Here is a 144,179-nt window from a genome sequence, read left to right as displayed (position 1 = left end):
ATGAAATTTCTGGATAAAAAAGCTGCTGTCCATGCTATTGCCTCTTTACATCATTTCTGGCTGGACGCCTGCTTGATCTTCTTTCTACTTTCTGAAGGTTTATGTGGCAGTTTGAACAATTCCAATATGTAGATAGAATGAAGCATGCCACCCATTATCTTGCATGGGGTGTCTAAATGTCAGGGAACAGTGAGGGCAGGTAGCTCCACAAGGGAGGCGAGTTGGCAGCCAAGGATGACAGCATGGCTGGTAAGGCAAGGACCTCATGGAGGTGGGATACAGTGCCACAGCTCCCAGGAAAGGGAGAAAGAACAGGACTGATGCCAGAAACCAGGGGAAGATGCAGCCCTGGGATGGCTGAGCAGGTCTGTGGGGACCATGGCAATGGGTGGGGCCCAGGTCAGCACAGGCCCCTCTATAGTGCAGTCTGGGCAAGAGCCAGGGCTGAGGGTCTGAGCTCCAGCACAGTCCCCACTGAAGGAGGAAAGGTCCTATGGAGGCCAATCCCAGACTTTCCTCACTGAAGCCATGTCCCAGGTCACTGTGGCACTGCAGCACAGATGGCCCTCATCTTTTTCATAGACAGGTTTTTTTTTATTCACACAGTTCCATGGATAATTTTCTTAGTTATTATTGTTTTCCCAAAGTCTGTCTTTCAACAACTCTTTCTAGAGAAAACATAACAGTGGTCCAGCTGAGGATGACTGGTAGTCAGGCGGGGGTTTGTTCACAATAGAATGCTGTCTTCCTAGTCCCTGAGACAGACTTCCCAAAACTCCTTCTTCAGAAAAACTTCATGTCATTCTCCCATCTCTCCTTATTGTACTAGAAAGGAGAAAAAAGGTGCAAAAAATGCAAGTTTTGAACATTTCCTTTGTGCTGTAATCATCTGACTGACAGCTAATCTTTTTCTACAACTGAATTCAGCGTAATATTTCTATTTTCTCATAAGCTAATGAAATGAGTACTTGAAAGATCATAGCTAGTGTATAACCTTGCTCCAACTATAACAGGAAGTAAAAAGAGATTTGGGAAAGGGTAGGTAGCTTCTCACCACCAAAAGTATTCCACATACTCATGGAGGCATTAAATGCTTCTCCTGCTTTCCTACTCACTCTTGAAGGCATTACAAGTAACTCTTAAGATTTTCAGGAGTTTTTCACTAGAGAAAAAGCATACTGTCCAGGAGAGAAAAATGAAAATAGTTGTCAATAATATTTTAGGAAGTGATTAAAATATTGGGAATTGATCAGACCAATACATGAAGAAAGCAGAGCCACAACCACAAAATCACAAATCTGAATTCCTTTTCTTATGATATTCCAAAATTTGGGGAGAAAAAATGCCTGTTTTCTAAGAGCCAATTTCATAAATACTTCTGAAAAAGACTTTGGAAATTAATGTCTGAAAAAAAGAAGTTTCATTTAAAAATGTTGGTACAAAATTATTTATATAGCTAAATCTCTGAGACTCTTGACTCTACTTTTTTTTTTTTTTTTCCTCATCGATGCACTGGGAGACACAAGGTGTCTGGCCAATACTCTATAGCAAGGGGCTTAGATAATGACATCTCTCCAGTTTTAAGACACCCTGCTGCAGAATCAGAGACCTAAATTCTGAAAACCTCACTGCAAGCTAGAATCTATCAGGATCTCAGGGAATCCAGCTGTGTTACAAGTGCCCTACCTTTAGACAGCTTAAACATCAGTTCCATTTCCCTGTAACAGACAATGAAAACCACAGCTACCCAAATCAAAGGCATTGCTGAAGTGACAGGTTAGCAGAAACTGGTGGATGTTACTGAAGTAAGTGACAGGTTAGCAGAAACTGGTGGATGTTACTGAAGCCTGTTTCTGGCTAGTTAAAAAGTCAACAAATCAGGCCAACCTGTGGAAATTTTCATTTATGATTACCTTATATTTTCTTGCAGAAAATTAGTCATTTGAAAAATTACAAAGGTACTCCTATTTTGCCATCAATTTTATCCCTAAGATTCATGTTCTATCATACATTAGAAAGTATTTGGCGGGGGCGGGGAGGGGGTGGTGGTGGTGGTGTAGAAAATAGCACCTAAAGAGTTTGGTGCAGAGAATCTTCAGCAAGCATAAATAGTACATGAAGATCCTGTACAAAATTCCCAGAAATTAGTGACTGGATAATTCCCATGTTCTGTTTGCAAAACTCAGGCCAACACTCCCAGACAGAAAACGTAATCTCTTCATTGTAAGTACTAGTACAGTAACAGTTAATGTCACACTGAACGGAACAGTTTGCTCCTCATGTTACCCTGGAAATTTCACAAGTATCTGTTCAAACACAATGACTATAATGCATTTCCTATGTACTGAGGAAAGATGCAATAAACTTTAAGAAACTACATCTCTGAGGTTCCTTATTTGAAGGACCTGACCTACTTATCCTTTCCTGTGGAGCCACCCTATGTGATATGATCTGTACAGCATATTTAAGAGAGTTTCTCAGAAGGTAACTGTAACATTTGACAGAAGTTAAAATATATACAGCAGATGATGTACTTTCAGATGCAATGGAACCTGAAGTCTGTTTGTGAGGTATAATGACAACTGGCTTACATAAAAGATGGAAACAGAGTGGACACAAGCTGAAATCTAAATTAAAAGAAAACAGGTTTCCAACAGGTGTGTTGAAGGAACATTTGTGTGCAGATTGGCTAGTCTTTTGTATTAGGCTTGAATGGCTGCTATACAATAATCACTCTCAGCAGATATATAAGTCAATGGTTAAGTAGGAAACATTTTTAAATAGGCATTTCTTTTAGTATAGATGAGAGCAAAACATATCCAATAGGAGAAATGTTTCTTCTTTAAGGGGGAAACAAACAGCCTTTCTCTGTCCATAATTGTTTTAGTGAAATTTCTTACATAAGCTAAACTTTTCATAAGTTTTGATGAACACAATAGAGCCAACACTAAAGAAAGTTCTTACAATCTCAATTAGTCAGAAAAATCTCTGGAAAACCAGTCTTGGTCCAGCAGACTAACCCAGGTACTTTGAAAGATTTATTCTTTACCTGAGATTTTCCGAAAGTGGAAAAATGGTTTTGTTATATTTATGAAGTTAAGCAATATTATATGAGTATTCAGTATGATACTACTTTCTCAAGAAATCCTCCATTTTTTTTTTTCATATTCTTCAAACAGCAAAAAAATAAAGAAATATATGTGGATGAATACTGTTTCTCTGTAATTGACAAAGCAGGATAAAACCAGATATTTCTTAAGAGCGACAATAACTGTTAAAATGATATTTTTGAAGAACAATACAAATCAACTTCTAATGAGCAAGATTCATATTTGTTGAATAAGAGCTACTTACAGTATTAAATGAAATGAATCCTTTTTATATCTTAAAAGATATGGCTTATGCATTCATAAGAATATTTCAGATGTTGCTTAAATCTAAAGTGGTGTTCATTATGAGTGCATAAGGGAAGAGGAAAGGTTGCTGGAGTCTGCTAATTCTATGGCAGCCAATTTTTCTGTTTATTAAAATGTTTTTATTTATCTTTTGAAAAACACTTTTCACAGAGAGAACATGAGAGCAATGGATTGTACCTCTGCAGAGATGAAATGTATAAATGCATTTTATAAATGTAAAGGGATAAATAGGAATTTATTATAAAGTTACATTCTTCTTTCCTATGCGTTTGTTCCTTTCTTAACTTGAGCTTAACATATACCAGAATCAGAACATGAAGATTCACTCTCTCTCTTTCCCCCTTCCCCCACCCCTGTCTCTCTATCCCTCCCACTCCCCACTCTATTTCTCATCATTTGAATGACAATGTTTGGCAATTTAATGCTAACTAGTAGGCAATAAGCCACTATGAGATGTCTCCATGACATGATCTGTTGTTCACATTTCATAGCTAAACTTCATACCAATAATCCCTGCAGTACACACATGTGATTCTATTTAGCATACAATAAAATATTAATTACTAAAAAAAAAAAAAATGTCTTCTTTAGCCTGCTGGTATCCCTCAGTGGAAAATACATTTCCTTTGATTGATTGCTACTGCAAGGCTGAAATTCAGGTTTCAGTCTCTCTGTGCTGATCTCCCTCCTTTTATATTCAGGTGAAGTTAAAATTATTAGCTGACAAAGATGCTGACATGAGGTGTTTGAAACAAAATTTTTTGAATTATTAACAAGACTACAAGGACAAAATCAGATGATTCAATGGAAGTTGGGATCTTAGAAAGACCAATAATGGGTACTAAATTTTCATGAAGTTCCAAAGTAACACTGAAATGCACCATTTCATTTGCTGTTAACCTTTTTGATAGGCTGCTCTTTGGACTTTAACTTCTTTAATAAAGGGTGCCTCTTAATGACAAGGACAGGTGACTGTTCCATTTAAATGAACAACTGGAACATGGCAGAGGGGTTAAAATCAATGGGAGTTAAATATGAAGGGATATAGCAGGTTTAGAAGATAGCACCAAAGACAGAAAGGGGAAAGAGGAGCTGTGCAGAAATAGATAACGCTGGGTCTCCTGAAAAAAAAAAAAAAAAAACAAAAACACTCTGAAACAGAACGAATGTAACTTGAGAGATAATAAAAAGGTCTAAATGTCTTCTCTGAAGAGGTGCTGAGAAGACTCAGTTCTTAAAGCTCTTCATGTGCAAATATGCCTAGCACTGATGAGGAAGAGACAGCACACTCTAACGTCACTTGAAAGCTTAAGACTGGGCACTAGTCTCATGCTGTGTTGCAGGACCTGGGATCTTAATTGAAATTCTTGCCTTTCTGTGTATCTTTAAGCAATCAATAAGAACTACTTGTATGTTTAGAGAGAGCTGTATGCCTAGGAAGCAATACAGCTAAGACTTAAACTTCAAAAAAAGGGGGGGGGGGGGGGGGGAAAGGTGGTTATAATATTGGTGGAATGCTCTTCTACTAAATGAGTCCAACATGGTTAAGTTTTTAAAGCAAAACTCTAGGGAACTTTATGAAAGTTTATAAGTGAAATTACAAAGGATATTTCAGCAGTTGGCATAAAAATGAAGAGTCTTTACTGCCTTAAGTTTTTCTGAACAAAAAACATCTAAGGTTTCAACTGCTCCCAAAGAGCTGTTTCATAGTCCTCTGATTTCTACTGGGAAGTTTGTTGACCCTGTGATTTGAGGAACTTTTGGGGATGATACTTTTCTTTATGGAAAAGGCATGAGAAATTGATGACAGGCTAGTAAGAAAAGTCTTACCCGAGACTAAACTCTATCCTTCAGAAATTTACCCACTACAGGATAGCTGCTGCTGTTCCTTCAAACTGTAGGCATATATGCATATCTGGAATCAGCATCCCCAGAGGCAGCTTATTTTCACTTCTTAATCACTGGCTTAAAAAGCTACCTTATTGTCATGTTGGGTTATCTCCAGTTCTTCACAGATGAAGATTTTATATTCATTCATTTTATATTTGGGTCACCAGCTCCAAAACCTTTTTATCTGGGGTCTTTAGGGAAAAGTTCTAATGCTTACGTCATTTCTTTTTAATTCTCTCTAACAAATCCTAACAAATGTTATCATCATTCTTTCTTTATTCTCTGCTTTTCCTCTTGGTTCTTTTGTGTATATTCCTTTTTTCCCTTTTTTTACAAAAGGCTTTAATGATACACAAGAAAATTATATTGGAAAACTCTCTCACTAAATTGCTAAGGAATTACATTTGATTTTTATTTTCTCTATTTTATTCAATAATTCCAGCTCTTCTGCCTTTGGAGAATCATAAACTCTTGACCTATACTGTTTAAACACTTCATAGTCTTATTGATGTGTTTGAAAAACCTAGTTACTCAAAAGGGATAAACAAAATTAAATTTTTCTACAGCAGATGTGATTAAGAAGAATCTCAGTTTTTACATGGAAATAATTTCTTACTTAATATGAATGAGCAAAAATCAGAATAACTAGAAAGCGTCTCTGCTGGAGCTGTGTGTGTGGTGATTGAAAGACAGATGACTATGAGATGTATTTGGAAATAGAAAGGAGTGATCAAAGTGTCTATTTGCTAAGGTATCCTCTCCTCTGTGATTTCTTTTTTAATAGTTATAGATCCCATTGTGCACCTGGAGATGAGAAGTTGCCTGCTTTGTATTAGTGTATGTATGAATTAGTTTGAAACGTCCGTATAAAAACAATTAAATAGTTAACAATGAAAGGTTTTTAAAAGTTTTTTTTATCTTTCTAGGAACACTGAATCAGAGCATTTACAATTTCTGACCAGAAACCAGTGTAAGCGATACAGGAGGGGAATATGCTAAATGCAGAGAGGTTATGAGTCCAGAAGTCAAATAGAGAAGGGATTCAATCAATATGGATTTGTCTTGGCTTATAATTATTACCCACCCTGTTCAAAATATCTTCTGAAAATTATTTTGAAAAATGAATCCAAACAGTTGCTAAGTAGGGGAGATTTGATAGAAAATCTGTAAAATTCTCCGCTCCAAACCTACCACTGTTAATACTTACTGTTGGTGTTTTTAATCAATAGACACTTATAGAATCATAGAATGTCCTGAGTTGGAAGGGACCCACAAGGATCATTGAGTCCAACTCCTGTCCCTGCATAGGACAACCCCCAAAATTCACACCACATGTCTGAGGGCATTGTCCAATTGCTTCTTCAATATTGTCAGGCTTGGCACCATGACTACCTCTCTGGGGAGCCTGTTCCAGTGCTCCACCACCCTTTGGGTGAAGAATCTTTTCCTAACATCCAATCTAAACCTCCCTGTCATATCTTCCTGCCATTCCCTTGAGTTCTATCATTGGTCGTCAGGGAGAAGAGATCAGCACCTGCCCCTCGTCCTTCCCTTGTGAGGAAGCTGTAGACCATGATGAGGTCTCTCCTCAGTCTCCTCTTCTCCAGGCTGAACAGACCAAGTAACTTCAGCCACTCTTCATACAGCTTCCCCTCCAAACCCTTTACCATCTTTCTGGCTCTCCTCTGTACACTCTCTAGTAGCTTCGTATCCTTTTTGTACTGTGGTGCCCAAAACTGCACACAGTACTCAAGATAAGGCTGCACCAGCACAGAGTAGAACAGGACAGTCACCTCCCTTGACTGGCTAGCAATGCAGTGCTTGATGCACCCCAGGACACGCTTGGCCCTCTTGGCTGCCAGGACACACTCTTGGCTCATGTTCAACTTGCCGCCAACCAGAACCCCCCAGATCCCTCTCTGCAGGGCTGCTCTCTAGCCTCTCATTCCCCAGTCTGTATGTACATCCAGGGTTGCCATGTCCCAGGTGCAAAACCCAGCACTTGCCCTTGTTAAACTTCATACAGTTTGTGATTGCCCTGCTCTCTCATTTGTCTAGATCTCTCTGCAGGGCCTTTCTGCCCTCAAGAGTGTCAACAGCTCCTCCCAATTTTGTGTCATCAGCAAACTTAATAGTCCTTCAAGTCCTGCATCCAAGTCATTTATGAAGATATTGAAGAGCACTGGCCCCAAGATGGATCCCTGCAGAACCCTGCTAGTGACCGGTCACCAGCCCAATGTAACCCCATTTACTATAACCCTTTGAGCCCAACCAATCAGCCAATTGCTCACCAGTGCATTATGTGTTTATCCAGCTGTATGCTGGACATTTTGTCCAGGAGAATACTGTGAGAGACAGTATCAAAAGTTTTACTGAAATCCAAAAAGATTACATTGACTTACATAAATATAACTTGCCAGAATTTACTACAGCACCTAGACACAGGAAACTTTATTACTGTATTAAAAGCTGATGCTGCCTAATAAGAACATTTATCTACCTCACATCACACTTACAGGACATTAATATTTAACTATTTTCATAGTGTTCCTTCTATTACATATGAACCTTATCCAGAAACCCTTCAGTACTGGTCCAGTGACTATGAGCACAAGAACTGCAAGGTGCAGCATTCACAGCTTCTACACTTTTGGAAGGCAACTGTTTTGTAAGATTAGAAATCTAAGCAAATATAACAAGACACTCTCTAAAACATGTGTGTAGTCAAATACAGGTGCTTTTTTTAAATAAAAATGTATTTAATGCCTTGTAGACATATAAAATGAATAGTGATTTTCTAATGCTGTTAACTAACAAGAGGTCAGAAGTAACTGTAAATAAGGTGGGATTATACCTGTTAAAAAGTTCAAGAGGTAGTACTCTGCTCTCCACATGTACATACTGCATCTTGCAACTGGAAAGTGAAAACTATTAAAAAACATGGCTTGTTACACTTACATGCAGCTTTCTTACATTATCATCTTTTTATTGCTTGCACCTAGAACATACAACAGCCTTCCTTGCCAGCTTTAAGTTATTAAAAATATTTCCTTATTTTTTGCACCTAAAAAACTTTCATTGTCAACACAACTATTGCATATGTTCACGTAGGAGGATGGTTACTTGTTAAAAGGATGGACATCTGCAAAACTGATGAAGGAATAAGACAGTGCACATATAAGAGGATTTGCAGTCTTGAGCTCCTGCCTGTATTTACTGCCTCAAACAAGTAGCCTGCCTTCCAAAATCTTTGGATCCTAATGATTTTACTGGGAAGCGCAAGAAACATCATCTTTATATTCACTGAAGATTAACATTCATCCTATACCTTTTGCTGAAAACTGAACATAACACTGATTTCTCCTAATTCTATATTCAATGAGGGTTTCTTCATACCCAGACCATCTGTAAGAACCTCTTCAATATTTATCTCTAACAAAGGAAATGTCTTTTTTTTCTTACATATCTTTACAAGTGCAATGAAACGTTTGATAGTTATCTGCTTTGTATGATAGGATATGAAAATACACAAAATGAGGTTACTTAATCTTGTTTTGGGAAACAAATTAATGAGCTCTTTATGGCTTTATTTCCTCCTAACCTAATTCTGCAGCCTATTTGTTCCAATTTTCAAAAGCTTTAGATAGTAACCCTAAACTGTTATTTATAGCTGTGTCCAAAAGGAGACATCAGTAATGTTCTTTCAGTATCTCTATGGCTTTTAAAGGTTTATGCATTCAAGGTAGACTTGATTGCTAGACAAAGATAGTGTTAAAAAGAGTTGAAAGAGTCACAGAAACATAAAAATGAAATGATGAAAGGGTAAATCTGGTGCAAAAAATACCTGCTGCATTGCCTTCCTGGTTACAATATCTTCAAAAGTATGAAGCTTCTATGTCTGATGTGAAGAGAAAAGCACAAGAAAATCAATAGCTTGTTAAGAAAATCGTTGGGATGTCAGTTTCCAAAAGGATAATTCTTCACAAAAGATTTTGTGAATGACAGCTGCTCCTGTCACCACTAATTGATGAAATGGAGGTGACTGCTCAAAGAACAGTAATGGCAGTATTAGGGTCAAAAAAAGAAACATCGCAAAATGTATAAGTAATATAATTATGGGAAATCAGAAGAAAAAAGTAGCAAATATACTAATTATTACTGTCTCAATTCTTTCTATTCTTCAATTGCTTTTTAAGCAAAAGAAAACAATGTATTGGATGAAATACCAGATATAAAATACAGTAGAATTTCAGTAAGTCATTTAAAACTTAAGATAAAAATAAATTAAAAATAGCAAAGGTCACAGGGTTTTGAGAATGAGCATTAAATTCACTACTGAACAGAGGCCTGTCCTCATCAAGTTCATTATAATTCATAGCAGCATAGATAAGTTTAGGTTCAAAGGACACTCTGAAGCTCACCTAGCCCAACATTCTGCTGAAAACAGGGTTAAATTCAAACTGAGATCCAGTTGCTCAGAATCTTGTCCAGCTGAGTTCTGAAAAACTGAGCAATAATGATAGCAGACAAACTGGGAAATTCCAAAACTATAAACATGAATTTCAACAGCTTGAGCTAAAAAGCCAATCTTTTAACAAGTCTTATGTACTTATATATTCTCCCTTTTTTGTGAATTGAGGAAGGTTGGGTGCTTAGCCCACACTCACCAATCTGCTATACTTGTAATTAATCTTTAAAAGGGATTAGGTTAGCTCCAGCCTTGCTGTGTAATAAGAAGTCTTGTGCCATACAACTACATCTTGTAATGCTGAGAGTTATGCTTACGAGGGCAACTTCAAATGTGTCTGTACCTGACACTATATACAAAAGAAATAGAAGCCCAGCAGCATACCAGCTGATTAAAAGAAATGCTCTGATTCAGAATGAAATTTGGGGAATAAATTAAAGGAATCAAAGGACAGGAGAAAGTAGTTTACATTTTAAAAGTAAGGAAGACCTGATGAGACAGCAAGTATCCCATAGAGAAAACTCGTTGCTTAGACATCTCAAAAAGCAAGACGTAGAGGATAAGTTATTGCTAAGGAATGCTCCACATTCTGTTGTCAGCACAAGCATAACATTAACAATAGCAGCTGGGGAAAGATATTGGGTACAGAAGAAAATTGAGAAACCTAAAAAAAAAAATTAATATATTGTGAAGTGCTAATCCAGACCCAGGTTTTAAGCTTTTTTCACTTTTTTTTTTCAACATTTTTTTTGTCTTTTCCCGTGTCGTGATTTAACGCCAGCTAGCAACTAAGCACCACACAGCTGCTTGCTCTCTCCTCCCCTCCAGTGGGATGGGGGAGAGAATCAGAGGGGTAAAAGGGAGAAAACTCGTGGGCTGAGATAAGAACAGTTTAATAATTGAAGTAAAATAAAATAGAACAGTTTAATAGGTAAAGCAAAAGCTGTGCACGCAAACAAAACAAAGCAAGGAATTCATTCACTACTTCCCATCAGCAAGCAGGTGTTCAGCCAACCCCAGAAAAACAGGGCTCCATCATGCGTAAGGGTTACTTAGGAAGACAAACACCATCCCCCTGAACATCCTCCCCTTCTTCTTCCCCAGTTTATATACTAGCATGACGTCATATAGTATGGAATAGCCCTTTGGCCAGTCTGGGTCAGCTGTCCTGGCTGTGCCCCCTCCCAGCTTCTTGTGCACCTGGCGGAGCATGGGAAGCTGAAAAGTCCTTGACTAGTGTAAGCACTACTTAAGCGCCTACTCAGCAACAACTTAGCACTAAGCACTATTTAGCAAGAACCAAAACATCAGTGTATCATCGACATTGTTCTCATTTTAAACCCAAAACACAACACCATACCAGCTACTAAAAAGAAAATTAACTCTATCCCAGCTGAAACCAGGACACCCTGAAAATTAATATTATAAATCAAAGGCTCAAGAGGGTTATTCTTTTTATGCTGTATGCATTTTCCCCCATCCTTTCCCCAGTGCAGCTGTTAATGTTTCTCAGGTGATAATTACCCCTCCCTGTTCTGCGGACTAAAACACTTTTCTTAATTCTCCCATGTCTAACTTTTTTTTTTTTACTTGACACAAATCAAGTCTGAAAGCATATTAAAACCAGTAAACATAAGTAAGATAAACTCAGGGTGTGATCTGATGTAGTTCTTTCCACATTTGTTAGTTCCCAAGGCTTGTAATTATTCTGGATCATTTGTCTCATCTGGTTTATACTCGTGGCCTACAAGCATTCACTGTCACAGCTGTGGCACCCACAAGTTGTACAAGGTACCCCAGGAAGATAAAGCCAGGGGCATGAGAAACCAAGGGAAGGCATATGAACCTTAACTGTCACTACCAGCCTGGCCTTTGTCTGTGGTTTGCTCCTTCTCTTTGAAAGAAGAGGTGATAGGTTCAAAAGTTATTTTTTCTGATTAAGAATATTAGTTGTTACTACAGCCTTGTATTACTTTCTTCCACTAGGTGTTTTTGTTTAGAAAGCATTATCTTCTCCCCCATTTTAATTTCAGGATAAATATTTTGATTTTCAGTTGCAAAAATCTTAGCTGGAAAACATAAGAATTGAATGGCATTCAGTTGTTAAAAGCAAAGAGGACAGGTTTCTCTTATGGTTTTGACTGTGTCTTGGTTTTGCTTGAATTCATGTAATTAATAAGATAAAAGTATGTTTGCCATCAAAGCTCCCTGAAATGTAACTTCCCAGAAAGCTTCGGCTTTTCAGGATGTGGGTTTTTACATTGGTGGGGGTCTCTGGGCTGAGATGATGACTGCAAACTGCACTGTTCTTGTTCTACTGAGCCCTCTGGGGCACCAAGGACCTTCATGCAGAGCAGTTACCACATACTGACAGAGACTGGCTTTGCCTTGGAAGTCCAGACTCTCCATAGGTGGAGGACAGGAAACAGGAAAAAGGGCTCCACATCACAGCTGCCTGAAGCAGGGATGGAGGGCAGCGTACCTGGACCATGAGTAAAAGACCTTTGTACAAATGTACCTTTCCTTGAAATGGTCACAGCAGCACCATTCAGCAGGGCCTGGAGGGCAGGGCCCTGCCAAAGACTGAGGCCAACTCAGAACTGGCATGGCCGAGGGAGTCCTGTTCCTCTGGGGCCCTGGGGAGAGGCCCCAATGCCCTGTAGGGATACCCCGGGCTGGCCTCAGCCCATCCCTGTTCCCACAGTCCTGCCTTGGGTTCCACCAAGCTGGACCCATCTGCAGGCCCATGTCCCAGCCCAGCCTTGGCCTGTCCCTGTCCCCAGGGAGGTGCCCAATGCCCAGGACCGGGGCAGCCCCAGTGCCCCCCCCGCCCCCAGCTGCCCTGCTCCTGGCTGTGGTAGTGGGATGGGCCCTGGCTGCCAGGCCCTGCTGTGACATGGCCCCCGGCCCCCACAGTGCCCTGATACACTCCAGCAAAGAATCAGGAATGAAACTGCAGATCGCTTTCAGCTTGTTTTCAGCCTGTGCATGAACTTACTATAGTAGTAATATCAAAATTAAATAAACACTGAAGAGGAACAAGAAGATGGGAGTTACTTAATTATTTTCAATTAATTTTAATTGCTGACATTTTGAACAGCAATTTAGTTTCCTGAGATCTCCTCTTCCCCCTCTCTGGATGACATTGGGACTTCTGCCAGTTCTTTATTGCTTTGAGTTCCCTCAGTGCTGTTTGAAAAAGAAGAGCTTTAACAGGTGAAAAGTTTAAAATCCATTTTAGTCAAGTGATTACATGGAGGAAGGATAGCATTTGAAAGCTTGGCAGTTTATTTCGGGGAGGGAAGAGGGATAAAAGGAGCCAGCTCATCAGCAGTAGACTGAAATCCACCTTGCCAGTTTTGTGTACTTATGCTATATATAGCCACTGCAGCCACACACACATCATGCACTATACAAAACAAGCCTTTGGAACCATTTGGACTAATAAAAAGAAAGAGGTTTGTCTGGCATAGAAAAAGGGTTGGTTGTTTTTCTTCTCTTCGGCTGCTGCTGCAGTTGTTAAAATAGGACAAACATTTTAAGGTAAATCTTATTAGACAAGATGGAAGAAGACCAGCATCCAGAACTGAACAATAAAAGGCATGTGGAGTTTTAGATACCATAATCCATTTACAGGTATAGTCATTTTCAGATGAATATTTCTTAAGAAGCCACTTGCAAACATTTGCAAAACTCCCTGCAGTTGTCAGCTAGATTGGTCCCACGTACTCTTCTGCCCTTCACTGCGTAAACACTGACACCCTGCTTTTTTCTTAAATCCACAAGCCATTAATTACTGACAACTTGCCTTCTGCCTCTGAAGTACCTTGGTGACTAAGACCTATCCCAAGTTCAAAGTTAACCATCTGATGTTATGTCAGGGTTTTGCTGCCACTATGGTTGTTTGCAGATAAATAATTGAAATGTTCCACCTATCTCACCTGAATCAATGTCCCTGTTTTATTCTACCTGTACAGCTCCACTCCGCTGATAGATTTGTTGGTGCCAGTGTTTCCAGCAGTATAGCCAGCACAGTCATTGACTACGCACATTAGTCATCATGATCAAAAACTTTGTTAATCTGCTTGTTTCCTGTCAAAACATACTGCTGAAAAAAATCCCTGTATAGCCCTCATGGTCAAACATCGCTAAATGATCAGTGATGGGTTCACTGAAAATGACAATGAGTCATTTTGGTGTTCCTGAAAGGCAGAGTTTTTCTGTACTTAAAAAAAAAAAAAAATACTGAACATTCCTATAATCTAATCCTGCATTTTAAGGGTTATAAAATGCTTCTACCAAATGTCCATATTTATAGAAAATGGTCACATATTGTACTTAGATAAAAGCGCAGCTGGATATTTATGAGGCACCAGTTTTCTATAAATATAGAAATTCGGTAATTATCACTGTTGTGCAGTAGTAATAAGTAATAAGCACAGCTGAGGAATGCTGCTGCTGTTGTTTCATTGGCTACAAAGCTAAATTTCAGACTTGCAGGTCCTCTCTTGTTCTCATTTGCTTTTTCATTCTACATGGAAAAAAACAACTTCAGAATATCAGAGTTAAATCTGTGCCTGGTCCATACATATGTCAATGGCATGTTCCAAGGCAAGAGGAGTCAGTATGACTGCTTCTGTGTCTTTGGATCAAGCCACGGACATTATTCAGAACTGAGTCACTGAAATGTCTAAGCAAAAAGCTGAAACTGAAAACAACAGTACTTCTACCCCCCCCCCCCAATATGTAAGTTTCCTAGCTGTTATAATAAAAATCTAAGTCTTGCATGCTTGATTCCTACCTTTCTTTCTCTTTCCTTCTTTCCTTTCCTCCTTCCCCCCTTTTTATTGAGCAATCAAATACCAGTAGTGTTGAAACTAATGGACAGTATAGTATGGAAGAACACTAACTATACAGTGATACACAGCTAACCTAAATTAATATTCAGGAGGCTCTAATTATTTTGAAATTATCTGGACACATAGGCAGCTGGTGGCTAACATTCCACATTGGCACCTACTAATTAAATGTGAGACATTCATGTACAGACCTCATTTATAGTTTGTAGAGCTTGGACCTCCCTGACTTGATAGAAATTGCAGTATAGTTTAAAAAAAAAAAAAAAAAAAAGACATTTAATTCACATATTTCTTTTTATTTCCTCTCACTTTGGACTTCCAGAACTAACATGGGGCTGGTGTGTTTTTTTCTGCTCCTGCCAGCATGTTGTGATACTTAACAGGGTCAGATAGCCCTTTTTTGGAGTACATCCTTCATGATCTGATACAATTACCCTTAATATCAGAATTTACTTTATCTATGCCCTCCCCTTTAGAAATAAGAAGTCCCCAAAAGCTGATTGGAAGAGTGACCTTTGTTGCCCATTTGCACTGGCCTTCCAAGCTGGCTGGCTGTGCAGAGGACAGCTTCACTTCACACTGTGAAAGTCATTGTAGATGTATTTCATTCTACTTCCTATTCCACTTTTATAACCAAGAAATACATTTTCCTTTTTGAATCTGTGCCTTTGATACATTTCTAATTTTCTGTGAACTATGTAGATGGAGAAGTCATGCAACCACCAAGACAGATTAACCACTGAACCTCTGCTGGATTCCACAGAATGGTTTTCAAAAGAGTCCTACAAGATCTACGAAGTACCAAAAGCCAGACTGACTTGGATCCTCTTGAAGGAAGGCATCTTGTTTAATGGCTGTTAAGGGAGAAATTTTTGTAGCTTGTTCATAGTCTGGCTGTACTTCAGTTTTCATCATTCTTTCTTGTAAACATCTACGGCTAGAAAGAGCTATCTGTGAAACAAATGTTTAGGGACCACATCTTGATTCGTTATTTGGGGTGTTTGGGGTTTTTTTGCTTGCTTTGTTTTGTTTTGTTTTGTTTTGTTTTTTTAGCTCATGCAGAAGGAGGATATATAATAAAATAGAAAATAAGAACAAAAGAGAAATAGAGAAGGTAGGAAGTAATGTCATAACATAGTAGCAAAAATGTAGCAAAACTTAGTGTGGGCCTTCTAGGGGAGAAAGATGATTTTATTAAAAAACAAATGAAACCAAACCAAAAAAAAACCCAACTAATTTAACTTGTTAACACCCACACTGATACTCACGTACTCACAGGCACCAACAACTTTGTGTCTTAGCAGCCTCTCCAGCATGCAGTGACCAAGGATGTGTCTGTTGGACTCTTTAGAGATTAATCTCTTCATCCTGTCCAACCTCTAAGAGTCTTCAGTATTTACTCAGTTATTTGTCTATTGATATGGATGTTTTGAGAATCAACATGTAGGTGTGCATGGGTCTTGGCGACCACCTGATAATCTACATGCTATCAGCACATGCTGTTCTTATAGGCCTTATTTTCTTCTGCTTTTCCTTCCATTGCTTCTATAGCCGAAAAATCCTGTTCATTCTCTGTTCACACCAATCTTAATGATTTTACTGCAGTTCCCTACAAATGAAAGTTGCAGAACCAATTTCCTTTGTTTCTGTTTGTTTCTCTTGTGCCAACTAATAGATTAAAGCCATTTCTCAAAAAGCAATGGTATGTTTTTTACATAGTTTGTAAGCAAACCATGCAAATCAGTAAGCGTTACTGTCTGGTCAGGTGTGACAGCTGAGGAATATGAGTGAACTCGTAATGGTCCATGGTTCTCTGACTAGTAAACTGATCATTACCAAAGAATATGAAGTCTCTGAAGTGCAGTATGTTTATACAATGATGGGCAGATTATTTTGAGGAAAACAAAGTCTGGCTGGGATAAAAGGCAAGAAGAACATATCTGCCTAGAGATGTAAAAGCACTTTCCATTCCCAACTTTCATCTGGGTAGTACAGACAAGGACATATCAGCTGCCTTGAGTCCTGGAACTCCAATTCCCATCTCAAGGCCAGGAAAGTCTTTTGAGAACATTTCACCACATCCTCTCCTTTCTAGGTTTTTTCTATATTAATTTTTCACTTTTGTTTACAGGGTCTTTAGTTTGAACTATGGCCATGCTTATGTTCTTGTGGATGTTAACTTCTTAATCCGGCCTGTGTCCTGACATACCTCGCCAAATTTTCAAGGCGTCTTTGAATGACATCATCTTCTCCTTACCTAAAATGCTGGTGTAATATTAAAAATTATTCACATAAATATATTTTCATTTCTCAAAAATACAACAGAACACGGATATTTTATATTCTCTACAGTTTCATCTAAATTATTGCCACATAAGAGCAAGAGTGTGTGAGGGGGGAGGAGAATATAAATGATGGATGATTACTCTCCATTATAGTGCTGAAAGGCAGCCAGTCACATCTCCCTTGACTGTAGACCTCTACTTTCAATCTGTAAATGAAAAATACACGTATGAATAAGAAACAAATAGTTAATCACATCTTGTAAAAGCTTTTGTGGGACCTCATGCAATAACAAGCCCACAAAAACTGTTAAAATTGCAAATCTGTAGCCCTTCACTGTAAACCACCCTTAGAGTATGTGACAAATCAACTAAGGTGCAGCAAGATATACTCAGAGACTATAAAAGATTAACAAGTAGATGTTCCATATTCATTCTGTACATTGTTAGATATTTTAGTCCACTAGCACTCTGAGCGAATTACTAATAGTTACATTATAGCACCCAAAAGTAATACAGCAGGAATCTAGTTTTCTAAATCTGCACATAGGTTTTAAACAGATCTTCTGCAGAGATGATTAAGTAACACTTTTTGTAGGTACGCTACAAAAATGTAACTTTAAGTGGGTTTGAATGCATTGGTAATCCATTGGAAAATTTTGTATAGTTTGAATATTTTAGCACCTGCCTGAATTCATAATTAAAAATTGATTAATGCTATTGAAAACACTGGAAAAAAGGTGAAAGCTCATGAAAATGCATGTGGTTTTTATTATTCTGTATTTTCTCACTTAAATATCGATCATAAAGAAAGAGTCCTCTTCCCTGTCTTTCTTGATCTGATTCCACACTGCCTTAGGTAATCACTATCTTGTGTGCAAAGGAGTGTATGATCAGAATAGTGGTATTTTAGATGCATTCTGAAAAGCTGTAAGAAATTACACAAGCTTTAGGCAGTAGAGAATTGGATTCCCTGCCTACAGAGCATTGTACGCTACTGGCTAGTGTCCAGATTTGCAAAGGTAAAAGATGCACAAAAGATTTATAGACAGCTGTTCTGTCACGCAGCGAAGCCTTAATCTAATACTTTTTCTTTCTCCTCCTGACTTTCTTATCAACTTATTTTTGTTCTTGTTTTTACCAACATACAGAAGCACAGATCACTCTACAGGAAGCAGAAATAGAGTTTGCCAGAAGACTGCACTTATTTTCCTGCCAAACCTTTGCTTAGTGATTATATAAAAGCCTGTGACAAGGAAAAATTCACCTAAAATAACTAACTGCTGGTGTTAGAAATGTTATAGGTCTGAATGTCTTTCTGAACTGACTCATCCCTTTCAAAGTTACACCTGCTTCTGGGAATTACTGTTCAGAAAGGCACATTGTGTTACCTCGGAAACAGCTGCGACTGCATGTGTATATTTAGATAGAAGGTATTTCACTTCCTTCACATTTCTGTCTGATATGCCATTTACTTTTTATTTAAGCTGTTAATGCAGTCAGTCCTTTGCTATTACATCTGCTCTCTTTTACTCTTAAGTCTACCCAGCTGCAAAAGATGGTGCTGTAAGGATGCAGCTCTGGTGACACATCCAAAATTTCTACAGGAGAAAGAGTAAAAGAATATTATTAACATATTTAGGACCAGAAAGATAAATACTATGCACCATCTTTAGAGGATTTAATATTTCATTAAGACAAGTCAGCTAATAAAATCACACAAGGTGACTTCATTTCCTTTCATTTCACTTCACCATTGAGAACAAGGGTATTTGTCTATAAGACAGGTGCTTGGAAGGAATGAGTTCTTGCTAGGAAAAAAGGAGGCTTAAATTATGGAATCTTATTTTTGTTACCGGAATTGAATTGTTGCGTGGCCTTGGAAAGTCACTTAATTTGTCTATGCCCTGATTCTTAGCTTCTTCTGTGTAAATAGACCTCTAATACATGGCTAAACACTATTAAGCTTGAAAAATACTTTGAATTCTTCACACACAACATATCATGCAAATGTAAAGTTTTATTAATATGATTATTATTCTCATTCTACACTGACCTTTCCCTAATTAGGGGAAACAATTACATTACTGATTTAAAGGTAGCATGATTCAGCTGTCAGAGAATCTAATATTGTAAGGCATTCTGCTTTCTGTAAATGACAGAAATAAATAATTTCAAAAATATGTACTTTGTAAAGCTATTATGTACAAATTACTAAACACCGCTTTAAAACAGACAACAAAATAATTGAGAAAATATAACCTACAATTTCGTGCTACGTTCTTGTCATGATAGAGCAGAGAAAGCAGTGGAGAAGACAAAGATTAAGAAACAAAAAAATGTTGCCAAACAACCCTGTTTCCATACTGGTCTACATTTTTTTTTTTTTTTGCATATAAAAATAGTGAAACTGCTGATTGAAATTATGAAAATCTTATGTTTCCTTCTCAGTATTAAAAATATGAATTTCCCTTTGCCCAATCTCAATTTATAATTTTTCCCCCATTTCTCTTCTGGAGCACTGTACAAAAAAATACTGGAGATGCCTTCTGAATTTTCTGTACAATGATATATAGAGCAGCATCAGTCATGACAACTGAGTGATAAAGACTCTTGTGTGGAAATATCATGAGGCTAGAGCCTGCCAGGGTGAGCTGTCTTTTCCCAATTAACTACTGGGAAAGTGGTCTTGAGTGACATACAGTAGGGGAAGGAGAACAGGTCGTTTCAGATATTCAGCCAGAAATGACAGAAATTGGGAAAGGTGAAATAAGTATCAGTAAAGGGAAAAAAAGGTAGGTCAAAGTTGCTTAACTAAAACCAGAGATTTTGTAGGTATATACATATGCAGTGTTTAAGACACTTTAACAGCTAGAATTTTGTTCTTTACAATATTGATCCTAAATTTTAAAATATTATATGAATTTCATCTAATCCTAAATCAGATTTATACCCATTCAGTAACACGGATCCAGAATGTTGCCTAAAGGCCCCAAAGAACAAGAATTACACAAAATGTGGTATTACTTCTGTTATCAGGTTGGAAAAACAATCAATAATACACCTTAAACTCATAAATAAATACAAATAAATACGGAAATAGAGCTTGCGGGGGAAAAAAAAAAAAAAAGGAGCTATAGCAATAGAGCCCAGTGCTAACCAGTTATAGATTAAAGAACATCTATTTGGATAGGCAAAAAACCTTAGGTGAACATCTCACGTCACAACACTATCTTTTCTCAACACACCAAAGACTTGAGGATTTCAACATCAGATCAAAAGCTACAAAAATGTACGGAAATATAGCTGAGAACATCAAGGCCATTGACACTGTCCTAGATTCCTGGAAGAATGTGAGCATTTGTTAGATGAAACCATCTAGATAAGGACACTGCATAGCAAATTAAGACAACCTTCCAATGTTTTCTGCCAGTCAGTCTTTGGGATGACTTCCTGACTACTAATTTAATGATATATAATGATCATTTGAGTATCTAAGCAAGAAATACCACGTAAAATTTTCAGTGTTGCTAGAGCCACTTCTGAACCTGTACAGTAGCCTGTGACCAGTCTTCAAGCGCTTTTCGGGATGGAGAGTAAAGAGCAGAACAACAAAAAAGAGCCAATTTATTCATCTAGGAGGCAATCTCAGCGACATGTAACTTCTGTGTACTACCAAATAAATATGGTCTGTATTTTTGATCAACAAAGCATTTAAGTTTATTTCAACAACCTTGGAAAATTTGGGTTGAATACACATAGTCTTTCATCATGAGAATTAGGATTGATGTATTTTTGTCTTGTGTGATCCCTTCTTCTACAATCTTTTCAACTTTTGTGTTAAAGCCAAAAACATTAGAAAGGCTATCCCAGAGCCTTACTTAGAGACATTTTTCTAAATGTGATGACAGAATTATTCATGGCCATTTTATATCCATATGATCATGCATAGCAAGGTCTTCTGAAGCAGATCATTCTTTCCCTTCTTATATTTGCACGCTTACAAAGTCATCTTCTCTCAACATTTGTTTTACTATCTCTTCTCACATGATTTTATAGGGATTTTTTTCATTCTCATAGTCATCCTTATAGTCTTTTTCTGCACTTAATTCAGGTTAATTTCATCATTATCAGATGAGTAATATTGGATAGAATATTTTGAGTCAGATCGTGCCAAGATGTTACAAAATTGGAGCAATGTTTTCCTAGCCATACTGAGAATACCTTGCTTAATGCATCCCAGGATATCATTAGCATTTTCCCAGCCATGTCACACTGTCATCCTATTAGTCACAAATGTATTCAGATTTTTCCTTTCCTTTGTCACATACAATTGGTGTAGTTTACATTTATAGGCTCAAATCCTCACTAATCCTGAAATATATATCTCTGTACTTTGTATTATAAAATTTAATTTAATTTCCATTGCTTTAGTCCACAAGTTTATCCGATTCTTCCACTTATTGATCTGGTCTTCCGGAGTATGGATAATACTTTCCACTTTGTATCACCTGCACATCTCGGAGCACCCATTTACTTCCTGCATGAAGGTCTCTAATGAAAACATTAAATAAACCTACCCCAAGAACAAAAACTGAGGAAAACCACTGTCTAATCTCTTTCCAGTCTGATTTGTTTGATGTAACTTGTGTCACTTTCCTGTGACCTAGCTATTCATAATTTCTGATGAATATAAGTCCATTTGAAATATCACTTTCTATAGGGAGCTGTATGAAGTGTTTTTTTAAGTCTAGATATATTGGACTGAGTTGACTATGATGATCTAATAGATCAGCTGTCACAAAATATGCATATGTATATGCTTTCAAACATACATATATGGAGTGAATCTAATGTGCCATCTCTTTAATACAATTTTGTAACTTACTCAAGGGTCTGCAGAGTTCCATGGATTTGGTAATTTTTTCTCTAAAATATGTTCCAAGCTGTTATGCAGCACTGAGGCTTATTATGTACATACATCTGATGTACATGCAGTGTTGTCTTTGCTGCTCTCCATTCAGAGAGCATTGCCATCATTCATTCATAGTACTGGACTTTCAATTTCAAGTGATGATTCTTTTAAGGAACAGATTCTTCAGGGATAGAGACTAATGGACTATCCTGATTTTGTTAGAATATGCAGTCTAACCTTTGTTTCCATTTCAGATATCCTTATTTCTGACACTTTTTTTCTTTTTTTTTGGTGGTACGTTAACATTATTTTTCCTGTATAACAGTCATGTTTAAAAAAAAAAAGAAAACCTGGGGAAAAAATATTCCTTTGGCAACTGGAATAGATTAACCTTGATCTTTACTCCCTTCTGACCATGTATTAGTATCACTTTTCTTCTGTTTCCTACCCCTGCTCACCTTTTTCTATTTTTATCTTTGTCATTGACAGTTGTAATTTTCTTTAAAAAGTTCAGCTTAACTATATTTTGACTATTTTCACTTTGTTTCTGTACTTCCTTGCAATGGTGTCATAGGCATCCTTCTTGCAGGTTCTTTTTCCATACATTGTGCTTGCCTTCTTAATATTCTTTTGGACGTTTGAGGTTGTTTTGTTTTGTTTTTCTTTCATTCAGTCTTATACTTCTTTCATATCAGTTATTTTGCCCCCCTGCTTTGAATAAAAGATCCTGTTCACATTTGCCCTTTTTACAGAAAACAATTCTTTGCTTGTTCCAAATTCAAATCCTTGTGTTCCTCATTCAAGCCAATCATCAACATCACCAATTAGGAGTAAGAAACTAAAAAGTCAGAGGCTTATTTTTGTCTTGCATTTCAACACATCAGTCACAGATTACTTTCTGTGACTAATTCTGTTATAAAAATACTATCTGATCTAAAAGAATTTATTTCACTGCCTTATTTCAGTATTTGGTAGAGATATCTGCCAGCTCCATGAATAAGAATATCTTGTCCCTATAGTTATTATGATATCTATTTCACAATAAATGCCTATAAAACTGTAGTATTTCATAATTATGTTACTTATTACTTCCAGAATTTTGCTGAGATTATTACATACGGAACATCTTCAATTTCATATATTTTAAAGGAAAAAAAGATGTAAGAAAGAAGGAAGACATTGGAACTTTGTCAAAAATTGAATCTAAATTCTATCTAAATACATACCTAGTTTAATGATTACTTTTGACCTGATTTGAACATAACTGCTAGAAGTTTTGAAAATTGAGCATGACAGCTGATTAAATATCAGAAAGGTTTTATGACTGACCTTACTTGAATTATCTTTGCTTAGTCAACTATTTTCTTTTGTTTCTAATGTTATTATAAAAATGCTGAATTAGCAGTCCATTAACATCTGAAATTTTCTTGATCTTGTTCTGGGATGGCTAGTAAAGGTTTTCTTCACCAGTGTGACTAAAAAAAAATTACCTATAGGGAATGTTTTGAAATCAGATGGAAAGGGAGAGAGTATTTTAGTGTGTATGTGTTAATTCAGTACTTTCTGTCTTTACTGAGACTGCTGACAAAGATGTTAAGTTAATTCTCAGCAGTTAAGTGAAGACTTATTTTCTATCACCTAGTTTCAAAACACAATTCATTTGACATATGCTCCCTGATAGCCAGCTGAAAGTAAAGTAATGCCTTTCAAATATTATTGACTAACTTCTCCTTCCCACTCAAAACTCATTATCAACTTCCTTAGACATGAAGTCCCTTTTCTTACTCTGTCCTTTCCTCTACGCAGTACCACAGTTTCTTGAAAAGTTTTTCTTTTAGAATTCATAGAATACACAGGCAGAAGCAGAAGACATCAGGCAGTGTATTGGTTTTATGTCTTTTGCCTGTCTTTCACAAGAAATAGGCAAAATCCTGAACACATGTAAACACTGGTAGAGAATTTCTTCTAAGTGGATATAGAAGGGATCACTACGAGAAGCAATGATTAAGAAATCCATTGCTGCAATCTAATTTTTCAACCCGAATAGTGAGAGTACCTGGTACATCTTAACCTTTTAGAGACTGAGAGGTTGTATAATAAAATAGATTTATTAAAGGAGGAAAGAAGTGAAGGGGAAGGAGGAGATGAAAAATAACAGAGAAAGGTGAAGGAGTGTGGGAGTAACAGAAGTCTATAAAGTCATGTGACCAGTCCTTTATTTCTCAAGCTGCCAGCATGGCTAACCTACAAAATACTGATGGACTACCACTACTAATTGACCTTTAAATTGTATGCTAATATTATACTTTATATCTATTTTAGAGCTAGGAGAACGTTACATTTATTTGCTTGCAGACTGTAATTTATATTTTTAGTCTCCTGTGTTCAGTTACATTTTCTGAAGTGCACTAAGTTTAATAATTCATACTTAACATCTCGCTGATGAATACACTCCATTGTAAACAAGATGTCCTGTTTCTAAGCTAGTTAAAGTTGCATCTTTTTAGTCTAACATGTCATCTTGCACATACTCACTCTTCCTCCTGTTGGCTGTAAATAACACATGTATCTAGCTCTTTGGACAATATGTGTAAAAACTATTAAATTTGCTCTCTGTCTTGTAATGTAAAGGTCAGTATGATCTTATTTATAGAAAAATCATAAAAAATAAAAAGAAAAGGATGCTTCAAGAGTTATTACAGTTTTGTCCTAAGCCCAGCTAGCTTGCTGTTCTTCTAAACACAAGATATTTTGATTCTACACTTCAGCTCACATTGTCAAAAGATTAGATTCTATTAAAAAAACAAATACTAAAAAGAAGCTTTATAATTGAACTTCTGTATGGTTCTTCATGCAGCAGGTGGAGAAAGAAGGCATAGCAACTGAAAAATAATTAGAAATGAGAAAAGACTTCATTGTGAATTACCAAAGATTCCCAAGAAAAATCAAGGAGGATTTCTAAAGGATTTAGCTTATGCAGTTTTAATGGGAATTGTGCAGATAAAGTTTCATGCAATGCTTTGGTCATTTGTAGATAAAAGACAAGTATGATCTCTTTCACTATAATAACAAAATATAAAGAGGTGAAAGTTATATATGACCTTTTTTTCTCTTATAGCTGGATTTACTAAGGTAGAGAGTCTTGTCACATTTCACTGTCTAAAGAGTGTTGTGCTCAGATGTCTGGTCTCCAGGAAATTTAGAAGATGAGGGAACAGTTCTGATCCTGGCCCTTAGAGGTGTTTAGCTGTCACACTGTCATTGATCATGTGTCTAAATACCTTTGAAGATCTGAATCTGGCCTCATTCACTGAAAGACATCTTGTTCTCTGGGTCAATTCACTGCTGCTCTAGTACAAAATTATTGCCACCATATTGCACAAATTCTGATCTACTGTATGACAAATAAAACAGCTGCTGTAGTTACAAAAAGTCCTCTTTAATCTCTTTGAACTCTTATGTCTTCTGTTTCCTTGGCTTTTTTTCATTTAAACATGTTGAAAGCAGACAGTCAAACATGTTCTGTGAGGTCCCATTTAGTTTAGAAAATAATTTTGGTATCAAAGTATTGCCATCCTTTTTAATTCACTCAGCAAAAATTTGAGCAGTCCAAATTTATTGGCCTGAATCTTGATAAATTATTTCACATATAGAATATTTTTGGACAGTATGATCAACTTTAAAATTAATAATGCATCAATTTTGTCTGTATCAATTGGTTTATATCATTTCCATCCACTATCAACTTACAGAGATAAAGTGATAGAGCAAAACCTGTTTTGTTACTGAAGTTGATGATAGCTTACCTGAGCTGCCTCCACTTTGGTTTTCTAACAGAGCAGGGATTGCTGAGCCACATGGCAGATAAACTTGAGAGATATTATTCAATGAGGTAGTCTGTTCAAGCCCATTATATTTTCCCACACATTACTTTGCCGATACAACTTGCTAGTGAGGGAGCCTTTAATTTCTTATTTCCAAAGGGAGGACAGATTTTTAAATTTACAAAACCATTAGGTTTTTTTATAATTAAATGGCAAGACGGATGAATTAACTTTCCCTCCTCAGATGGAGCATCCATGTTAATAAAGTTTATATTTATTAATCTCAGATTAGTTAAACCATAAGGTTTACAAAGATACATGTTTTGTTTTAAGAATGGATTTTAACAAGCTTCAGCTGTCAAAGTAAATTAGCTGAGGAAAATACACCTTCTCAAAACCTTGCCTGGTTATTTGCAAATATGGCTTCTTCCATAATAAAACATCAATTAAGTATTTGTCTTTATCTACTTGTATAGTCAACAGAACGATGTAAATCTTTCTTTTACCTCAGAAAAATATATACTAGCCCTCCAATATATTTATACACCACTGTTTCATTGTGGATTTGAGAGAACACTTACTTCAAAGACAGAATGAATAAGCAAATTAATTCAATCTTTCTTTGTCTGAAACTCTATGGAACACAAGATGTATGAAATGAAAGTACTGGCAGCCTTTGTGTTTTTTTTCTACAACATTCCATCCCACTGGTATGACTATCATACTGCATTCGTATGCCTTCCTAATGCCAAATCATTTTCAGGAATGCTCATTGTCTCTTGATGCTCCCTTGTCATCCCATATACAGCACTGAAATTACATTGTTGGTGACATTGGCTCAGGAATGGTTTACTCCAGACTTATGCCAGGACTGAATTCTGTCCACGAGTATACTTCATATTTTTAATTTGAAAGAGAAAACAAACAAACAAACAAACAACACATTATGTAGATGTTACCATACTATTTTCATTCTCCAAAATATCAAAAACATTCTGTTCCTCTTCAGGCCTTTATATCAACAGATGTTTTCTGAGAGGAAACGGCCTCAAGCTGCACCAGGGGAGGTTTAGGTTAGACATTAGGAAAAACTTCTTCACCAAAAGGGTGGTGAAGCATTGGAACAGGCTGCCCAAGGAAGTGGTTGAGTCTCCATCCCTGGAGGTATTTAAAGAACGGATAGATGTGGTGCTCGAGGACATGGTATAGATGGACTTGGCAGTGTTAGTTTAACGGTTGTACTCGATGATCTTAAGGGTCTTTTCCAACCTTGACGATTCTATGATTCTATGACAAAGACAGATGAATCAACCAATGTCACAGAACAGATCAGTGACAAAGCTGGGCAGATAACTTGATATTCTTATTCCAAGACCAAAAATGTCTCTTTTTGGCAACATCGTTAATATTAGTAGTTAGAGTAACAGTAGTATTGCTGTTCTGTTTAGAAGGCCTAATCATTGTCTGTGACCAATTGTATGAAGCACCATACAGAGAGAACTGAAAAAGATAAAACTTTCCTGTAGGAAATAACAACTAGAGAAAGAGATGAGCAGTGGATGTATATAGGAAAGGATGAAGAATGAGACAGCAAGACTGTCATTCAGCATGGTCTCTGCATACCATCAGTCTTAACTATATTGTAGGTGAGAACAGGCTGCCAGTCAGCCACAGCTTTGGTATGTATTTGCTTTACCTCTTCATGAATGCAAATTCACCAGAAGACCACAGAAATCTTTTCAGTTTCCGAAATTGTGTTTTTTGTAGTACACAAATGCCAAACTAAAGTAAGACAACTCTTAATACAGATGACAATAATTGGCTAAACGAGACATTAGAATGCACGCCATTGAAAGATGCCTCCTCTGCTTCTGTCTTGCTTTCAGTTGTAGTCAACTGAATTTACATACAGATTCACTGCAGGTGTTGAATTGTAAAAGCTTCCCCTTCCTGTCTTCTCTGTTTATATCTATCTATTCCCAGGAGGACAAGGAGTCTAGACTGTAGGTTACCTCTGTTTATTTCCAAGGAACTGTGACTTTTGAATGTTAAAATAACCTCACATTTCACAGTAGCTATTTGAATTAAAATCCCTTCATGAAAGTGCTTTGTGCCTGAGCCAAGATGGTCTACCTTAATCTTTGAGTCCCAATAAAGTATTTTGACCTGTGCTAAGCCACTGTAAAAAAATATGTCATACATAATATATGAATATATTTCTCAAAATCAGCTGTTACTAAATATCAATTTTTCATATTATTTTATTTTGTTATCATATAATAATTTACAGTGAAAGATAAATCATAGTTCTACCTTAAAGCTAGTTTGTCAAGGTCATATAAAAAGAGTAGGAAACTAGTAAATCTTTTTCCTGATTCTCAAGCTTTGACTTTGACACTGGCTTGTTCTCCATTCAGCTTCTACATGTGACTACTACAAAAGATAACGAATGTGTACCCCAACCAGCAAAATGATATATTAGCAGAAGCTTTAGTGTCATATGTCATCTTTGAGGGGCAGAGGATGGAAGGAGAGAGAAGAAAAGTGAAAGGGGGAGCCAAAATGTTCAATTTTTCACTAACCTGTTTTAAAGAAATTATTTTTTACACTGCTTAAATCTTCACAGTGTCCTTGGAGGTAAATATACTTCATTTTTTCATCGCTGTAGTTGTTTTCTGTATGTCACAGTCAAACTCTACTAGAAACTGAAGGGGAAAAAATAGACGAACAAACATCCATCCAGAAATAGTAACTGCATCAACAGGTTGTATGTCCTATGAGAGCTCCATTCATGTGTTCATCGCACATAATTAGGAAAACTTAATGTTTTGAGGAATAGCAAATTTCTTGTTAAGCTTATCACTTAGATATTTAATCTTTCTCTTTAATAGTTCTTTCTTTACATTTGAATAAGAATATGAGACCAGGCCAAGTACTGTAGACAGATGGAAGATATTGTTCCACAGGATGGAAACATTATTAGCTCAGAGGAAATTGTATTCTAGTAGCATCTGGTAAAATGTTATTTTTCACATCATTAGGTCATGTATGAAGCAATAAAAACACCAGAAAAAGCTTGGCACTCTTAATCTCTCTGTCATTTTGTTGCTGCAGCCCCTTTCTATGTTAATAAAATCTCAAGCAACAGCAAGATAACAGACTCCAAAACAGGAAGATTATGATCCATTTGGATTGTATCTACAGTCATGGAAGTCGGTAAAGCTACAGATGGTCACACAGTCTGAGGAAAGATAAATAATTTGATTTTATAGCTCAGAAATTCTATATGTTCTTAATTTTAGGGAGAAAGAGATTTTTTTTTTTCTTCAGTCAGTACTTCACCAAGTGTAAACCTTTGGTAACACCATATTTTGCATTTGCACAGAAATGATCTTTGTGAGCAAGGGTACAGTTTGTTGTAGCAAGGTTATGTGTACTATGCTGATAGTAAGTAGTTTATGCCATTAAAAACATCCTATTAAGCTACTTCCATTACTATTAAAAGACACAGATTGTGGCTTTTAGAAAAGGAAAGTCAGTAGAAGAGATTGTGTAAAAAGAAAGGGTATCCAGCTCACATTAACAATCTCTCATCTTGGTGCTGTATGTGGTCATTTATCAGTCTCCCCTAGCAATGTATAAATCTTGACACCTCTTGAAAGCCATAGGGAGATCTGCCAAGTACTTCAACATGATCAAGATTTCACCTAGCATTTTTTAGGTGCATCAGTAAACACTTCTTTCTCCATATAATTTCTACAGTGTAATAATAATAAAGGATGTTTGGATCATTAAGGAAATATAAGGATATTAAAATTCAGACTGACCAGTCTTGTCAGACACGAATGGCCTAATGTGGCTTGAATGTCTGGCTGGATATCACACTTGTCCTAACTGATGAGTAGTTAGTCTCAATGGGAAGAAAAGCTATCGATGTATTACGGAGCACTAAGGTAGAGCAATAACTGAAACACTACAATAAAAGTCAGTACACATAGGGGCACTTTGTACTCGTGCTGCTTTACTTCTGTAACTTTTTCCTCTTTTTCTGTGCATGAAGATCATGATATAAATAATAATGATGAAACTGAGCTACAACAAACCTTGACAATTCCAAAATATGATTTTGCTAAACATGTAAAAATTGCTAATAGTAGTGCCAGAAAATGGCAGTATATTTTAAAGTTGTAAGATTAGACCCTAGAAAGTTTAAAAAGTTTTCTGCTTTCATTGTGCTTGATTAGATACATAAAGATTCCATGACAATCTTGTGTCATATAATGTTTAGGTAAATCAAGCTTTTTCAACAAATATATTTCTGTCTGCAATTGTATGGTCTAAGGTTTCACAGATTATGTTTACCACAATTAAAGATTTTTTTTCTCTTTTGTGAGAAATGATAAACTATAGTCACAAAGCAAAGTATATCATTCGTATGTGGATATTTTTTTTCATTCTCTTCATCTAGGAAACAGATTATTCCTGTCGTGTACTGTGATTCTCCTAGTCCCAAGAATAAAACTGCAGGTAGATATCCATAAACAACTTTTCAGTAAACAATACAATATCATTTGAGTTGCATTCATACTGAGCAGAGGAAAAATTCTTAGTGTGGAAGAAATGGTGCTGGAGTGTAACTATATTTCAGGATATATCTGTGAAACCTAATGTTGCCATAGTTAAGACTGCAACTTGTACACTTCTGGTTATCTTGTAGACTTTCCTTTTTCTGTCAAATAAATAAAATGACATTTCTGTCTATCTTTTGCAATTCACTTTTAGAGTCACAGACCAATAAAAATATACTTGACCCCATCTAACTGTCACTAATGAGGTGAATACAATGTTGTTTCAAAGCAGTATTGCTCTATGTAGATTTTAAAGTAGAGAAAAATTCTACATATAGAAAAATAAAATCAGCCACATGACAGGCTGCAACCAAGAATTTAATACTAGATTTGATATAGGTAATTGTGTTCACCTTTCAACTCTTTAATGATCTTAAAAGTCAATGTAATTATATGCTTTATAATATATTTATTTCTTTTTCAGAATGACAAACTACTACTTTTCTTTATATCATACAAGAGTACTTGTCCATAAAAATAAGATGCTGTCATTTTATATTTCATAACATGCTTTCATCCAAAATCTCTAAAAGGAAAAAAGGACAAGAAATATTTTGTTATTGATGAGTGCCAGCACCTGAAGGGTAAATAGGATAAAATAACTGAGAAAAGACCTTAGCTTTAAAAGAAAATTCCCCTTTCAAAACAACAAATAAAAACAACAAGTAAAAAGGAAGCAACTTTTTTTTCCCCTTAATTCTTAGGGAGAAGGAGGGGTTTCGGTTGATATAATGAAATTTCATGAGTCCTACAGTGATTGTATTAACCCAGCCATCAGAATTAGTAGGCTTAGGAAGGCCTGTGCTATGTCTTAGTGGGGATATAACTTAATAAAGTAAGTACACTAAGTTTATTCTTTTTAATAAAAACATAAGTCAGAATGTCCACCGTTTAACTCTGTTGAATTCAGTAGATTTTACTGTGGTCAAAGCAGAGTAAGGAGTCTTGCCTTAAATATTCTTCAAATTGGTTAACTTTATGTGGGTTTTTTTAGTAGCACTCTTAAAACCATACACTCTTCAAGGCACTTGGAAATCTCAATTTAAAATAAGCATATTCAATTGCTGTATAGCAGAAGGAAAGAGGTGTTGTCATTTCACTATAAGATGGGAGTGGCTGCAATGTTTGACATACTTTTTAAGGAGGACTTGTGGCCTCTAGTTAGATACTGGAGTTCTTCAGAAAGTTAAATAAATAAATAAAATAGGAAGTCTTTTTAAAAGGTTTTTCTAATTAATTTGTTCAAATAATTTCATAACCTTTCCAGGACAGAGAAAATATTTCTTATATTTTACACTATTTAATCAGTAGAATATATTTTATGACATCAGGCTATACAATACAAATAACACTCGAAGGAAGAATTTGAATCAGATTATAAACTGTGAAAACTTAAAGACATGCTAACTTACGGAGAGCATTATATAGCATGTGTGTTATGCAGACCGTATGTATATACTATAGTAACATCTGTCATCAAATGTAAGGGATTTCCACCTTTCTTTCTTACTGCAGTAATATAATCAATAGGTAAGCATATATAACATAACAACAAATTTACTCCATTGTTTTAGAACTGTGCAACAGAAAACATATATATGCAAGAGTTTTTATGGCATTAGAGTATATTTCTCTCCATAGAAAACACATACAAAAAAAACCCCTAACATAGTTTCATAACAGGGGACTTTTTTGGTTTTTTTACAGATATAGAAGGTGGAAAAGCAAGGGAATTTGGTTATTTACTCTAAATCACATTTAAATTTCCTTTGAGTGTTATTTGTTAAAATCAGCATTTTTGACATCTTAATCCAGATGCATGAATTACCTTCCCACAAACAAGGAGATTAACAAAAACCTGTTCTCTCAGCACCTTGTTGATTTAATACCTACTTAACTCCTGCAGCATATCTTGCTCTCATTAAACTGCATACACATGGTTCATTTTCTATTTTTTTTTTAATTTTTTATTGAAAATGGTACACGTATGACTAAAAGTCATGGGCGATATCTTTCAGTTTCATTACAAAATCTGTCATATATATATATATATATACCTATATATATATATTTGATACAACTAGAAGCAAATGTACTGAATTATGAAACAATGATTGTCTACCAAAATGTAACTCAAATTAAATATGTTGCAGATGATTAAAATTATTTTGTTTTCTCTGATGGAGCTGAAGGCCACTTTCACATATTTAATTGATAATGCTGGGCTGCAAAAATTACAAAGCCTTTATGATAACTCCCATCTCCCAGCTTGGTGTCAGACATACATTAGGATTTTAGTACCAAGATCCTTCTTTTAGAAAGAAGTAATTTTAGAGTGAGCATCATCATCTATGGAGTACCTTCTATTCACAAACACAGTCCCGCAAACAATTTTGTATGTCTCTCAGTAATTACAGGCAAGTCGTCATTTCAAGTTAGGTACAAGCAAAAAAGTTTGCAGGAGCAGACTCTAACTTAGGAACTCATCTACAGATTATCTAAAACAAAACAATCTGAAATAATACTTAATAACACTATTTTACTTGAATATATGCCTTATTATCTAGTAATAAATCATGAAAGATGAAGTATAAATATTGTCAGAATCATAAAAAAGTTGTCTTATTCTAAGAAATCCTACTTCAAAATAGTACAGTATTTTAACCATCAGCAGCTGTCCTTCTGTTTTGGCACTCCTGAACCAGCATAGAAATTATGTGTAGTGAGTTAACACCTTTGGGGAAAAATACTTATGTGCAGCAGGATCTAAAGATGATTTCTGGAGTGAATAGCATTACATTGCTTAACATAAGAAAGAAATTGAAAAGAGTCTTTTACTGTGATTCATCAGTAGCAAAAGAGAAGGGGAAGGAGAAAAGCAAGGTGTTTACAGTCTTTGAAGCATATAGCATGTTTAACCTTGAAAATTAAATCTTGCATTAAAGACACACCCAGCTACCTCTGTAGTCTTCTTTCCAAAAATTCAATGTACAAATATTTTATTTAAATGTCTCAGACTTTGTAATGGCTCAGAAGAACAACTGCATGTCCTTGTAGCTGCTTTCCTTTCTGAGAGATGAATGGCAGGTGAGATTGCTTTACTGTAATTTCTCCATTTCCATGCTTCATTTCCTACATTTATCTGAGACTGGAGAAAAATCAGCATGTTCTGACAAGTCTAATACCATGAGGCAGTAAAATGGACCTGAATTTAGTGGAGATTGGAGCTCCAAAATAAATATAACACTTTATGTCAAATAATAATAAAAAAGGATAAATTCTCCTGTACAAATCAGAAGAGATAATAAAAAATAGCAAATAGATAGCAACATCTTTTCTATACCTACATGGGCCTCACAAAATTTTTCAACCATAAGAATACCACTCCATATTTCTCATTTTATGTGGTTTGTAAACTACTTCAGTAAGTTGATGACAAACATTGTGGAATTTCTTAGTACAAACAGTAATTTTTCATAAAACTATGCAGAAAATTACAGAGACTTCTAATTAAATAGCTCTGAAACCAAACAGGGAGAAGCAAAAAAATGATCTTCTGGGCTTTTGTTTGTTTTCATGTCTGTCCTTCTGCTTTTGACCTAGCAAGCTCCATGCAACACTGTAAAGAAAATTTGTTAAAAAAAACTTGCATCTGTAAATACTATATATTGCAGTGTTGTATTGAATGATATATTATATTCGTAAATTTGTTTCTTCTTACACTTATCTCATACCAGAGACTGTGTTCTAGATATAGCAATACTGCGAAGGCATCTACAGAGTATCATTGGCTCATTGAGGTCACAGTGCATAACATACTCTTGAAAGTGAGTTGCCTCTGCAGGTATCTGAGGGTTGCTATCTATTTGAACGTGGCTGAGCATTTAATTTTATCAAAAATGCCACCAAATGCTCATATTCTGTGTGGTCAGTGCAGTCCCTAGGACAAGTCTAATGAAGATATATATGTTCCACTGAGGCAAAAAAACCTAAAAGGTTAAAAATGGAGAAATATTTACAACTTTCTTCAGTCTGTAAGGTTGAGTTTTCTGTTTTAGTATTCTTCAGTGCATTTTCAGAGAAAGGTTCCAAGGCTATGAGTATAAGCAGTCTGGCCCAGTCCCATACATATCTGCAAGCCTTTTAAAGCGAGGGCCCCAGTCACTGAGGTAATCATAGTTCTGGTCAGAGTTTGAGCTGATTGAATCTAAAGAACTGAGCGACTCTGCCACTGAGCCGTTCCCCTCAAACGCATATGTCTGCAGGGAGTCGTAGGGCGGCGCACAGGGGTCCACGTCAGCTTCTTTTAGTCTTTCCCAGATAAATTCCCTAAAAATGACATTATCTGGGATGCTTTTAAAAGTCGGTCTGCTCAAGAACTGAATCTCAGGTGTCACATCCCTTCTGGTCTTGGTGTCTCGGATAATGTTGAGGTTTCTCAAGGCAGCCATGTCAAAAGCCTCAGTGTCTTCTTCTCCACCGCCCTCATCATCATACCTGACAATGTTCTCTCTGATATCTCTCTCTTCATCAAAAATGAGGGGCTCTTTTTTCCGTCGCCTCATGGTAACAATCAGCAAGACAAGAACTGAAACACAGAAAGACTGGAGTTTTAGCAATGCTAAATTTCCTCATATTTTTCCTAGTGATTGAAGTACTCATTAATTTATATGGCAAAGACCCAAAGAAATAGCAGACAATTTATGCAGTTAGATTTAAAATCTAGTAGGTTCTGAAACAGTTTTTAAACCATAAGCTTTTTAGACGTTAAAGAGTCTATTTCCAAAACCATTCTGGATTAACATCTTCCTCTCTAATTCTATATCCTATGCTGTCCGCTAACCATAAATTTTAGGACTGGTTCAGTCTGACTATTACAATCTCACAGCCATGAAATAAAAAAAGACCTTTTCCTGAACTCTTAATTGCCCAAGTGATAAAAGCACATTCATAAAGTAACTGAATAGAATTTAACAACCATGGTTTACGAAGTGACCGAATTAAAGTATATGGTCAATCTCTGCTGAAAAAAAAAAAATTAAAACATTGTAGATTGGAGCACACTGAATTGTTAAGCAAAGTGAAAAATAAGACTATCTTAGTTCATGGATTAAAAGTACCTCTACATAAGACTTCATTTTCCTATAAAGTGCGAAGTACTGTACTTGAGGTTTATGAATTACATCTAATGAGAACTGCTACGGCTGGAGTTTATTGGATCAGCCAGTGCTAGAAATGTGATTATTTTTTTAATTTTAAACCTTAAAGTTTCTTTGAGCTTGACAGCTAATACTAAACTGTAGTGACAGCCAAAAGAACTAGGAGAAACTAACTCAAGGCTCCTCTTCTACAAATACAGTTTTGGTAAAGAAACATCATTGCTGAAACACAAAATATGGAACCAGTAATATGAATATTACACCCATCTGTGGGACATGATGGAGTATGAATCATCCTCCTAGAAAATTATTAGTACTATATTGTAGCATCTGGATAACATTTGCTGAGTTAATGATACTCCTAGAAAATAGCAGGCATCACTATGACTGTAAAAATAACAGTATGTTGAAAAGTAAGTGTCATTTCACATTCAATTAATCTCTTCTGATTTTATGTTTATTTTTAATCCTAAGAATATGTGATTATATGCATTCATATGTCTAAGGTTTACAGTCTTTACTTACAGTACTTTGATATGCCAACTAAATGCTGTATAAACATCTGGAAAAGCAAAAGCTGATATAGATAAAATTAATCTTGAGCTTCCCTAGGTAGTCTCAAAGATGACCTCTGTAAATTGTATGATGTAGGACGGCCATTCTTGAAAGCCCTTCTTTTCATGGAGGAATTTTTAAAATCAATATCAATCTAGTCATCGTGATGCATGGTTTAATATTGGGATCACTTGGTTAGAATAAACCAGTCATTCAGAGACTGTACATGCAGAAAACTGTATCATATGTATACAGACGTTATGGTACTATTTGGAATTGGCTAAAACATAAGATTACTTTAAAGGTGGACTTTCTGCAATTCTTTTCATTTTCTTTTGGAGCCATGTATGTCTAAAAATAAAACTGGAACAAGTTCAATTTTTTTTCAAAACTTTTTGACAAATATATTAGGCAATATTTTTTCCCCTTTTTTCAGTAGCTACCAGGCACACATTTAATGATCTATTTATTAATAGATGTCTTGTGATTCTATATTACTGCAGCATCAGCATCACTCTTTCACTTTTTTGCCCCTGGCATCTCCCTGATTCATGCTTTATGTATTGAATTCGAAGCCACTAGTTTCAGGCATTTTGCTTTGAACAATATTTGCATAAATAGTTTGACAATAGAGGATTTTGACCTTTAAAGTGGCTTTCGTGAAATTTCAAAACATTCTGGTATTTGTATAATATAAATTGAGCTGTAAATTATACAGCAGAGAACATAAAATTGTCATTATAGAGACAATCGCACTACACTCTTAATGTTTTTTCCTTATTATAAAAGATATTTTAAAGTGAAAGACAAATTAGCTTGCCGACAGTACAAATATACATTTAAGCCAAGATTGCTATTGACATAACTATTTAATTATTATTTTTAACATTTACTGCCATAATTGTTATTGCCATATAAGTAAGCAGCTAATCATTTACTTTACTCAAGTGTAAATGCGTTTTCACACCACTGTCCCTCTTAGCGTACTTCATTTTGAAAGTTAAATACCTGCTAATAAGTGAAAAATATGAAAATTAGTAGGCAGGTTTGCCTAAAGGTACAATAAAAATCAAGATACAATGAATATTTTATATAGTATTCCTTGTACATCTCACACTTGCTTGAAGCCAAGAAAAATATGGAGTCTTTCTAAAGGTTAAGTATTTCAACATTTAGATGGCTTTATGACATTATTACTTTCCAGCCTTTCCAATGTCTATGAACAACAAAGTTTAACCTCTAAATGAACAAAGCTTTAGCTGCATTGCAGGAACGGCAGAGATGAACACAAACCCCAAACAAATTTTGCTGATATCTAAATCAAGTTCAAATGGTTTTAAAGCTTATCCATTTCTCATTAAGTCAGGGTGAGGTTTTTTTCCTACATTTAATCACAAAAGCAGAGATTAAGCCAGTAATTAGTGACTGGTTGAACATCTAGAAAACCTAATTTTATGCATTTTAGAAAAGAAATAATAAATGGAAAAACTTTATGGACATATGTATTGTATATTGAGGCCACTAGTTTGGCTCCATACTGGTACACCAAACATGCTAAAGAGATGAAATGGCCATACTGATTTCATATGTGATTTAGCAAATAAACAAACCAAGTGTTATTAGAAGTAACTAATTATAAAGACTAAATAACCAGAACTAATAAAGATAGATCTAAACTAACCTTTTTGTTCTCATTTACCTGAATTGTTAGAAATCCTGATTTTGTTTAACAGGTACAATAGCCAAGAGAAAACGTCATTTGTATTTATATTAGGTGTGGTAATACATAGTTTTATCCTTGTGTCAGTATAGATGTAATGATAATATCAGTAGTTTCAGTTCAGCAAATCAGTCTTTAAACAAACATCTTTGAATACAAGAGTGGATTTTTGCTTTGCCATTTTGCAGTGTGCTTTATGGAATTATTACGAAATTTCCATTTTGGTATGATCTGATAAAAGGCCAGGTTTAGGTCACCTGAGCATATTTCTTTGTTTTAGTATTAATCTTTCCTTTTGTACTCAAGGCAACTACAATGTAATTGTAAGGAAGCCGTAAAAGCCCTGAGACAACCTGAGGGAGAAGACTACATGCAGAGCTATACAGTAAGGGACAGAGCTAAATCACAAGCATTATCATGCCTTGTATACAGTACACCCCTAAGCCTGGCATTTACTATAGCAATAAGCTGCAGCAGCTACGAGCATATCTGCACATTGGTTTATGCCTTAGGCGTGTCATGATTCATAAAGTTGAAGATTGGAGATCCTCAGCCATCTAAAGCAGCACACTAATAACCTATTTAGTTATACTTTGCAGTTGCCAGTACAGTCAAATGAGATTTTGGGATTACAGAGGACAAGACTTAGGAAACCTGCACAGAAATTCCCAGTTAACAAGCTTTATATATAACTGTTGTTTAATCAGTTTGGATTGATATTTGCAAAGTGACTGTGACCTTTCAATGCCCACACTGACTGACCCTAATAGGCTCTACAGCTTTCAGAAAACAGCTTCTGCATTGCATACTCGACCACCTTTTAAATGGCTTAATTTGGTTACCCCCAAATTAAAACAGTTATAGATTTATCACTTTTAAAACTGCAAGATCAAACACCACACATACTATGTAGTCATTCTGTACACATTTTACCTATTTAGATAATAAGATCCTTATGACTAGGACTGTTTCTTTTTGTTTACAAATCACACAATTATGAGTGCTGATTTAATTGGGTTCTTGTAGGTATTGTGATAATAATAACAAATTCCTCATCTTTCAACTGAAAAAATAATAATTTAAATCTGCATTTTGAAGTTTAATCAATGTAATATTAACTTGCAAACTCTAGTACCGTACTAATAGGAGGCTTTAGTGTTTCTAAGAAAATAGGTGGTACTAATAGATTATTTTCAGATGTATGGAAAATAAAAATAATGAAAAAGCATTATGTCAATCTAGCTTTCTATTGTTTCAATACAAAGAAAATCTTTAACCTCTCAAATATGATCGGGTAATCTACAGGTGAACATTTTTTTTTGTGTCATTTTATGTACACGTTTTATACTAAACACTTGTTACAAAAGCAATTATTGTGTCTGGAAGATGCTAACTGAAAAACTAATTACCTTGAATTAAACTACCATATAATTTTCAGAGGAGCTAAAAAAATCCTACTTCTCTAAAAATTATGTACAGTCTAAAATGACTGCAAACTAGCTTTCCATATGCTTTTAATGGAATAAATTGCAAGCACTTTTTTTTTAGCTTTTTTCTTTAAAACATAACCTCACTGCAAAGTGAATAATTATAAAGCTGTTTTGAGTAATTAACAAAGTACTGGAATTTTCTTGTGGAATAAAATTTAGCATTTAATCTCCATCATCAATATGAGGAGGGGAAAATATTTTGGTAAAAAGTTTTAAACTTTTAAAATTTATTTCAGTTTGAAAAAATAATCTACACCATGTTATATGCAATTATAATGAATTAATATGATTTAGTAACATTCTTCCTTCCTGCCATCAATGAAAACATTATGCTTATCTAAAATTGATTGGTTGCTTAAGTAAAAATAAGAAGACTAAGAAATTCCACTGAGACAATCTGAGCCTTGGTCAAGACAAATGGTTATTTATTAGACAAAGGGATGTACGGGGCAAGAACAAATATCAAAGTACATCCTACTAACATTAATAAGATAAGAGCTTATTGAGAATTCAAGATACTAGTGCCAGAATGCATGTATCCATGACATTTATGCAAATCTCATGCCTCCTCCACTTTACAACTGGCACTCACATTGAGATGACATTGATGAATGTGACTGGACTTGCACTACATGTTAATCTTGGGTCAGAAAAAAATTCGATCTGGTAGCCTGTCTTCTCTTTTCACTGATAACCCCTTACACAAAAAGGTGCATCCCTTGGTCCCAGCCCCGGAACCACTTGCCAACAGCTGAAACCTATTTTTTATGCTGTGCTAGTGGATCTTCAGAATTTTTTTCTCAGGAATGGAAGTGAAAAGAAAAAGGGAAAAAGGAGAAAGTAATTTCCTAGCAGCACTACCATTCAGCTGATCCCAGAAAATGTCTTCTAGGAACAAATGAGAGAAGAAGAAAGGCTCTGGGACCAGACAAGCAACAACACTTGACTGGGGTTTCACTGGGCAGCAGTGATGCTTAGGCACCTCTTTGCTGTGAAGACTGGCACTTGGCTGGGAACAAAACAGCAGCAAGATACAGTACCAAAATGCAGGACTCAAAGCCAGGGTTAGCATACAAATGCAGCCTAAACTGTGCCTGCAGCTTTGAACTGTACCCAAAAGGAACAGTTTAGATTGGAAGTGATGACAGCACATACAAATGTCTATTTGGATAAACAGTGGTGATGCATTCAGACAGCTGTATTTGGAAGTCCAATTCTTTGACAAATAAAATCAATGGTAAGGTGGTCATGTGCCAGATTCCTCTTCAGTGCACAACCCGTTATTCAAACACTATGTTCACAGAGCTTATCCTCAATTCTTTACCAAACACTTGTTCAGCAAACTCTAAAACATGACCAGAATAAACTCAGGTTTCTTGATTTATTGGTTGTATTTGAACCCTGGTGTACTGAGTAGAATAAGCAAGTTATTGCCTGGTAACATGCTGTGTCTCCACTCAATGTTCTTCTTTAAGACATATGGCTCCTATTTAAGAAAAGCTTGTGCCCAGGCCAGGCTGTATTGTACTTACAGCAGTTTCTTATGTAATCTTTGGAATCCTCTTTTTATATATAACAGAAATGGTGACATTTCAATTTGGGATGAAGTGAATTGCTATTGTTACAGAACCTTTCTTCTTAAGTACATTGGACCAAAGTTTTAAATGGGTGTATTTCCACTGATGCCAATGCCAGTTGATATGAGAGAATCTTTTGTATATCTTTTTGAACTCTACCATTTAGCTTCATGTCCAAATAAAGTTCATTTGCATGTATAAATGGCCTAGAAATGCTACTAGAAAAATGGTATTTAAAAAATCTTCATTAAAACTTTTGGCAATCATTCTCTTCCATTTCCCCTTAAACCTAGGCTTAACCATATGTTGAGTGAGTTTAAACAATCTTATGTTCTTAGTTGCTTTTGTCACAAAGATGGAAAACTCTGGAAAAGCCACCTCCTATGCATAGCTATTGAGTAAGTTAGTTGGGTTCATTGCATAGGTAATGATTTTTCTTACTCTGTAGCAACAATGAAAGAGGATTTCCTTTGTTGAGTCCTTTAGAAATGTTTGTAGCAGAAGGAACATTTCCTTCTAATGGTTTACAGTGAGGTGAATCAAAGTCAATAAGAAGAGAAATCTATACACTGTTGAAATACTGCCATGAACAGAAGTGTGAACAAAAGTCTCTTGATTTGACCTGTTCAAATTACTTGGATAACAGTGACAGACAAATCACCACTGGGATTATACCAACCTGAGGAGACTATGGTCTTACCCTTTCACTTAGACTGATATGTACAGCCAGGGAATAGAAAAATCTCTCCTTTGATAACGACAGTCAAGAAAATTCTTGTGTGCTGAATTGGTACCCTCATTAACGTGTGATCTTTCTGACATTAAGCAAAACTGCACTTTTGCACCCCTGCATCCTGCAGATGAGCAGGTCCTTGCAGATGATGCAGGATGATCCTTCACCTTTACTCATCAATTTGGGCCTTTACTATTACCATGTAGTCATTTTGTTTAAGGACTAGGCATGAAATGAGAAATGCTAACCAAACTAGGATGTTGACACTGTTCCACTGTTTTCCACTGTCTTTTATCTAGTTGCAGTTTCACTGCACAACATAAAATCAAACTGTGCTACCAGTTGCAGAAGTAACAAAAGATCATTCCATAGATGTTCAACTAAATGTGATTATTCCCATCAGTAAATTATATCTGTTCTATTTTCTGAATGTCTTTTGCTCTATGCAAATCAATAAATGTTTAAAAATAGTTATATCTCTGAAAAAGGGGCACACACTGATACTGGTTTTATGGTGAGTATGCTAAATCAAATAATTCCATAGACTGCACTGTCTATCTCTTAATTATTACATTTGATGCAAGTGATTTATTTTTTTTTCTTTTACTATTATTTCATATATACGTCTGGAAGCAGCTTGACATAGAAACAAAGTAAAACTTGAAAATCCCAAACTAGAGGTTTTGTGTGGCTCGTGATACAAAATGCTGTTCTGCCTGGAATGTTAGGTGTCTCTACAGAAATCGGGGGGGTGTGGTGTGTGGTGTGGTGTGGTGTGTGTGTGTTGAAGCTTATACATATATACACATATATCTTTTGCCACTATACATTGAATGGAAAATAAGGGTAACAGAAAGAAGGCGTACCTAGCAGTGTCAAGACACAAGCCAATATCGCTATCAGGGCTCCAGTGCTAAGTCCTGCAGGCAAGATATATGCTTCTGCATTGCATGTCTGAGCAATACCATCTGCATCACAATCACAGACTCTGATGGTGAGGGTATTAGTGCTACTAAGTGAAGGTGATCCACTGTCTACAATGAATATTGGCAAGTAGAAAACAGACTGTTCCTGTCTTCGGAACCCATTTCTTCTGGTTAATACTGTTGCAGTGTTATCTAGATAAAGGAATAAAAAGATAAATATAAAATACATGACCTTTCTAAAACATAAGCCTATAAATAATACAGGTTTCCCTTTAAAAGACTTTATAAATACATTTATATTATTTCAACAGGTTTATCTTTCCTGGTCATATATTTTTGAAGCTGCAGAGAGAGGATCAGCTGAGACAAGATACCCAGCTAAAAAAAAAAAAAAAGTTTTCTATTTTCCAGGAAAGACCGTTTCAAAATTGCAGACGTCTGTTTGGTTTTAGTCAAGCTCAAAGTTCCACATTCTTGAGACACAGCTGAAGATGAGATCATTATAAAAGAGAAAATTCACCCTTCAGTGATCAGATGAAGTATCTATAAACCTGTTTCAGGTCTAATTTCCAAGGGTCTATTTCAATTATTTACAGATACAGATATTATATTAATGGAAGGGATGAATATATTAATAGGAGAATAAGTAAAATCCAGTTGGTGCACAAATACAGGTAATTGCACATGTAACAAAGACATACACTTGTTTTCAGTCTCATCCGAGAGTGAGGATGACTAATATAATCAATCTAAAATGTGTGGTTTGAAGCTGCTCTGAGTTGGGCCACTAAAAAGTCCACGTGTTCGAGAAAATATGTGCAAAACTCACTGTGTTCAACACAGGTTGACAGCTCCTGAGAGGTAGGGAGTTACATCTCCTAGAATGTATAGAAAAGGTCGGTCGGTCTATCTATCTATCCACTTATCTATCTATTTATAGAGAGATATATCGATAGTCCTGTAAAGTTATCTTATTGTGTCATCTATTATGACCTATCTGGGAAACTATGCAAGCATTTCTTCATATAGCATCATATGAGATATGCATAAAATTAATTAACATAGAAAGAAGCAACTGCTGCTGTGTCTTGTAACTCCATTAATTTTACTGGCATTGCAGAAGTCTATTATTACTTTTTACAAATTATAAGTCTTCTGGAAGTGGGCTTGTCTTTTCATTAAATACTTTACAGTACTTGTAACAATGTCAGATTTCTGAATAGAGTCTTATTCTAAGACATTTTTATTGTTTTGATCATTATTACTGTTACATTCTTTAGTTTCAAACTGCAAGCTGCTCATATGAAGAAAATTAAGCATGTCAGCAACTACATGCAGGGTAAGGCAATAAATAGCTGTGTGAGAGAACTTTATTAGGTCCCATGTTATATTTAGTGAATGTTGTTCAAAGTCTGTCTGTACAAACAGTATCCCTTAGTCCACCATATGTCTATTTTTCTTATTTTATTAATAAGGATGACTTTGTAGCTCCGGTTTACTACTAATCTATAAAAGAGCAATGCAAGAGTAACATAGTATCTATTTAGTTCTATTTGCTTCAGCTAATAACTAAACTGACTGATACATGCCCAGCTGCCGTACTATGGAGTGCAACTAATGAGAACACTAATTAGAAGCATGTTTTCAGATATTTTAACTAATAGAAACGTGATGTCAGCGGGAGTCTTTGCATAAGTCTTTGGGGAAATAGTCATAGGAATTCTGTGTAAATATTGTAGGCAGCTTCCATTATCAAAAGCATTCTTCAGTAGGTGGTATACTTACTGAAAAGATATGTTTTTCTGAAAAAAAAAAACCAACAACAAACCTTCTCTATTTACTATGCACTCATTTTTTATGCCCTAAGTTATATTAATAAAACATTAATTCCTGGACATTTTTCAGTCACTGCCCCAAGGTAAAATCTAATTTAGATAAAAACCTATAAATACACGGAAAAAATGTGAGAAGAGTGACTTGTGAGAAAAAAAAAAAAAAAAGAAAGAAAGGTTTGAAGCTGCTCTGTTTGGCTCAAGGCTTTAAACGATTCAAACAACAGCTTAATTCCCTTGACAAATAGTCTACAGATAAAATTCTTTTGCAGGTTGATTGTACTTTAATTTATGTCCTTACCAGAATAGAAGTTTATGTAGGTTATAATCAGCACAATATATTCCAAATGAAAGGTGTTAGTTGTGAATATTTACCCAAACAAAATGTCCTTACCTTTGTTGTCCTGCAGTGTAAAATTGTGGTTATTTGCTGCCTCTGCCGTTAAACTGAAGTAGAACTGATGGCCATTTGGTGGGTCATCTTTATCAATTGCACTGATTTTCTGGATGACCTGTTTTGACATATATCATTGTTTGGAATAGGAAGAGCATAAATACATGTATATTGTATAACCCCTCTATTACCTATCAAAGCATCAACCCTCTCTTGAGTCCTACTCATATTACATTTTGTTTTTCTAATCTCCTAAGCATGTACAGACTCTATTACTTTCTATTCACTGTTTACTATTACAGACCCTTTACTTTCCCTGTACCAACTTTATTGTCCAAAAGCAATGATCTGCAGGGCCTCTGAAAAAGTTAGGTCCTGTCATTCACTACAGCAGGGAGTATAAACTGCATAGCAGTGGAAGAATGTAGTAATCAGTGGCTGCAATTAATGTTGTATTGCAAACTTTTGCAAGGAGAAGATTATGATTTTGAGCCTTTTAATTCATTTAATTTGTTTTAAGACATGAAAAAGAAAAATCTAAGTCATAACTTGTTGTGGTTTAACCCCAGTTGGCAACTAAGTTCACCCTCCCCCCCCACATTGGGATGGGGCAGAGAATCAGAAAAAAAAAGTAAAACCCACAGGTTGAGATAAAGACAGTTTAATAGGACAGCAGCAGAAGAAAATAATAATTAATAATAATAATAAGAATAAGAATAAGAATATACAAAGCAAGTGATGCACAATGCAATCACTCATTACCCGCTGACCAATGTCCAGCCCATCCCCGAGCGGTGATCATTGCCCCCCCCGGCCAACTCCCTCCAGTTTATATACTGAGCATGATGCCATGTGGTATGGAATAGCCCTTTGGCCAGTCTGGGTCAGCTGTCCTGGCTGTGCTCCCTCCCAGCTTCTTGTGCACCAGCCAGAACATGGGAAGCTGAAAATTTCTTGACCAGTGTAAGCACTACTTAGCAACAACTAAAACATCAGTGTGTTATTAACATTATTCTCATCCTAAATCCAAAACACAGCACTATACCAGCTACTAAGAAGAAAATTAACTCTATCCCAGCTGAAACCAGGACATAAGTATATTAAATATTTTCTGGCTTTTTTACTATCATTACTATGTTTCCAATTTTATTTTCTAAAATTCTGTCAAAATCTGTTTCTAGAAGATGTCACCATTGCTTACAATCCATAAAGAATGAATACTCAGAGCTAACGGTTCTGACTAGATCACTCGGAAAACAAACAGGTACTCCAAAAAGAGCATGCATATTCTGTGTTTCTCGTGAATGCAAGCTAATAATCGTAGTGTTTTCTGTTGAGGATTTAAGATATGCTGTGATTTTGAAATGTGCAATAAACAACATCTGCCACAGGAAGGACAATATTCTGGGAGGAGGCACAAAAGTGCGAAGCCTTCCAGGGAATATGTGGGATCTATGTGGGTGAAGCATCAATTAGTTTTCTGGGAGAGAGATGACAGAATGAGAAAATATATATATTTTCTAAGGTCTTACAAAGTAGAGAGAAGTACCAATATGGGAGACACCAAGGATAAACAACACCAGATACTTTTGATTGAGTCTAAGACTACTTGGAAGACATCTGGGAAGTTAAAAACACTGGAGAATTTGATAGGAATACATCTCCCTTGTGAAATTGTAGCCTTACGGCCCATGCTTCCTAAGGGAAATAAAAGTGTGTTCTCATTTTAGGAATGGTAGGCCTTCAGTCTCAGAATAACCTCTGTGTTAAGACTTCCCACTTCCCAGTAAAATTCGGAGGAAGAACACATTCTTAATATTATTCAAAGTTAGGTGAGTTTAGCAAAATGCATTTGTTAAGTCAGTAAGAAAGCTAGAGATTTTAACAGTACCTTCAACATGTAATTTTTACACCTGAGTCCTTCTCTTCAGGGGTACAGTGAAGACGTTTGTGCTTGATGAATATTTGCTTGTGCTGCACATCAAAGCATCATTTTTACTGCCATAATTTGATTATATTTTATCTTAAAGCTGGCAGGCTTTCATAAGGAATGGCTGCCTATCTAATAAAAATAAACATAAAAAAACTATCAAGCCATACCTGACCAGGTTGAGCATTTTCACAGACAGTTGTCTCATACTCCATGGCAAACTCAGGGGCATTGTCATTGATGTCAAGGATAGTGATGGCTACATAGCCTCTCCCAATCTGTGCTGGATTCTCTATAGGAAAAGAAGCCAACAAAACAATCAAGAAGAGCTCCTTGCAAGTTATTCTTTGGGTCAGTATGTTTTTTATTTGCATTCTTCTTTTGCATATACTTGTTAAATCAATTGCAATCCCTCCTAGAAAGACAAAGGAAGCTCTTGGCTTGATCTTCTGGACCTAGTGGAAACAATGTTTATGTTTTCCAACCACTTTAATTAAACTAAGATTTTACTCTCAGGGATAAACTGAAAATCTAACTCACTAATCACAGCATTGAATTGCATCGTATGGAAGGATAAGAGCAAGATGATGTAAAACCATCACCAAGGTCTATAGCTAGCTAGAACAGCACTATTCATACAGGGAACAGCATGGTTATTATGGGTTAAATAGATTTTTGTTGCAATCCAGATTGATCAGGCTATTAAGAAGTTAAAAACAGAATTCTGTCAGCCATGTATAACAGAAAAAAAGAGGAACCTGTATTCCCAAGGAAAACCGGAAGTATTTAAAGTGCACACACAACTAAGTATTTAGACACTGTCATTAACATCTTAAACACCTAAAATATGAATCTCATTCTTGAATGGATGCACATTTCTAGCTAAAATATGAACCTGTGCAGGGTCCAATGTCATCATTTAATTTTAAGCAGTAGATATTTTTGGACCAAGCATAAAGGACATCAGTGTGTGCTATACTTATTTTGCTAGATAATATTTCTGTTTTGGAGCAGAGAAAACAGAGGTTGCATTGTTTTTTTACCACAAGTGATGATATTAGTGATAGAACAGGACAGAATGGAAAACTGTACAAACTTTCAAATATGTATCTATCTTTTTATAGGGTATTGCAACCGTATTTTAGTAAATATTTTAAGTATCTACAGCAATGCATCCCAATGTAGATCATGAAGTGTTTAGTTTTATTTTTTATTCTACATGTGAAATACCAGAGAAGCAAGTAATTTTGACACCAACTTTTTCCTCTGCTGATCTAAGCTTATTGAAAACCAAGCAGGCCATGAACATAAATTAAAGCATTGTAAGGTATTACTTGTGCTCCTAGATCCTCACTTGTGTCAGGAGTGCCCCTTGGTTACTTTGTCAGTTTTGTTACTACTCAGAAAAATTTCTGGTTTTCATGCTGGCCTCCTAGACCAAAATTCTGCTCCTGAGAATACAAGATAAATTCATACAGACACTAAATGATAAATGTTAGTTTTCAGGTTAAACATTAAATTAAACTCACTGAGAGCAAGAAGTGAGGATTTTTAAAATGGCAGGTCAGAGAACTGATAACTTATTATCACGGCCCAACAGAGTAGTAATAAGGATGAAATTTGAAGAAATAACTTCTTCAAATTTTTTGTTTAATATATTTATGGATGACCTGGATGAAGGGATTGAGTGCACCCTCAGTAAGTTTGCAGATGACACCAAGTTGGGTGGAAGTGTCCATCTGCTGGAGGGTAGGAAGGCCCTGCAGAGGGACCTGGACAGGCTGGACCGATGGGCCAAGCCCAACTGGATGAGATTCAACAAGGCTAAGTGCCAGGTCCTGCACTTGGGTCACAACAACCCCATGCAACGCTACAGGCTGGGGGAGGAGTGGCTGGAGAGCTGCCTGGCAGAAAAGGACCTGGGGGTGTTGGTCGACAACCGGCTGAACACGAGCCAGCAGTGTGCTCAGGTGGCCAAGAGGGCCAATAGCATCCTGGCTTGCATCAGGAATAGTGTGGCCAGCAGGACCAGGGAGGTGGTAGTGCCCCTGTACTTGGCACTGGTGAGGCCGCACCTCGAGTACTGTGTTCAGTTTTGGGTCCCTCACTACAAGAAAGACATTGAGGTGCTGGAGCGTGTCCAAAGAAGGGCAACGAAGTTGGTGAAGGATCTAGAGAACAAATCTTATGAGGAGCGTCTGAGGGAGCTGGGGTTGTTTAGTCTGGAGAAGAGGAGGCTGAGGGGAGACCTTATTGCTCTCTACAACTACCTGAAAGGAGGTTGTAGCGAGGTGGGTGTTGGTCTCTTCTCCCAAGTAACAAGTGATAGGACAAGAGGAAATGACCTCAAGTTGTGCCAGGGCAGATCTAGGTTGGGTATTAGGAAAAACTTCTTCACTGAAACAGTAGTCAGGCAATGGAACAGGCTGCCCAGAGAAGTGGCTGAGTCCCCATCCCTGGAGGTATTTCAAAGACGGGTAGATGTGTTGCTTAGGGACATGGTTTAGTGGTGGACTTGGCAGTGATAGGTTAACGGTTGGTCTTTTCCAACCTTAACGATTCTATGATTCTATGAAATATAAAGGTAAAAATATATAGTTTTTCACAGAATATATTCAGAGCTGAACAAGTTTAGGTTTAAGCTTGCATTAACAGAATTCTTGTTGCATGTGCTTGAAGAGTTCAATTCTTCAACACTTTTCACCTTACACCAGAAAAGATACCAAGTACAAAATATCCTCTGCAGTCTTACCTTAGAGTCAGGGAAGTGAAACCACACAAGCATTCACATCCCCTTTTCTTCATACTGTTTCAGAATGCTGTGGCTGACCAACAGCAATCAACTCTCAGTGAATGCCATAACTAAGATGGGCTATCTGCTCTCCTCTATACTTCATATCATCTTTCCTCTAATTATACTTAGTCTGAGACTGCTGATTTAGCATATTTCATCTTCCTTTGTACTTGTTTTTCAGAAGTCAAAAGACTACACAAGATGTGAGGCAAAGGAAAGGAAATACTTAATCCGTTGTATTTCTTAATTTTTATCACATAAGTTTCTTTTACATTGAGTGAGAAGACATTTTTATCTGCCGTGGTTTGAAACCATCACAATTTCTCTCAATGCAGCTGATCGCAACCAAGCCTGAAGTTTCACACATAAACAGCCAATAAAATCTTTAAATTGTTACTTACGACTCTCCATAGCCAAAACGGTGATATTATGAACAGCATTGGTTTCCCTGTCCAACAACTTGGCAGTTGTAATGACTCCACTGTTGGCATCAATATTGAAATACCTCTCCAGGTCGGTGTTTCGGTCTATCGAGTACCTAGGTGAAGGATGAAAGAAAACTTCTGATTTATGTTCAATTATAGCTTGTAAAAATGTTTTATTGATTTCTTATTAGAGAGAAAGTATTTCCAGTTTCCCCATTTTGAGCTTTGTTTTGTCCAGTTTCTCTGGGGTTTTGAGAGATGCAAAGCCATATGCAAAGGCAAGAGAGTTACAGAGTGACCTGTGCTGATAATGGTGGGCTCCATTCCCACAGTGCCCTCTTAAGTGAGGTTATAGGTATTCCCCTCTCTTTTCTTTCTTCCTCTCTCCTGTAAGTCAAACTTTTATTCATGGAATAGCATCCTTCTGAACCCCAGCTAAGCAGAAGGCAAGTTGAAAGTTTGCTACACATCTGGACCAGCTGGGCGCTGCTCCCATGGGGGCTGGCAGTCTGAGCTTTCTGTCACCGGCAGAAGAGCCCCTGGGTCACCCAGAGCTGCAGGGGCAAGGAAAAAAAGATAAATGATGCAGAGTAGGTCAAGGGATTGCATGTCATCACTGTCAGCTCCTGGTGCTTTACTGTCATTAGACAAACGCAGGCTTGTGCCCTTAACTCTTTGGCTTAACATATCTTTTACTTCTAAATTTGTTTTAGGAATGGGAAATGAGCTCCTTAGCAAACAGAAAATAGCATAAGGGAAAAGGTCAAAATGCCTGTGGGTGTTCTGCTTATAACTCTTTTGAGAGAAAGGGACAGTTGATTAAGCAGATTTAGATTTACAAATGGAGTATTCTTGACATTCGATTTAATATTGGGTCAGATTCTTGCACTCTCATTTAGATCAAGTATGTACTCCAGAGCACTTTTTTCCCTACACTCCAGATGAATTAAAATGTCTGAATCAGACCAAGTGTGATCATTACAATTACTGTCATGCTGATGATATATTAGATTATTGATGTAACGTTGACCAAACCCTTTGAACAACGTGGAAGGAAAGAATTATGGAAGACAGTCAAAAAACAGGGCTTCCCAGGTATAATGATCTTATGACACTATTTGTTTGTTCTGTGTTGTAATATACCAGCTTTTACTTTGTTGTATTACTGTGTTTTTATCTATCCCTCTTGGCTGCAAAATATTAAGAGCAGAGACTTGTTACATAATTAGAGTTGTTTTACCGTATTATGTCACAGTGAGAGAGAGAATGGAGTAAAGAGTTGTAACAGTAAGAGCAGTTTTCATGGATTGAGGCTTTCTGTTTCACTTTTTTTTTTTTTCCATTTTATGTTGACTGTAGTTCATTTTTTACTTTATTTCATGCTAGCACTCTTGTTTATTTGGTCAGCAGTGCTCTTCAGCTCTTTTGTGGCTGGCAAGCTTCCCCATGAGACTATTCCTGTCACCTCTGCTATGTAGGCAATCTTGGCAGGCCCCATAGCTGGGATTCAATCTCCTGTCAGCCCTTAGATTTCCCGATTATTAACACTATCACTATGCAATTTGAAGAGCCAAAGACATTTCTTAAAAAAATAGTAAGAAAGAAAGAGAGAGAAGGAGAAGAAGGAGAAGGAGGAGAGGTGACAAAGACAGAAAAAGGAAAAGAAAACAAGGAGGCAATAAAAAGAAAGCAATAAAAAGGACGGAAGGAAGGATCGAAGGACAGAGGGAAGGGAAGGGAAGGGAAGGGAAGGGAAGGGAAGGGAAGGGAAGGGAAGGGAAGGGAAGGGAAGGGAAGGGAAGGGAAGGGAAGGGAAGGGAAGGGAAGGGAAGGGAAGGGAAGGGAAGGGAAGGGAAGGGAAGGGAAGGGAAGGGAAGGGAAGGGAAGGGAAGGAAGGGAAGGGAAGGGAAGGGAAGGGAAGGGAAGGGAAGGGAAGGGAAGGGAAGGGAAGGGAAGGGAAGGGAAGGGAAGGGAAGGGAAGGGAAGGGAAGGGAAGGGAAGGGAAGGGAAGGGAAGGGAAGGGAAGGGAAGGGAAGGGAAGGGAAACAAGTTATATAAATTGGACACCAGATTCTTATGAAACAAGAAGAAATATAATTGTTATGCATAGGAAGCAAGCAGTTTCCCTTAACTTATTTACAAACATTGTATCCATATTCAAATTCTAAAAAAAACTATTTTAAATACTTTTAATCCTTTAATTCCTTGCAGCCATTAATACTTGAAAATCTTTGAGCTTCAGGAGTTTTAAATCCTTTATTTAAGCTAGTTCAAACATTAATAGTTCTCTGGTCCATACAAGATAACCTCTTATTTTCAAAGTATTTATTACTTCTCCCCCCCAGTATTGCCAAGGTTTTAATTGTGTCTGATCTTGTAATTTCAAAATTTTGTCAATTATAACAAATCTAATTTTTAATCAATATAATCCAATGTTTGGAATTTGGAATTCTTATTTCTAGACTAATAATTTAAACTTCTTAAATAGATCATGAAAAGTATTATGCATTAATCCTTCTTAACACATTCCAGTTTTAGGTGAATCTGGCTCTGATGTACATCATAGCAGATGCAGGACTTTAAATTATATGATCTGTCAGTACCCCCGACAGTGTACATAGCAGGTTCGCAAGCATATAGATAAACTCTCATTATTTCTCTTTTTCCTTCCTCTCAAATTCCAAACAACTTTGCAGCAGAAGAAATCTTCAAGATGTTAGTTACGCTGGTTTATGATGGAATTGTAAAAATTAACCAGATCGAGGTAAAACTTATCCTTATGTTTACATGGGAGTCAAAAGCATTCTGAGCATGGACTGCATTTATGGAACTGGATTTAATCCTACTCTACATGACTCTGGTAAACCAGATATTATACACCAGATGCTAACATCAGTGCCAGAAAACACTGCCACATCAAAGAAATACCTCAGCAAAGATAAATTTCACAAGTAAATCCATGCCAACCATCCATCTAGGACTTGTTTATACATGATAGGAATCAGCTATTTTGAATATGTTGCAAATACATAATGAGAGAGAACACTTACGTCACCTCGAGGAGTGAAACATATGCTTTACTTTTACAACTTAAGATTGCTGCTTTAGAAATTACAGAGCTACACTGGAGTCCCAAGTTTATCTTCTATGCATGAAAGTAAAAATTTAACATCACCAAAAAAGGTGACAACCAAGCGAGTCTTTTCTATGTATGTTCTAAATGAACAATAATAACAAATGAAACTTAGTACTAACATTTAATTGTGTATGTGTTCCTCCTCCTGCAGATGTTTAAGTTCACAAAATTCCTGAATCAGAAGTATTACCCTCTAGATCCTTTACATGTTCCTTTGACAATTAATATTATTACTCTGCATAAGAAAAGTAACAAGTAACTCATTATTGGTTTAACCTGGGTGGTGAGTCTTTGTCCTTGAGCAGGATAAGATCGATACTTTGTGTTTTCTTATGGTTTCTTTATGATCCTGGACATTAGATTGTGGAAGACTTACAGGTACTTCACACACTGAAGACAAAGGAAGAGGCCCTTGACAGTTTTCATGCATCTCTAGTGTTCATATCTCTTCCTATTTGAACGGGAGATATTTGGCTGCAGCAGAATTTACAAAAGACAAAAGATTATTGCCTTTAACCATCCTGACTAGGACAGGACAAGTCTTGTCCTACCCATTTCTCTCACATAAAGAATTTTTTCTAATTTTTTTTCTGTGAGACCTCAGTTCTGGTTTACCATGCAAGAGTCTATTGTGCTATTACATTCTTGTGCATAGTGTACACAGAATGTGAATCATTATGCACACACACACACATATATCTATATTATATATATGGTTTTTTTGTCCTGGTTGATTTAAGAGAACATAATTTGTTATAGATAATAGTAGACTCTTCCTAAACTTAGATAGGAGAAATAAATATGAGTAACATGTTGAGATTTTTTTTCTTTGGAATCTTGAAATTATATCTTTTCTTTGTTTTACAGAGATTTAGATATATTATTTTTTCAAAGGTTCTGTGGTTCAGAAGCATGAAAGTCAAAATATGCAAACTCTTAGAACATCTCAATCTCCTTCTGCAAGGGAAAAAAGCTAACTAATTGATTTCAGCGTAACAAACAACAAAATGGAAAACTTCAGTACAAAGATGAAATAAATAAACAATTAAGACATCTTATAATTACCTGACGGGACTATTTGAGGCATCTGGATCATGGGCCGCTACAGTTCCGATGATAGTGCCAACCTTTGCTGCTTCAGACACCACCATGGAGTACAAACGTGAAGTAAACACAGGCGGCTCATCAACATCTTCTACGATTATCTTCACTGTTGTCATGTCACTGAAGGGTCCCAGACTCAGGAAGCGAGGGTCAACATGCATATTGGCTGCTTCTATCCTCAGGGTGTAGCTTGTCTTAGCTTCAAAATCCAGCTCCTATACAGGTAAAGTTATTTGGAAATTTCATTATCCAGTGATGTTGCTGCAAAACTGTTTCACTTATTACTGTCAGTAAGTACAAAATGAACTTTGCCATTTGTATCCAACTAGCACTTTTGATTGGCAGAGCATAGTTGATGGCTCATGTTTTAGCTTTCTCAAAACACTATTTGCAGTGTCTCGCTAGTGAATATTCCTCAATTACTTTAATGGTAAAGGTAGTTCTACCCTGTGAATGAAACAAGAATTCTCTGAGTTAATGGCAAAACTTTCTGTGACTTCTGTGAGGACCAAATTCTCCCCCATTATTTCATCATTATGAATGAATACTTCTTTTTGTCTTATTCATATTTTATCTAAGGTAATGCCAAATACAATGTGCCATACTACCCAGGCATAAGAACTCAATATAATATTAACTGGTGAAAACACCTCATTCAGAAAAACTGGGGGGGTGGGGGGGGTTGCATGACAGTGGGATTGACTAATCAATTATTATGCCAAGCTCTGTATAAATTTGTGTAGAAAATGTGGCAATCGGTTAAACTACATTGTTTATATGACAATATTTTGTACTGAGATGAAGCCTGGAGATTGTTTTGTTTTGTTTTGCTTGTTAAACAAAATGCACATTAATTTTTTCCAACTTCATTCTGCTTTAATTTTCTTTGATGAAAATATAGTTTCTTTTGGAATAAAGACTGCATTAGAATTAAAAATTACCCCCCCCCCCCAACTAATGGGATATCTGTGATCTGGAGGACAGTCTTGTAAAGAAAATTATTTTGTAAAAAAGGTAAAAAAGCATCTTACCTCACAGGCAATTATTGAAAGAAAGCATCATGTTAATATTAGCACCATTTACCCTATATCTATAGTCTTATTTTGTCAGCTCGCACCAAATGCCCAGTTAACTATTCCTTTGCAATTCCAAGCTTAATGATTAAGAAGAGCAATAAAAGACAAAAGCATTTGTAAAGCTGCAGTCTGGTTACTCAACTATCTTTTCAAATTATAATTCCAAGTGTATAAAGCAGATTAAAAAAGGTTTTCTGCAGTTCTGATTCTGAATACATCATAGGGATCTGAAATGTGCTTGCTAAATAATCTGACAGCATCTGCAAAGCATTCCTGTACTCACTCAGAGGAGCAGCTGAGGTGAAACACACATCTGTTGACCTACAAATGCAAGGGTCTAAGTTCTCCATCGAGTTACAGTAGGATAAATCCCAAATGAGCATCTTAAAGTCAGCGATTATGCTGACATTACAGTACAGCTGTAAACAGTCTAGATTTAAGAAAGAAAAATGAATTGCAACACATCACACTCAGAAAAGCACTGAATTTTTATAAACTCTATGTGGCACCAAAAGGCTTCTCCGAATGCGATTACATGTGATCCTCACTGTCTCACAGGAGAGAGTCCTCCACGAAGTTCTCCAACAGGAGTCCTTCCCACGGGCTGCAGTTCCTCATGAACTGCTCCGGTGTGGGTCCCTTCCATGGGGTGCAATCCTTCATGAACAGACTGCTCCAGCATGGGTCCCCCACAGGGTCACAAGTCCTGACAGCAAACCTGCTCCAGCACGGGCTCCTCTCTCCACGGGGCCACAGGTCCTGCCATGAACCTGCTCCAGCATGGGCTTCCCACAGGGTCACAGCCTCCTTCAGGCATCCACCTGCTCTGGTGTGGGGTCTGCCATGGGCTGCAGGAGGACAGCCTGCCTTACCATGGTCTTCACCACGGGCTGTAGGGGTATCTCTGCTCTGGCGCCTGGAGCAGCTCCTCCCCCTCCTTCTTCGCTGACCTTGGTGTCTGCAGGGTTGTTCCTCTGACATATTCTCACTCCTCTCTCTGGCTGCTGTTCTGCAGCAGTTTTCCCCCCCCACTTCTTAAATATGTTATCCCAGAGGCACTACCACTGTCGCTGATGGGCTCAGCCTTGGCCAGCAGCAGGCCCATCTTGGAGCCAGCTGGCATTGGCTCTATTGGACACAGGGGAAGCTTCTACCTTCTCACAGAAGCCACCCCTGTAGGCCCCCCGCTACCAAAATCTTGCCATGTAAACCCAATACACTCATGTTATGCAAGCACTTACTTCTTGCACTGAATCAGAGCTTAGTATCCACAGCTCTCCAAACACAGATATGCCATAAAAGAAAGGTTGTCTGGATACTGGTCACTATACTGGATACAACTGGTTCGTAATTATTACTAAAGTGTGTTTAATTGTTTTTAGTTTTAATTGTAGTTTTATATTCAAAGTACAATATGTGTGCTATGAAACAAACCTCATAGCCATAATTAAAATGTAATGTGGTGCTAGGATGATGAAAAATGTCTCAGAAACTATATTGTGTGGTAATAACAATTAAGCAACTGTTATGACCAGATGAGGCGCAAGGTTAAGACGACAATCAAGCACACAAATATCTTAAGACTTCTCATTTTCTCATAAAAGTGTCATATTAACTAAAGAAATGATAACCTGAAGAATGTCAAAGACAAAAGTCTGAGATTTGTTGAACTACAAAAAAAAAGCGAGTCTTTAGCAAACAGTATGTTTTCTGTCAGAATGTACAAAAATATGTAGCGGAGAAGGGAAGGCTAATGCATTCTCATTAATCAGTGATATCTGTTGAAATTGGATATTTGAGATTACAGTAATGCTTAATCAAACACATGGAAATATACCATGAGACTGCAGACAAGATAGCTTTTTATGATATACTAATGTCAATACCACAGTCATCCTAAGAAAAAAAATTATGAAAACTCTGATTTAACAGAGAAAGTGCATAGAGCACAATATGTGTAATTGGACAAATAATACAAATTTTAATTTTAATAGACTAAGCACAATAATGAAAAAATATTTTTAAATTAGATTTTTAAGATATTTCCTTGTTTCTATATTGATTAAAGAAGACTAAATTAGAACTTTAATAATTGAAATCATAAAAACATGTATTTTCCATGTGAACATTTATCACAAGGGCTGACACGCACTTTTAAATCATCATATTTCATTCTTGTAATGTAGGAAGAGATCATTCTTTATTTGTCTGGATTACAGGAGTGTTAGACTAGAAGGGAATACACAAAACCCACTTTCATTAGAAAGGTATTTCCTCACAGAGAAGGATGCAAAACTAATGATGGTGTAGCTGCACATTCTAACCAGGCTTGCTTACTAAGAGCAGGCTTCACCTTCTCTAACTTAGCCATGTACATCTGAGAAAATCACCATATGGTGCTTACTGTGCATGTACCAAAATTCTTCTAGGGAAAAAATCATCTAGTCTACTTATGAATGCCTGCTTTTTACCAGTCACTAGTAAGGAAGTCTTGATAACTGGAAGAAGTAAGCATCTGCTTTCAGCGACGTGAATCCTGCCCCAAAATTCCCTCAGATATCTTCTGGTACCCAATGCTGCTGTTAGTTTCCAAAAGCTATAAGGGTCCTTGTTAATGAAAAATAAATAAACAAATAAATCTAATGTATGTACATATACAGTAGGGAATAGTTGATGTTTAGAAGAGGGGAACTATGGATTGGCAAAGGGGTTTTACAACATCAAATGGTATTGTGTTATACAGGGGCAGTAATATTGTTTTATTTTAGTTCTTTGTAGCAGTCTGTCTCCTGTGGGGTGTGACAATGTCTACAAAAGCTACAGTCATCATCCTCAGTCTGTTCCGATAAGATACACATCCTCAGATCTTAAGGTGAATACACAGGTACCAAGTTGTGAGGCAGAATGTAATCGGGGAAAATAAACAAAACCTCTAAGATATGATTAGTATGCAAGAGTTCTTGACCTGGTGGAAAAGTTTCAACTATTTGTAGATAACATAATGAAGACATTACATACTACAGACACTAATGAAAGACTGAAAAAGTAAATTGAAAAGATTTCCTTTTTTTCTTTCTTCTTATCTAATTATCACTGATGTCTGTTATACAGAGAGCATTATTTAACTGGCCTTCAGATCATGTGTTCATTATTTGCTGCTGTAACAAAAGCACATAATGGCATACCAAGTCAACAGACTACAAATCACTATATCAGTGTTGAAGGTTAAATGGACAACAATACTTCAGTACGGTGAATAGAACTTGACAGCTTCATTAATATCTGTGCATTAGTGTTATCTGATTAGATCCTCTGCAGGATCTATTCATCTTTCTCTCATTTGGGGGTTTGTGGGGTCTTTCTTTATTTTTTTTCTTTTTTTTTTTCTTTCCTTTTAAGGGGTAAGAATTTTATCCTGTCTGAGGGAAATTACAAAACAAGTCATTTATATTACAGAGGCTGAATATGAAGTTATCATTCATAGGAAGTCCATTTTTGTAATGTTCATTTTTTATTGTATGGTAACTTTGTAATAATGTACTTTTCAGAGGTGAAAATCCCATTTTTAAGCCCAGTTGAGGTTTTATATTGAAAACTGCAGTACATCAAACAAATACACATTATCTCTCAAAGGAACCATGGAAGCCTCAAGTTCTTACATTGTAAACTCTGATATAGATTTGAAAGAAAATTTTCTAGCTGCAGAAAAAAGTGAAATGTTAACAGTAATAGAAAGATAGCTTTTCACTCAAAAGCTTACGCATAAACGCCCCATTTTTATAATTGCCAGTATTACTCTTAGAATGAACTCAGGTTTTACAATAATCTCTTAGCAGTCAATTTCTTTGAGAAAGTACTTTGCAACACTATTTTCACATTTTTGCCTCTAAATTTCAAATTGGTTGGTGATGTTGGTGGTAGCTCTGTGTCTTGGGGGGAGAAATTAAGGCAAACTGAGCAAGAACTGTACCGTGTGAAATATTCTTAATGTCTGTCACTTGCTGCAGTACGACGCGACAACCCTCTCTCTATAGAGTCTTCAGGGTTTTTTTTTTTTGCACTGAAGTCCACTAAAATCACTTCATAGACTTCAAAATTACTTGAATCAGATCTCATAACCTTCCAAAAAGTTACCTATGATACTTATAATAAAAATACACCCTGCAGCCTTTTTTATTATTAAATTACCATTACTACTTTAAGTACCAAGTATTTGATAAAGGTATAGGTGAATACAGACCATCTATCAGGTTTTTGTCTTAAGATGTTTTGCTACTAAGCTATCATTATTACTACTGAAGTCTAACTACAGCCTGCAACTTCCTGAATAAAGTGAGATCTGCACATATATGATACCTTTTTCAATGCACTACTTTTAGAAATAGTGCTTTGGAAACTACAAACAATAAGGTCTTGTGTATGCATTTTGCTTAGAAAGTGAAGCCAAGATTCCATTCATGTATATTACAATCAGGATTCTGTGCACAGTCAACAGGAATTCACTTTGAAATTGTACACACATAGGTTCGCATGGACACTTCAGAATTGTTGTATTAAATGACTGAATCATCATTCGCTTCCATAAACGTTTCTTCAATTCTAGAGTTGCTACTGCAGAGACAAATCCAACACATTTTTTAAAATTCCAATATATTCAGAAAAATTACACTTTTCTTCCAAACACACTCACCACTGTGAAATGTAGCTATGCAAATTATCTGAGTCCTTACTAACAGAGCATTGATAGCAGAATGTAAATTACAAATGAAACCACAGGAAGGAATTGATCTTACTCTACAGATGGAGAACTGAGTCACAGCATGAACCAGAATAAAATTTTCAAATACTTCTACAAAATATAAATGCCCAATTCTTTTTCAAAAACTGTACAAGACTTTTTTTTTTCTGAAAAGATCACCTAAGATGGATGTTTTCCTAAATCCTGCTTAAAAGTAACTTACACGTCTAATTTAGCTTTACTTAGGAATTCACTAGAGAGTGTGCCTATGGGGTGGAGAATAGCCAAATTCTCCCCATTATTTGCAACATCAGAACTCTAGCACAGAGTTTGAGTAGGTGGTATCTTTAGACTGCTCTGTACAGGATAAAAATAAAGGAAGAGCTTTCTTCTATTTCATTTGACAAGCAAGAACTTGTCATTTATTTATTATTATTATTTAATAAATGAGAAAGTAAGAAATGAAAAAAATAAGAAGGTTTCCACAGTAACTTGAAATTACTAGGCAACAAATTTTATGAACATAGCAAGTTACAGGAAAAGAGACCCACTAGTTTTCCCACCACTTTCCCACCCTTTCTGTAAGCTGAGAATACCGCTCTGAACTGTGCTTATGGGTCCCATTCACTTGAAAATAATTTCTGTCTTCTAGCATTTTTCATATCCTATTGCAGGTTGGAAACAGAGCATGGCATCCTAAAAACAACTTAGGTGCTTTTATATACCATCCTAGATACATGCTGGATAAATTTTTTGTACATGAATTCAGTCAATGCATTCAGTTAATGCATTGCAGAAGAATGTAGACTTTATTTTTTAGTGCAAATAACCAAGTAAATGGTTCAATACTGTTTTTACTAGCTCCTGTCATAAGATGAAATTCTAGCTTCACCGATCTCACAAAAAATCAATTCTACCCAGGCTTAACCTCTTCTTATTATTTAAGCCATAAATTCATGAAAAAAAAGTTAGTCTTTGTCCCAAATAATATTTTGAAATAGTATCTTTTTTGGTTTGAATGAACTTAAGCAACTTGCTGGACTGCATGAACTTCACATCTCATTCATTTAATCCTGATTCAAACATCCTAACCAGGACAAAAGAAAATAAGGTGTCACAAGTATGTGAAAAGCCGTATAGCAGCAAATATTGCACGGTGGTACAACATGCATGCTCCTTAGTTGTGCTGCATAAGGTAGTACAGTCCTACTCTTTACTCTTTGGAGGGGTAAAGACCAAGTCAATGAAATCACAGAGAAAGTATTCCTCCCTCGTCTGATTCCGTATGGTCAAGGGAGTTATTATAAGAGTAACAGCCTGTTGTCAAAATGTTACCTTGAACTAAGGTTTAGTCTAGTAGCTAGTATATACTGAAATTAGGCACTAGGCAGCAACAGTACTAGGATGTTCAGGGACATGTAATCCACCATCCTGCCATGGCCATAAAAGCTATGAGCAGAACTACTACTATTTGAAAAATAGCACTGTTCTCAAACTGTTTAGAGAAAAATCCATCCTGAATAAACTGTGCAAGACAAAGAGATATCTGGATTTAGCAATGCAGAAGAGATATAAATGAGGGAAGAATACACTCCCTATTTTGATGAATATCACCGTTAGAGTAAAACCATGATTTTTTTTTTTTTCTTCTGCTGACTTTGATGCTTTGAAGTCTCTGTGTCATAGGGTGCAGAGAAGAAATGTGTTCAAATATGCATGGAAAAAAACCAACAAAATGAAAAATTGAACACACCCAAATCTCATTCACCAATTTTGCCACCTTTCAAGTCAATATATGTATTAGTCAAGTCCATTATACACAAGTAATCTTGGGAAATACCTAGCCATGTAACATTTTTCTCTTTCTAATATCACGATTCTTGGTATCTCTCTTTTTCAAAAAAGTTAATGTTCCTGAATTTATATATATAAATAATTTATTTGCAATTTTTGCTGATCCTTGGGCATTTTCTTTCACATTCCATCCACTTGGAGCATACAAAAATCCTGCTTTGCTTGATGAATTCTTAAATCTCACTTCTCTCAATTTTTTTTTTTTAACGAAAACTTTTTTTTTTTTTTACTTGACGCTCCTTATGTGTTAGAAAAGAGTTTTAGTTTTAAGTGAGGAAGTCAACTTTTAAAAGCATCTCAAAACAATTATCCTTCTAAAACCAGAATGTAAACCCCTCAGTTTGTGTGTGGAACTCCGATAACCAGGTGCCAAACTTTCTCCACAATACTCAGCACAAAAATGAATGGAGCAGTGCCTTCAGCTGCTCAGAGATACTGGTGGTGATTTTCATGCCTGGCCTGCTGATTCGTATGTATGATTGCAGCAAAAGTATGCAAAGCTAAGGCATTCATTTGCATTTAGAACCAAAGCGTGCCTTTTCAGAAATCTTTGCCTTGGCATTTTACTGCTTGATGTGTACACAGACGTGTCATCTGAGCATATAAATACACACGAGTTTAAAATGATGGGCATGAGTTTGGAGGCTGAGCTGCTTCTCAATGCCTCAGCTGATGTCACAGACGTGAAAAGGAGAGAGCTAATTGCACTCAGAGGTTCACAAAATGTCATGTGCCGGATCATAAAATGTTTAGGCAGATTCCAGGCTACTGATTCAGTGTTGCTCACAGCAGCACTGATAAATGCTCTCCCTCTAGGATAGGCATATTTCTTCCAGATCCTTGCTCAAAAAACCTTAAACAAGCAAACTGAAGGAGCCACATTGAATTTGGCTGTTGAACAAAGAGACGACTAACTTTTCATCACTTGTATTTCAAACGTGCTAAGCAGAAATCAGCACAGTTTGCAAGAAGCCTAGGATGGACAGTTTTGCCTTGAAAAAAGATGATTCACATTAAACATATTAGAGCCTGATCTTTCAAGGGTGCTGAACACCTTCCATGCGCTGTGACATCTACGGATACTTACCAGCTCACAGCAGGTGTTCAGGGCATCAGAGAATTAGCCCGTTGCTTTGCAACATCATGCAGTCTTAACTTCTTTCAAAGAAGAAATGTTACTGAAGTTTTATATTGTTTTAGAAAGGAATTGATGCACCAGAGGAGGAAAAAAAAATAAACAAACAAACAAAAAACCCAACAACTGGTAGGTGAAGTTTACAGAGCTTAAAGAGTATATAGGGAAGAAAAATCTGCTATGGAATCATATTAACTGCAAACGCAGGTCCTTGTTCAGGAACATACTTACACATATTTTAAAATGCCAAGTCAGTCCCACATTTTAGGGGATATTAAATTGCTTACCAGAGTTAGGGCCATAGATTCAGTATTGTCATTGTCAGGCATTCACACATTAAAAGTATGAAATTACATGAGAAAAGATTCTTCTGTCTAAAGGTGTTGGTTTTTTTTTTCCTGTTCTCCTCAAAATTTAAATTTTCTTGAAAAATATTTTGGCAACTTTCATTTTGTAAAAGGATACCCTTTAAAATGTGTTGCAGCAAGGTAAGAATGCTGAGTTTAATATTTTTATATAAACATGATTTTTCAATTTTAAAATGTTAGTTTTCAAACTTTACATAGAGAAAGATAAGAAGACAAAAATTTCTTTAAATATTTCCACTTTTTTAAATAGTATTTTTTATAACATATCATCTTGTAAAACAACTATTCTTACTGATACATAATTTTAGCATTAGTTATATGTGCCTCCTGAATAGAACAACAGCAGCCAAAGACAATTAGATTTTTTTTTTTAAATTACATTTGGGATCCATTTTGTACTTGGAGCTTGCATTTTTACTGTAAGATATATTTTCACATTTTCTTTTTAATACAAGGACAAATGAGACTAAAGCCGAGATTCCCATCCAAAGTTGTATGTGCAGCTTTAAAAAAAAAAAATCATCAAAATAATACAGCTATTGCCAAAAAAAAACCCACAAGAATTTTCAGTGTAAGTAAAAAAAAAAAAAAAGCTCAAAATCACACACAGACATGCACACACAATGAAGTCAAGTCGAAATATGCCAATGGAAACTTTCACAGTAGATAAGGCTCTCAGAAACAAAAGCTCATGCTCTCATTACCTGCCCTCATCTTGCACAGATCCAAACAGAAACAGTGAGAAAAATCAGACTTACCTTCTGAATTATTATGATTCCCTCCTGGGTGTCTTTGTCGACAGAAATTTTGAATACTCCCAAACCATCACCATCCACAATCTTATACTCCATTTCAGCATTAGGTCCCACATCTGCATCTGCAGCCTTTATTCTGGCCACCACAGAAGCCACTGGCAAAGACTCTGGGACATTATACTGATATGAACCTGTGAAATTTAAAAATTTAATGAAGTCAGAGTCTTCTGGGACTGTAGGCTAAAAAAAATCTAGCCTTCTTAAAATCTTCCTTCCTTTAAATCGTGCACTTGAATATTTACTCAGGCTACCAGAATATATTCAGTTTAAAATAGAATTGCCCCTTTTTCTGCTAGGTTTTCCTTGTGATGGACTCTATTTTAAGTACTATGGACATAATTTCTTCCTACGACAAGAGAAACACAAGGCAAAGATGCAAAAACATAATTCAAAACTTAAGTGCAAATTATGAGGTAAATGCCTACTACAGAGTTCCAATGCAGAAAGTATTTTATTTTGTTTTCCACAAAAGAGGAAAAAAAGCAAGTTAGTCAAATAATATCAATATAAACTCTTATTTTTTTATAGATGTGTATCTTGATTAGGTGGTTTGCAATCTGAATGTGACTAGAAACATATATATTCATTTCTTTAACAGTAAATGCATCATCTGCATTTTTGAAAATTTCAGCTTTTTCATTCAAGTAGAAAATGATATATATGCTCTCAAAAGGGTATCTGAGTGCAGTGTGTATCCAATAACACCCTCACCTTCAAAAATAACTTCAGTTATTCTACTATTATTTCAAGCAGATGGTGGCTTGAAATAACAGGAAATCTATTATGTACAGATCTATTTTTTGTATCATTGGAGGTGAGGCTGGAGTGGACGTGAATATATTCTTCACATTATTTTAATTCTACTTAGTGAGGACTTTTTTTTTTTTTTTTTTTTTTTAAGAAAAAAGCAACCCAGACAGAATGCTATTATTAAACTGAGCTCTTCAGGTTTGAGCGTACAACCTTTTTGTACTCTTTTCTTTGGTTAGGATGAGAGCTACCTTGGTCAAAGTAAGTAAATGGAGGCAAAATAACTTTCCAGCTCTTCTGTGATTAACTCCTTAGGAAACACTGTACGCACAAGAGAAATCCTTCTAAAAATGTCAAAGGAATATGAAGGATTAAGAGTCAAGTTAAAGAACTATACATCCTGAAGTCCAACTGGCAAGAGCTAAATGTCTATTAAGGCGTAACTTTTTTTGTCTTTTTATTCATAGAGAGGAAGTAAAATACATTAATAAATGTACTTGCTGTACACCATTTCAAGTGTTCTGAAATATATTAGGTAAAAAAAAAAGATTCTTCCAATGTAGTAGTAGTAGTAGTAGTAGCAGCAGCAGCAATAATAATAATAATAATAATAATAATAATAATAATAATAATAATAATAATAATAATAATATACCTTGCTCTCAGTGATTCTCAAAGTACTTAACACGGAAGCTGAGCACTTTTACTCTCTGTTTAGAAATAGCATGACATGTAAAGAAAATAACAATGTTTAGGAATAATATTACAAGTCATATTTTTACAAAGTAACTTACGTCGTGGAAAGCGGGGTGGGTTGTCATTAACATCAGTCAGGGTGACAGTTACAGATGTAGTCCCTGATAATCCACCATTCTGCCCAACCATGTCCTTTGCTTGAATAACTAGTAGGTATTGGTCCTTGGCTTCTCTATCCATATTCGGAAGTGCAGTCTTGATAACACCTGCAGTAAGACAAGTTATGTCAATCGTTGCAAAAGCAAATACATTACCGCGAAAGCTGAGTTTGCCTTTAAAGAATAGCAGTAGATCAATGACTGCAGCAGGAGAGGAAAGAATTAATTTCAATGCTAATATCACAGTTTTTGACTAGGACCATAACTGACATCAGCAATGTTATTTTAAGCAGTCATCAAATCCCACTGATTTTTATTTAGTACTAGATTCTTTGGGTAATGCTATTCATGACTGTTTTTTCTGAATATCTTCTCCTTGAACTATAGACTTCATAATGTCTTGGGTAACACTCCCTTCCCTGGAAGATATCATCTTCTGTGTTTGATTTCCCACTTTTTTAGAGCTAGGAAGAACAGAATATTCTACATTCATTTTTAAGACTCCACAGTGAAGATTCTTTTCACAATGTCTTGAATAGCCATTCACCACATCATTAACTCTTACTAATATTGATATCATGCCACACTCCGCATATATATGAAATTATCTTATTTTACCATATATTTGCTTTAACAATACCCATTTCTAAAGCATTAGTGTAATTAAGAGATTTTTGATTTATTAATGGAAATACTGTAATATCTGAAGTAGTTTTTGTTATACCCATTTGATGATCTGCATGCAATTTGTAATTAATTGATTTGAAATGCAAACCAGAAGAAAGCTCCACGCTTCATCCTTTCAGTTCTATTGATATAGATCAGAAAATAAATATGCCTTCTCAAAATGTGATAACTTTATGAATATTTCATGCTCAGTATACAGTACAGCTGCTAATTCTGATTTCCAGAGAGGCAACCGTTTACTCCACCAACACTTAGTGTCAACAGCAAAGGAAACATAAACAAACTAAATAAAGGAGAGGCACATTGAGACACATACGTCTTAATCTGATATTTGCTGAATGTTTAGTTAGAGTTTTATTTCTTCCCTTATGAATGCAGGAGTTGCCATTAATCATCTCTGGGTTGAAACATTTATTTCACAAACAGACTGTCTGGCACTATTTCACCCATTTTACAAGATATTTTAAAATACAGCTAATATACAATTTCGTCATGTTATTGTTTCTACATTGCTTTTTCTGGCCTTCTTTTTCTATCATAGTTAAATTGCCAGGCAATGTTAACCAATCATTTGGAAGCTAATTATCATGCACACAGGAAATGTGAGTATCATATCACAGTGAAAATGTATGTAAACATTTCTGTCTGAAGCCTTAAAGATTTTGATTTAGCAGAAACTACCATATTATTGTTCAAGGACTGTCTGCAGTCATTATGACAATACACATTGTACATACATACACATGGAGACACAGGGAGAAAACCACTATAAATCATACTCATTGGGGGGAAAAAAAGTTCTATATATCCCTGCTAAAGATGTACCTGTTGCAATATGAATATAATTATAGTACTTATTTCTGCAAATTTAGATGTTGTTAAAAAGAGTGTGACTTTTTGGTCATAGCATTGGGATTCAGGTCTGATTCATGTCATAGATTGTTTATGATAATTAGGGTAAATAGTTTGTTTCTCTTTTGTCTCAACTTGTCCTTCTCTGAAACGAAGATTATAACTCTTCCCCATGTTGGTGTAAGTGAAGGCTCAGGCACAAAACTGAAGTGAGCAGAGAGAGAATTTATTTTCCCACACTATGAAATTATGCAGTGGAATGAGTACTGTTTATTAAACCAACAGAGGATTAAAGGTTGCATCTTGTTGAGGCTTAAAATATTTACAAAGTTTCATGAAAAGAGTAAAAAAAAGTTCCACCAGTAATTTGTTTTGAAAGTGGCAGCATAGTGTTATATCAGATACAGATAGGAAGCACAATGCTTTCTTCTTTAAGCTAATAAAGAAAAGAGACATTTCTTGCAACAAGACTTCAGTTTAAAAAGTAGAATGGAGAGGAGATCATGCCATAAATCTATGCTTAAGGAAATCTGGCTATATGACATTTAGATATTTTTAAAACAAACATCTGCAAAAAAAACTTGTTCATAGCATCTTGAAATTTTCATTGATCAGAAAGATGGCAACAGGCAGCAGACCAGGGAGCTGGTAGATTGACAAGAAGATAAAAATTCCCATAGCAGCAATGCCTGCTTATCACATAGCTCAGATGTGTGGTTTTCATAATCTATTCTGAAGAATAAGAGATTAAAAGATCAACAAAATCCAAATGTATTCAATTAACCAAGAGAACACATTAATAAGTTCCTAGCAAGTTTTAATGCACATTTTCTTTTTTCTCAGCATTACTGCAGAGAGTTTATGGAAAGTTACCTGTTTTTGGCTCCACAGAAAAGTAAGGCTGTCCTTGCAATATGCTGTAAACCACCCGAGCACTGTTGCCGTAGGTAGGATCATCTGCATCAGTGGCTGTCACTTGAACCACAGAGGTACCTGCAAAATGTTTAAGGGACTATTGTACATAAAAGATCCAAAAATCTGAACTACACTTATTCAACATGCTGTGCCAATATATATTTGGAACAGTGTGAGGTGGCTTTTTCAAAACTGTTCATCATTTCCATGCTGATTCAGCTTAGAGTATAAGGTCCTCTTTGTAAACCAGTAGTATCAGCTATTAGAGAGTTCTGTCTTCCCAAATAATTTCAGCCTTTGACTCACAGCAATAAAAACGATCTCATTCAGTAGCTCCCCCTCACTTTCTCTGCCTTTTGTTGGTGGAGGGTATGTGAACAATATTTCTTAGATTATAGTGATGCCTGAAGTATGCTTAATTATGAAATATAGTAATAGTTTCCCTTTGAAGAGAAGTCTGCATGCTAAAATTGTAATGAGTAGTTAGAGATTCGAATATACATACCTATAAAAGTTTTGATAATTGTACACATATATAAAAAATTAATTTTAGCCTATAAAATTATTTACCCTTTTATAAAGAGATGGCTGAAGAGTTTCTGTTTCAGCTCAGAGAAAAACTGGTGAGAGCAGTCTCTAAATTCCTTTAAAAAGTACTCATTTCCTTCAATAATCTGCAACATTTTAGTATCAGTTGTGGTAATAATCTGCTGTATAAACATTTCTTGAGCAAGAAATGCCTCTCTGTTGATAGGAATAAGAAAGCAAAATGTCTAACTGGCTAGCAAGAAGGATATATTTTGCGAGGATCTCATTCTGTGTCCAGCTCCTATTCATTATGTTCTCCACGTCAGTTCCCATTTGTTTTGTTCTGTACAACAGCTTCCATGACGTATGCTGAGAGCAGAATAAAACAACATTTGGGAGCCAGGGCCTTGGCCATGGTCACCACCCTTTGATAGCCAGAAAGGATTATTTTTTCTCACTGGCAGACTGTCTGGAACACCGAGACCTTCCATTCAACAGCCCAGGGACCCATGTGGAGGTTAGGTTGCAAATTAATATTATAGCAATTTGGCAGATGACCAGCAAAGGTCTTGAACAGAGGATCAGATTCCTTCGTAAACTGGATTTAGACACAATATTAGAGAAAAGCATTTGTTAAAGAGAGTGTTCATTTTCTGAATGAACACATTTTTGACATGTGAAAATGAAAGCAGCAAGTCTAGAAATCACTCTTTAAGAACACACTGCAATAAAAAGTGTCCAAGGTGACCTTAACATAAGTTGTATTTTGGTCAGTTTTATTTGGATTTTTTTCAGGAAATGAGCGGGAGAAAATTCTGAAATTCTTCATGTCTGATATAGTACATCCCCCATCCATTTTCCTCAGCTTTTCAATTCTCAGTTAAGTAGGGGATCATAAATGAGTCCTGGGATCAGGCTGAAGGTTTGGAGAGGATTAAGTGCAGCCCTCCATAAAATGGTACAGATTACAAAGGATGGGACCTGCTTGAATGAATTCTGACCAGAAATGATCATTCATAAGATAACTTTATTCACTTAAGTTATGGCCTAGCTAACCCACATTCCCAATCTCTGTTCCTGAAGTATCCATGACAAAGTATTATGATTGCAAATCTATTTTAAATGCAATTTTTCTCTCTTGTGGACTGTGTAATATTTTTGGACAGGAAAAAGGTTATTCTCAACCTGAAATTTCACATGCAACTATTAAGTAGATGGAAAGTTTAGAAAGAAAATTGGTAGTTAATCCATCAAGTCATTTATCAGTTATGGGACTTAAAATACATCAATTTTCTGTTCACCAGTAACTAAGAACTTTGATTCAATATGTCAAACTGATTTTACAGATTACTCTATAATGTAATTTCATACAGGGACCTATTTTAAACTTGCCAGTCTCTCCAGCTTTTGAGTACAAGGGTATCATAATGACTATTTGACATCCTGCGTTCTTTGTGAAAACCAGGCTTACCACATTTACAAAGTCCCTAAGCCCTGCCAATGAAGCTTACAATGTCTGCAAATATTGGCAAAAGTGCTTGTAAACCTCATACACAGTTACGTCTTTGCTCCTTGCTCTTGCAGCTTTCAAGGACTCCAGACCAATACAAGAGCAAAGAAATTACAGGCTCTGCAATCTCAACACAGACATTTTGGAAATCCTGCAAGCTTAGAAGTGCTTGTTTGCTGTAAAAATCTATTGATGTAGCAAACAAACCCTCTACATTCCATGAGATGAATAAAGTTAGTATTTGAATCTAATTGGCTCTCTCCTAAAACACACAGATCCTTTAGAAAAGTCTTTTTTTTTTTTTTAGGTAGAAATTCTGCACTCATCCCACTTGTAATCAGCAACTAAAAAACAACGGTACTTTTCTAGTCCCTTTGTGCTAATCAACTTCTCTCAAACCTCATGAGGAAAAAGACCTTTTAAAACAACTGCTATTGTCATTGTTTCTTTACCAGTTGCACACAAAAACTTCGAGCTTCCAGAAGTCCCATGCTGAGAGGGAGATTTCTGCACAATATATTTTTTAAAAAGAATATGCAAGCTAACATAAGGTATGCTAACTGTGTGAAAAGTCCTATATGTAGGAAATCAGTTCCAAGGAAACATAATGCACGGAAAGATCAGTATGTGGAGATTTCCAGAGATATTCCCAGAGGAAGCAGATTTCTCTTCAAGAACACGAATTCCTTCAGAGGATGATCATTGCAACACAGAGCTATCCTAGTTTTTCTTGCAATGGATTGATGTCAAATTCATATGCTTATTTTCCTTAAAAAAAAAAAAAAAAAAAGTAACCGGTAAAGCTCTATGGATACTCGGGGATAGTCAATAAATCTATAGGTTGAGGAAAAATGGGTAGTTCCAACTATATCATCTTTCAAAAGGAGAGTTTGTGTTCCTGCACTGAAATTAAGTCTTCCTTTTATTCCTGAACACTTTGCCCTACCTCATAACACAGGTGGTGTGCTGTCATACATGCGTCCAAGCTTGGGACTTACAGGTAACGTGGGACAGTCAACAAACAGCACCATACCTTCACTCCATCCAACCAAATGAGTGTCCTGGTAAATCTTGTTTATGGCAGCATTGTTCAGAGCCCTAGACTGCAGGTGTAAACAGGACACTAACCCTACCCCAATGTTTCATTTGTGACTTGTTAAAACCTATAGCTTCACAACTACAACTTTAAATATTTCTTACAGTTTGTGTACCTGATATAGGTTGAAAAAATAAATACAGGCTATTTACTGAAAAAGTGTCTTTCCCTCTCAGATATGGATTCCTCTACAATTATTTTTCTTGACAATTATGTCTTTGTAACAAAGCTTGAATATTAGTTCATTAAAAAGAATTCTACATGTAATAACTTCACAAACTTTTTCAGCAATTGCTGCAAATACTGAGGGAAAATCTGTGGTGTTAATCAAAGAGTATTCCATGTATTTCTTTAATGATACTAGCTAATAGCACACTGAATTTTGTGTGACTGTTGCAGATTTCTGGGTTTTTTTCCAAAATGTTTAAGCTATCATTTTTAACCTAACCTTTAGTAGATATTGGCAGATATTACAGAATCGCAGTAATCTGAGAACTTGACCTATTTAAGTTCTGATATTAGGGCAGAAGGAAGGGAGGGTTTTTTTGCAGAGAGAACCTTGAATTTAGAGCATTATTTGTACTTCAATTTACCCAAGTCAAGATTCAGCAATGCTTCCGACATGTTACAGAGATCAACCTTTTCTGTGACAGGGTCAGATAAAGGAGAACTGGTTGCTGAAGTTTATTTTGAGTTGGAGATCCTTCACAGGGATCCTTTTTAAATCTCTGAGTTTATTGTTTTAGAAACCTCTGCACAGAGCTTTTTAAAAAGCTTGCTAGTAACTTGTATAGTATTTTACCAAAGTTTTTAAACGAGTTTGTATGAGAAAAGCTTGTGTGACTTCCATTTTTAACATGGGTGAAATCATTGAAAGGAAGACTGGTTTCTAGAACTAGATGAACTTAATAAACGCTTATTTTTTGAAACTGCACAAACCCTTATCAGTTGAATTGTAGCCACATTAAGAAGTTAAAAATAGACCTTTAAAGGCAGTCATTTATTAAAGGCATTGACTGATATCAATTAGTGAAGTGTAATACGTGTAATACATAAAACAATTCCATGATAGGATCACATTTCTATGTGATATCAGCTGCTACTAGAAATATTAAACACCTTTACTATCAAGTTATCCATAATACCTGCTTAATTCTTACATGCAACAGCCTGGCCTGGTTCTGCTCCGTACCATCTGGTATTTCTGTGCTTCTACCACTGGCCCTCACCCAGAGCTGATGCAGCAATGCCTCCACAGCCTTTCCCCTCCAGGAGTGTAAAGGGAGAGAGACAGCACCTGGAAGCAGGTTCTACCCTCTTCACCTCCTCCTTCTCCTCCCACAGCCTCATTAGGTTACCTTCACCTGGGGACAAAGCCCAAGACTGGTCCCAGCCCAGCAGCAAGGTCAGGTAAAGTGCAGTACAGGGGGCTTGTGACTAGAGAGAGACACGCATTCAGGCTCTCAAAACCCACCACCCACTTGTACTAAACGTTTAAGCATGATATAAAGCTCTTTTTTTTGCCTTTTTTTTTCCTTTGGTAAAAAACCCAAATGTTTCTATCCTTCTTAATCAGAAATAACAAATATGGCAAGAAAGATATCTGTTGTGCTGGGTAACAAGCAAAGCTGTTGATATGTCTGGAGAGTAGAGAAGACTAAACAAAACCAAAACTATGTTGGGTATTTGGAATTCTTATGCCCAGTTCCATTGGCTATAAGCGAAACAGATCAGCATCTCACATCAGCTATATTTTTGGTCAATGTCACAGGAACACTCTTGTAATACTCTTCTAACTGTAATTTGCAGTCTTTTTGTTTGAAATATAAAATTGCTAGATTTTTTTTAAGTAGGAGACGTACTTTAAAAAAAAAAAGCCCTATGATTTTCAGATAAGCCATATCTTTGAGGTTTTTGCTATGAATAGATTTACAAGCCATCAAGATATTTACCCTATCCAGGATAATCAATATAATTGGGCCTGACCCAAATATAATTTGAACCTGACCCGAAGTCATTTCAAATAACAGAAAAGATTGACTTCAATTAGCCTTAGATAATGTCCTAAAATAACTGTCAAATAAAATACACAGTCATTATACTTGCGTAACCACCCTTTAGGTTAAAGGTTATAGTTCTCCTAGCTTTATAGTTAATTTGGGTTTATAATCCTGTGATCTCTTTCATTTTGCATAATATCTAATTAAAAATCCTTGTCATGGATAAAATTTTAAAGAAAATAGGAGAGAGATATTTTGTTTCTCCTTAATATTTCATGAATGCTCTAGGTGATTAATTAAAAATTGTGTTATATGAATAAACTATGAATCGATGTGACTATGTAAGACAAGTGCCACACAGGCATTTCATGGTAATCCTTAATTCAGTAACAATGCAGTATTTGGTAGTTGTGTGATACAAACCATGAATATGTTTAAAATATACAGTTTCAGGAAGCTCATGAAGATGAAACTGCCCTTAATTGACACAAATCCCAGAGAGTGCACAAGTATGAGCTCATAATTTTGCACAATATTCCACCTAAGTTGAATATATATTTAATGCTGCAGTCCGTATGGGAGAGAATTTCTTTCAGTCGTTTATGTGGTAAAGATTCAACAAAATATGCAGAAGCAGCTCATTTTGAAAAATAGTCCTTATGTTCTCCACTGCATGCTGTGCACTCCACACAGATTCCCATTATACTTTTGGAACAAATGGAGCATGGGTGAGGGGTAGAGGCATGGATTTGTGTGTGTAGGTAAACCTTTCATATCTGTAGTAGTTGTCCATATGTCAATATGTCAGTACAGGACAAGAGAGGTAACTCACGCAAAAGGGAAATGTGGAGATATTGCTCTTCAGGGCAGAAGGTAAAAGTGCAAAAAATCTAATGATTGCTGCATGCTACAGCTCACTTTAATAATCTAATTCTAAAATAAAACAGCAATTTAAAAAAAGATAGATTTTTTAGATTATATAGATTATTTTTGAAGTGCTGAATATTCAGGTTTTACAGTCTTAGATTATCTGATTATCTCTGTTTTTCCAAAGCGCAGCAGTAAAAAGTTCTCAGCAATGTATCTCTTCACCTTCTCCCTGATACTCCTCAAAAGCTGTGTTGTCCATCTTTCTTTCCAAGGCTACTATTGCCTCTTCAACCATGCACGTAGTGTTCGAGTGACAATGAACAAGTGCCACGTATCAAACGAGAAATAGTGTCTATGCTCACTGCTTAGTAAAATAAATAAATAGAAAACTCATTAGAAATATTTTACTTATCTCCTATTGGCTCCTAAACTGAGTTTTAAATATAAAAGCGATGTCGACTAATGATTGCTGCAGGGCACTTAGGCAGGGAAGATTATTTTCTCTTTCTAGCTCTAACTTAGAGGCATTGTTTAACATCGAAAACCACAGGAGATGGTTTTGAGGAAACTATAGCAAATTCTATATGGGCAATCTTCTGTAAGAGTATCAAATTTTGATATGGTTTAAAATCAGTCAAGTAAAGAAAATCCTAATTTCAATCACTATATAACTGTCTCAACCTGAAGTGAGACTTCCCATACATGTATTTCCACTCAAGTAGATTAAGTTCTTTTGATTTTTTTTAGCTTCATGCTTTCATTTATAATTTCAGGTTAAGGTAAAATTTACCAAAATGTCTCTGGGCCAAACTCCTATCTGGTCTGAATCAGTCAGCTTTCAGAGGGGCAGTGGCACCTGACCATAAATGAGCATTTCATCTCTTTAAAATGAAGAGAGAGTGGATCTGATGTTGAAATGCTTCCCTAATTCAAACGCAGGAAAAATTAGCATTTCTTTTGCAACAGAGGGTCTGAAGCCTCTAAAAGCCATTCTCCTCTGATTCCACTGGAATTTTGAAACTATCTCAAGTTGTACCTCAGTCCCTGCTGCTTGCATATATTTCCCAGAGAGCTGGATCTCAGTATTAGAAAAGATATACAGTAAACTGTTACCAACATATGCAACACTTACCAAAAAATAATGATGATATGCACTAGCAGGAATTTGAAGAGTTTGTTCAGAATGGACTTTATGTGAACAAAATGATATATTATCACCTCTGAGTACCATAGCATAGGTGTGAAACTTATTATTGTTAATGAGAATTATAAAACAAGGCCTCTGGGCACTGGAATGAGAAATACACCATAAAATGCTTATCTGAATCCCTACATAGCTATTTGAGTTTCACAACATTTTTGAAAGGGTAAATACTTAATCTAGCATGTTATTTGCAGTTAAGTCTTGAAATATCTAACTGTTGCAGGTGCCTCATAGAAAATTAAGTAGCTTAGTGCAATACAGTAAAAAATAATGAATTTTTTAAAAAGGCAATAGGAACAAATTTCCCACAACACCAACAGTGTATTTTGCACTTACCCACAGGAGACATCTCAGGAACTCCAGCAGTGTAAGGACCATCCAGAAATTTTGGTTCATTGTCATTGATGTCCTGAATCTTAATGACGAACTCAGATTCTGGTTCCACAGGTTTATTAGTCAGCCTATCTAGTGCTTGTGCTCGGAGCGTGTAGTAGGCCTGCTCTTCTCGATCCAGCCTCTTTGTAGCATGAATATCCCCCGTGTTCTCATCAATAATGAAAATGGAACTTGCCCCTTCGCCTGACAAGATGTATTTGATGGAACCATCTCCTTTATCAACATCAGAGTGAAGCTGGTGAAAAATTGATGAGAGATGAGATTAACTTACAAGAGAGTCAGTGGCATGGAGATATGTAAAAATAATTCTTATGTCAAGCAGTAGTACATGAAATTTTATTGTTCTTGGAAAGATAAGCTGAATGTTTATCGTGCACGGCATGTGAGGTACCATTAGAATCTGTCAGCTTGCTCTTTTGAGCAAGATAATTTCATTCTTTCCTGCAAACAATCTCATTTTCAAATGCATTTGATATTGTCTTACAGTCTTCTCATACCAGAGTTTTACATAGCCACATGCACATGTATGACTATAAGCGTGACTTTATTCCTATCTGAATTTAACTACATTGTTGGTTTTTTGCTTCTTATCCTACTGAAGGCTGAGACTTCAAACAAATGTCACTATAAACTTGATGTCAGTGTGTGTTTGCTCCTGTGCATGTATGGGAAACGACATACCGATTTCCTCAGTGTTTACTGTGTAGACCAGTAAAACTTATCAAATGAATTAAAATGGACTGGTTGATAGGTTGCTCACTACTATCTGATAGGCCAGTAACTTCACTTCCATATCTTGTTTTCCATTATCTAACTTCAGAAAAATGCAGAGTCTGAGAAAGACCAAGAAGTGTCCTGGCACCGCCTGAACTACACAACATTGAAAGTCAGGTGTGGTTTCCCTGGGACTGCATGCAGCAGACACAGAACATATGTACCTCAGTAGGTCAAAATGTATCTTCCATTAGAATTACAAGACATTTACAGAAAGAAACTTTCTTCCTCATCACGCAAGCTATTTTAAGTTACAGGGCAAGGTTCCACGGGTTTTGTAGCTCTTTTATGTCTACTGAGTCTCACCTTCCTATTACAGAACACAGACTCAAACTATTCTCATATACTTTTCAAACTTGTATCAGCAATGCAATTGATCTGGATATCACATTAAAGTAACACGCACACATGACATATGTAATATGGTACAAGTGGAAAGAATATCAGTAAAATTCGAAGTACTTGCTCGCTTGTTAAAAAATGGATTATTATTTGTAAATAGCTGAGGACAATGTTAAAGATGTTCAGATTCTTTATGTCTGTTATCTACTTTGTACTTGCCCTAACTTCATGATGTTGAGTTTGGAGGTAACTCTACTGTCATCATCATAATTTCCTCCACTAATATTTTTTTTCTCTCAGCTGGGAGTATCACTGAGATAGTAATCACTTCCAGAATACACGCAGAAAATTGCTATCTCAGGCATAACTTAGCACAGCTGCAAAACCTTTTCTTATTTCAGCAGGGAAGTATTTGTGATCAGTTTTGAATTTTTCAGCTGGATAAAAAACTGCCTATTTCTTACACGTTATTTCACTCACACTGTCTGGATACTTCATACTTATGCAATTACAGTGCACTCCCTCTCTCTTTTAAGAGAGAAATGGAGTATGAGCTTTGGACTGGATCAAAAAAAACAGAACTAGGGTGTCTAAATCAGATTAGCTACATTATTTCAAAATATGCCTTATCCTCATTCTACTGCTATCTAACTCCTGAGATACCTAAACAAGCCTGAGATTTCTTTGGTGGAGTTCCCCGAACATTTAAAGTCCTACTTCTCAGCACACTCAGGAATAGTCAGTGCTGATACTGTGAGCAGATCAAGGTAAAATGTATCTCACATCCAGGCTCTTTCAAGATCCTCAGCCCTAATGGCTAAGGGTTTATTCAATAAACCATACCTCTGTTCATCTCACAAATCTGGCGGCTGGGGCTCTTACTGCTTTTTAAAACTTGATTGGAAGTACCCATCTTCCCTACAAAGGAGCAGTGGCCTGTGCAAGTAAGAATCTGTCTGGCTTGTGTTTGATTTTGTTTTACTTTTTTCTTCCTTTTTTTCTTTTTCTAAGACCTACTTCAGGGTGTATAAGTCTCCTATGTGCTACAGAGGCATTGTGTGGGTTCCCCCACATGGCCAGAATCCTACAGTCTAGATTGAAATGCTGAGAATCACATTACCCAAGAACTGAAGTTACGAGATACAAAGATTCAATGCCTTTGTCTTCTTGAAGTGATTCAGCTTTTTCCATATCCCATATTATAGCAGAGCACCAGTCTTTCTGTGGTGGCTGAGACTCTCCCATTCTCCCTGTAAAAGTTATTTCACCTTTTGTGGCATGCTTAAGGATGTGCTGGCTGGGAGAAAAACAGGTGGCATCAGCATACCTAACAGTTTATCAGGCAGAGCAGTTTTCTGGAAGTCAGAGATGTGCAAGTAGATCTCTTCAGTCAGAGAAGGAAAGGGATTCCATGTCTCAGCTTTCTGAGAGCAACATAGAGCTCTCTCATGGGGGTGAAGCCGAGCCTATCAGCACACCAGAGTGTAGAACTCACACCTGGGTCTCATGCTGCAGGGCTACACAGCCTCCCTTTCACCTTGTATTTAGATCCAACCTTATCCTGAATAACTTTCTAACAGTGTTTTGAAAGAAAAGAGACCTTCAGGGGAGAGGCCAGAAGTGTAAATCCTCAAAAATGCACTGAGTAAGGCTTTCACGTTCCAGAGAAAGAAGAAATTCTGTAACTTCAGCATTTCCCATTTGTTAACTCAGTGGCTCGCTGATTAGGACATTGTTTTTTAAGGAGTCCCACTCTGAGGTCCGTAAATCTCTTCATGGATTAAACTACAGTGGCTGGTGCCCTTGAGTGAAATGCTGAACAGAAGCCACTTTTTGGAATGATACCTTGGTAGAAAACTGCTACCACACATATTAGTAAAGTGATTAGCAATGACCTTTGTTATTCCAAGGTTGAGGCTCTGGGAGAACAAACTTCTTTATATCTTTTATTAAAACTTTGTTCTACTAAGCCTTTAAAAAACATTGCTGGCCCATGCTCAAGTTAGTAAAGCACCATTCTCTACCCACTTAAGCCCAGGAAGGTGATATAGCTCAAGATTTAGTTTATCTTTGGCACTATAGTATAATCAATTCTGTGTAAAGCACTCTAAAGAATTTTTTCAACACTTATATGGGTATTTTAGTGTCAATCTGAGATAACTTAACTTAAAAATACAATACAAGAGAACAATGCAAAAATCAACTAGGCTGACAGAATCCAGATGTATGTTTGGTGCAGTTTTCAGATCATCTTTATTCCAGTTCCACCCAATATAATTCTTCTAAACAGTGATCTTCAAAGTCATTAATGTAGAGGCATCAGTGATTTGCAACTAAGAATAAAATTTTTGAATGCAGCAGTCCTGTACCATACTTACAGCTCTGCTACTACTGAATGTGACTTCAAACTACCTGTACTTCCAGCTATTTAGTTTAACATCCTAGGAAGTGAGAAGTAATATTTTCCTTATAATGCTGGCTTTAGAAAACACTTTGTACGTTCTTTTTTTTTTTCTTATTTTGTTTTGCTTTGTTTTTCTCCCCCTTTTTTGTGAAGAAGTACATTTAAGAATGAAACTGGGATTTTTCTTTGTTCTTGTGATTAATTTGGCAACAATTATATAGAATGATATTAGGCCTCAGGACACTTGTACTTTACAGGAAGGCTCCAGAAAACATCTATGGCTGTGACATCTACTAGCTTGTCTATCACTCCTCCCACTTTCTACAGAAACTTTCATGTAGGAGACAGAACTGCAGCTCAGTCTGTAGCTTTACATGGGGACTATGACTTTAGAAGTAGAGAGGATCAAGACAAAAGCAGTTTCAAATTCTTGTTTCAAGAGACATGGAAGATTCAAGGATTCACTGGGTAAATCTCATCTGATCCCATTCTGGAACCCCCCAGACAAATTTTCTTTCAGAATTAGTTTCCAATAAATACTGTAAATAAAATTCCTCCGTCTATTTTCTGAAAGAGGAATGCTATAGGTAAAGATGGTTATATATTTCCAAGTAATTTCATCCATTGCTGCCTCTCCGCAACATCCATGACGATCCAATTATTATATGCTGATCCTATTGTTTCTTTGTTATATTCCACATACATTTAACCTGAAGATTTTAAGAGTTTTGGTGTTGGGTGTTCCCTGCATTACACCATGTACAAGACAGAGTACATGAGAACAGAAAAGGGAAGCAGCAAACTTTTGCAGTGAGATGATGCATTTTTAACAGGAGATTAACTTTTGATGTGCTAGGAAAGTTAGCAGAGAGTGAACAAATTTAATGATAAGCAAGCACAAGTCTTGAGGAGGCAGAGACAGCCAGTGTGTACAAGAAGTGCACTTTTTTTTTTTTTTAAGAAGATAATTAACTGGGTGCCCTCTACTGTCTCTGAACTCAATCTAAAACAAGGGCACTCATGTCTTCTTAGGCCCAACTCCTAAAACGCCTCTCATTTTTAGAAAATGCTTGTTTGGATATGTGTGAGAGAAAGAAGCAGTCAGCTTCACTCAGTAGCAAAGGCACTATTACCTTAACTCCTTTAATGAATGCAATTTTGTCCTCACTTACATTTTTTGGCCCTGCAGCAATATAGCTTAGTATAGGGTCTCAACTAATGCATTTATGTTTATGTGGACACTTAGGATGAAGATTATTCTAGGGAAACCTAAATAATACATTTCCTTCAAGATCCCTAATACTCAATAGTTTCTGGATTTTGTCTATTTGAAGGTACATATCTGTACAATCAAAGATCATGTCATTTTACATCACTTACCATTAAAGTATGCTAATGCTTCTCTATTTTCAATAGAGAAGGACATTTATTTTTATCAGTAAGCAGAGATACTGCACTGCATTATAGGCAATTTATCTAGCCACCACTGATCTGTTTGAGGTCTGAATGAGAGGTCTGCTATTTCTCTGTTTTTCTGTTCAGGCTCCCTTAAAGCAGCTGCAATGTTCATATGCCTCTCTTCTCCATTTTTTCTTCCCCAAAGATCTGTTTTTGCAGTTGTTCCTCCCTGTAGCAGCATGGCTAATATTTCATTGCAGAGTTTACTGGGTGAAGAAGAAAAGCACAGGGAGAACATGAGGAGCTGCTGTGTTTTCAGCACTAGCAGGATGACAGAGGTAATGGTAAGAAAGAGACAGACAGAGCAAACACGAGATGCTTCAATACAACCTAGCTCCATAGCTCCCTGAGACCATAAGAAATGTGCACTCATTTGCAGAAAAACTGAAAAGTTTTCTCAAGGAGGAGTTACCTTGCCTGTACCCTTTCCTTTGTCCCTGTGAAGGTAACTAGAAAGGGAGAAGAGGAATGAAAACTGCCTCCTCATGACTGTGCAGGCATCCATAGTTCTTGGTGATATGGAACTGATGCAACTGCAGCTTTATTCCTGCCTCCTCACTAAAAGCAAGGAGGGACTAGGAAGCAAAAAAGGACAAAAGGAAGAAAGAACACCAAGCCAGGAGCAATATTCTTGTCCATTTTATAACCACAACTTACTATCACAAAACAACTGAGAAATGATTCTGGGAAGAAGACACTCTTGTCTTCATGTATAACATGCCTCCCCACTTTCTGGGAAGACATAAAAAGGGAGCGTGTCAGGTGTATACAGATTAAACATGTAATTGCCAGAAGATGAAAGAAAGTAGGTGATTTGAAACAAAGACTTAATTTGGCTATTTCTATTAAATTTTGCTCATCACAACAGCTAGGTTCTTAAAACTTCTGTTCTTGGATTCAGTATTTATTGTGGTTGCACCTAGAAGGTCTTGAAATCCCTTATCCCCTCAGATTATCACTGCTAGTAAATGTTTTGAATTGTGATGATTTATAAAGCACTAGATATTTGTATTTTTCTTTTCTTCTTTTTTAAATATAACACTTTATTTGTTAACTATCAGGTTAACTAAGCGTTCAATGTTGCTGATTTGGAAGAATTTCAATGCAAATAATAACTAATATTTAAAATTCACCATAAACAATTGAGTTAACATTTAAGTAAAATCCAGTGTGCACACATGCCATATTTCTGCAATGTTTAAGGACCTGACAAACACATTAGTTACTAATACAGGTGTTTTCAGAGGGAGATATGGAACTCTCAATCTTGTAAACTGTAACCATATTTCAATATCAACAGCTTAAGACATCTTTTTTAATTTCCTTTTCAGTCTCATTACAGAAGTCATGTGGGACAGAAAAAGATTCCTCAACATTTTATTGATGTCAGCAAAGGCTTGTGATTTATATAATTGGCTTCACACCCAGGCACTAGTGAAAGTATTATTCAGCAGGTAATGATTTTCTTATAAAAGTTTTTTTTCCAAGAAACATTGAGAAAGTGATAAAGGAGCTCCTGGAGGGCTTTTGTTTGCTTTTGGTTTTATTAATTTATGTAAAACTATAGTACAAGCCAGGGCTCAGAAAGAAATATTCTGGTCTATGTTCTGTGCTTTCAGCATGACAGATAATACTGAGGAGAAGAGATCAAGTCAATATAAATGGCTATACCCAAAACCCTAACATTTTTAATTAGAGTTTGAAAAGAAGGAATACACTTGTAATGTTGCTGGAGTTTCCTTGTCCCAGCGATGTTGTCAGTATAGTAGGGAACCAGCATAGACAACTGTGCCACAGTGGCACAATTTGCCACTTTGACATACTAGCAATTTCATGCACTGTTCTGTTGCCTCCAGACTTTCTCCTTGTCAGGCAAGCACAGAGATAGTCATGTGGGAATACAAGGTCCCATGCTGTAGACCACAGTATAACCACATTGTATTTATCTAACACAAGCAGCTGGTGACAGGTTTGCTCAAAACCCAGTCAGCCTAGACAAGACTTCTGTTCTGTGTTGATCTAAAAGCCCCAAAATTGTGTCTAGAGTGCTCAGAGCTGACCAAGAACCCAAGAGCTGCTGAGACAACTGAGGTCCAAGACATTCTTGAAATCTGTTCACACCAGCACTGTCCTTATAGGCTGCCTGAATAATTACGTGCTACAGGTAATACTAGAGTCCTACGAATGACCACAAGACAATATATCTACCCAAGATCACCACAAAGGCAATGAGATAATGAGAGGTTACCTATTATATGAGTGCATTTCACATTCAAGGTAAAACCAGAGCACATCCTTTTGTGAGTATCAGCTGTGTCATCCCACAGCTTGTCCTTAATAGCCCTCCTGCAGGCAAATGGTATGTCATTTAGTGTATTTTGACCTCCAAGGTCTTCATATTCAATGGTGTATATAAAGATCTTCATATTCAATGGTGTATATAAAGCCAATGAGAATAAAGCTCCATCTACAATCAAGGTATTCATGCAGGTGCAGGATTAAGAAAGCATAGGATAAGAGAGGAAATAAATAAGAAGGATAAAGAAGGAAGAAAGGAAACTGAGTTTAAAAAAAAACAAGGTAAAAAAATCCACAAACCAAAAAAACAAAGCAGATGAGAACATGGACAGGTCTGAAGGACCAGGAGAGAACTGGAATGGGAAACAGAGTGATGAAAGACCTCAAATGAATGTGATGAGGCAGAGGAGATGGGGCAAGAGGAAGACAAAAGGAGACAGGCAAAAGGAAGAATGACAAGTTGAAACGTGAGGAAACAGCAAGGAAAAATAAAAGGTACAAATGAAAGAAAATGCTGAAGTAGTAAGTGGAGCTGATCTGCAGTGACTGATCAGTGCTAGGCAAGAACAGTATTTGAGAATAAAGCTGTATCACTTTACCAGCACCTTCTTTTCATCTCTGTTTGATGCAACAGGAATTAAATAGGCTGATAACCTGAATTTGGTCAGGTGTCATTTTACTGAGGGTGTGTATTACTACTACTCCAAGTTCACAAAAAAAAGCCTTCTCTGGAGGGGAAAAAAAAAAGCAAAAAAGAGGGTGCAATTTGGATTGTCGTTGATGTTAAAGTGCTGGAGCCAGAGAAGCAAACATAAGATACATGACTGATGGGTAGGGAGAGTAGCATAAGTGACAGCTTGTTTTGAATGAATTAGGCATTATTCTTTAAAAAGAAAAAATCTTTATTTCCTCTATTAATGTAGTTTCTGAAACTTTCTTTGCTGCTACAGAATGTATGTTTCTGTGCCTAAGAAATTAAAATAGTAAGAATTTTTATTAATTTACTCAGACTTATTCCCTCCCATGATCAAACTTGGAATAAGCAGTTAAGCTTTACTATCCCCTCCTTCTCCCACGTTGTTTCCCCAGTAAAAGGTTCAGAAATGTTGGTGGAAGAGTTTAGTGAAAAATATATAGCCCTTATGCTCTTAAGTGACCGATCAGTGCTCCAGGAGGTTAATAACCTTATGACCTCAGCCACATGAAGTGAAGAGAATATTTAATTCTGCCAAACTTTTGAAAAAGGGGGGTGAAACAGGAAAGAGAACAGTGAAATTTCTTTAGTTCCTTGATTGTTATTGTTCAAACAAAATTAAAAATAAAAGTACCAAAATTCTAAAACTTACACTTCATAACATTCCAGTTAGTATCTAAGTAAGCCCCCAAGGCTTCTAAGTGGAAGACAAAGTTCGGATGAAAGATTCTTCTAGGAATAAGAGATACTATCACCTAAAGGCTAGTGAGTTGAATAATTAATAGGAAATACTGAAAACTGGACGTGATAAGAGCAACCATGTTACATTTTTATGACATTTTTTCTCTTAATAACACTCAATTGTGTCTATAGTATTCTGTATCGGTGCATACTTATATAATTAATCTCTTTATATAGACAGTGATATAGCGATTGTATATATGTATACAATGCGTGCATACATTTAAGTATATGTATGTATACATACATATGCACGTGCACACACACATGTACATTTCCTTATTCTGTCCTTTTCTTTTGCATTCTCTGCAGATGCTGTACTCACAAATCTGTGCCTTCTATCCCCTAGTTTTAATAAGAACACAAAATGCCCTGTGGTGACAGGGAATTGTGCAGCCAGCCCATTAAGATTAGTGCAGCTACAGGAGGAACTCGGAAGCAGCTGCTGCTGTAGATGGAGCTGAGTGGGCATATGTAGCTGGCTGAGTATTCTTGAGGAGTTTTAATGGGCCATCATCATGACATGTCACTCTCCAAAATGACTATTTGTCATTCACACTCTTAAAAAGACAGTTTGGCAGCTTTGGGAGGTAAAAGCCATCTGTATACTGTGCATCATCACGTACTAATTGCATAATATTTATTGGGGGTGGGGGGACAGCAATACTGTATTGTAGCACCACCAAGAGCCTGCAGGCAACATAACAAGTTCAGAATAGGAAAGGAAAAAAAGAGACCTGCTTTCGCCTCACACACATGCTTCAAGCTTTTCAGAAATTATCTTGCTACGATTTAGAATGGAGAAACAGACCACAGTGTTTGTAAACAATATGCACATTGGAATCCTTACAGACCTGTTAAATATTCAGCTTTGTTTTGTTTTGTTTTTTCCCAAACCACTCTCAGTCCATCAGTATTTATTCTTTGGAGTACTCATTCTCAGTATTTCAGTAACAAAACTGCATCACTGACAAACCAAGCCACAGAGCAGTGGTTTTGTTGTCTGACTTACCATGTAAAAAGTGCTTCTGTTTTTACCCAAATAGATTTAATTTTTTATTGAAGAAACCAATGACTCAAACCTCATTTATACAAGTGCCTGAAACAATTAAATCATGTGAAAATACCACTGGACTGAAATTCTATTTACAAATTCCTGAATGTTTATTCTTACCATCTGTATTTGGGTCTCTGCATTTACTTATTCTCCACGAAAAGGACTAAGTTCTTTTCCATACATACCAATAGTATTTTCACATGATCCATATCTATTTATAATGCACCATACTACTTGCTGTTATATACTAAACCAACGTATTTACTGGTTCAGTGATTTGATTTATTTTGTTGCCAAGAATCACTGAAGCTGTAAGACAAAATTTTTTTAAAGTCACTACTCTCTATTTCAGCAGTGTAATAAAAAATTGTGTGAGGATGCTCTGTCTCTCCATACCCCACGTGTAGCTTCTATGAAGGTGATCAGGCTTAAAAAATGTAGCATGGCAAATAAATACCAAAGACCCTAGTACATTTCGTAGAAGAATATCTCTGGGCTAGCAGATGTCCATGGGCTTGAAAAGTTTATGCACATGTAGCAGCTTACAGAAACAGAGCCTTCAAGAAACTTCACTCATTCTTCACAGATTACTTCCCCACTACACATGAAACAACCTCTTCTTGCACAATGTCAATATACATACAGTAAAGAACTATTTCTTGAGCATACTTTTCTTGAATGAAATATATATATGTATATATGCCTAAATACATATATATCATATATATATACACATACATATATAAATACATATACAGTGATGTGAATATTTTTCTGTTCTTATACCACTGTACCTTGTAAAAATATGTTAATCCTCTTGCTAATTATTTATTTTTAAGTCTTATTTATTAATATATTTATTTATTTTTATGACCAGAGAATGCATGAACACACTTTGCCTTATGGCAGGGGAAAGAGGGAAAGAGGGGAGATGAAACAAGAAAGGCAATAGCAGAATTTATATATCTACAATTATGGAAAATGGATGCTTTTACTTTTCCCCTGTTCTTGAAAATACAAATAAGAAAAAAGAATACAAATATGCTGATTGGAAAGTTGTGTCTCCCATATTGCTTTTTCTACTTAGCCGTGACAATTCAGGCCTAGGATTTCAACCACAGAAAATGAGAGCATATTAGAGGATCTACTTTTTCATATATATCTCTGTAATCTGAAGAATTATCTGTAATAGCACTGAGCAGGAAAAATAATCATACACACTTCTTGTTTGACTACCATATCAATAATACCAAATTTACAAACAAAAATTCATTTGGTATTAAAGTTTTTTATGAGATAAGATATGTACGTATACTGAATGTCTTTATTTTAGAGTGGAAATTATACCTCCCATATTGTGTCATCTTTGTCAAAATACTGATCTATAGTTTAGAGTGATTATCCTGTTTCTGCTTCAACTATCCAAAATAGCTTGCAGCGTTGCTTGGTTGATAATGATTTTTCTCACAGGAACCTCCTTCCAAAGAACATTAGTACCAAGGAATAGATACCCGGAGGGTGCAGAGCTTTTTTCTGTTGTTTTTGGTTTGGTTTTGTGTTGTATGAATTCCTCAAATTTCATTTGCTCTTGAAAGTTTAATGCTACTAAAAATCCACCTATAATCTTACCCTGCGTGTTATTGGGAAGTGCTGAAATGCTGACAGCCTAGAAGACAACAGTAAAATATGTAACTGTAAAACAGTTGTAGCAATTACTGTGACTAATTGTGTCTGTAGAAGCTTATAAAGTACTGGACGACAAAAGACAGCACGATCTGATCATTTTAATGATGAAAGATTTACGATACAGAAAAAATGTAATTAACTGGGTCCACAGCCACACTAACTTGTAATTCCCTGAAAACAGTTAAGGACTTGTTAAATAAAATTTATGAAAATGTTAAGACAGAGCAGAATTAACATGTTGGTCTACATCTCCATCTTTAACATACATAAATGATAATATACATGTCAGGGCATCAGTGTTTGTTATTGTGTTTTGTTTCTTAAAAACTAAATTCCTATTGTCTGTCTTTATAAAGTTTTACATGTTTGGATAAATGCAATACTTAGTGCTGACTTTCCTGAAAGATTTATAGTCAACTTGAAATTGACAATTCTTCGTATGATCATATTGGTTATATGTTATAAAATGTTTCACACCACTCAGATATTTCTCAAAGAATTTCCACAAATCTAATCCCATAAGTATTCCCACTAAGATCAGTAGGGGTACTCCTAGATTTAAAGTGCAAAATTAAGAATTTGACACAATACCATATCACACATAATTAGTCCCTGGGAAGGCATGTTGGGGAGAGAGTCATAACTGCTCAGAGCTGACAGTGGGTCAAGGAAATCAAGCAAGAACAGAGAATTTTGAATGTAAAATTTTACTATAACATTTTAATATGGGTAAATTATTTCATATGAAAAGGGCAGCAATGAAAATCTGTAGAAAAACATTACAGTTTCATTGCTAGCATGACAGTATAACATGAAAAACCAATGCATGACCAAATAAAGTGCAGTATTAGATATCTTCCTGTAGACACTTGTCTTGTGTCTTAAAATAAGTTCACTTAAAAAGAGCAGAATCCCTTGGTTAACTTATCTTAAAACACAAGTTACTGTTGTCAGTGTGTTTACATTTCATTTAGAATCTCTTTTGCAGTCTGGCTTGATTAAACACTAACATTTCTGTAGTGCTTTCTGTTAACTACTATGACCAATTACTAACACTGCAGTTCAGTAAAGGTAAAACACTGAATGACAAAGAAGTTGTTCTTTTTTCAGTAGGCTATGGGACAATTTCTTTTTTTTTCTTTTTTCCCCTACTTTTATGTACTTCCCTGAAGATGGTTTATCACATTGCTTTTTACCCAAAAGTGTTTCTAAAGTACATATCCATCCATCCATATATACCGGCTAGGTAATTAACAGCCTATTGTTCAAAATTTACTCCAAAGAGCAGGGAAATTTAACCCTGTATTACATCAAATTAAACCTCTGTTTCAGAATTCTGTAAGTTAGGAAATCATCCTTATCCATGTACAGCATGTTAGGATGTGCTTAATGCTCATGAAAGTTGGTACTAAACATGCCTAAGCGCCTTTCTGAAACAGAGCCTTAATCCTTGTGCAAAAGAAGGTTGCTTTAATGAAGAGCAATGTGCATCACATAGACTAATTGTAAGAAGCAGAACTGAAAGCTTAAGTGATTCCATTACATAAATTCACACTGTAGCTGTTCAGTATTCAGAACAAGCTGAAGTAGGGTATGCACAGTAAATACAGACGGTTGAAAGTCTGCCTTAAATTGTTCAGAACATTTAAAGTGATCCTTTGCAAATAACTACTTTAAAAGGTTTTATTTCTTCTTAAGTTGTGGTTTTTTTTTTTTTAACCATTCAAATTTGCAGGTCTGCCAGGGCTTTCGGATATAACCAGACTGATCTCAAGATAGTAATTCATATTTTGATAGGCATTTTTACTCCATAGGATTAAGGGCTGGGAAAGAAATGCTTTTAATGCCTGTGTTTTGTACTGTTTTTCAGAAAATATTTGAGAGGGAGGATAATGCATTAGTCTTTCAAAATCACAACAAACTGCCTTAACATGAACAATAATAGGTTAATTGTAAAGCCTTCCAGCTTAGAAGGATTTTAACAGCTGTATGTAAAGGGCAGTGCTCTCCTGATGCCTTTTTCTATTTTGGTGAGTGCGGTGAGTATTTAATAAAGACAATCTCATCAAATTCCTATGCAGTCATTACACCTGGTTTCCTTATATCATATTTTGACATTTCAAATGATGAGAGAAGATATTTATGGATTAAAATTGAAATTCACTCATAGTTTTAAAAAAAATCCATAGATATGAGTTTTGCCATGTACAATGCTGATGCCAACCCAGGATTTTTTCGTCTGTTCCTTGTGTTTTCACCAGAACATGTTCTTGCTGTGTTTCTTACTCACTGCCATTAAATGCTGGCAATACAATCAATTTATGTGCCATTGATGAACAAATGATGAGAAAATACTGAAACGGCAGGTGTTATTTGACGTTGGTCATGTATACTTGCTGAATCTACATTAAAATTCAAATTGTGCAGACCTGTTTCTAATTCTGAAAGCCATCTGGATTCTACTGAAAATGTTCAAAGTCTTCCTTTGGAAACTCATTTCTGAAGGTTCCAGTACTTCACATATATTGAGAACTTTTGCTTTACATATAGACCCCTCTGATTATCTGAAACAGCATGTCCTTTTGCCGCTATAAAAGACGTTGCATAGGGTACATAATTCAAATTCTTAGATGGTTCCTGATGAAATTAGAGCACACTTATCTAATGATCGTTTTCACATTGTTCCCCTTCTGAGTGAGCTCTTGTTCAATAAAAACAGAGCACACAGTGAGTTCCTTATGAGAACGCTCCCCGCTTCTGAAGCATTGTGGTCAACATGAAGGTACAGGAGTTACTAGTGTTGTGTATTCCATTGACTGCAAACAAGATCAGTCATCTGAATTTACTCTCATCTACATCAAATATTTCAACTCAGATGACTTAGTAATTTGTCTGTCATACTTCTTATGTATACCATCAAACATCTCCTAAAGGGATCTTTTATTATAGTATCTGATCTTTTTATTATAGTATTTGATCGGTTTTATAACTGAATCTGAAAACAATGAATTACTCTTGGAGATTAGAGTTTAAATCACTATAATAGTTGCCCCTAGCGTTCAAGACTGATCTTTGCTAAGTTTCACTTGACACAGCATGTAAACTTCTCTACCAGATTGTCTGAGCACTCTCAAAGCTTAATTGATCCAATTTGCATGTCTCATCCCAGCAGAATTGTGCATCATTTCTATCCTCTTGGACTAAGTGATCACAATCTAATCACTTTGTATACAAAGCAGATGGAAAGTTTCCAGCTCCTTTGCTATTCCCTTGCATGCATCTGTATTAAAGCAATTCTAATTCGACAAGCAATCTGATCTTTCTGTATTTTTATAGGATTACTGTCTCATTGATTGGCCTTCTGTCACCAATTGTAATGTTCACAACTTTATACTCAAGGCATTGTCACTTTTGTCTCACACCTTCTGTGTGGTCCATTAAAATGATCACTTAATTTAACAAACTGTGCTAAATATCCCCCCTTAGGGAAGTTCTATACAGCTTGATGTAAATCATCAGCACACCTCTGTGCACTGGAAGGAGAGAACAATTTCCATTCGTTGAGGATCTACTCCTATGTTTTTAAGGGAAAACAAATTATTATATCCCTATTCATAAAGTTCTAAGCCTTGTACATTAATAAATACTGCCAAAAATTTTATATCTTTTAAAAGGAAAAAGTAATTTTAAATTCAGTAAATATTTTCCAAATAGTAACTGTTTCTGCACGTGAAACAGAAATCTATTATTTATGTTATTTTTCTATACTTTTTTTCCCCTTCAAAAATGTGCAAATTGTCATTTAAATAAAATGGCAGTTTAGTAAAAAGTTATATTGCTTATGAATAGATGAAATCTAGCTTGTGAAAATAACACAAATAAATAAAAGTTTCTGCAAATAAAAGTCACAAGCAGATCAGTCAAACTAATGAAGATCAAGGATGTATAAATTTCAAATATCATTAAAATCACACTTTCTGAAGTGAACAGAAAATTCTACTTATTAATCTCACTTGTAATTCACAGCTGGAATTTATATTCCCCACTTGTCTCTAGCTTATATACATCTTCAAAGGTCATTGTGTTTCCTCAACCGTACTCTATTCCTTACATTCCGAACTAGTGAATCCTTTGTCCTCCTAATGGTCCCACAGATACTGTGCTCTTCTAGGAGTTTGTGGTTGGGTAGTATTGGCTTATTTTTTTCTTACATACATCCTTTTTATTTCTTCTTCCTCTTTTGTTTTCCCCACTAATATCTGTTTGTATTTGCTCAATAAAATTTATGAGAAGGGAAAAAAATTGGTTTGTTTGGGTTTTTTTAATTTGTTTTCAATGAAGAATACATGATAAATTGTAAAGCATGTTGTTCGCAGAAGTGATCAAACACAGGTAGTCAGTGCTCATGACAGCACAAGATAAGGAATACCCTTCAGTCTGCTCTGCAGCTACTCTTAAAACAGGTGGAAGACTGGAAGGCAAAAACAATGGCTATATAAGAGAATAAAGGAACCAGAATGCACTATTAAATTCTCCAGTTTTTATCAAAGAGAAAGCATGTCAGTTCATTAATAGAGCCATGTTGTTGTGTCCGTATATATACAAATATAGTGGTACAAGTGGAAGGAAAGTAGTTGTTCAATAGCAAATCTAGTGAATTCAATGTTAACTGTCCAAGAACAAACTGAATTAACCAAGCAAACCAATTTTATCATAAAAAAGGCATTAAGACAGTAAACAGGCTTTCTATTAATGTGCTGCATGATGAAAAGTGGTAGTATAAAACCAGCAACGCCATTCTGTGACTTGCATTTCAAACAGACTCAGTGGGCAAGTCATACATAAGCTGTTCGTATTGCCACCTTGGCTAAGTCTTGTAAAGACAAGCTCTTTCTTTCCAGGAGACGAATTACATAAGTAAGAAAACCCCCTGCTATCTTCAGATTCTGTTCTCATTGTAAAAAATGTATGGTTCCATAGCTTACATCTGGGTTGTGCAGGTGTAAGACAGTGGAAATAACAAACATGTCTGTGGATGACACTCAAGGAATAATAGAATGCAGTTTGCTGTCTCTCAACTATGTTAGCTCAGCAGGACTAACAGCAATAATAAGTAGAAAAAAAAATCATCACCAGAACAGACAGGTATGACTCACACATACAATTCCTCTACAGAGTAATGAAGTATACTTTTATACAGTCACTTTTAAGAGCAAATTTTCTGCTACTCTATAAACAATCAGAGACATATTAGGCCATTGTATTGTATTTAGTGAAGACACCCAGGGTTTCTAAGCCAATGTGAAAACTCGTGGCCCTGAGCTCCCTTTTCCATGTGTCAACCTGCTGCTTCTTCTGACAGTTCCGCACTCCACCCTGAAAGCATTTAAACCTTCAGTTAAGGTAAAAAAAATAACAAAATTGAATGTTTTCCTAGAGCCCAACCTTACAGCAAAACATCAGTCTATTGATTAATGAGACACACAACTTCAGGAGTATGAAGAACAGAACAACCCTTACTTTACCTTCCAAAACGTCATTGATAAAATAATGTTATCGTCTACCAAACATTATTAGATAGTATCTTAATGTTTTAGAATTTAAGAAAATCTGTCTTATTTCATTGCATTACTTCTGTAGCCACCAACAAAACCAAAAGTGTACTTTGATTTTGAGAATAGATTAGGAAAGCATTGAAAGTAATGTTAATCATCAGTTGTATTTATATTCCAACAGATCCAAGTAATTATGGGAAAAAAAAAGATCTAGTTTCATCCTGTTACTCTCTACAATGGCACTTGGATCAGTTCTGTCAGAGTTCTGTTATCAGTAAAGGTTATTTACAGGTGCAAGAATGTTTGACTCCAGGAAAACTTGTGATATTGCTGATCAGTTTGTTCACTGTAATAAATTTAATTCTTCTGACCTTGATGGTTAAGCTGCAGCGTGTTTCCCCTGTATCTTGCTAATTACCTCACAAAGTAATTTTCCGGAGAATTGAATCTGATCCACAGCCTGCTAGCTCATCTTGCTACAGTCCAAAACTGTGTTCCAAATTGGTCTTTGTGGTTTAAGGATAAAAAAGCATGCATGAAATGATCAGAACTGGAAGGTGGGCCACTGTATCTAATACACAGAAGAAAAAAATTTTGTCAGAAACAAAGGTAAATATCTTGTATTTTTAGCGCAGTCTGCTGATACAGACCCTTATATCTCTAAAGGTATCAGAAGGATCTGCCATCAAGGTTTCTTCCATAAAACCTCCTTTAATATGGCTTCATTCAGTTTATCAGTCAAGCAGATAAATTGAAACAACTTTTTAAACAACTAATACTTCCTTTGCTCTCTGAATTTTTGAAGAGGGTTTGATATGCACTCAGGAGTACACGATTCAGCAGAAAGAATAAAACAGAAAAGCAATAAGGCTTTAAGATTCTCAGAGTAGTAGTGGATATGAGCTTGCAAAGAAAGAAACAAACATGAATTGTGCAATTTGAATCACACAATGAGACAGGAAATAACAGTTTCACTTGGCTTATTTCCTGTTTAGCTGAAGGTATAATAGAGTGCTTCTGTTCACGGCTTTTTATTGTCAGGAAGATATTGAAAAAATAGAAGGAATGCATAAAAGAACAGTAAAGACGAACACAGGACTGCAGTGCTGTGCTGCAGTGCTGACTAATGAGGAAAACTTTTTAAAAGTGTGAAATATTTATTGCTTGGCTAAGCAACAGTTAAGTGGTAAAGGGTAAGAGATGGATGGGGTGGACAAGTCTGCATATGCATGAAAATTATGAACATCCAGGAGCAAGAGAAATTATTTAACAGTTTTTAATATAAACACTGTACAGCATTATAGCCCTGTAAGTTAAAAGAGAAACATAAAAATATGCCAAGTACTTTCCCAAATGCCTACTTTGCCCGTATAATGTGTGTAAATTGTATAAGAAAAAAAACTTAAGTATTTTGCTAATTTAAAGCATTGCATGGCATACCATGATTACGGAAACTTAAGAAATGACCATCTGCTTTTCCCAACTGTGTCTGAAAACTTTTCAGTGTTACAGAATAACAAGCTAAACTTTGCCTAATACAGCACCTGCCTACCTTGTAAGGAAAACAAATTGCTTGATTGCCTAGTCAGCAGGGTTACGATTTGGTACCTCAGTATGAAATGTTTAAGCTGCTTATCATCCTCACACACGTATCCAAGTACCAGATTTTCCATATTTTGAAAGCATTTCAAATGGAAAATAACTGTGGGCTCAATTCTTCTCACACACCTCCACAGCAACAAAATTGCATGTCTCTATAGTCCTCAAAGTAATTTCTCATGATTTACAGAAACAAGAAAACTAAATGGGACAGTATGACTATGGTAACATTTTGTGGAATTCATGGAGCAAAATCTCCTTATATCACCTGGAAAATGACATTTATTTCTATCTACTCAGAGAGGGCCAAAGAACCTCCCGGGATGTAGGTAGAACATTCTGTTGGACCACCCTTAGCTGTTCTCAATAAATACCCTATTGACCCATATGAAACACCATAATGCAGGCCTTCAGTGCTCGATATGACTATATGAAAGGAAGGCACTATTTTTTTACTGTTACAATGTGGAATATGTTGCTACCTGTTGTCAATCAGTCCTCACTATTCCTCTTTTACTAACATACAGAATAAAATATCAGTTACAAATTCAATTTTTAAATGGCCAAATAGTTATATTCCAAAATTAATATTCTCAAATAGTCTACCAGGGTCGATAAAACTGATTTCAAGATTCTGGATTAAATCTTCAGTTACTATATGAACAGCACAACTTAATAAACAACACATTAAAAAACTTTTGCCTTCTTCTCCAATGTTTAGAACTACCTTCTTCTCCCTGGGGAGCATTCTGAAAAAGACAGGCTGAGACTGAGCCAGTAAGGCGTATTTTGTATTTTCTGGTACATGAATAATTGCATATGAACTACTATATGCAAAAGAGCTATATTTGTCTTGGTATTCCTATTTATCTGAAAGACAAAATAGTGTTTATTCTTTGCTCTATTGTTTATGATTTATAGAGTACTACTACCATACTACGTGCTTTACACCCACATAAATAGCAATATTACTTTTGCAACAGCACAGGGCTGCAGCATGAGCAAATGCTTGAATATGGAAGGAACTACTAACGGTAGTAATTCTTTAGCTGAGTCAAAAACATCAGCAAGAATTAATCCTAAATATATTGTATAATTTTATGAGCATATTCATTGATTTTGGTGATCAGCATCTTTTCATGATGTGTTCTTGTGTTGTCTATGGATCTTCTTCATTGGCTAAGTTTACACTTAACCTGGGAAGATTAAGATAGTTCTCATTGATAGATTGAGGTCAAGTCATCTGTAGTTAGGTGTTGACAACATATTTTTAATATCATGCAAAAAAAAAAAAAAAAAACCCACCATATTTTTAACTGGCTGATCCTCCTTCTTACAGCCTTGAAGCTATAAAAGATTAGGCATTATGACCTCCTCAAACTCCTGCTCGTGGTGTAGGCTGGTATTCATACCATGACCATGGTTTGGACAGTTGGGACAGAATTAGAGTTCTCCTAACAGCATAAACTTCACTGCTTTTTCTAAGAGCTACTTGTCTCTAGTTTACATGACAGTAAGTGTCTCTTCCAGTGCAAAAGTGACAGAGAAGATGCTGGTAGCATAAGGTAGCTAATAGCTATTCTGAGAGAACTGAACAACCTAGTGTATTAACTTCTTTCTTCTCTCAGTAGTTCCGCCATTAGCACTTCAGCTACCTCTTCCAGGGAAATGCATAATGCTGAGAGAAAAAGATTATACTGCAGAGATCTTCCAGAACTTATCACCAGTATATTCATGTAAAAGCCAACTTATTGGACATGAAGGAACCATTCCCTGATTTTTTCAGGATCTCTAAATATGTTGTCCCAGGTACTCCCCTTAACTGGTATAAGTTAGCGCTGAAAAACTGACATGTGTACACAGGTACTATTTTCTTAAGTGATTACTACAAAAAAAAAAAAAAGACAAGGAACTTGAGAAATGCAGTGTGATATTTAAAAAGAAAAAAAAAAAAGACGAACACCAAAAAAACCCAATAGTGTGCAACAAAGAAGAAATTCAGCAGAAGAATTGTGACAAGGCAGCAATAGTCCTGGAGCACTTTTAGACTGTGACACATGGAAAATACTAAATACATGGAATGAATGCCCAATGGGTCTGTAGAAAGACACTTATGTCTAACAGTACAGGTACAAGAAAAAAGGCAACATGGAAAATGTAGTGTGATAGCAGGCTACGTGATGTAAAACATTAAAGCATATGCAGTTTGATCTTTTGAAAGCAACAGAAAAATATCCTTTATCTTCACTGGTCTGAAAGAAGAAGTAGCCTTGTACTAACATAGATATCAAATAGATCTGCACTTATGAATTTCAACTAACTTGTCATCCATAAAGGATGGAAAATAAAGGCAGGAAAGAACTCCCTGTTATCTGTTCATAATGTTTAAAGATGTTACATGATTGTCATTTTCAGAATAAATAATATTGTATCTTCATAGCAAATAGTAAGGTATTGTTCTCAATCTATTTTCGGGATGTTGACTAATTTCTCCATATTTCTCTGGATTCTGTCATTGCTTCTTAATCTGCTATTGCCTCTTGTCTTACAAGACCACTGCCTCAGGGCAGGGGTTGTGTTTGCTTGCACTGTGCCTAGCACAGTGAGAATTTGGTTCATAACTGGACTTCCTTAGCCCTAGAATAACGCAAATACAGTTCTCGGTAGCCCTAGTTTTACAGTGCTATATTTCCACCATCATTAATACAAAACTGAGACAGAGGTAAAACTGAATGTTGAGTGACAGCCAATAGCATGAACTAGAGGGCTAAAAAGAAGCTCAACAGATGAAAAGGAGAAGCAACATTAGAACATGGCTAAAAAAACATCAGCTGAAGCAGCATGAGCTTGACTGACATCAAAACTGTAAATCTCATGCTCTCATGAAAAGAGGCATTTTCTGATAACCAGCCAAGCATACAGGAGACTTGCATCTACATATCGTTGCAAAATTAGCTTTTACTCTTGCTTTTCTATTTTGTCAGAGACCCATAAAATATAGTTTTAAATAATGCCCAAAAGAAATTCAAAGCAGAGCACTGCAGATAGATCCTATTAGTCTACTGAAATACAGAACTGGTATTACAGGATTATATAAATAGCATGGCCGTGCCATTGAATAAAAAGCTGTGAAGAGGGCTACTTAATTTATGGATGTTGTCATCACCTTCACTAACCTTCCTCTTCTGTAATGCCACATGTTAAGGATCAATGTTCTATATTATACTAAAAGATCAAAAAGTTGCATGTTCTAGTTCAGTATGCAACCATAAGTCTCTCAACTCTATTATCACTTCTAATAATGAAATTACATACAAATTGTCTTTTAGTGCTTGAGCATGTGAAATTGTCATCACTTTAAATCCCTGGCATAAAACCCATTTCTGTATCAGTTCAGCTATGTGAGAAGATGACTTCCTATAAAGAGAGAAAGAGGAAATTACACTGTAGCTGTGCAGGCTAATGAAATCAACAAGGAAAAAGCAGTAGATTTTAGGTTATCCGTTTGGATAATTCTTCCTGTGTGCCTTAATCTCACCATTCTCCCCAGAGACACTTCAGCCTGGCATGCTAAGTAGGAAACATTCAGATTGTCAGTCAGCTCTTAGTTATTCAAGGTAATCCAAATAAAGTAAAGCATGGAATAATGCAAAGCCCACAGTGACTATCTAGTGAAGAAAAACATGTGCTACTGGTGACTGCGTAGTACAAGCTGAGATGGTAAATTCATACCACTGCTGTACAGTTGAAGCATCCCTTCAGCAAGACCTATTCAATCCACAAAGCAGGTAAGTAGGACTTGACTATTTTGTCTGTTCATATGTTTCATTTGCAGCAGTTGTGGTAGAAAAACGTTGACGGGAATGGCATGTCCCAATTTACTTAAAAGGTCAACTGTTATCAATTTTCATAGCACAGAACAACAAGGAGTTCCTAAGATGGATAAATATCAGAAATACAGCAGATTTGTTTTTTCACTTTCATAAATGGCCTTTTGAGAAAAGGAGCAAAAAATGTAACAAAGGGGAAGTTTCTCTCTGAGTTATTATGCCATCTTTGTTTTCCACATAGTGTCCACAAAGACAGATGAAAAATAGTTGGTTTGGGTTTGGTTTGTTTGTCTTTTTCCCAAAAGTACTTGGGGGAACAAAAATAAAAGGAAAAAAAATCTGTGCGGAGCTGTAGCTATTCTCAGCCGGGAGTCTACTTGCAGAGCAGATGTGAACATTTATCTTCTGCAGGATGCTTGGAGGGGCGAGACCCCAGGATAAGGCTGGGTAGAGAGTGCAGGTCCCCATGGGTTGCCTCCAGAGGCAGCGGGAGGGACAGAGCCCTCCAGGGAATTGCACCCGACCCACCTCCTGCTCCGTTATCTGCAACTGAGGAAGCTTAGCCTCTTTTACCTACATTTAGCCTTTGTAATTTCACCCCATCTCCTGTCCATTTCCCAAAGTGCCAGTAAAACTCCTGTAGCGTAGTTTCTAGAGAGATTAAAAGTTATTTGGGCTAATTTCTATTCAGAGATCCTCAGCTCTTTCATCACAGATGAAGTTCCCTCAGTTTCTCAGCAGCTCATATTCCTGCATATCAGTCTGAGTTTGACTGAGTGGCCAGCTCTTCCACAGTACTCACCGCCTTAAACTATTTTAGCGAAGACATTTATTACCCAAGTCAGTCAAAAAGCCATCAGTCGCATCTGAAAGTGTCAGGCTATGATCTAGAAAAGGAGCCCCACTTTTGATTACACCTGTATGGCTTGATACAAGGTCATACCACAAATAAATATCATATGTGAATAACTCTGTCACCCTATTGACATGTTCACCAACACCTTTGAAAAAAAAAAAACAAATACAAAAATCCTGTATCCTCCCCTGTCCAGCCTTCTTCCCTCCAAAACGATGAGGCTGGAAAAAATCCACTCTCTATGCCAACAATAACATACAATTCCTGTTTTGCTGCTTGAAAAGCCCTTTCCCCACCCTGCCTTGGTACAAACCTGTAAATTCTCTTAAATGCACTAATTTTCTAGGAAATGTTTAAGTTCACTGCATTTTTATATGCTTCACTCATTCTGTACTACTCCAGAAAATAATAATGCAAATATTAGCTTTTATGCGCTTTGGTCCATGTTTTAAAATTGAATCCAACCAGCCTTTTTATCTTAAAAAAGTTAAAAGAAAAACAATGAGGCAGGCAAAATGGAATTGGAAGGCAATGACTGTGAGCTCTAACAAACTACATGCCCTTAGTCCACTCAACCTTTTTGTTCTTGATTTTAACATCTAGAAAATGCAGGTTAGGATTTATGCTTTCCTTCCCCATACATTACAAATAACAATTACATGCAGGGCACTTTACAAGTTCCAAGTATTATTTTTGAGAAGTACCAGTAAGCCTCTCAAAGTCAAATATCAACTTCTTGGGTTTGTGCTCAATCAAGCCTATGCCTTTTTCTCTTTTATTTTCAGTCCTTCATATCTAAAGTGAGGTTTCAGGGGGAAAAAAAAAGAGTTTAACTCAGCAAAGAGCTTGAAATTGTCCCTGTCTTTAACTATATCTAAATTTAGAGCCATTGGAAAAGGAGCTTTGGTTTTGATCCAAAAGAAAACAGTGAAGCCAGCCATCAATCAGCATCTCACATGGAGTTCACAGCCTTGTTTCACTTCTGCAGGTTTTTTTGTGGCTTCTTTTGATTTTTTTTTTTATTTTTTTATAAGAAAAATGAAAGGGTTACTGGCTGAGACTTTGTGTTATTATAATGCTTTTGAGGAGACTGACACTCTTGCAGCAGAATATGTAAAATGAAATTAAAAACAACAACAAAAACCAACAACAACAACAACAAAAAACCCACAACCAAAACCAAACCCTGCATGTCTGATAGTTATGTAATAAAACCAAAAAAGATATCAACAAAATTTTAAAGTTCTACTTTAACTGCACCCCTTTTTGCCAATATGTACCCATATACACTTTAATTACAAGATTGTACACAGCTTTTCATATGTTCAGTATAATAGCATACACTTTTTCCTAATTTTAGGTGTTTATGCATTGAATCATTTAAAACTGCTATGTACTATTATTTTTATGCCCAAATAGATTCCATTTAAGTCATTTATATGGAAAATACAGAGTAAGGCATTTCACAAAACATATTACCAAGCAATAGTAAATATTTTCCAGAAAACAGAAGCCATCTATACTTCTAGTTAAATTAGCTTCATAGTTAACTGCCTCATCTCCTACATGGCATGTCTGGAAGATAACAGTGCCTACCCAAACAGGTAAATGGGCTAAATAGTTAAATGCTTCAGCCCTTTAAGTGAACATAACATATGCTGTGCTGACAGACAGAAAGAAATTGTATATGGTTCAGTCCACAATCTGATTACATGTTAAGCACCTCCCAGGAGGCACCCAGAATTACTCAGGATTGAATCCAAGATGATTAAAATTCATACCATGGAGAGGAAAGACCTACATTAAAAAAAAAAAAAAAGCAAAAAACCTCAGTCACCTCTGACTCCTATTAGTGTAAAACTAATGGAACTTCTCCAGAGGTTTCTCCAGAGTGACAAGAAACAGGCCCCAGCCACCTTAAGAAAATAAATACATTTTTAAAAAAAACAAACAAAAAACATTCTGCCAATAAATGGATGTCAAGGATGCAAGAAGGGAGACTGCAATATACCTCAGGTATGGATCTGAAGTCTTGTTAAACAAACATGAAAACATTGAAAAATTATTTTAAGTGAAAGACTCATCTTACTAAGGTGAATTGGAATCCTATTGCATTATTTAAAAGGAATAGGATTTTACCCTGCATGATCATGCAATTAGAGTGTCAGAATGCACACACCCAGGAGGACAGAGTTAATGCTGAGCATGGAATTAACATTGGTATTTCATGACTCTTGAATGATTTGTCGTGTAACCCTAAGATTCTCTGAATGCTGCCTTCCAAACAGAATTGCCTAGGGCTTTTTAAAATTGAATAGTGGAGGGGAGAAAACATTCCCTATTCAGCTCAATTTGCCTGATTTTTTCTGAAGCATTTTTATCTCACAGCCCTTAAAATCTGGAGGAAGGTTCCTTATTCCTGGATGTGCAGTTAGATTGGCACCCTGCAAAGCATCCTGAATGTAAGGTAGTGCAGGACTGACCTTCCCAGGAGCAGAGCACTCTGCAGAACACAAGGCAGAGTCTGGTTGCTGCTTCTACTTCACTTCATGAGAGAAATGAGTTATGCCAGCTCTTTGCTTGCTGAAGCTTCCTCACCAAGGGAAAAGAAATAAAATAAAATAAAAATAAATAAAAAAAACCCCAACCTTCCTATTCAAATCTCGGTCTTCTCAGTCCCTGCCTGCCTGCAAAGGATTTGAAACAAGAACAACAATATTTTTAAGGGGAGAGGAGGGGGAGGAAGGCGACTGCTGCTGGCTTCAAAGTGGTGCTACACATAATATGTTAACATACAGAAAGAAAATCACTTCTTCACCTTTTTGCTCCCCTGCGTGGGAATGCAGCTTCGGTCATGATTGCACCTCAGGAACCACACACTAAAAAGCCTCTCCAGTGAGAAGGTTAGGAACTGGGCACATCTTATCTTATAAGATGCTCAGCAAGGGCTCTGTTTCCAGGAATATGGGCTTCCTTTTGCAAGGGCAAATTTTTATCTGTTTTTCCTACAAAAAAATTGCTCGTACAAAAGTGAGTTCCTGAGCCAACAACTCATACTGCTGGTACAAAAGTAGGCTGGGCAAAGACTGTTTCAGAAAAAAAAAAGGTTTGCTTTTCAGAAGATATCTGCTTATGAATGTTAGGACTCCTGTAAAGGACAGGAAAGAGCTGACTGTGAAGATAAAAATAATCACATACATGCAAATATCATTTACTCTAGCGCTACCACAGCATCTTTGGACATAATATAGCAATCAAATTAATATGAGAATTGCTACAGATCAAAACCAGTCTTCAGTCAAGTATTTAAAGACACTTCTTCTCCAGGAGAGAAATTCTAATTTGTAAGCCACACTACCTTTTTTATCAATGGGCAAGAATGCCAAATATGCTATTTTCCAGAGGCACAAGAGAAGCTCTAACCTGAGAACAAATTTGCCTAAAAGATAAAACTCACCAAGCCAACCAGCAGCTGCGTGGCTTCAGAATGGAAATTGCTACATAACCTAAAACTTAACAAAAACTTTCAGGACTGCTGTAATAAGAGATGATATTTCTGATTCTAGCACATCTTTCTTAAGGGCTCAACTGTGCAAAGTACCAGCCTCAGTTCAGAAAAGCACCTCAACACAACCATAGCTGTAATCATGAGAGCTGTTCCTCATTTAACTTGATTATTCAGTTAGCATGATTAAATTCTAAGTGCTTAACTGTGTTAGCACAAACATCAAGGTTTTTGTCTCAGTAGCACAAATTAAGTAAGCTGAAATTCATTGCACTCGTATATTTGAAGCGGTGGATTTCAGATTACTTCATCTGTAAGCATGCCATTTTGCCAAAAGCTGTCACTCCCTTGTTTTCTATGCATTTGCTATATTTTAATGAGAATCTTTATTTATTGATTCTGATATGACATAGAAAAATGGGTTTTTCTTTCAATAAGAGGATTATGCATAAATGTTACATAGAAACACAAGAGGGTTTTTTGTTTGGGTTTTTTTTTCCCTTCATAATTGCTGAAGGAAACATATTACCCACCAGCACAAGGCAGTGAATGAGCTAAGGCCCGTATTCACAGCTGTGCTCAGTGTGCTCCACGTGCAGCGACAGGCGCTCAAAATGAGCCATTTGGGATGCCCTGATGTAAGGGCTTGTTCTGCACTGGCCTGGTGCCCATCAGAGGGAAGGTAAAGCCACAAGGCTGTGCCATGCACAGAGGGCAGCAAGGCCCCCAAGGTGCCAATCTGCCAGCCAGGCAACGTCAAAGCATAGCAGTAATGCAGACATGCCCTCCTTTTTACTTGTCACCCCCCCAGATGCCTGTTTCTTTCTCTCTTGACTTCAGCAGTGCTGATCTTTAGGGAGCAATCGACATAACACAGAACTTTTATCTTCTGGGACTAGCTGTTAGCTCTTATAAAATAATATTCATCGTTACGTTTCTCTACTCCTATGTAAAAAAATACATTTAATATTAGTAATAAAATATTTTCTCTGTATCAATGGTGGTAAAACACCTTCATTACTGCACTCCTTTAAAGAAGCATAGCTAATATGTAGAACCTTTAAAGAAAATTACAAGAGGAATCAGGAATGTAATGTGTTGCTGTTTTGAAGTGCTAAACATTTTTTTTTTCAAACTATGAAACTTTGGCCCACCCTGGCTTAATTCAACCACACTGACAGAATTGCAATTTTCAGGTTGCACCGTATAAACACATCAAAAAGCAAGCATCTGCACCCTCCAAAGTTTGTTTAAATCCCCTACCTTTCCTACATAGAGTGGGTCTGTACCCATGTATTCTTCCAGCACAAAGAATTGATTCCACACCCAGCTGCGTTTGGTTCTCGTCCTCCCCGATTGAAAGTAGGGCTTTGACCTGGACCTCGAGAGCTCTGCTTGATTCATTCCAGAAAGACACAGGAAAAGAGCTAGTATCTGCAGAAAATGGCAGAACTCCACTTTGCCCAACTTCATCTTTTTTTTTTTTTTTTTTTTTCCACTGTGTAAGAAAAAACCTTGAGGAGAGCAGGCACAATTCCAGTTGTCTCAGTAGCTCTAGCCTCCGGCAGGGTGTCAGCTGAGAGTCCAGAGATAATAATTTGCGGAGCAGTCGATTGGGAGAAGTCACCACTGCTGAACAGCCTTCACCAAAGAAGTGGTGAAATGGGTACCTATCCGGGAAAAAGATAACAACTGTTGTCAGAACTTTTTTTTTTTCTTTAAAGAATGCAAATTCTTTGCAGCTTTCACATAATACATCAAAAATGTTTATTTATGATTTTTCTCATCATCAACACAGTTGAGTTTACATAAGTTTCTGAAAGTTTAGAGCTCATTCCTTGGATGGCATTTCTACTGCTGATAGATCTGTATTTATAAGGTTTTCTTGTGACTGTTCTCTTAATACACCAGTTTCCCCAGTACAAAGGCTGATTTTTTTCTCTTTAAAATAATCAAAGCAAGTGTAGTTTTTTACAGTTATTTGTTTTGATTTTTCCTTCTCTGCCTGCTACAGTCTGCTTTACTTGCCATTACCATGACATAATTACAAACCAGATACAGGCAGGAAGTTTTATTAATGGAAAGGACATATGCTAGCTTAACTCTCTTCCATATAACTGAAAAGTAAAATAAAGGAGTATAAGATGAATCAGATCAATTTGATTGTTTCTTAGTCACAGTACACCAGATATTATGATTTGTTCTGATCTGAATCTGACCTGCTAAAAAGTCCTCGGAGTCTCCCCACTCCTTTTTACTACATTCCTAAAGCAAATGTCAGGCACGGTAAGAAGCAAGCTAAACTAATTTATACACTTATACACAAATATGTTCAGAAAGATCAGAGGATAATTGGATTTTGTGTTTTCAATGAAACCTTGATTTAATGACGAATGATTTTTCATCAGTAACACATACAGGTTTTCTTTTCTTGTGCATCTGGTCCTTTTTTATTTCAAAATCTTCATCACTTAGTAACTGGTGGAATGCACCAAAAAAAAAATCATTTACAACAAAAAAAACCCACCTTCAATACTTAAATAAGTCTTTTTTTCGGCCTTTTACAATTGTGGGCCTTCTCTGGCCAAGTAAAATGTATACTTAGTATAATGTTTTTAGAAGTATAAGTTCTATCAGTCAGAACCAAATGCCAAATGCAGCTTTACATTTCAGAGGAATCACCTGCATTAAACCCAGGTAAGGAATGCTCTCTCTGAAACAGGCATCCTCCTTGTCTGAGTGAGCAATGAGGCAGATGAGAAGTATTCGAGAAGTATTCAAGAAGTGCCAAACACAAGGTGAAAATGAGGATGAAATTAAAACAGATAACAAGGCATTCCTCTAGAGTTAACCGCTGCTACTTAGGAAGCCATGGAAGAAAGAAGATTTCATCCCCTCTACATTTAATTAATCTAAAAAGACTAGACATTAAATCACATGAACATTAAATGCTCTAGATAGAATATTATTATATCCCTACCCACTACTATTAAAACTGAGTGAAATGCAATCTCTGCTATCTGTTTTCAGTATGTCAGGTTCTTTTAGCTGAAGAACTCCTATGCATCGTGCTGCCAAAGGTACCTAGAGGGCAGAAACATGAAACAAATAAAAACCTCTTCTGATTACAGACTGTATTTAAAGCCTTTTTATAGTAATCCCTTCTGTGGTACTGCCCTGCACCAGAAAGGCTTTGCTTAGAGACTGGTGGGATAAACCACAAACCCACTGAGCGTGTTTGCTAAGCAGCAACAATTTGAAAGCTTCAATGTGTGAAAATCCAGTGTCTCCCTACAGGCAAAACAAAGAGAATAGGCAATGTCTTACCTAAAGACCCTAATTTCCAAAACGTGATTCCATGGTTATAAAAGACGTCTCTCCAACATGGACCGAGATTCTTTTTGCAGCACGATTATCACGCAGGTGTCATCCTCAGTAGCAGAGCATAGTTTAAAATAATTAATCCCAACTAGTCATAGCTCAGCTTTGATCTGGCCCTTTGGGTGAATCATGACCACATGACATAGTAATTACTGAGAGGGCTGCCATGAGTGTTAAGGATGGCCGCGCTTCCTCCATGATACGTTCACTTCTTACCGCTCAGTTCAAATAAGATAAGTGTTTTTTGTAGTAGAGGCTGTTTATGCACCCTTTACTTTCCCTCTCTGTGTCTAAGGTACATCAGGTTAAAGACATCTGATGTTGATAAACTGTCAGTTTATTTCAAAGAGGCAGCAGATTGTTATTTAACAGAGATAAAAATATGAAATGGATTTTCTTAAGAAACGTCAGTAAAACATTTACAATATGTTAGAGTCTTTCCACTAAGCAGTTCGAAATGTCTTGTTCTTGCTCTGAACAGATATTTCAAACCTAGAATTGCTCTAACCTTTATTTTGAACAGTGTTCTCTTATATCCTTTCTTTTACACCTGCAGGAAAGTATGAAAGCCACCATATGGAGTGCCATGGTCCCCAGCCACACACCACAGAACAGAACTGAAAAACGCACCCAAAATACCAACTGAAAAACAGTCCATATGCTAGACAGCACAATCTGATGAAAAGCAGAATACTCACCCCCTGGAAAAAAATTGTTGTCATTTACTCATTCTCAAATACTTTCACCACACAGTCTCCAGAATTCCAATTATTTTTATTCAGCTTTATAGCAGCACTTTCTGCTCTGAAACACTCTTCCCTCCCTTCCTCCCCTTCTTCAGGATAAGTCTTCCTATTCCTCTTAGAGGCCTTTTTTTTTTTAGGTTTTTATTTATAGTTCTTTCAGCACATTGCCTTTTGAGTATGATACTTCCCAAAGCAGAAGTAAAAGTGTCTGGTATTTAAAAATCTTTTCTGTTTTGGGAATAATTATTTATTAAATTGAGTTTCATTACCTTTCTTACTGATATAGATATACATATTTATATGGATTTTTAAATTAAAAAAATTAAAATATATTTCTATCGAAGCATAACTAGCACTTCAATATCGCTTGTTCTATGAAGTTCATACGTATGAAGCCCACAAATCCACATAAGCAACATCACAGCATTCATAAAACTGAAAGCTAAAAGGTGCTGGTTTTTTTTCCTCATCAAGGCATAACTTCACTGTTCAGGGTTGCACTTGCAGCAGTGGGTATGACTAACACTGACAGCAATAGAGGGAATACAGTGCTCTGATTCCAGTGCCTTCTCTGTCATCGGCGTTTACAGGCTTGAGTGTGAAGGCAAAACTGACCTGGAACCATTTTGTATTTTGTGTTTAAAGATGCTCTTTTATAAAATGGTATAACTTTCTGCACAAACAGTACTAAGAGTACACAGAACTGAGAAATATTTGCACTTGTAATTGACGTAATTAATTACGCTAGGACATAAGTGCACCTTTACATCTTGTTTCTGGATCTCCAAAATGCTACTCCCCTACCCAAATAGGGGCAAAATGCAATCATGTCTCATCACTCATGCTTTGCCTACATAAAGAGTAATTTAGGCTTTAAAAATAAAATTAATTTGTCTGCTAGTATATTTAAAGCACTAGGCTCTACCTTTCACATCTAGAGCTTGTATTCCCTATTTACTTTGCATATAGTCCTGACAATCATAAATATGAAAAATATAAAGTATAAAAATCGGTGTGTAATTCAAAGAGTATGTCATGTGATCTGGACTATGCATGTAATATGTCTTACCAGAGCGGTAATATGTTGCCTATGTGAACAGCTATAAGAATAAAAAAAACCAAACAAACAAACATAAAAAATATCCACTAAATATCTAATGTCTCATGTTTGTGTTCTTAAATAGCTGGTTGATATATAAAACATCAGACTGAAGAATATACCTCTGAAAAAATAATAACCTCCTTATTCAATATATACCATAAAACTTACATTTTCTCCCATCTGCTGTATAGAAATTGATCTATATTTAAGCCACAGCCTAGTAGCAGAAGTGTTCTGGTGAGCATTGCTAATCTGAAAAATGTTACTACTCTACTTTGCCAAAACAATCTGCTAGTGTCAAAAAGACACTATTATGCACTGTCTCCGAGGGGCAATCTTGATTTGTTGAAAACATTCACATCATGAATAAGATCCTCAGCTTTAAGGAATAGTTCTCCTCACTGTAAGCAATTAAGGGTAATTTACACCCACTGAAAATCTCTCTGAATATTTTGCTTTGCTCCATAATTTCTAAAACAACACATCAAGACTAGTCCTCACTGTTTGTGTGTAGCAGTGAGCACCAGTAGATATGGGCAAAACATGTCTTCAGTCTCCTAGATATCTTCATGGAAACCCTCTTTCCCCACCCCTGAGATTTCCCCAGCCTTGTAGGGCCATTTGCTGAAGGATCTTGAGATGATCTTCATACCACCTAAACTTTGCAGCCAAAGTGCAAGGTCCTGCAGACTTCCGCTCACACATTGCTACCAGTGTCACAGTGCCAGCTTAATCTATGAACCATATAATTTCCCTGTCAACCTCTTCAACCCAACAGAGAATTTTGTCCTTCACCGCATATTGTCCTAAAGTCTTTCCAATGTGCAAAATTCTTCACGAAGAAGTGGGAATTCAAAACCTTTTCCATTACTAAACTCCACCAGTCTGCATTACATTTCTCTATTTTGAAATCTCATTGTCAGCTCAGGGCATCCGTTGAAGGTATAACTGAAAACTGTTCCACTCTTATTGCCTTCCCCCTCACCTCCCCCCCCCCCTTATTCTCCTCTCATCATATTGCTTCAATTTTTGATACCTTTGCAAAATTTACTGTGTAAACCTGGACCTCACTGTCTCTGAAAGTGCAGCCCAGACAGCACCTGGTAGTAAATCTTGCTTTAGCTTGGTCAATAGTGCAAAGTTATCCCGTGTTTGGTGTTTTTTTTCCCCTCGACTTTAGTCATTCAATAAAATAAGACCCTGCGTGTTGAGATAATTCCGAGGGTGACTGTTGCTACTAGATCTTGAACCATGATCCCTTAAACACAGCGGAATCAGCAGGTGAGCCCCCTGACAGCTGAATGACCCTCACTGAAATATTTATGTTTTGACATTCAATTTTACAATGCCCATTGAAAAGGGTGTCACTTTCCATGGCAGAGAAAATTCCCCTTTGTTATGAGCCTGCAGCTCCTCTATGTCACAAATCCTAAATATCATGGGAGACTCCTTTACAGGCACAGGAACTCTGTGATCTTTGAGACAAAGGGTTTAGAGAAGATAAAATGTCTAATTATGGTGTAGATTGAAATGTCTCGTTATCACTTTTTTCAGGGAAAAAAAAAAAAAAAAAAGAAAAAAGGAGGGCGCCTTGGAGCAAGTGAGGTGGGGACCCTTCCATGAAATGAAGCTTTGTAATTCAAGGCAGTACAATGAAACCTATTAAATCCCTGTGCCAGATGACATTACAACTGCAGACCACAACCTCCTGCCGATAACTGGCCTAAATATTCACATGGGAGATCTGTAAATGTAATGCACATCCTGCAGTCTGCATCTGGTTATCAAGCAAAAAACTATCACTGCTCCAAACATATGGCGCTGTTACACTAAACTGGCTCCAGTACCCTCTGACTCAGGTGAAAGGACCTGATGAGACAACAGAAAAACACTAGGCACACTTCAATAAATGATATGGCTTCAACAAATGCATAAAGAAAACCAGGCAATAGCTTTTGGTCTTTCATACTGCTCTGCAGTTGATCATAAGATTGCATGTGGCTAGAGTGCTAAGTTGTTTGGGTTGTTGGTAGGTTTCTTTTTTTCCCCAAGAAAAGTTAACAAAAGAAATATATATTTTTTTAATATCATTTTCTCCAAGTGAAAATGCTTTGTTGTTTTTTCGCATTGCTATGGTACATTTTATAGATCTAAGTTGCTGGAAAGGATTATGCTAATTTGATCAGTTATTGAAAAGAAATGCTAGCAGTGTTTGTATATCTGTGACCAATCAAGTCAAATATTTAAATTTCCACAAGCTCTATTTCTGCAGCCCCATTTAAGCTGAAGAACTTCAAATAATACCTAGGGATGACTTTCTTGCAGAGCAGCTGAATTCCCAGAGGAGGCACTCCTGCATTACTGCTTAGAGTTAAGCCTGGTTTGACAGGAAGAACTGAAGTAAGCATCATCTATTTGATGCACCCTTCCTCAGCTAGAATTTAATGGGTTTTATTACCATGAGAAAATAATACCCAGAAGTAGCATGAAAGCGTACGTGAAAAAAAAAATGTGCATGATAAACGAAAGGAAACTGAATGGCTCAAGAAAGGCCTTAATTGAAAAACTGCTGAACACATCAGATATTGAAGCCAATAGCCAAAAACGTACACAGAAACTTACTAGCCAACCTGTCACTAAAACTGACTCCCAAGCAGTATATTCACCTTCATTTGAAGTTTAAAATATTTTCTGTTTTCATTGCACACTGGAGTCGATTTGTGAGTTGAATACCTTTGAGAAAAGTCTTAGCCAGGTTCATAGCAAAGGAGGACTTTAACTTAGAGTAGAACAACTTAAGGTTTTCCATTAATAATTATTTTCTTCAGTCAAGTGTCTGACCGCTGAAGAAACAGAAAAATATGGACACAACATGCACACGCACACTGTTACACATGAAAAGGATAGACAAAAATCTACATGGATGCTATATCCATTCTTCTCATCAGATAATTCATGGATAATCTGCAGTTATACAAATGCTTTACAATTACCCTTTTATATGGAAAGGTAAGAATGCTTTGCTGTTAAATCAATAGCAAATAATCAAGAGTGTTTTGCTATTAAATCAATAAAAGTAGAATTAAGAGAGTTGTAAGGCTGTCATCTGACTCTTAACACAATTCTAATGACCTACATCAGCCTTTAATTACAGTAAAGTCTCTCATTATAAGGGTGAAATGCCCTCTGATTAAAACTGCAATCTTCTATGGCTTTTTGCAAGAAAACAGTCTACATTACTGATGTTTGTATTTTTATTCACATTAACTGACACGCACTTCTAACATGCAATGGTAGCTCAGATTATTACCTTTGATATTTCCCTAGTATTCCAGGTAGTTTTTAATCTATATTAAGTACTCAAAACCAAGATATTTCACTTACTTAACATTAAAAGTTGTCAGAGTAAGCTTTTATCTCCTTTGCTCTTCTCCCCTTGCTGTCGATTTTATTGCAATTGTTTTTTAAATCTTACTTAGCCTTTCTTCATGACCCTAAAAAAGAAGTGTGCCTAGATTAGATCCCCTGGTAGTTGCAGGCTGGAGAGCTAGAAAAGCATGTACAAGTACTTTAAACGGGATGTCACATTTGGTCCCCAGATAGTTCTTTTGGATTTGTTTAGTGGGTTTTCTGTTCTTTTTTCCCCCAAAGATGGTAACACACACGTTGCACTGAACTAGCTCCAATGAGGCAGAGTTGTATTATTTCTAAATGTCCCCACTTTACTTTTAAAACTGTTATGAATTTGCTAAGAGCAAACCAGCATCATTTCCCAACTGACCTTTATCTGTTGACCTGTTGTACCTTCACAAGCTATTTTCTAAGCAAACTTAATTTACTTATGCAACTTTCATGCTATTGCTCATCTGAATAGCCCATCACCTGAGATTATATAGACCTATCTTTTTCAGAAACAGAATAAGTATCTAGCTTTCACCAGTAACAATTCCTGCAAACTTCTAATAATGTAACAGAGGAACAATTAGTAAATCTAATAAGGGTAGAAAAGTAAAATCACACATCACTGCCAAGGAGAGACTGTTTCAGAAACTGGAATTCTTAAGAGTTTGGCTCCCAAATGCATTTACTTATTTGTCCTGGAAAAGCAATTTATTTTCTGCAAAGCTGTACGATCACCTATGTTTTAGCTGAAAAATGGCAAGGCAGTATGTCTTGTGAGAGAGACTATAAAGTATACGCTGCCCTTTCAAGTCTCTGCTTTAACTTGAGAAGTTATCTATCAGAACACAAGATTTTATCCTTGCAATGGGAAAAGATTAAAGTATCAACATTTCAGTTTCCAGAATCAGAATGCCTCACTAGTGTCCATCTCCCATCGCTCCCTAATCCCCCAATTTGCTGGGGAAGACATCGTTTGCAGAATCCTGGCTCACCTGAACTACCTCACCTTTTGAAAGCAGGAGTATAAAGGCTAAATCTTATCTCAAAAAAGGATATTTTTTCCTCCATTTAGCAAATAGAAGTCTGAGGATCCAGATCACAAGCCACTTGCTACCGGTGCACACAAGCTATTATAGGAAAGCAGGACATGCCTCTGTGTGGATATGTGGATAGATGGGGTGACGGGGCGGAGGGGGAAGGGTCAGTATCAAACAGCCAAGCACTGCAGAGCTAGCCTTACCAGCTGAATACTAATCAAAGAAATAAGCTCCCACCATTTCAACATTTGCAAACTCTAGAACATCCTTGACATAAAAGGAGGAAAGCTCTGGGAAATAACTCAGGAAATTTCCTGGCCTCAGTAATGTTTTGCTCTGTAGCATCAGTGCCGGACTCTGAGATCAAGCGAGACAGCTGCTTTGGTTTGGCAGAAAGGACTGAGATAGTCAGGACTTAGCGCTGCCTATATTTTGCAGAAGTCTGTGGTCCTCCCTTCCCCCACCCCACCTCCCCGCTTGTCTGTGAGACTTCTCCAAAGAGTCAGAGAGATGCTATTGTTCTTTTATTTTTCAGGAGGTGCACACACGCGTAGCGCATTAGTGCTTTTACTTCCCACGGTTCCCCTGCCACATCTGGTGCCTCTGCCCCCGCGGCCGTTCCCAGCCGCGCTGCCCGGGCCGCCCGGGCCGCCTGCAGACGCTGCCCGGGCCGCCCCGCCGGCCCCTTCCCCGCCGGCCCCTTCCCCGCCGCCCCCCGGCTCACGGCGAAAAGGAAACTTACCGCTGCGCCCGCGGCCGCGCCGCCCTGCTGACTCCGCAGAGCCACAGCCCCGCTGCCGAGCAAGAGCAGTTTAGGGGCAAGGGGGGAAGAAGAACCGCACAGAGCCCTTTCCTGCAACTACTCCGACTCCCTCTACCTACAGGGGAGGGGAAGAGGGAGAGGAAAGCAAGGAAAGGCACAGGTGCAGCCGGCACTTACCTGTTCCCCCGCTCCCTCGGCTGCCCAGCGCAGTGAGTATTTTAATCCCAAGGGCCGACGGTGCCTCCGCGGCGAAGTGCCGGCGGGATGCTCCCAGGCGGGGGCCGGGCTGCGAGCGGCGGGGCGCCCGCCTCGCATGGGGGCTGCGCGCCCGCCCGCGCACTCGCCCGCACCCGCGGAGGTAGGAGCGCCGCCGCCGCTCCGCTCCTCCTCCTCCACGGCACGGCCCGGCACGGCCAGCCGCTGGGCACACGGTGGGAGAAGTGGGTGCCGGTGCCAAGCCCAGCTCCGACTGGGTGCGGATCGTGGCTGCGGGAGGAGGAGGAAGAGGAGGGAGGGAAGGAGGGGGGAGGGAGGGAAGAAGGCCGAGAAGGTGGGGATGCTGCACTGGGCAGGGGATATCACCGCTCGGCGGCCGGAGCCGGCTGCCAGCTGCGTCCGAGGGCGCGCGGAGGAGGCATCGGGACTCTTTGTACCTCCCGAAGACCCGGCGGTGGCTATTGAAAAGGGATCCAGGGAGCAAGCAGCCTGCCCGGCCCCACTCCCCCCCGCCTCTCCACCTCCTCCTCCTTGACAGGATATACAGATGGAGTCCTTTGGATAAAAATCAGGAGCCGGGCAAGGGGGTGGGGCGGGAGCCAATCCATCTCCTGATTTGCATTTGAAACGCGGATCTGAAGGAGAGAGTTTAAGAATTTTTTTTTTACCCCCCCCCGCAACTTGTCCTAGCAGCCGTGATCAATTGAGCTCCCGAGGCGTGAAGGCAAAGTCGCAAAACTAATCCAAACTTGCGGGGTCCCTGCTTTACAGTTTTACCCTTTCAGCCTCCCCAGCCTGCCCTGCTTCCACTTGCAAAATCCACACCTCCTCCCCCGGCCCGTTGGCCGGCGGTGGGGAAGCTGAGGGCCGCGGGGCAGCGAGCGGGCCGGGCCGGGCCGGGGTCCCCTCTCCAGGTCCCAGGGCCGCGGCGAGGCTCTCCCGGGGCAAGGCAGGGACCTGCAACCGACCTGCTCAAGGGACCTAAACCCCCGCACCCCTGCTGCCCTCCGCCTCCCTAGCGCTGCTGTGCCTCCTACCCGGCCCCTGTATAAACCCGGGGGGCTGAGGGGGGAGGAGAGGATAAAAAAAAAAAATTGAATAAATAAACCAGGTGTTTTCATAGAATAAACGGCTGAGAGAGGCGACTGTGCCCGTGCTGGAGCTCTGCGCACCGGTAGGAGGAGAAGGCGCAGTGTCACGCTGGGGCTGGTGCCTGGCAGCATCCACGCACAGCCCCGCAACCTCAAAGCTGCCCGGGGAAGCCTCTCTAGGAAATGAATACCTGCTTTGTTTGGACTTGGTCCGGCTGGGAAAGAGGCAGCACAAACTTTCTGCCTCATTTCAGCACTGCTGAAGCCTTTCGGGTCTGCAGAATGAAACAGGTCTGCAACTGAAACGTGATCACCCAGGAGTCCGGACGCCTCCTGCAACAAAAGGCAGAGGTTCCAAGTGTTGGCAGAGCTGCTGATCTGACATTTTCAACGGACAAAAATATTTTTAACACCTACTGTTTTTAGAACAATGGATTGTACCAAGGGCAACTGTAAGAAATGAGCCTTGGCCAATGTCTTTTGATTTATAGCTTTAGTAGAAAAGCATTCTCAACATACTATGAACAAACTAATAATGTGCATTTATAACTAATTTTCACTCCTATTATGCAGTATACTATGAAGTGTGGTGTCAACAATAATAAAGTAATGTGAGGATAAAGTCACCTCTTAAAAAAAACACGACAAAATAATTGGTTTAGATCAGGAAGGATTTTTTTTTTAAATCATTTTAATATCTGGATTTGTTTGTAGCCTTTGAATACACAAATGCAAACATGCATAAGTATTTTAATAAATACAATATGTAACTGCTATGTGTTCCTCATCTTTTAGCTTCATTTTCAGACGTGATTTCCAACGTCACCCTTTAATCAGAGAGGGGAAATTCAGCATCATGGCATTTGTGAACTGAAGAAGTTGTTTAAAGAGGGCAACTAGAAGCCATCTTCATTCTCCAAGTTATGGAGTGTCTGAGTGCATGGTTACAATGTAACAAGATGTATTCAGGCAAGAAAATCCTGAAACATGATTGCACACAGTTGCTTAAGATTGTAATTAAGGTTTCTTCCTTCCTTTGTCCTTCTTCCCCCAATCCCTAATTCGTCTTTCACAAGTTAATCAAAATAAGACTCTTTGCACTGATCCTTAGAGGACAAGGTTCAAGGACAGATTATCTTTTTTCATCACTAAATATCACAAACACCTCTGCTTTATCTTCTTTCAAATTCATTATGAGATGTAACCAGTACTTGGAAAGCTTATCTTTTCCTACTTAGTTCAGTAACTATGACTTCAATGGTGAAAATAGAACAGTTTAAAAAGAGAACAGAAAAAAAAAATCATTGTTTGGGAATGGGATGATACAAAAAAAAAAAAAGAATCTACAAGGGGTTACAAGCTTTGTAAACTTTACCTAACGTCTTCAAACTTTTTCTTTCTTAAAATCTTTATAAAGGAGGGATTATTTCTGATTAATTTTGATTCTGATCCAGATATTGCTAATGGAGAATTGAAATAGCCAATTATCATCCAATTAAAAAGCTTTCACGTGTAGACCTTTGCAGAGTATTTCATGATGTTCTTACTAACTTAACAGACCTTTCTCGAGGATGTGCTTTATGTTTCAAAAATCTATATTCTTTCAAGCAAAATCTTTCATTAAACTGTATGTCTGTGAAAACATTTGAACTTATTTTTACTGTGTCAAAAATAGGATAGACATTTTTGTCTGATTATTCTTCTAAATGCTTATGCTGTCATATCAAAATAAAATGTATTAAACTCTTTGACTTTCATGGGAGCAAAACAGCCCAGTGACTCCAAGCAAAAAAGTGTGACTAAGCAGACCAATTTAATTTCATTGCACAGGCAGAATAAAATATAAAGAAGCAATTATTCTTAGTCACTTTTGGCAATCTACCATTTTTAGTAACATAAGCAAATGTATATTTTTTAATACAATTTGTTCTTGACTGTCTTGGTGGTGGGTTTTTGCCAATGAGTCAGTCCATTCCTATACATTGACTGGATCATTTTTGCTGTAATCCATGCTTACAGTGCTGTTGTATTTCTTTGTAATATGTTTTGCAGTGCATTTAGTCATCCTGAGAGGTATGGTTGTACCATTTCTGGAGGAAAGTCTACAGTTTGTAAAAACAAACACTGGACCACGCTAGACTGTCTGTTAGGCAGGCCGCGTAAAGACCGACTGCAGGCATGAAAGGGTGCATTGGTACTGGCACCTTTCCCATCTTTTGACTTCTGAAAATGTCAAGGATGCCTCTTCACAGTACGAGTTGTGTTGCTGTTCTGTGTAGTGGATCCACAGGCAGATTTAGGACCACAAAACCTGCTCTGAAACATGCTCTCAAATGCTTCTTAGACAATGAGAGCTTTGGTGGCTGCTACTTAGGAAGGGTTTTGACCTGAGGCAGAAAACGGAAAAGTTTTATAGTTATCTTCAGTCCCCTGAGCCACTGACAGTCTCTCAACATTAACATTTCTACCTACAGGTACATACCTGTCTACCTATAGGTCTACATAATATACATTCTGAAAAAAAGCAATGTCTGGTAACTGCTACGTGGATGCTGATAACTCATTGACTGTGTAGGCAGAAATAACTTCCATTATGCACTGAGCAACAGCTTCCAGAGTTCCTTTGATATGAGAATGTATTACGCTCAGAGACAAAAAAATAACCCTTTTCCTTACATTTCCTGAAAATATATATGGATATTAGGCCTTCACAAGGCAAATAGAAGAGCTTGCAGTTTAAGATCTTTTTTAAAGGAAACCACTTGTTACCACCATGAGCACATGGTTGCTCTGTACAAGTACTAATGACTCTATAAATAACTCTTAGGTAAGGACTTCTGCTGTCCAGAGATATTATTTACAAGTGGCTATAATTCTGATGTGCATTTCTCACCTGCTGTATCACATAGGAAATCACTGTCCATTGCTGTGATTACACTAGCTTGGATTCAAATCTAGAACTGAGCATTGCTTGTCTTCAGTCTTCTTTTGTTCTCATTTCTACCAATAGCAGAAGTAAAAACAAAAGGTCTCTTGAAATTGACACCCACTGCCTTTAACAAGATACTCAACACAGGAATGTCTCTGCTTTTCTGTGTCCTACTAGTTATGACTTAATTCCTTATTTTAACTGAGTTTTTGAGGTAATTACATTGTTGTCTACAATCCAGGAGTTTTTTCCACCCCCTGTGGAGCCACAGTAATTATGGGGACATACCTAATAGTCCCCAAAAGTTCAGCAACCTGTTCTATAGAAGATACTTTGCAGAATATCCTCTAAAGATTTGGCATCCCAAAATACATAATAATATGAACTAAATTGTAGCAAATAACAATGGTGGTGATTCAACCGGTCAGTTTACTAGGTCTCTTTATGTATCCACAATCACTCATTCCACTTGGGAAGTGTTACCTTATCAATTCAACATTACCATCATGGCTCCACCTGTTCTTCTCTGGTTCTTGTTTATCTTCTCTAGAGTTTCCACAGTCTTTTGATGACATATTTGTCCCACATATACTGGCAAATCTGGATAATTGATGTATTTGCAAGTATGGTATTCTTCTTTAGAAGTAAATCTAGTTAATCTAAGGGAATGTATCTATAAAAGTAATAAGAAGTTACTGTTGCCTAAGGTAATAAATGTGAATGCAGATAAAAATGGAGTTTATTTTGTCAGGAAGAACAAAGGCAACAGAGGGAGTTGTAGGAAAAGAACCTGTAGAGTTAAGAAACTGTAGATAGAAAATAGGTGTGTTTAATCATAAGGAGGCTGCAAAATTAAAAGAAAAAGGTTCTGCCATTGAGGGTAATTTATTAGTCACACAGCAGTAAGAACAGCACAAGGAGAAATCAATTGAAAAACAACTGCATGGAAAGAATTTTGAAAATCTCACAAGACAACAGTGGCAAATGGCAGGTAGGCTGCCAGGAGACTCAAAAGAGAAATGGAGAATTTCATTATGGCCACACAGGAATGGGCTATTTGTACAAGCAAGGATAGATGGCTTAAAAAAGCCCTAAGACCAGAATGTAGGCTGTGTGGCCAGGCTCCAGATGCTATTCATCATATTATAAGTGGATGTACCAAGCTGGCCAGTACTGAGATAGAATACAGCAGGACAAAACTGGCACTGTTGTGCACTGAGCGCTCTGCAAGAAGTATGGATTACGAACACAGGGGGGAGAAAAAAAATCAGCAGCAGCCAAAGAAAGTGTTGAGAATAATAGCATTAAAATTATTTTAAAAACATTAGAATTAAAAAGAAAAAAAAAGAGCTAGGAATAAGAGCTAGGAAATAAGATATTATAAGACAATTAAAAGGGAGGAAGAATGCTAAAAAAAGCCTTTTTTTTTCTGTTTCATTAGATGAGTTCATTCAAGAAAAAATGCTAGGAAAGGCACAGTCAGGGCAGGAGGAGAAGAAAATCCAGTTTCTGAGAAGTGCAAAGTGCCAACTACTTGTGTATCCTTGGACCTGCACTAACATTGCAATGGTACTGAGTTAAGTTAAACAGTAGCTCTGTAACAGACCTCACATAGCTAGATTTACGAGGATCTCTAAAATACTGATGAACACAGTAGTTCAAATTGTAAATAAATAAATCCACAAACACTTAGATCTCAGATTAGTGCTTTATGCCAGCCAGATCCTGCTGGTGGAGAAGAAGCATCACCATTTTTGTAATCAGCACTCCTCTCTTTTCTGATGTATGCAGAAAAAAAAATAGGTTAGATAGATAAGTTTCTGCTGGATATTAAGCTCAATTCTGCAGGGCATTCACACTGTGGCACAACTAAGGTCAATTTTTCAGAGGAATTGCAATCTAGACTGAAAACATTTTTCTGATCTTATGAAAAGTTATACATAGGAAGTCCAATTGACTTCAGGGAGTTTTGCACGCTTCAGGGGGCTGCTACTGTGTAGCAGTCATCTGAAAATCTGCAGCTAAGTTACTTGTGAAAAATGCCGATATGTACACAAATAAACCAGTAACTGCCCATACACAGCAGGATGTATCACTTCAGGACAGAGTTTATACTCTGCATCAACTATACAAAGTTAATGTGAATAACTCCTCCACTGACCTCTAAACCCAAACCAGTTTTCAGTGTTCCAGTGTAGCTTGCCACTGTAAGCTCGAATACTTGCATGAACAAAACCAGAGATTACAGCTGTGATTTTAAAATACTTTTCTAAATAATTGGCCCAAATTATGTATACTCCTGCATCATGACTAGTATTCAAGATGCTCATAACCTTTCCTGTGTGAACACGTTAGGTAAGTAAGCAAATTTTATTTATTTGTATGGTTTTCCCTGGACCACAGCAATAATTGGACAATCTCTCACTCTGTCTTTCAAAAAAACCCCAAAACCAAAGACAAAACATGCAAAAAAACCACCCAAACCCCAAATACTAAACATTTACAAAATGTACAATCTGAGCATTATAAGCACAAGGAACACTACAAGGAAGGAGCATGATGGTGACCCTTCTTTTTCACCTTCAGGCAATCAAACTTTTCATGTCTGAATGTTAACCTAAATGCTAAACTCCTATACCTGAATATTTTTGGATAAAATTCTAAAACAGCATGTAAGCAATTGTATAGGAAGCAGATAGAAATATTTTCTAAGTGACCTAGAGAAAAAATGTGACTATCTTCCTCATCTTGAACTGCCCACTCTCACAGTTACTTGGTGTGAGTGCCGAAGGGGACATAATTTGATATGTCAATTTTCCACCCAGCTAATGTATCCATTAATTTTTTTATTCTTTAGGAATGACAACTCAGACATTACTTTTATACTTAAAATGTTAAAAACATTATAAATCCCTTAATCCTATCCAGCTTCTACCTGTTCCTGGGATAGATTCTGTATTCATTAAAATCAGTGGAAAAAACATCTTTTGATTCAATGAGAGAAGAATAAATTTTGTGAAAGATCTAAGTCATTGTCGGTTAGAAAATTAGCTCAGCGTAGAGAGCACAGCACTTTATTCCACTCCCACAGAAGGCGGAAGAAGTCTTTGCCCATTGCTATGTAGATGTAGGTCCCAAGGCATTACACCAATGCTTGTGCTGCAAGAATAAAAACACAGACTTATCAGTCTCTATTTCCTCCTACTTCTACCCATGCCTGCATGTGTAAGGGGAAAAAAAAGGGCTGCAGGCAGGTGAAAGAAAATAGCAGTTCTCTGGAACCTGCTTCCTCCCACATTTAGCAGCTTAATAGTATAGTGCCCTAGCATCAGAAGTAAGACCCATTCAATCCCCTTCACTCTTTTAGTGTATTTATTTCCTCCAGTCTGGCCTTTGGAGCCATCAGGCACTGGTCACTAGGATGCTGTGCCTAATCATTCAGCAACACTGACCTTAGTGTTACCAGTCCTACATGCATTAGTTTTTCGACAGAAGTATTGCACTTTTTTTTTTTTCATTGAAGTTTGTCATACGTTTTTCTGTTATGAACTTTCTGAGACAAGGTTTTTCTAGGTCAATCATGGGACATAGACAGAACACAAGCACCCTGATCTCACTGTGAAGTACCACCATACAGATAAATATTAATAATTTGCTACACACATGCATACAATACACACGTAAGTCAGCTACTTTAAGACATCTCATGTTATGGAGCTTGTGTTCATCCATACATATTCATGTTGCTTTGAACTTAATGACCATGGCCTGATCAACCAAAATTCAGTAAAACTGGAGGCGCCGCAAAATTTATTCTTGAAGATTCTAGCACTATCTTCTTTGTCTAAAAATTTGTACTTATATAAACCTTTATTGCTAATCTATGTAATTGAATAACTCTACTAGACTGCTTTTGAGTAGCTTTTATTCAGTTTACCGTGGTTACCTTCAAAATAGTGGAAGGCTGATAAGAATGGCTTCACGTATGGGATGCAATATACATCCTCAGTTTCAAGGCCAACAAAAGAATAGGTGCCTTTTGAGCAGCAGATGCCTGCAGGAGGATAATATACCCACCAGTTACTCAGTTGCTTCATCTGTCATTTTTATGAAGGCATGTCATGGTTGGACAGAGCAAAATTGCCTGTGAAAAGCTATGTGAGGAAAAAAGGGAGAGAGAAACAGGTAACTGCCTCTTCCTAAGTGCTGGATGAAATTAATGTTTATGGCGGGGGACGGGGGGGGGGGGGGAGAGCACACAGGAAAACAAACATAACAAATAACTTCACAAAATATATCTTCATACAATATCAGTCATGGCAATAGTGTTAAAATACTGCAGTTGCTCCACTGCTATTACCCACTGCTATTACTAGTTGTTTTAAAAGATAAATTAATGTGGAAATTAGAAAGTAACAGATGTGAAACAATCTTAAGCATAAATTCCTTCACACTTCTTTTTAAGTGTGGTTAAGATTTCAGTTGTCAAACACTTTGCTTAGGAGAATGAAAGGAAACAATGGAAAATTTAACTGTTCTTCAGTGTTGTAAGCCCACTGAGCTCTGTAATTTGCTGAAGATTTGTTTTCTGACACTTTCACCAGAAAAGGCTTGGGGTGGGGGGGGAAGTGTTTCTCCAAAAGCATTCTGACCCATAAAAAGACCCAACTGTGTGTGTTGGGAAACATGTCCAAATGCTTCTCTATTTAAGGCTTTTTTCTCTTTCAATAAAATGTCAATACCTCCTTGAATAGATATTGTCCTTGGCCAAGACCCTAGTGAAAGGCAACAGATGTTGCTAAGATTGCACCCAGGCTATCCTCTATCCTGTTTCATTTCTGAAAGGGAAAAAGAGAGAAAGAAAGAAGAAAACTTGCTTTAAATCACTGGACCATTTTGTACTTCAACGAATCTGTTTGCACATGCTCGACTGGCCTCACAGAAAAGGCTGAGCCTTTTGTATCCAGCCTGAGGTCAGTCCTAATGCTCTGTTTAGTGGTCCACACTCCTTTCACATGGAGCAGCTGCCTCTGATTGCTAGAACAAATTGAGGTGATTCAGGCCACCAGCAGGGCCACGGTACAAGTGCTTTTCACCAGAAAAGGAGGGAAAGCCTTAGAACAGGACCAACTGGGGCTGCCCACAATAAACCGTAGGATTAGATTTGATACACTCAATATTAAGACACGGTCTTGCTGAAAAGTAGGCCATAGTGACATAAACTACAAGACAGTTCAACTGAAAGAAGAGGGGAGAAAATGTTGTTCAAACATTTATTAAGTTACACCTAATTATTTAATTGGGGAACATTTGAAATAGTGACACTGACAGTTCCAGAACATCTTGTTGTTTAACCCTTGGCAGAATATTCTTGATGTAAGTGTGATTCAAGATCAGTTGTGTCTCCCCCTCCCCCCCCAGTATTGTTTGAAACATTGTCTGCAAGTTCTCTAAACTATTTCTGAGATCAATTTACAGAAAGGAATAATCACCATCACCATTTCCTACCATATTACCAACCTGTTTCAGTGACTGGAAGCTGCTACATAGCTGTTATCCAAGGGCGGGGGGCGGGGGGGAGGGGGGAGGGGAGAAAATTAAAAGAAAAAAAAGAAAGAAAAAAAAAAGATGAAAATTTGGTATTTACCCCTTTTTAAATTCTTTCTAATCTAACAAATGAGATAAGAGCACACAGCAGGCATTAGCAGGGAAAAAAGGAAGGCATAACCCTCCCCCTTTCCCCCGTGCAGCCAAGCTCCTGCAATTACTTGGTTCAGTCCCAGATATCAGATCACAGTATTTTCTGCTGTGTGAAGGATCAGACCAACAGCTCTCTGAGGCTGAGGCCAAACAAAACAATACAGTATTGCATTAAGCCTCGATACCAAGCACTTACCACTTCAAAAAGAAGCACTCTTTGATGCCTCTGAAAGGAAAGCAAAATCTCTACGGATATATAGGTAATTTTACCAGACTGGTCAAAAAATGGATGTTTATGTTAATTCATAAAACCATGGATTTAAGATCAGGGGAAATTAGGTATTACGGCATTTACTCTGGCTCTGCATTTAGATGGGATGGCTGGGTATAACATGTGGCCTTTGAAGTATAGTTATCCATGAAGTAGCTTAGCAAGTTGGAGAAGAAAGGAAAAAGATCTTACTGTTTACGCAATTAACAGGTATAGAAACAGAAGCTAAAGGAAAAGATATGTAAAAACCTGCCTGTTGACTCAGAAACATTGAGATGTAGGAAAGAAAGTGTCCAAATGGTATGCTAGTCTCTGACACGACTTCATAAAAAAAAAAAAATCTTTTAACTCTTTGAATTACAGACACAAAATGGAGGCACATCTCAATCTTTCTTTATTAGTATTTCATTCTATTACTTGTTTCTATTTTCACACAGAAAACAGAAAAAAATGCTCTGTGTTCAAAGAAAAGGTATAAAACAAAAGACCAGGAAGAGTTTGTATCTTCAACAGAAAATTTGCTTCATTTTCTCTGTAAGAACAATAAGTAAATAAATATGTATATCATAAAATCTCCTTCATACTGCTTCTTAAAGCTTTCTCTTTTTTAAGGCACTGGATATACTAAGTGTATGAGTTTTGAAGAGCTGCATCTGAAAACTTACTCCCATTTGTAAGATGTGTGGTTTTCTGTTAGGCAAGGGGCAGAATTGTGTGTTTCAGTGTCACTGGCAACAAAGCCAGCTGAGTCATTCCTCTTCTCTTTCCTTCCTACCCCCAGGCTGCCACTCACGGTCCCGTCAGCTGGGGTGACATAACGTGTGTGAGGCTATGTTGTGAAATAGATCAGTTCAATGATTCAAGTTAAATCAAGCAATAAAAAACAGAAGTTTCCAATTTGTTTTATGTAACATTGATTGCTTCCCTGATCAGCTTTACAGCACAAGTCTGTATGTAACTATGCAGAACAAAAAACAGGGACAAGAGGGCAGAAGCAAGCAAATTAAGCTTACACTTTAAGTTTCCTTCAAAAACTTTATACATACTTCTTTGGGAAACTCAGTATAAAAGGTATTTGGGCACATCTGCTGGTATATTATCTGTTCTTTTATCTCATTCTGCTAGCGGGGTATATGTCCTTCTTGCTGGTCTTTTCCCAAGCCTCTGCCAAGTCACAGTTTCCCGAAATATAGGTATTGAATCAGAAAGGGGAAGGAATTCAACCTTACCAAGTTCTCCAATGGCAAGTTCTGGTGATGGAAATGGGGCCTGCTGGGATTAATCTGACAAGAAAGATCAGAGTCATTTCAGTGTGCTTCTGCCTACACTTGCCAGATTTGTACAGCATGGAAGCAGGAATGCATGACTGACAGTGTCAAACACTGCTGAGGAGAGCAGTAGAAAGGGTATGGACATTTGCCAGTTGTCAGTCTGAGGTGATATGTACTTTAATAAGCTAGGCGCCAGGGAACAGAAATGGACTGAATTCATGCTTTGAAGGAAGCAAGTTCCCATTTGGGCTTCAATACAGTTTCTTCTTGTGCATAAAAAAATAAAATAATATTGAATTTGCAAAAGCTTGTGCTTGCCCTTTCTGATTAGCAAATCCTATTTAAAAAGTTAATATCAGTTCCCATATATTCATTTTGAGGGTACAAGTCTTAATATGCAGGTATGCACAAATTTTTTGTTGATATCTAAAAAAAAGTCATATATATATATGTATATATATATATATATATATATATATATATGCCGCAGCAGAATGTAGCCTAAAATCCGAATACTCAAGCTCTTAAAATTTAAACAGATGAGTTACTAAAGAAAAGAGATTTTAAAAACCTCACTGTAAGAGAGAATTCATGGATGGGTATTAGTATGCCATGTTTTACTGAAGATACTATCAATATCGCATTAATTGTACTCCAGGCACTTTCAGTACTGGTAGGAACAGGCAAGAACTGTATGGAGCTAAGTCTGATCTCCTGTATGTGTATGGCTTCCAACTGGTATCACTGACCAAGGGTCCATAAGAATCTCTCATGAGTACAACATGAAAAGGGAAAAAACTACAAAGCTTATTGTTACAGAGATTTTTACATTATTAAATGGTTAGTACTACTTGGGATAGTTAACAAAAAACATAACAGAAGTAGGCAATATAACTAATTTAGAATTTCAAGAACATTTTGAAAAATTTTTTCTTTCAAGGATATTAAGCAATGAGAGGGGATGATGTGAAGTCATGTTATGGATTAAAAACTAATTAGGAGACAGAAAACAGAGTAGGAATGTAATCCAGCTCACAACCCAGAAGGGAGAGTCTTTACACAGCAGTGCCAGAGCAAGCCTTATTTGCACCAAACTGCATTCTTTGCTCTCCAGTATCCTTACAAATTAAAAGAAGAACAAATCAAAACACTATTTCAAATCTTTCTTATTTCCTTTTTCACTGGGACTGGGTATACAGTGATGTTCTGGTCTGAAGGATATAGTGTGTTATAGTTTTGTCCTTGACTATTCACCTGGAAGAAAGAAGTTATAAGGAAATTACAACATTCACATATTATTTCTTTTTCTGCCTGAAGCAAGCTGACGGAAACCAAAGGGGTGTTCAGCTCTGAAGTGGCTTCTTTCTCTGCAGAGGCCACAGTTTTCACTGGCTGTAGTTGGCATGCAGGATGATCACCTGCCTAATTTAGTGTTTACATGAGGTGCCTACATTTGGTAGGTTGGCAGTCTCAGGAAAATCAAGGACCTTCAAGAAGACTGGACAGCAATTCAGAAATTTAGCCCACTATGGATCCATGGGAACCCCTTGGGGCAAAGTGTGCTCATTCCATCCATTTCTAGCCCTTCATGGGTCTCCCTTCAGTAATGATTATTTGCTAACCAGAACCTTTGGCACCCATTTCAATATGGCCACGCTGAAGGGATGGGTGATCCTCGTAACACCGTACCAGCTGCAGAGCAGACCCCCGTGAGAACTCATCATCTCAGTTTAGTTTACAAGTCTCACTCTGTTGGGCCCTTGAGGACATCAACTGCAGTTAGTCTCCTAAGGAAGGTAGGAGGCTAAGGTAACTAGCTTCTCTACAAAGTAAAAAGCCTTCTACTGCACAGGAATCTACTGTCCTCCATCTTTTTTAAACTGAATAGAGCCTGATAAGAGATACAGTGACTATGGACTGAAATATCAACAAATTAGGAACATAATCAAGGGTTTAGTATCAACCTCAGTTATATTTTCATGGAGAAGGGTCTTCACTCATTCTCACTTGTGCAGTATACTTTTAGTCTTTGGACAGCATCTACAAGATCTATCAAAAATTATCCAAGCAAAACACAAACCAAAAGATTATGAAGGGTTTTGATTTTGGTTTAGTTTTAAGCCCAGAATAAAGAAATGATTTATGAGAGAGAGGATTAGCATATACAGAAAGTTACACTGCACTATAATCTCCAGATAGTGCAATAAAACATCAGAGAAGTAAAATCAGAACATGGATGAAAGTGAGTTGACTGAAAATGGGATGTTGGATAATGGAGGTGATGACGGTTTTAGGGAATGAAAAGTAGCTAAGGGTTGGAGTTTGCTTGCACACACCGTTATTCCATGAACATCCCTCACATGATTATGAGAGTTATGGCAGCCCACTGGTTCACGCAATTGACTCTGTGTACCACTGCCAAAAACTTTTCTTCATCCACCTCTACCTGGACAACTTTGCTTTTTTGCACACAAGATATCAAGTATTAGATTTTTGTATATTGAGACATATTGAAGTATTTCATGCTTGGGGGTTGAATCTCTTCTTGCAGCCAAAAAAATGCCAAAAGTGGGGACAGACTATATGATATGGAGTGCCTATAGAGAGGGCTCCAGGACTTTAAAGCATCTGACACCAGCCACTTTCTCAGAGAGATACTCTACTCAGGATAGGCTTTGGATCTGAATCAGTATTGCAATTCCTGTGTAATAACAGAATAAGGCAGTCACAGAACCAGTTGTAACTTTGCAGGAACATTTCTAAGTGTGAACATAGTGTCACTTCTTTACCTTTCTAGAACAATCCAATGATGAGCTCTTTCACGCAAGTTTTGCCCAAAAAGTAAGGCTGTATCAATTACTGAACAGTTTAAAATTATATACTGGGAACGTGGGAAATAGCTAGAGGAGTTGCATGATATTATGGTAAAAATATGTCTTCTTCTATGTAACAATGTGTTTCCTCAAAGCACTTTGTAAGTATGAACTAATTAATACTTACTCAACAGAGTATACATTAACACTATTTTTCATTTGTGAATTACCCTTAACTCTTTTACTCGAACAGTCAAGACAAACCATGCTAAAAATTCCTTATAAAACCCCATTTAATGTCTTCAGCTTCCTTTTTGATGGAATAATATCACCAACATCTTGAAATAAAAAGATTTCACTGTTGTTGAATTTAGATGTAGTTCTTACCTGGCAGCCAAAGTGGTACTCTCACCAGTTCTAAAATCTGACACTCATATTATTTTTGCTTTTTTCATTATCTTTTTTCTTCTTTTTCATTTGGCGTATTTTGAGATTTGCCTATTCCATATTTATATATGCACGTTTATGCATCTGTGTGTGCGTGTATATATATTTTTTTATGTGAATAGTTCCTTCACTACTTATTCAGACAAAACTCTCACTGAAGACAAAAATTGTACTAGCCATAAAGTGAAGATTTAGGATACAGATGTCTCTCCAAGATGAAGTGTTCCATAAAGTAATATTCTCCAACTCCTCCAGGCTACTTATGCTTGAAGATGTGCCACTGGGTTGAATATCACAAAAAAAAAAATTCCCTTCCACTCTAGAAGTTTTCATTAATATATTAATTTACATTCAGTATACTTTGACTTCCCTCCATACCTTATCTGGTACTTCTTTTGGTGTTATTCAGCTTAAAAATAAATAAGGGAGGAGAAAAATACCCAAGCTGTAGGATAACTTGAGACTAAGCCATCCTGATAGCACACACTTCTTAAAATACTTGAAATGCAGTTTTGGACTACTTTTGCTATTTTCAGTTCAGAGTAAAACACTGTTCTCAGTTTGACTAGACTTCAAGTATAATTGTGATGCTCTTCCATTAGGAGACAGTTAGAAAGGTGATATAACTACTTACCTGACTTAGAAGCCTCCAACCAATTTTATGCTTTTACTTAGGACGTTCAAAGGTGTTTGAATATTGTTTCAGATCATCAGTTTACAGATAAATTCCACTTTCCATGGCAACTCCCACAAAAAACTACAATACAAGCTATAGCAAATATGGTGTTAATTAATGTATCAGCTGCTCTGATGTAACAAAATAAATTTGATAAAGTTTTTCCCTATGTAGAATAGCTGAGGGATATACAGGTTACCTGACCTTATCATCAGACACAGTAAGAACACTCACACAATTACTGCAGAAGAACTCTGCTGTAGATTCACATCCAAAAGTATTTGGTCCTTAGCAGTCCAATTATTTGGTCCAACAGCAGTCCTTATCTTTTGAAAAAAAGAGTACAGAAGAAATTAAGTGAGGAATATATCAGAATGTAGCAAGAAAACCTATGAAAAAGGATCAGGAAAAAGTATACTACAATTACTTAAAACTCTTAAAATGTAAAACACAAGCCATGAAACCTTGCATATCCAATCAAATACCTTTAAAATAAGGTTGGTTTTTTTTTTTGGGGGGGGGTGTCCTGAAATTGAATTCTGAATTTGATTTTGGTCACCCAAGAAATATTTATGAGCATCCTGAAGTCTTTTATATAGAGAGAGATTAAGAAGATTTCTTTGTATGAAATAGAGGAAGAGGTAAAATGTTTCTGGTTTTTTAACTTCAATTGTTATTTTCCATTGATACAAAAGTCAGGCTTAAAGGACCTAAACAGTATTTTTTCTGTTTGTTTTATGTTCAGTAAATACAGCAATCTTAACACAGAAATGGTCCCAAATAGCACACAAACTAAATTTATTCTTCAGAAATATCATGAATGCACAGGGCTGCTTTGTTCCAAGCATGATCTCTAATTAGAGAGATTACGGCAAAGGGCATTCCACTACTGCTTGCTACAAGCCCCTTCAAAAGAGAATACATTTTAAAAGAGCATTTCTTCTCAAATGAAAAGAAGAAAGAGCCTACAAAACTGATGTCTGGTGAGGTTACTACTTTCTTAGAGACATGAAGAAACTGGATATCAAATGCCCTCTGTACTTCTGAAAATCATAGTCATCTATCAGACACTGAAATCTATAAAAAGCAATTCAATGCATTCATCTATTTTACTGTAAAGTGGAATGAAGAAACCATGAGTAAAAATGCATAGTAATACATTTAAGAGATAAAAGAATATTTTAATGCAACATACAAATAGCCAACAGAAATCTGTGTTTGTGAGAAGAAAAACAATGATTAAAAAAAAAAAAAGAGGAAATAAAAGAGAATCTGAGGGAATGCTTCTCTATTTATTATGTGGAAATAAAACCCTTCAATATCTACTGTGAATTTTTAATTCCCTGGGTATAAAGTAATAATCAGTGTAAACTGGTAAGACTACAAATCTCAGCCTCATGGCTGGCTGGAAAGAACATTACAGCACACACCTGAAATTGTGTGCAATGATCATCGTCACTAAAACTTTCACATTTTAACTATGTGAAACACTGGGCTGGTTTGTTAAACCTGAACATATACTCTGCCCCTAGAGAAGCCGTCCATACTCAGATGAGCTAGTTGACAGTGAGAATGCCAATACTGTAAGATTTGCAGGCTTGTGAAGATGCAGATGGTACTTCATTTATTAAAATAAAATACCTTGATCTACCTTTAGTTCTTAAAGTAGATTCCATGTATCTGGGAGATACATTACGAACTTTGCTATCAAAACCTGGATGTAAATATGCACTTAAAATAAGGAGTGCAAGAATATGACAAAGTCAGTTAGTTGCTTGGTGCATCTAATATTGACCAATAGTTCTGAGATGTAATCAGAAACCAAAATGTAAATTCACTTTCTAAGTCAATTCACTTAGTTTGGAGGAAAAAATGCATCAAACTGATCTGATGGGACATTGCAAATTAAATCAAGAAAACCACACTATTTAGAATTACTGTAGATGCTGAATCAACACAAGCCCTATGAAGATGAGTGTTAAAGGGTTAAATTAGAATACATTATACATAACAAAATGCTTTCACTAGTCTGCACATATAGCTTCTCAAATGAACGAGTGGTACGCAATTTGTATATTGAAACAACTCTGCAAATAAAGCAAGTCCTCTGAAATCACACTATTTTTGATTGTGGAGCCATCTAAACATAGACACTGAATGTTTTAAACTTTCTTATATTTTGGCACATTAACCTCTCTTTCTTGTCTGGAGAGATCCTCTACTTCACTCTGAATAGTTGTCCTTATAACTGATGAACAATCTTTCAAAACATAAAATGGTCTCCTGGGCAGAGATCCCAGGTAAGGAGACACAGTAAATGAAGGATCCAATGACTAATAGAACTGTGTTTCAAGTCATCCATGGGGTCAGTTGTCTGTGGCACAACAGAGAAGACTGATATGAAGAAAATATATTCTCCACTCAACTCTCATTTGCTTGAGCCTGAGAATCAGGATTGCAGCTCCATAAATTTATTGAATCTCTTCTTTAAAAGGGATTGCATAAGCTGCATTTAACCTGGCCTTGGTTTTCTTTAGAGATTCCTCTAAATAACTGATTTGCCCTCCACTTTTGTTTTGACCTCTTTTTTTGTGTTGATTTGGGGACATTCTTCTGAAAAATTCGTAGTGACATTTTTTGCAGCAGCATGAGCTGTATCTGAACTCAGTGGCGAGATTGCACAATGTATACATCCAGGTCTGATATCCTTTCTCTGTTTAAGTTCATGTGACCTGCTTTGAAATAGATTTAAAGCCCTTGCCACAATTTCTTGGATGTTTTAACCAGGACCACCCTTGCTTATGGGAAATATGAATGGTCAGGCAACAAAAAATTCCCAAGAAATATTATTTTAGGCAGAATGTTATTTGCCTTACTTTCCACCATAACGTCAAAAGAGATTCCATGGGAACAAGTGACATTACATCATTGGGTACAAGGCAGGGAAAACCCACCTGTGTTTCAACAGTTATTTTTGCAGTTCATGATGTTCCTCTGGCTTGTGATGCCTTTAAACCAGTTTGGGTACCCACTAGGCCTCATTCTTTTGGAAAGTTTTACCAAAGAGAAGTTGTAGGAAATTATGTCTAAAGAAGCCTGAACACTTTCTTCCACATCATCAAAACCAAATCAGTTTTACCAGCTGGGTCTAGCAGCCAGATATTGATGCAGAGTTGTTGGTCCCAGAGAAAGCATTTCAAACTATAAAAGTCATTCATCAAAAGCTTGTATCTTAGCAACTTTTTTTAAAATCAAGCGTGTACCTGAGGGGTTGTCTTCTCCTGGCTGCTAAACATGTTGTTGCATTTTTCCCTTAAAAATCGTTTCCATTGAATATGTGATTAACCCCAGAAAACTTCATGTAGTGACTATCTAAGTCATATCAATAGTAAAAGGATGATTGGCCTTTTTGCACAAGTGTTGCTTTTCAGATACAGTACTGATGGCTATAGGCTTGTCAGAAGGGACCCTCTTTAACAGTGATCTCCAGTCATTTAACAAGATACTTGAAATCAGTACTGCTTAAAAAAAAAAAAAAAACAAGTTATGCTTCATATTAATTATGAATATTAGCATGACTTCATTCACTAATTGCTCCCACATAAAAATGTCTAGAATTCAATTAGATGTACTTGAAGCACATAACTTCCACAATAGAAATTGCCTGCTTGTCTTAAGTAGGACCATGTGAACTATTTTGCCTCAGAGAATTGCTTTTCACAAGCTTGCTCTGAGCTGCAGATTCATTTATAGACTTCAGAAAATAAAAACACACTTTCCACTTGTGTGAAACTTTCTACCTGAGGCTCAGAAAGCGCTTCCTGACACTTTTATTAAATTTCACAATCTTTGTGATACAGAATAGTACCATTATGATCTTACAGATAGGGAAAATTAGGAAAAAAACCTCAGATAACTTATACGATAATAAAAATCCTTAGCAGAAATATAGACTAAAGAATAGAGTAGATTATTAATATAAATGTAAGCTAGGTGACTATACAAGCAGATTTCCATGTAGTTATTAACAACAATTAAAGGTTTTTTACATTTGTCAGGAAAATTCAGACATATCTCTGAGCACACAAAAAAATACATGTCTGATGCATCCTGGACCCAGTGTTACAGCTAATGCTACACAACATTTCTCTCCCCATCTTCCCAGAAAGAGACACAGCAGCCAGTGTAGTGTCCCAGGGGGGTCAGTGGATATCTACCAGTTCAGCCCACTCACTTTAGATCCAAGAAGAGGCCAGCTAGTGTATTGATTGCTTAGTTGCTATACCTTGTCAAACAACAGCAACCTTGTTGCTTAGAGCTTGTTGTGATCAAGTTTTTCTGAATGTCAGTAAGAAACTGGAGGAATAAAAGACATCTCAAGCTGCATTTTCACTCATTGTGTTCACAGTGTTCAGAGGATTGCATGATGAGGCATAACGGATCAGTCAGAGCAGGCTAACACATGTGGCATAATCCAGCTAATTTATCTAGTTGAGTGGTTTTAAGTGTAAGTTTGGACATTATTTTGAAATACATGTGTCCTAGATTGATGGATTAACAGATTGTGAAATGTTTTTTTATTTTGTCTCAAGAAAGAAAAAAATTGCAGTGAAGGCACTCCAAAGGAGGGAACTTTGGTCTAGTATTAGATTTCAAACATGTTAGTGTCAATTCAGGGAAATTCCAGTCAATAACCTTATTCTGCTTTCATACAGTCTAATTGAGTCCAATATTATTCTTGAATTTCTCTGGTATCACCCCCCAAAAAAGGAAGTTGAAAATATTTGACAGTATTCTGTAAAAGAAAAATAGTATTTTTTCCTACTACGGGAAAGATTCATTCACATGCAATGCACCAGCACACTATATTTTACATTCCCACCCAGAAATATACACTTGTACTCACTCTCACAAGAGTATACAGTAGCTACAGTCAGATTTATGTCTCTGTGGAGCAATTTGAAAGAATGTGATCCAGAAACTAAGCTGAACATTAAGCCTGGAGGAGCTGTTAAGCAACAAGGCTTTGCTGATTAAAACATGAACTTTATTTTAGTTTATTTAATTCATTTTGCATTTGGCTGTTTTACGTTAATTAACTCCTATGCAATTTTTATAAAATTTACTTTAGGCTCTAAATGAATATTTCAAGTTGCTATTGACAATTGTTTATTGACTATCAAACCCATGTTGAATATATTGCCACATTTAATTCCCAACTCAATTATGAAAAAGCAGAGTTTCTCAGTGGTCGAAGACAAGGACGGGAAGTCAGGAGGTATAAATCTAAATGGAAATCTGCAGTGTACTCACTATGTAGGCTGGAAAGCTACAACTACTTTAGAGGGGGATCATGACTGGTTTTGTAGAAGAGAAGCAAATCACAAACTTTCAATGCGTGGAAGAAGATACCTTGGAAGACCTAGTTAGAGTATACTCAAGCCAATACTAGGCCCCAAAACTGAATTAATTTGAAAGACTCTGCTTTGTACTGTAGTGGTGGATAGAGAGAGTTACCTGGAGGAAAATCCCAAACTTGTATTTCAGTCTCCTCATTTGTATACAGTCATGGCTACCTACATGTTTGAAGTGCTTCAGGTTTTATAATGCCTTATGAAACAGATTCAGCTCTGGTATAAGCAGATACGGCTTGACTGGCAGTTGTACTACAACACTGCATAATCTTTTAAGTAATAAGTGGTATCAGTAATGACATTACTAAAAAGCATTGTTATCTTAGCTTTGCAGTGCAAGACAGAGTGGAAAGATGATCTTGTTATTACAGGACAGAAGTTACGAGTTTGATATCCAATATGCAGCTTTATTACACACTTACTTGGTGAGTCAGGGGTAGTGTCTCCATATTTCAGTCATCCCCCTTTCCATAAAGCTACATACACTATTGAGATTAACATTTTCTGTTTCTATGTTTATTACCACCACAACAGGACAATTAAAAGTTATTCTAAGACATTAGCAGGGGTTTTTTTTGTATCCTCTGAAACACTATGCAGTCCAAGTACTGTCAACAAGTTCACGGTTATCTGTGACTGTGCTTGCTTTTCTTCACTTTAGTTTTTAGTATTTTGAAAAATGCAAAGCTGGCAACACTAAAGAATGAAGTTCATTTATCCACAGGATAGGAGCATTAAGAAAGTGATGTGCATTAGACCATTTCACATCTGGAAATTTCTGCAAGGTACGTCAGCTCTCCAGTGTCTTCTCTTTTAAAGCTACTAACAGATAGTAACATCTGTTCTAATGATTTTTGCTGATTGGTATGCCTGCTGAACAGGAAATGGGCTGAAATCAGCAGTTCATTTTGTAGGCCAAGCACTGCAAGTAGAAATATGTCCAGGCGGTCAGTTCCTCTAAAAAAGAGAGGTGAAATAGTCCTCTCTAGGGGCAGAAGGACTCACAGCATTGGCAGATGGCTGCTTTAATCACAGGAAGTATCTCTAGTTTGGATGTTTGTAGAAAGAGAGCTAGTTGTGAGGTCAGTGAAAAATGGTGCCAGTCATGGAGTTAAGTGACTGAGGAAATATAATGACTTTTATCACCTTGCTTTAGTATTTTTGCTGAAAATAAGACATGGTGTTCTTTTCTCCCTCCAGAAAATGATACTGTATTATAAACTGTCCTGTTCACTGACCCTATGACACAAGTGACAATAGTTACTGAGTTCATAAATGTGAGAGGTGTTCTAGAGTTATAGACGGATATAGTCATGAAGCAGTAGGAAGATGAAGAGGAAAAAAAAAGTATTTTTAAGGCCTTTCTAATGAGAAAGGGCAATACTCTGTCTTGGATTTAGTGCTTGGACAGCCGCATGCAGATCAGTTCCGTTGGCTATTTTAGAAAATGGCAGTTGTGTTATAAAGATGATGGGGATTCTTTTGTTTATTTGTTTATTTTCTGATCGCTTTTCAGGAATAAGTCTGGGAAAAATTGTTAGAAATGTCTGAAGTACTTCCTCTCTTTTTCCCTATGCCTTCCTTTTTAAGGACTTGCTGAAATAAGGCCAACAATTTTCATTCACGCAGAAAAATACCAAAAGAAGAGCAGTTCTATGGGAAGCAGTCTTTTCAAGGACCTCATGCAGAGCAATCATGTTATGGCAGAAAACAGATTGCAGATCTGAGTATGGGTAAAAGGATATACAAGAAGTTAAGTTCATGCACAGGGTGATTTTTGTGCTCAGTTACTGTCTTCTCTCCTGTGTTTCTGATACAGTGGCTGAACATGGATGAGGGATAATCTGAGGTTCATGCCCTCATTAGTGTTGCTAACTACAAGAGGAAAAAATGCTGGTTTGCACTAAAATCGCATTAATCATTAAAAACATGCAAATTTTCTTTTAGGATCTCAAGATATTAAACTGAGAGATAGGACAAATGCAATTTGTTAAAACATTACACTCAATAAAAATAGTGATAAAGTTAAATTCCTACTTAATATAATGGTCTGATAAGGCTTTCCTTATCAGACTATGCTGCACAAAAGCAAAAGCTAAACAAACAGTATGTACTTTAGATGCTTGCAGTCTCTGGAAGGAAGGTCCTTTGCCACTCTACAGTGGGGGTTTAAGTGTTCATTTTATGTTTAAGTGTAAATCCCCCCTGGAAAAAGCACTGGGGATAATGGAAGATTATAGGGTGTGATTTGCTCACATCCATATCCTGAGAGACAAGATGCCTTGAAATGGTTCCCAGTGTAACCTGATGTAGATTATTGCGGAACTAATAAAAGTAATTAAGAATGTCTGCTGTTTCATATGTAGAAACTTTTTTTTAACATATTTGAGAATCTCCTGGCCACCCTAAAGGGTCGTGCTTTTGATTCCCTTCTTGTTTCGACAAATCATCCACAGTATCTTTTTTTTTTTTTTTTTTTTAATGATGTGCACTTTTGCCCCACCCAGTGGTCATTACCTAAATTGCCAGCTCTGCTTGTTTTTAGAGGAGTTTTCCACCGTCTGCCCCAGTCTGCAGGGTGGATCTGCCGCTGAAAACTGAACAAAAGCAGCATCTGTCCCCTGTTGCTACCGTGAGTATATTAGGCTATCATTATCTGCAATGACACTACCGTCTGTAATGTGCTTTGGGGCAAACACAGGCCCTGCCAGTAGGTTCAGCACCACAGGCAGATGCTTCATCATGCAAGAAGGTGCATGAAGCCAAAATATGCTATACATGAATCCAAGTACTTGAGAAGAGAGGGAGAGAAAGAGAGAAGGAGCAGGCAGCCAGGAAATAAATGCTGTTCATGTGTCTCATCAACAAAGATGGAAACAAGGAAGCACCGGCTAGGTCAGGTGCATTATTCAGTCTAAAGGAATAACGTGTATAAAAAAGAGAATCATCCTATTGCAGTAGGAAATCTGAGAATCTATAACTTTTTATGGACTTTTATATCTTCTTTTTTTTCACAAGTAACATACAAAAATTGGTTTCAAATTAAAGTAATAAATAGAAGTTGTTTTTCTCAAAATTCCTGCCTTCACTCATTTGTAACAAAACAAAACACACGCACACACACACAAAGATGAGAAATAAAGACAGATAAAGGACTTTTTTTTCTCTTGTAATGATTTTTTTCTCTCTAAATCACAGAACTTTTATGTAGAACTCTATCTTCCTCTCCCTGAACCAATTTCTCTGTTATTAATTTCTCAAGGAAACAGAACTCTCTTCCTGGACCTCATTGTCACATGGGAAGGCACAAGTGCAAAACAGAGATAAACAAATCTTTTCAGAAACCACAAGCATTCTTGCCACTACTTGTCTGTTTGGTTGGTTTTTTGCATTGTCTTTAGAGGTAGGAATGCAAAACTATGTATTTCAACCAATCTTCCGATTTCTCTACCTGCAAGACGTACATGCAAAGAACACAGTTCTGTTCTTTTTATAAACCAGATGCCTACTGAATATTTGCCTTATATGTCTATTACAACACTAGCTAGGTGTCTTAGCAAAGACTGGGACTTCAGCATCATCTGTTCTGTATTCATACAGCAAAAGAGAGCCACTATCAATAAAAATGTACTTTCCTTCCTGAATGAAATGTCTCTACAAAAGCTACTTCAGCACTCTGTCTGTAAGGATGTTAACAACATCAATTCCAGAAGTCGCCTAGCATATGAGTAGCTGCAGATCTGCATTTTGGTGTCATTTCTTCCCCACTCCCTTTCTCCCATCCCCCATGCATGGTCTCAGGAATTTATTTCGTACCTTCCAGAAATGGACTGCATTGCTGCAGGTAAAATTAATCTCCTGAAATATGCAAAACGCATACCATCTCACACGACTGTATACAGCACACATATATTAGTAACATTTTCCCCACTTCCATTTGCTTCATCAAAAAATTGTTCATTAAGCCCTGTACTATTTTCACAAAGTAGAGAAAGATATTTTTCTATAAATATGTTGAATTACACAACTAGTTTTAATCACAATTAGGTATGAAGAGGGGACTGTCATAATCCTGTGTCACAATGTACAGATGAAGACTGAAGGATTCTGGCTTCCTGTCCACAAATTGTTGTACGGCACCCTCCAGTCACTCTTTTATTGCACTACAAGGACGCCGTCTCGTTGCAGGAGAGAAGGAGGTATCAAAAGATGCCTTTGTATTAAGTGGTCCAGTGCTGCCTTTATCAAGATTAAGTAGGTCATTTATAAGAGCCCTAGCACACACTGTACTTTGCAGTAGGAGTTTGAAGTTTAACAGACAAGCAGCCATCCAGACAGCAGCTCTGATCACACTGTATATGAGACAATATTTTTCTCAGAGACTCTTCTTCCAAATAAGCACAAAGTATCTTTAACATGCCTAGAGAGAAAACGGTGCTTTCACTATGTTTTCTTATATGATAAAGGTTTTGTAAGCATTGTTTACATGTCATCACAAGAAGGCTATGATGATTTTCTGTGCATTTGTATAGGCTTTTTATACTTTTCTATATATTGTTGCTTCTCTTCTAAAAAGTGCTTGTTTAAAAATACCGTTCCAAAGAGTTAAACCTGTTCAAGCTATTCTAAACTTGCCACATTTTTCTAGGGGAAGTTTCAGGGCGTTTGTCAATTTTAATTAGAAATGGCACAATGACTGTGCACAATGTAGCAGATTATCAGGACTACTTGTTAAATTATAAAAGGCTGGCTAAGCTTCATAGTGAAGCTAGTGTCCAAATTAGCAAATTTGATAGTTTATGATTTATGCTCCCAAAAATAATTGCTTTCTCCTCCTTTCTTTTGCAGATTGTGTTCTTTATCTGAGAAAAATACCAAGCCTATAGATCCCTAGCTAATTTCTGTGAATTAAACCTGGGTTCACAACAATACAACCAAGTAAAATGCCATGCCCTTTCATATGCCTTATCTATTTTTAACATTGTTATTTTTATGTTAAATTCATAGTATACCCTTTGCTGGAGTATGGTATGTTTTCTACTAACACTGCTGATGGTCACTGGCAAGTTATAATACATTTTCTCTTTTAATTTCCAAGTATTAGCTTATATTCAAAGACAGTTAAGAATACATTAGATAGGAAGCAAAATATATTTGCAAATAAGCAAAATAGATTTCAGGGAAGTTTATCACCAGTGAATCATCTGAAGCTTGACCAGAAATAGTTCTTAAGGTGTTGTAAGCAATTATATCTATCTCGCATCTTGGACTCATTGATCTATTTTTTGTTATTTCGAAATCAAAGGTCTTCCTAGTTGCATAAATGCATGTAACCTCAAGCTCAATAGACAGTGCACTATTAAAAAAAAGAAAGAAAAAGAAAACAGGAAAATAAAAAAGTTCAAGTCCTATTCTCTGAAACAGAGACAAGTGAACCAATGACTCTCTGGTTCTGAAAAAAAATTTTGCCATAAGACTCCTGCATAGAAATACCCACCTGAAAACTTCTAAGGGATAAAATAGGAACAGGAGTCAAAATCCAATTCCTCTGTATCAAGTCCAGCCTCTCTATAGATCATCTGATTTGCATTGACACCGGTGGGGCACAATAAAGACAGCTTGAGAATATATCAAACCTGATACACTGTAGGATATATCTTCACTCCTTCCAGTCATGTAGTTATCTCCTATCTATCACATGATCAATGACCAGGTGGTTTGCTGAGGTCAAATGTTTCCCAGTACATGTCAGGGGGGGAGGCGAAGGGATGGTAAAGAGGTTATTTCTTCTTCTCTCCCTCTCTTTCCTCCCTCTCTTTCCTCCCCCCCCTCCCCTCCCTCATTCTTCTCTCCTGCTTTCTCTTTTTCTCATCTACTGTGGTGACTGTCAAAACCGCATATCTGCACTAATATATCCCATCTAGAAATAATCTTTTATAAAGTAAAGTACCTTATTAAAGAGTAAACCTGCATAATGATTAATTTCATTAGGCAACATTCTTCCCTGAAGGCTCCTATTTGTAATGAAATCTTCAGACAATCTCTATCTAGGGAAGCAATATGTCTGCTAAGAGCACTGCAAAATAACTATCAAATGACAAAATATGACATACCAACCTTTTTAGATGATTGAGCAATAATACTTTAAAAAAATCCCCCCCTTTTTTTTTACATTTTTACATTTTTTTACATTTTTACATTCAAGCTGTTTACACTGCATGGTGCAAAATTACCATTAACTTAACTAAAACTTTACAATACCAAACCACTCTCACTAGAGCACACTAGCAACATGAAGAACAAATACAGTGACTTAGAGAATCCTTTATTTTAAACGACTGCCACACGTGTATTCGAGAATTGAGTATGTTCAGTGGTCATGTTCATTTGCAGTGTCTCTGTATGCCACATTAATTTAATGAAATCCTGACTGTTTTGTTTACAAATTTTATCAAACATAAAAAATGTGGAAACTGCCCAACACACACACAAAAAAGGCTTTTCTTAAAACCTTCATTTACAGACCTGAATAAAGCCCTTTGTGGAATCTATAATAAAGAGCTTGTTTATACATATTTATTGCCTGAAAATATCTTGATTCCAAGACTCAAGAAAGACTTGTTTCAAATTAGAGTAACCTTCATTTTGGAGTAAGGGCTTAAGCTTACAGTGGACAATGTGGTTTTTTTTCTTTTCTCTATGCAGACAGCTATCTTGTATTGACAATGAGCTGTACTGAAGAGGCCTTTCTCTGGGGGAATAAAGAATGTCTGCATTGTGCATACATTCTTGTGCTGAATATTTACATTTGCCTACTAGAGTTTAGACTCCAGTAAATAGGGATTATGCAGTGGATCTGCCCTTACAAAGGTTTGGTTACTGCGTAAAAAAGGTAGCTTCCTCTGTTGCCTCCTTTATTGCTGATTTTCTTTTCATCCCTCAAGAATTCAGAGATAAAACATGTTTTGAACCCTTTTTAGTTAAAGTTGCCTCATGCTCACAATTCATCCTGTATCTCAACCACTACAATTGCTACTTTGCTCTAATTTATTTAAATGTAAGCATCTTTCAGCATAGTTTTGTTCTGTTCTGTATTAAAATGATTGAAAAGATATTAAATTTTCAGAACAGTGTATTAGCTCAGACTACAGAATGGGCATTCTAGGAGAAAAATTCTGATTATTCAGCAATACAATTCATGCTTTGAGTGCTCTACACAGGTCAGATGATGTCATTCCATTTGCCCTACTGTTGTGACTATCTGAGCAAGAAGTTGAGGAGAAGGTAGAAGGTAAGCAGAAAGAAAGTGTGTCTATCATGATATGATTTTCCAATTATCTTGTTTGTTTTTTTAAATAAAATTGCTGTCTACTTCAGGAAAGTACTGGTTTCCTTTGACTTTTGCATGCTTTTGAGAAAAGAGGATTCTTTTTTCTAAGTCTGTAGTTATTTTATTTTTAGCATTTGAAAGGTTGCAATGTACTTGCAAGTGTACTGTCTATTATACGCAGCATAATTTATTCAGTAATTAAAATGCAGTGATTGTCATTACGAGTTCAATATTTGCTCACAGTTGTTGCATGTTGATATCAGACACAATTTGAAATTACACTTTCCTTACCATGGGAAGGTATGGCCTGATTCATATCCCATGCAAAGCAATGCATTAACCACCACTGACACTCTCATTAAGTCATGGATCTCTGCTTTAGAGCTATATTTTGTATGCTGTGTAGGATCACCTTTTATGCATACTTGCACCATTCTGTGTAGGTACATTCATCTTTTACCTTTCATTTCCCCTTTTTCATCATCTCCAAATGATGGGGTTAAATGAAAACCATTTCAATGAAGAATACGGTTATCATTCCTTAGCACTGTCTCAAGCACCTGAGATTTCCAGATGATTTCTGTAATCTTTGGATGGACACAGAGGGGCTTTGTTTCTAGGTTCAGACAAGAGCTCCGCTCTGCTCCTGCTGTTATGGTAGATATGGTGTTTAAGTGCTATGGTAATTTATTTCCTCATTTTTAGCATATAGCAGAGTATTCCAATCAAACTGTTAGTATTAAAACTAAAAGCCTTCCCTAATCTGTTTTCTACTATTTTCTACTTTGAAAATTCCCAAGTGTGGCTTCCTGTCCAGGGTTTCAGAGGTCTGCCAGTTCCTGGTGATGACCCGACTCCAGCCCAGACTGGAACTCTGGGATGAGAAGCCCCTGGAATAGGCTGGGCTTGTAAACCCTGCAGCAGCACCAGTTTCTTCGGCACAGCAAGGCTACGGGCTTGATCAGGCTTCTGGTCACAACTGCATCGCGGCAGCATGGGAAGTGACAGAAGGTGGCCTTTCAAGCAGATCTTTTTCCTAACTTTCTATGGAAACAGGCAGTTGTGGTGGGTTGACCCTGGCTAGATGCCAGGTGCCCACCAAAGCCACTCTATCACTCCCCTCCTCAGCTGGACCGGGGAGAGAGAAAATATAACAAAAGGCTCGTGGGCTGAGACAAGGACAGGGAGAGATCGCTCATCAAATACCATCACGGGCAAAAGAGACTCATCTCAGGGAAATTAATTTAATATATTGCCAATCAAATCAGAGTAGGGTAGTGAGAAATAAACCCAAATCTTAAAACACCTTCCTTCCACCCTTCCTTTCTTCCTGGGCTCAACTTCACTCCTGATTTTCTCTACCTCCTCCCCCCAAGTGGTGCAGGGGGACAGGGAATGGGGGTTGCGATCAGTTCATCACACATTCTCTGCCACTCCTTCCTCCTCAGGGCGAGGACTCCCCACACTCTTCCCCTGCTCCAGTGGGGACTCCCTCCCACGGAAGACAGTCCTCCATGAACTTCTCCAACATGGGTCCTTCCCATGGTATACAGTTCTTCACAAACTGCTCCGGTGTGGGTTGCAGTCCTTCAGGAACAGACTGCTCCAGCGTGGGTCCCCCACAGGGTAACAAGTCCTGACAGCAAACCTGCTCCGGTGTGGGCTCCTCTCTCTCCACAGGTTCAGAGGTCCTGCCAGGAGCCTGCTCCAGTGCGGGTTTCCCATGGGGTCACAGCATTCTTTGGGCACATCCACCTGCTCTGGCATGGGGTCCTCCACAGGCTGCAGGTGGATATCTGCTCCACCTGTCTGGAGGGGGACAGCCTGCCTCACCATGGTCTTCATCACTAGTTGCGGGGAAAGCTCTGCTCTGGCACCTGGAGCACCTCCTCCCCCTCCTTCTTCACTGACCTTGGTGTCTGCAGAGTTGTTTCTCTCACATATTCTCGCTCCTCTCTCCGGCTGCTGTTTGCAGCAGGTTTTTTCCCCCCTTCTCAAATATGTTATCACAGAGGCACTACCACCATGGATGACTGGCTCACTTTGCCAGCAACCGGTCCATCTTGGAGCTGGCTGGCATTGGCTCTATCAGACACAGGGGAAGCTTCTAGCGGCTTCTCATGGAAGCTGCCCCTGTAGCCCCCCCACTACCGAAACCTTGCCCCATAAACCCACTACAGCAGTTAAAACGACTTTTGCTAAAACCATACTTTAAGCTGATGCCAGTGAATTGTACCATGTAAAAGGCAATTGGTCATGCTGTGCACTGATTTAGATACTTGGCATTTTCCAACTGCATCCTGAAAATAAAGCATATTGCAATAGTCTGCACCAAGCATGGAAGAGGAAACCCAGGTGCTAGAACGTGAGTCGTGCTGCACGCAGCCACACTGCACACCCTGAACGCACCGTGCTTGCGCTCACCCTGCTCAGTCACCCTCCTTTCTGCTACACTTAATTGAATTTCAGCCTATTAAGCTTGAGAGTTGAGCAAAAGAGCTCAAAGTTACTCAGTATTAATTTGAATGCCAAAGTATTCCATTAAAGGAAAAAAAATTCAATAATGTTAAGAGGTGCAATATTATACATGATATGGCTGGAGGAATAATGAAAAAAATGTTTAGTATCTTATTCTGAAAAATTGTAATATCTATCAAATGAATTGTTTTGTAAATATATTCATAGATTTTCCAACCAAGCCCACAGTACAAAAAATAATGTATGCAAGATATTTTTAAATACTATATAGACAATGTAAGAAAATATATTACTTTTATAATTTGATGAACAGTATAATGAGACATCAATAGAAGCTATTGTTTTGCATACACATTGAGGGTTATAGTGTATGAATGGGCTGTTACTAATTAGATTTCTATGGTTAATGTAGAGTTTATCTCTTTCTCTGGATACTCCTAAGCGAGGTTTAGCAACTGTTTATTGTTCAAAATATTTAAAAAGGAGATTATTTATTTAATTTTCTTTGAACTTGATGAATTCTGACATGTTTAAAAAATCCTTTAGTAAACTCTATTTAGAGATGATAAATTTACCCTATCAAAATCATTAAACTTTATTCTTGTTGC

General features: G+C 36.9%; 1 protein-coding gene across 2 annotated transcripts; it reads right to left on the bottom strand.

Annotated features, from left to right (window-relative positions):
* Nucleotides 1-30,775: 30,775 nt before the first annotated feature.
* Nucleotides 30,776-113,560, bottom strand: LOC104022908 (cadherin-7). 2 transcript variants are annotated; one of them, XM_087757436.1, is made up of 12 exons: nt 113,113-113,560; nt 103,768-104,174; nt 75,646-75,940; nt 68,060-68,179; nt 65,588-65,755; nt 63,987-64,174; nt 54,019-54,272; nt 49,794-49,930; nt 46,769-46,890; nt 44,669-44,786; nt 42,383-42,634; nt 30,776-34,870 (listed from the first exon to the last, which is right to left on the bottom strand). In XM_087757436.1, the coding sequence occupies exons 2-12, from the start codon at nt 103,975-103,977 to the stop codon at nt 34,377-34,379; spliced, it is 2,358 nt and encodes a 785-aa protein (XP_087613562.1). In that variant the 5' UTR covers nt 103,978-104,174; nt 113,113-113,560; the 3' UTR covers nt 30,776-34,376. The 2 variants fall into 2 exon arrangements, with proteins under 2 accessions (XP_087613562.1, XP_087613568.1); XM_087757442.1 differs by lacking the exon at nt 113,113-113,560 and adding an exon at nt 111,118-111,188.
* Between the last annotated feature and the right edge of the window lie 30,619 nt (nt 113,561-144,179).

The sequence above is a fragment of the Nipponia nippon genome, unplaced genomic scaffold (genome assembly GCF_047370975.1).
Source record: "Nipponia nippon isolate SJK-2023a ecotype South Korea unplaced genomic scaffold, ASM4737097v1 scaffold_1, whole genome shotgun sequence".
NCBI lineage: Eukaryota > Metazoa > Chordata > Aves > Pelecaniformes > Threskiornithidae > Nipponia > Nipponia nippon.
This window is presented reverse-complemented; position numbering and strand designations above follow the sequence as displayed.

What these genes read in the sequence shown, in the direction of transcription:
- LOC104022908 (XM_087757436.1), bottom strand. Translation starts at nt 103,977, where the DNA reads ATGAAGTTGGGCAAAGTGGAGTTCTGCCATTTTCTGCAGATACTAGCT. An exon ending in TACACTGCAGGACAACAAAG is followed by an intron (nt 42,635 to 44,668) that starts GTAAGGACATTT and finishes TCCTTTATCTAG; the next exon opens with ATAACACTGCAACAGTATTA. An exon ending in TTGTGTCTTGACACTGCTAG is followed by an intron (nt 34,871 to 42,382) that starts GTACGCCTTCTT and finishes TCTGTGTTTCAG; the next exon opens with TTCTTGTCTTGCTGATTGTT.